Source organism: Phocoena sinus, chromosome 1, assembly GCF_008692025.1.
Source record: "Phocoena sinus isolate mPhoSin1 chromosome 1, mPhoSin1.pri, whole genome shotgun sequence".
NCBI classification, from domain to species: Eukaryota; Metazoa; Chordata; class Mammalia; order Artiodactyla; family Phocoenidae; genus Phocoena; species Phocoena sinus.
In genome coordinates this window covers 123,123,447-123,224,865 of record NC_045763.1, presented here as the reverse complement: position 1 = coordinate 123,224,865, position 101,419 = coordinate 123,123,447, and the positions used below count along the sequence as shown (strand labels likewise).

General features: G+C 44.9%; 1 protein-coding gene across 2 annotated transcripts; it reads right to left on the bottom strand.

Moving 5' to 3' along the window:
* Window positions 1-10,754: 10,754 nt before the first annotated feature.
* UCK2 (uridine-cytidine kinase 2) lies at window positions 10,755-82,286 on the bottom strand. Of its 2 annotated transcripts, none has more exons than XM_032652137.1 (7): window positions 81,938-82,286; window positions 29,264-29,423; window positions 28,338-28,434; window positions 21,499-21,641; window positions 15,436-15,533; window positions 12,907-12,955; window positions 10,755-11,540 (listed from the first exon to the last, which is right to left on the bottom strand). In XM_032652137.1, the coding sequence occupies exons 1-7, from the start codon at window positions 82,034-82,036 to the stop codon at window positions 11,401-11,403; spliced, it is 786 nt and encodes a 261-aa protein (XP_032508028.1). In that variant the 5' UTR covers window positions 82,037-82,286; the 3' UTR covers window positions 10,755-11,400. The 2 variants fall into 2 exon arrangements, with proteins under 2 accessions (XP_032508028.1, XP_032508036.1); XM_032652145.1 differs by lacking the exon at window positions 81,938-82,286 and adding an exon at window positions 81,653-81,777.
* Between the last annotated feature and the right edge of the window lie 19,133 nt (window positions 82,287-101,419).

The following is a 101,419-nucleotide window of genomic DNA, read 5'->3' as shown; positions in this document are numbered from 1 at the left end:
ATGCTGAGTGAAAAAACCAGACCAAAAAAAAGGAGTACATAGTGTGTGACTCCACTTATATAAAATTCTAGAAAATACAAAATAGTCTATAGTGAGAAAACCAAGCAATAGTTACTTGGGGGAAGAGGAGGAAGGAGGCTTATGAGGAAACTTCAGGGAATGATGGATATATTTACTATCTTGATTGTGATGATGGTTTCATGAATATATACATGTCAAATTTTATCTAACTGTAAACTTTAAATATGTGCAGCTTATGTCACTTATACCTTCATAACTCCTTTTTAAAAAACAAAACAAAAAATTACATTAACAGCTATCATTTATTGAGAACTTGTCATGTTTGATTGGTCTTTTTTCTTCTATTATCTTTGCACATTTCTATTTTACGCAGAGTAGGAATGACTCAGCTAAAAGACCACATTTCTCAATCTCCCTAGCACGTAGATACAGACATAGGCTAAGCTCTGGCCAATGAGATATCAGCAGAAGTGTGTGGTACTCCTGAAAAGTCTTTCTTAACAAGAATAAGCCATGTCCTTCTTTTCCTCCTTCTGTATGGAATGCAAACCTGTTGACTGGAGCTCTAGCAGCCTTTTTGGAACACAAAGTAATCTTGAAAATATAAACCAAGTGCTGATGATAGAAACAGAGGTCTGAGTCCCTGGCAACATGATGAAACCACCATATTTGCCTTGAACCTCCAGTCCCTAGACTTCTTTTGTGAGAAAAATAAACTACCTTGCTTAAAGCCAATTATTTGGGGCGCTTCGTTTGTTTGTTTTGTTGTTATATGCAACTGAACCTAATCCTAACTGACAGAGCCTCTTTCAGTGATGCTTGGTATGGTGGAGCTACTTCTCAGACTTTGGGAAGGTTAGATCCTGTGACAGGTTGACACTCTGACCAGAGGTAAAGAAACAAACATTGTCTTCCTGCTTCCTGCAGGTTCACGGACACTGTCCCATAGCCACACTCTCCGAGTGGCTGACACAGGCTTTCACTCCATTAATCCACTTTGCTGTTTTCATCTGCTCTCACCTCCTTTCTGGCTATGTACAGACATCTTATTTTCCTCACCCACACATTTGTCTGAGTCCAACTTGATCATTTCTTAATACCACTTTGGCCTAGTCACACTTTCCACTGAAAATAAATAACACAGTTTATGTTTGTATGACAGCTTTTATTGCTCTAATTCATGTTATAGCTGTTCTTTCACATGATCTACTAAACCACTAAGTTAAGGAGGGCAGAGAGGAGTCTCTCATTTCTCAGATGGAGAGGCCTGGCAGGAGAGGTGATGTGACTTGCCAACATCCCAAGGAAAGAGTGGAAGCTCAGACCGGATGAGGTTCCCTGACTCTGTGCCCATCTTGCACTACATGCAGAGCTCTCCTCCCTCATTCATTTATTCCCCTTTGTTTTTCAAAAGTTTGTCAAACACCTGCTCTGTGGCAGAGCTAAGCCATGCCAAGCTTTGGGTGGGGATACTAAGAGTAGCCAGACATGCTCTATGCTCTCAAGGAGCTCCCCATGCAGGAAAGACAACTTTTTACACACGCAGACAGTACCGTGGACAAGCATGCAGCATCTCTACCTAGTGACCGAGCTGCGGTGAAGACAATTCCCTGGTGTCTTCCCTTATCTGTATTTAGGAAAAAAGCCAGAAGATTCTGGGATTTCCCCCTTTTCTCCTTTCATTACCAGTCATTTCTGCCTTCCATTTCATAATCATCTCCTTTGGACCTCTGTGTGATAAATGGATTTTTTGTGTTCCCCATCTATTCAATATCATCTCAAAGATTTTGCCTTATATTCTTTTTCAACAGTTTTCTTTTTATCTCCCTCCACTCTGAATTGGTTATTTCATCCTCATCCATTGCTGAACCAACATATGTTCTTCCTGCTGTGAGGTCACCCTCCACTTCTGTCATCACTGAGCCCTTGAGCCCTTCACTCCTCCAGGATTTTCTCTCTTTGGCTGTTTTCCTAGCCCTCTCCACGGGCTTTCAGAGGGGGCACTCCCAACACTTAGGCCACTCCTGAAAAGCTCAAGGCCTTTGGAACCCAGGACTGGAAAAATGTAATCTTTCCTGAAGGGTAACATGAAGGCAGAAGCCCCACTAGACAAAGGCCTAATCAAGGCCTGGTTCTCTAGTTAACTAGCCATGATCTTGGGCAGGTCACTTCCTCTCTCTGGACCCCAGTACCCACTTTGGTAAAAAGAGAGTATTTAACGGGAGCCCTTGCCTGACCCAAACACAATATAATTCTAACTGTACTGACCTGCACTGTCCAGTAAGGCAGCCACTAGCCACGTAGCCATTGAGCCCTTGAAATGTGCCCAGTCCAAATCAAGATGTGCTGTGAGTGTGCGACAGACACTAGATAATGAAGACTTTGTACAAAAAAAAGAAAATGCAAGATATGAGTAACGTTTACATAGATTACATGTTGAAATAATGGTATTTTGGATATACTGGGTTAAATAAAATATAATGTTAAAATTAATTTCACCTTCTTTTTACTCTTTTAAGTGCGGTTTCAAGAACATTTTCAATTACATTGGGGTTGCTTCTTGTGTGTCCACTGGCCAGCACCCAGACAGCTGTCACACAAGAAGCCCAGTGCCATGGCTGGGTCCTGACTCACTCAACTCAAGACACATAGTAAAAGGAGACAAATTCGTCTACCTTAGTCACCAGGTGACCTGGAAGATTTGGATCTAGACCAGTGTTTCTTAATCTGAGGATTAGGACAGAAGCCTTGGGCAGAATTCAGGTGGTCTATGATCTTTAAAATTTACATCTTTATTTTCACTGGCCTCTACTTGAAATTTTAGCCTTTCCTTCCATTATGAATGTAGGAAACAAACCACAGGAATGAATATTAGTTGGACTTGTTTGTCAGCAATAGAAATCAGAGTTATGTTCCTAACACCTTACAGTTGTCGCAGAATTTCAAAATATGATTTAGTTCCATCACTATGATACCATGTAGCAGTTATTAGACTGGCCACTGAATCTTGTTATCTGATGTGTTAATAAAGAAGCACACGTATCACAGATTTGGTTTTATATTTTGGTCACTGTGTTTCAGTATAATTTATTTTCTTAAATTTCTTTGGATGTTATTTCATAGGTGTAAAAACATTATTCTGACAGGTGTCCTTAGACTGCTAGAGGGGTCCATGGCACAAAAAAAGACTGAAAACCCTAATCAAGAAAGACAAGGCACTTTCATGGGCTGGAGTACCAGGGGGGACCCCTAACCCTGAAGGGGCTGCCAGGACAACGTAGGCTGTCCCACTGGAGATGCCCAGTGCCGCCCCTCAGCTTGTTTGCCCCACAGACAGACTCTTCAGCTACAGAACAAGAGAACATAATATCTGACCCCTTTGTTTTGGTGCCAAGGCTTCTGGATAGTCAACAATTTTGAGGTCCTAAAAAGCACACCATCAAGTATTTGGATCCATTTTAAATACCTAAATGATATGTACAACAGATATCCCTCCTTATTCCACCCCTGAATCCAACTCCCATCTCTGAGCCTCACACCCCTGGGAGGTGTCAGGGTCAACAAGAGTGCCAGAAATGGGTGGGTTTCAGCCTGGGAGGCTCATAGCCCTGGGGGCAGGCTAAAGCTCTGAACCTATTGGGTGGTCTTTGCATCAAAATATCCTATTTGTGGTTTCGCTAAACCCTCCTCTGGCAACTCTGAGATTAGCCCTGGGGCAGGGCTCCAGCAGTAGCTACAGAGAAATCTGGTTTAGGAATTATTCCCCAAGCCAGCCAGCCTCTCCCAGATGCCCTGAGCTACTAAGAAAAAGCCTTCTAGGAACTCAGTCTCACCCACTGCAGCCCAATTACTAAGAGTATAAAGACAGCCGCCACTCCCTGGACACTTTATACCCAGGCAGTCCTGCCTGTGTACAAGCTCTCATTCAACACTGAGCAAAGCAGGGGTCCTTATCCCTAGAGTACAGGCTGCACAAGACCACACAGCCATTACGTGAAAGAGTCAACATTTAAACTAGATCTGTCAACTCCGCAGTGATTTCCCCCAACAGGCTTGAAGTCTCCCTTTGACTTGAAGCCAGACAACACTCAAATCATTGAGCAGAAGGTGGAATCCCTTTTACAGAACTCAGCTGACCCCCAACTAACCAAACATAATTTTTAAAAGAAGTTCGATTCTCTCTCTTCATTCTCCTGCCTTCCACCCACCCAGGTCCTTCTTCCTGTAGCTGCCACACAGAGTCAGTCCAGGGCTTCCCTGGTGGCGCAGTGGTTGAGAGTCCGCCGGCCAATGCAGGGAACGCGGGTTCGTGCCCCAGTCCGGGAGGATCCCACATGCCGCAGAGCGGCTGGGCCCGTGAGCCATGGCCGCTGAGCCTGCGCGTCTGGAGCCTGTGCTCCGCAACGGGAGAGGCCACAGCAGTGAGAGGCCCGCGTACCGCAAAAAAAAAAAAAAAAAGAAGAATCAGTCCAATGGCAGTGATCCACCCCAACTTCTACCACCAATGCCTGCCCTGGAGAAGCTCTAAAGGACTACAGGAGGAGGGACTTTTGTTTCCAACCCTGAAATCAAGTCCACTGCAGACCTACAGCCCAGTCAATAGTAGGATCTGGACCCAGTCGTTTGGCCTCTGGGCCCTACGTTCCTCATCTGTAATATGAAGGGCTTTGACTTCAATGGCTTCAAAGAAAACCCTGAGAATTCTCAAGGGAGAAGCTGCTTTTCTGCTTTTCACATTGAGACTTCAAGGAAGACTTCATGAAGGGCTCCATGACTAAAAGCATGCTTGAAGGCACTGGACTAGATGACCTCTAAAAGCTTGCCCTGCTCCCAGGACATCCTAGGAACTTTCCCAGGGCAGACATGCAGCCGTAGTTTAGTGTCTCCTGGTGCCGGGTTTTGGGGGGGGCTGGGGGGGTGGAGAGTGTCTTACAGCCTAAGAGGCAGTGCTGGACTTGAATGAGCTTCTGAGCAGCCTTTAACGCCCCTTCCCAGTCCCCATGCAGGCAGCGAAGGGCTTTAAACAGCACAGATGACATTTTCAGGAGAAATGGGCTCTCCAGTGCTGTGAACATCACAGATTTAAACGGTCTACGCGATTAAATACACAAGGTCCTGGGTTTCCAACTCTGCCTATTCATCTGACTCACCTGTAGTTTGTTATAAAAGACCCTCTCCCTAGACCTACAGAATCAGAATTCTCAGGAATGGATCACAGTAGTGTCTTTATCAAGCCCCAGTGATGGTGATGGCCAGCTTGGGGAACCACTAGAGTAGACTGCAGCAACAGAGAAACTAAGAAGTAGGAGCTGATGCTCCTACCTGCCTTAGTGAAGGCTTTAATAAAGATCTTCCAGGAAAAAAAAAGGAAAAAAAGAATCACATCAGAAGTAGTTAGACTTCTAGGCCCTCTGACCATTCTCTTAGAAACCGTGATAGCCAAGCAAATAATATTAGTCCCACAACCCAAGGCAACCCCCAACCCCAGTTGAGAACTGAGTTCCACCACTAGATGGCAGACACGCACCAGGCAGCCTCCTCCGACAGCACGTCCTACTTCCTAGCTTCCTCGGTAGAACTGGAGCAGGACCGCATTCCTAACATACTTTGCAGGACTGTTTGAAGGCTGGAAAAGTCTGATGTGAGTGTTATCATGAAAATTGGGAAATTTCAAGAACTGAAAAGAAAGTACGTGGTGCACATGGTGCTCACTGATAAAGAGGAATCTGGAAATATCCTCAACTCTAATTCCCTTAGTGAGAGCGTCCTGGGCTTGTCAGATAAAACCCCATGAAGCACATGAGCTTGTAAGGCAGAGGCCAGGCTGGCTTTCCCTGGCCCAGGGCAGTCAGCACGTAACACCGTGGTGAACCCCAGGCCATTTTCATCCCCTGCATCACGGGCGCCACTGACCTAGTCCCAGCAAATCCTCATTGTAAAAGGGGATGCCAAGGATTGGACTGTGCGAGAAATGAGTTTGCGTAAGGCACAGTTTCATGTTCTCCCACCCTTAAGCTCCATCCGTTCATCTGAGGAGATATGTCTAGATAAATCTTTAGTCCTAGCTTTAAATTGATTCAGTTGGCTAGTTTGTTATTTTAGTTCATGGTGTAATTGAAAATATACATAAGCATATATGCAGGTATAGCCCAAGATTTAGCAGGAAGGTTAACTTCATTCTGGGTTTTAGCAAATGTGTTTAAACTCTGTTTTAAAATAGAAATCTAAACAGCCCCCAGAACCAGATGATGAAAGAAATCAATCCCTATGGTCCCATCCTCTCAAAGCTTTCCCACATCCTAGGTCTCCTTCTCCACCTCTTGTCTTTAAAACTTTTACGCATGTCCTAACAGGTTTCTTTCAGTCTGAGCCGACGTGGTTTGATTAAAGCAGCACTCACTCGTCAAAAGCGTGAGTCCAGGATGCAGAGCGGAAAGTGGCTCAAAGGATGCTGTGACAGGCGGGTGGGAGGCAGAGCAAATCGCTCAAGGGCTTCACTGGCCTGCACAACTGTGCCTCAAATTACAACAAGGAAGCAGAACTGAATTCTGAGAAATGAACAGAGTCCCAAGCAAAGCTTGGACTCCAGACGTGGTCCACAGATAGGGGAAATGTGAGAGCAACGCACAGAGCAAACTGGATCGCAGCTAAAGCGGCTTGCACAACCACGACTCACGTCTTCATCTGCCTGCAGGTAATAATCGAGCTTGATAACACACACCTAAGTGTTATGTGAAAACACAGCGGCCTTCTGAGGATGGATTCCCCTTAAATCCAAGTTCTTTTGGATCTGAATTCCTTGAAGGGTTTGCCTCTGTCCTTGGAACAAGTGGCTGGAAATAGCAGGGCAACTCCGCACATCAATGAGGGTCATTGGGTGCCTGGGAGGCAGCAGGTGAAGGGATGAAAGGGAAGCTGAGAAAAGGGGGGGCCGGAGGGAAGAGCCGGGGTGCTACAAGGAGCACAAAAGCCAACTACTTTAATTATATACGTATGTGAATTCAACCTGAAGTTGTTCACATTGTCACAATGTCAACTTTCCTCCACCCAACCCCAATACAGTTTTCTTTATTTAGAAGGTTTTGTTCTGGCTTTTATTGTGAAAGTTGAGGAAGGGATGGGGAAGGGAGGGCAGGAAGGGAGGAGACTGCACAAACCCGATGACCTCAGAGGGAGCAGAGCCGGCCAGAGCCAGCGAAGAGAAGCCTCCCAGGAATCTTGACCTGGCTTCAGAAGCAGAGCAGAAACACACAAGTGCACACATGGTGGCCTGGGTGCAGCCCAGGAGGGGAGGCATGGTGACAGCAGGCTGGTGCCCCTATCCACACAGCGAAGGCCTGGAGGCGCTACTTTCCCTTCAGCTCGCTGGCCTCAGCCACTGTTCCTCCGGCCCAAGCACCACAAAGAAGGCAAGAGTGGGTTCTTTTCTGTTCAGTCTTTATTTACAGCAAAGTACAGAGTATGTGGTCATTTATGTAACTGCTAACAGTAAAGGCAGGGCAGTAGAAAGAAAAGGGGGAAGCGCAAGCATCTAAGAGACAAAAGAAAAGCCTACGTCTTTATTTACCACTCACTCTGTTCCTAAGGCAGGACTGGCTAGGCACTCACTGCCTCTAAGGGTGGCCAGATGCTGACCTGTAGCCAGCCCCCTGCCCCAGGAGGGCCGAAGAAGGCCCAGAGACCAAGATCAAAGGGGACTCAGCGCCAGGCTCACCCCGACGGTTTCCTCAGCCTGTTCTCCCTCTCGTTTGCCCGGACACCGAGACTTTCCCCACTCCACCCTGAGGTCAGGGTGAAGGAGAGGAGTGGCAGAGAGGTCCAGTCAGCCCTTCTCAGAAGCCCAGCCCCGGGACCCAGAATCTCCCCAGCCCGCCTCACCCACATGGTTGTGGACAGGCAGGTGGGAGACTCCAGGGCAGAGGAAAACACTTCCCTGCAAGAGGCTACTACTTCCCTCCAATAGCCTTGGGCCCTAGTGCTGGTCAAGGATGTCAAATCAGGGAAACCTCACCAGGACAGCAAAGGAGGTGATACACAAACGAGCTGGGCTCCAGTCCCTCCCGCACACAAGCCTTAGCCTGACCTAGTGGCCTCATGAGACTGGCAACCCACCCTGGACACAGAGACAAGTGTCCAAGCCAGCCCAGGAGAGGCAAGAAGCCAGTGTCCTTGACTGCCCAGCAGCCAAGACCACAGTGGGTTGCTGCAGAGACAACAGGTTCTGAAGGGTGAACCGGGGACCTTTCCCTGCCACCCTCCCCAGCCTGTTCTTCAGAGACCGCTGCCTCTTTGAGGGCCTACCCTATCCATTCCAAATCAAAGGACACCTGAGGTCACAACACTGCATCTTCCGTATACACACTGCCAGCTCTCTGCCCCTATTGGTCTCAGGCTGCCCAGGAAGAAGAAACCCAGGGAGCAGAAGCTCCACTGGGGTGAAGGAGCTTGGGATCAGGCCTTCCCACGACACAATGCCTGTTCCCTAAACACATGGTCCTTGGACAATTCCTGCGCAGCCTGGGAGAAGCAAGCACCACCGGGTTATCTCTGAAGACGAGAGACTCCCAGGTACACACGACCAACATTGCCCCACGCTGCTCATCCATGTCGCCTCCCTGGACAGCAAAGGGTACCCAGGTGACTCATGTCATGATTTCTGGCCTAATGGCTCTATCTGACTCTCCAATGGAATCAGAGATCCAGTGACTCTTAAAATACCAAGTCCGGGATTGGCCACATAGAAAGCTCAAATTCAGATACTCGGTTGGCTAAACGCTGGGGTCACCACACAAAGGCAGAGCTTCCCGTCCCCTCCTGGACCCAGACGTACTATGTCACAGAACCAGAGGAGTCGTCAGCACGGCCCAGTGAGCCCCCAACCAAGACACCAAGAATTGGTGATGGTTTTACCCAGAGGCGGGGCAGCCCTAGAGCTGCTTCCAGCGAGGACAGGGCTATTCGGAGACACTGGAGGCTTGGTCCCAACACCAGGAGTAGATGAGGAAGCGGCTAAGTAACTCAAGGCTCAGAGATGAGAAGAATCCATCTTCCAAGGCAGTGGGATAGACAGCCAAGGCACTGAATGGTTTGGCACCTGGGAGCTTCAAGTAAAGTTGACCATGCTACCACCGAAGGGCCGAGGCTCTCCCAGACAGGGACGGGCTTCCCCTGAGCACAGACAGGCCCCACCCAACAAGGCAGGAGACCCCTGGGTCCTCAGGATCCTGCCATCTACCCTTCATCTCAGAACCGCACAAGGCATGACTGGAAAGATAATCAATACTGACTCGGAAACACGCACTCCAGAACTTGGCCATCCCGCCAGGTACCGGCCTTCAGAGCAAGCACCTCAGGACCCTCCCCTTCTCCAACCAGGCAGCTGCTGCCCTTGGGGGGCTCCCTCAGAGCCTGCAGCACAGTCTCCTGAAGGTCTCAGGGGTGGCAAAGCCCTGCTGGGGATTAGGTTTGACTTTTTGACACAGCCCAACGGAGTTACAGTCAAATGGAGTCCAGAAAAGGGGAGGCAAACTGCACGGTGCTGCTTGCTTCCGTGTGACTAGAGTTAACAGCATCAGTTCATCTGAACGGCTCAAGGGGCTATGAAAGCAATGGAAGGAGAAGCGTTCCCCAAAATGTTTCAGGCTGTGGCAGTCACAAGGGAGTAACTAAGGGCATAGCCTACCGAGCACTGAGATGGAACGCACTGAGGTGAAAAGCTTCTGGCTCTTCTGCAGTTAAAAGGTGACGCTTCAGGCCTCTATAATTACACCTCCTCCTTCTCGTTTGGTCCCCTGCTTCCTCCACCCCTCCCCACCAGGAATCTTCAGGAATCCGTACTTCTTGCAAAGAAGGAAGTTTTCACCAAGAGGGAGCCCTCGGAAAAGCTGGAATTCTCCACCCCAAATGTTTTCAGCCCAAGACTCCAACTTGTGACTTAAAAACGCCACTCCCAGGCTTCCCTGATGGCACAGTGGTTGAGAGTCCGCCTGCAATGCGGGGGACACGGGTTCGTGCCCCGGTCCGGGAAGATCCCACATGCTGCGGAGCGCCTGGGCCCGTGAGCCATGGCCGCTGAGCCTGCGCGTCTGGAGCCTGAGCTCTGCAACGGGAGAGGCCACAACAGTGAGAGGCCCGCGTATCGCAAAAAAACAAACAAACAAAAAAAAACGCCACTCCCCTTCCCCGCCCCTCGTTTCCGGCAGCTGCCAAGTGACGCGGCAGCGTGGTAAATAAGTCAATCAATGTGGCTGTGATGCTGCCAGTGATGGTCCCCGTTATCCTCACCTCGCTGCAAATCCCCACGCCTCGGGGAACAAAAGCTACAGGCTCCCTACACGGCAGAGCTCTCTTGCCACCCTGTGAGGGGCAGGCTGCCAGCAGAGGCCCTCAACCGAAGCCCAGACTGCAAGGGTCCACTGTGCACTCCACAGCTTGGGGGACAGCCCAAGGAATCTCATGGGTGACTTCCCTGGGAGGCACCAGCATCTCAGACGATACGACAGGCATAGTCCCACTCCCTCCTTCCCCACTCAGTCAGGAAGCGACCCCGTCACATCCCCACCAGGGAAGGAGAGCGAGGCAGCTCTAGCTTTCGGAGAGACTGAGAAGCGGGTGAGTAAGGAAGGAAGTGTGGAGCTACCAGAGCAGCCTGAGGTGGGCAGGGGCAAGAAGAAAACGCAGAAGACTCGTTCCCCTCAGTGGGCCCCTTCCCTGAGTTTGAGTTTTGAGTTGAGGTCTAATTTCAACTCAAAAAAAAAAAAAAAAAAAAAAAGAAAAAGAAAAAGAAAAGAGGATCTCTCATTAACATTATCCTAAAGCTCCAGCACCAAGAAGGTGGCATCTGGCAGGGGAAGCGATCAAAAGTTCCAATCTCCACTTCCAACGAGACCCACAGACACTGAGAGCCGCGAGCCGTGAGCCTCCCTCCCAGATGCCTGAGCCTGCCCCACCTGGAACCCACCAGGCAACTTCCCTTTGGTGAAACTCCAGCTCCAGCCCCCAAAACACACTCAAGTACAGGCCCTCCTGCAGAATACTTACGGCAAACAGCTGTACAGTATTTGTACATTTACACAAAAATAGATCCTTTTCTATATATATATATATGTATGTATTTATAACTGGTTACACGTTGAAGTCATAATTAGGCATCACCAGTAGTAGTTGGCACAGTTTGTCATTTAAGCTCAGGGTCAAGTTCTGTTTCATTTCGCTGCTCCGAAGTACCAAAAAAAAAAAAAAAAAAAAAGGCATTTCATCTCCATGGTGTTTTCTTAAATACAGCAATGTCATAGGAAACCATATGTATAGATGCACAGTGCCTCCTGCCCCCTCCTCCTGTCCCTTGGAGATCGGGGCCAGGGTCTGAGGAGACGGGGGTCAGTGCGGCCGGCTGCTGGACTCCGAGGCCTGCCTCTTGCGTGAAGGGGTATAGCCATTGAGATAGCCGTTGGTCTGCCGTTTGGAGAGCCCTCCGTTCAGGATGTCCTGGATGTGCTGCACGATGAGGTTGATGGCCACTGTGGGGCAGAGACCAGAAGAGTGTTAGGGACACGGGGAGGGTGGGAGCACGTCTGTGGGGCTGTGTGTCTGTTTGGGTGGACGGCACTCAGGAACCAAAGGCTAAAAACTGTTCCAGGAAGCTGGCTCTGCTGCTTGCGAGCAGGTCACGCCACCTCCCCAAGCCTCCATCGGGGCTAATATGACCCCCGCAGGGGCATTCTCGGAGTAGGACAACGTAGAACAGGATCAGAGGCACGGACTGGATGAAAGCAATCGACCCAAATTCTGTAGACATGAGGTCTGGCCTTCGCTCTGACACCATCAGTTAGCTGTGAGACCCTTCCACTGGGTCCCCATCCCATGCAGCTCCCCATCCCAAGGACAGGGACCCCCACAGAAGGCCCTCTCCTCCAAAGGTCAAATGGGACTCTCTTTCCTTAGCCTTGGAAATAAATCATATGATTCAAGCAAATGATCAATGTTAACATCACCCAAAATGGGATAAACATCAAGTGCTCTCTGAGGTGATGCCCCAAGAACACCCCTCCCCCAGGGTATTCTCCAGACTATATAAGCTGAAGTTAATCATGGGGGCACAAAAGCAAACCCAAGCTGAGTGCCGTTCTACAAATCAATGGGCCTGTACTCCTCAAAAATGTCAGCGTCATAAAAAACAAAGAAAGGCTGAGGAAAGTTAAAGGAGATTAAGTCAATATTAATTGTCCTGGATGTGATGAGCGCACGGTGGCAATGTAAATGAAAACGGCCTTGTCCTTAAGAAATACACAGTGAAATTTTCACTGCTGTGACTAACTCCCAAAAGGCTCGGCAAAAATTTTACTTTTTAAACAGAGGAAAACTGAAATAAATGATAAAGAGAATGAGAAGACAGGGTATTCTCACAATTCAACTCTGCCCCACTATGCCTAGGTCCAGGGATAGTCCTACTTTCTAGACAAGTCAAAGCGAACGCATAAATGCACTAGCGGTAGAAATCCCTTTCCCTTTAGGAAAGGCTACCTTAGTGGCAGGTCATTCTAAATTAGATTAAGAAGGAAATCTACTTTTGCTAAAAAAATGGCCTCAGATACAAGGCAGCCAGGTATCATCACTGGGAATGACAGTAGAAGGTAATCTATTGCCCTCTGATTGTTGCCAGAGAAGCACAAGTTCACGCCTGTCCCCATTTACGTACACGCATATTCACAGGGGCCTGTCCCCGAGGCCAGATGCATAGGTATAAACACTTTTCTGGCTCACAGCAGCAGCCAGTGGCTCAACCACATCTATAGAGCCTTGTCTGGTTACCACATCCTACTCCAAAGTATAACTGACAAAGGGTAGAAGTTATGCCCCACGGGATGGCACCCCATGAGGACTCACCTAGATTATCTGCACCTCTAGGAATGATCACATCAGCATATTTCTTTGTCTGTGGAGAAAGATATTTACAATGCATTAAATGCATTACAATGCATTAAAGAGAGAAGCTGGACCAAACCCCTCTTCTAAGGGAATGTGGGGAAAGGGCCAGCCTTCTACCAATCCCAGAGAGCAGAAGCTTGTGGCTTTAAACAGAACACATTTTATCCACGTTATCTAATTTATAATAAATCGGCTTTTCCCTGAGTTCTCACTAGCATCTAACATTGTTTCAGCTTACAATCTGCACACAGAACGTGGTCTTTGAAACCAAATATATAATTGCCTCTTCACCACGAGGAAATCCATCAGTTAGTAAGACCAAACTTAAAGGGGAGCAATTCACCTTGGATTTCTATACACAGTTTATCTAGCACGAGGGTAAACCCAAAAAGAAGTAATCGCCATTGATGACCACTTTCCCTGGCTCTGTTATGACACAGCCTTAAAAAAAGGAAAGAAAAACAAGCCCACAGACTCTCTTTTTGTTTGTAAAGTTTACTGACATTTTGTGGACCATTTTACAAATAACTTGTGTCCTGGTGAGACCACATAAACGATGCCTTAGGACATGGGCATCTGTACTCCGTGCAGCTTCCACGCTACAACTGTTGAATTGCGACTGATGCCCAACTTGAACCAGGCCGACAATTTATCAGGCCCAAGTTCCTGGTTGACGTGGGAATGAGCTGCTTTTCCCTGAGCTGAGTGGCTGGACAGGAGGAACAGGTAGAACAACCTAGAAAATATTTACGTAAAATTCTGAGCTCCATTACAAATAAGTTAAACAGCAGAAAGTTGGCAGTAAACTCTAATGTATGTTCAGTAATCAGTTTACTTTGTATTCTTTTTTTTTTTTTTTCAGTACGTGGGCCTCTCACTGTTGTGGCCTCTCCCGTTGTGGAGCACAGGCTCCGGACACGCAGGCTCAGTGGCCATGGCTCACGGGCCCAGCCGCTCCGCAGCATGTGGGATCTTCTCTTCCCAGATTGGGGCACGAACCCGCGTCCCCTGCATCGGCAGACGGACCCTCAACCACTGCGCCACCAGGGAAGCCCTGTATTTTTATTATTAAGTTAAAAAGAGCAGGAGACGTCCTCAGATGGATGGATAGAATTTCACAGCTCCACAGCCAGTTCTGCCCTCTTCCCAGAAACCTAATCCTGTGACCCAATCCTCTCCAGGGGAATGAACAGGGCATCGGCGTTACTCAGTCTGACTCGAAGTCTGCCTGGTTCCAGGCTGAAACAAATGTCAAGTCTGTTTTGATGCAAAACCCACTAACAGACTTAAAGAAACAAAGAGGCCCCCCGGGGTGGGGGGGATGGGCAGGGGTGGGGTGCGGTGGATGAATTGGGAGATTGGGACTGACATATATACACTACCATGTGTAAAATAGAGAGCTAGTGGGAAGCTGCTGCATAGCACAGGGAGCTCAGCTCGCTGCTCTAGGTGGTGACCTAGATGGGAGGGATGGCAGGGATCTAAGAGGGAGGGGATATAGGTACACGTATAGCTGATTCACTTCATTGTACAGCAGAAACTAACACAACATTGTAAGGCAATTATACTCCAATAAAAATGAAAAAAGAAAGACGGTTTGGGATCATATTTTTCCATGGGAGGAAAAAGAAGTTAATTATTAGGCAAAGCAGAGAAATCCCCACACTCGGCCACACTCTACACCTCTCATCTCCCTGAAGGCATCACCCAAGACAAGACAAAGACCCAACCTCTCTCGCTTTCTCTCAGAACTTAACCCCACCACTCCAAACCTCATGTCCCTGAGGTCTTCCCTCAACGTTCGCAGGTCTTTCATGAAGAAGCTGGGGTGTCTCCTAGGCTGAGGGCTGATTCGCTAAAAGCTGAGAATTCCACCGTCCTCACCCTTCCTTCTCTGAAAGCCACCTCACTAGAGAGTTCCCAGCTGCCGTGGGGAGGCCTGACAGAGCCCGTGCTAGGGCAGTACAGAAGCCTGTTCCAATATGGCGAACCTCCCAAATGGGAACTTACACGGGGACCAACGACAAGCTCGAAACGGGGCTCAGATGTAGTGGCAGAAGAGATTCAGAAGGGAATACCTTGTAGCTGAGGCCTCCTACACCAGTACTCCAACCATCACAGACCTTCTGAAGACCCAAGTGGCTAAGTCTATCCTGGGATACTGATGCACCCTCGATAAAGGGTCTCACACCATGAGGTGGTCTCAAAGGTAGTCTCACACCATGAGCCTACCAAGCAAGAAGTGTACAGCTTGCTGGAATCAGACAGCAGGATCCTGAAGGGGTACCCCAGAAAAAGAGTGGCAGGACAGAGCTCTTGGAGAACACAGTGATAGGAAACAAAGCACCAAAGGCTGCCCTTTCTTGGGACTTGAGGATAGAGGAGGGAATGAGTGAAATCCCAGCCAGGGAGCTCAACTTACAGACCTTTATTTGTTTGATTACATTTTAAAGACTAAATTCAATGAAAAACAAGAACACAACTCACTGGCAAGCAGAATTCCTCAAAGGCAGGCTTGACGAATGTAATGTACTGAGATAAAATCTGCTCAAGGTCCCTCCCTCTTTCGCTGATGTCCCTTAATACTAGAAGAGAAGGAAAAACAAGAATCAAGAAAAGAGTGCATGAGTCAATACATGTCCGCCTTTCACGAGGCCGACCAGGATCACACAGGCTTCGCAATGACTCTGGATGATTCGCAATGACTCTGGATGATTCACAAGCCGGATGCCTAAGAGACTTGACCGAGAGCCAGTCAGCAGCCGCTTTGGGAAAAACAAGTTGCATTTTCACATCTTGCTACAGTCAAATCCAGCTATGCTCTCCAAAGCAAGAGGTTTTCCAGGAAAGGCCTATCGTCTTCTGGTTTCAAGCAACATTTGACCCAAATAAAACTTCATTGAGAACCCCAGAAAAAGGCAGGACAAACTCATAATAGGAAGTGGATCGGGCCCAGAGAGGTGGTGGGGCTTCCTGGAAAAGGGTGCGGGTTGCCCGGAGACTTCTCCTTTGCCCACCCTGATCCCGTGCCCTTACACTTACCTGTGTTCAGGGTGGCAACCCTCTGCTGATGTGCCACCTCCACCTGCCCGGCTCCCACCCACACTTGAGCCCCTACAGGGGGTAGAAGTGGGACAGAGGGCCCAGCTGTGGTCAGCCACTCCTGCCCACCTCAAGCACAGAGGTCTGCAAAGGGAAGACCTCTTAGTGAAAGATGAGAAAACCATGGTGTAAGAAACCATGGGCTGGAGCTGTGAAGCTGCCCAGATGGACCCAAACTCACCATCTTCTACCTTCTTCCTCCTGGGGGTGCTGTTATTCAGGGACTTGCAACAAACACTGCTTTTAATACAGTCTTTCATCAAAACACGGAAAAGTGTCCAGAATCCTTGTTCCGCCACTGTACACTAAGCTCCCTGGGCCTGAGTTTCTCCCAAACTCAGCAAGTGAGTTTGAGTTCCATAATCAAAAACAGCCCCTCCCTACAAATGTTTTCAATCTTGGCTATTAACCCTTTCCCTCCTACCCCAAAAGGGTATCAAATCCATCTACAGTCATTTGCAATGGGCTCTCAGCTCCCCTCAATCATTTCTCAGGTAATCGTTTCAGTGTGGGATGAAACTCTAAACAAACATAGGGAATACTTGTAAGTGAATTTCTGGAAAGCCACGTCTGTAAATAATTCTGTGTTTACGTGCAGGCATGCGCACAGGAACGCACGCACGTGGGGAAGGGCAGGTAACAGGGAGAGCCTGTGGTTTTGGTCCAGGCTGGCATGAAGTCTGCACGATCAGATGGCTAGAAAACTGTCAGGAAGACCCCATTCCAGAAACCCGGGTAACAAATATACTGCTGTCGCCACTGACTTCTCTACCAGCTCCTCAAATCACAAGGAGTTTTCCCCCCCGCATGAGCCCTGGCAATAAAACGGTTGGTTGGTCCCTAAATCGTCAGGATTTGCCTCACAAACCCTGCCGCCTGTGCACCCAGCCCAGCCAGGAAATGGTCTTCTCAGGCATTTGGACACAAGGCCCTGCTCCAGCTGCCACCGCCGCTGCTCTGCCAGGGACGCTCGGCCAAGTAGGAGCCCCAACAGGTGCCACGTGGCTCAGCCCCATGGGCCTCCAAGAGCTCGGGCACTCAGGCCAACGGGCCGAGCTCACCAAAACACACAGCCCATGCGGCCTCCAGCTCTTCACACGTCTCCAGATAAGGTCCAAAGAAAAAAAGAAGCCAGACCAAAAGGGTATCAGAGCTGGGGGGAAAAAAGCAAACACACGCCCGCACTTATTAAGCAGCTTTGACTCAAAAGCCCTGCAAATGCCTGATGCCGGGTTTGTTTCACAAGACGTGCATTTCACACAACTGCTGACAGCTTCAGCACTGTGGGAACCTCTGTCCTTCCCCCAGAACACAGACACACACACACACACACACACTCACTCCCCTTTCACATCGCTCTGCCACTGCCCTTGGCCCAGGCCTGCAGCTCTCTTGTGTCTTGCAGACCCGAGAGCATCACCTGTCATGTCACGGGAGACAGGAACGTACCAGGGAGAAAGCAGTGGACGCAGGTGAGTCACACCTGCGACCGCTGAAGCCCGAAGCCACTTCTTGCCCCATCAGCTACAGTGATGGGGGCAAAACTGACCCAGTTTGAATCCTGACCCCATTAGCTACTACCTCTGTGGCCTTAGACAAGTTACTTAACATCTTTGGAGCTCATTTTCCTTGACTGTAAAGCAGAGCCCATAATAGCAACTTTCTCACAAAGCGGTCACTTAGGAAGACAGGGAGATATCCATAAAACGCTTCAGCACCGTGGCTGGTACATGATGTGTATTCAACAAGCCTAAATTTCTATGAAGACAACAGGAACTGAGGAAGCTCCGGGAGGGGGATGGCTCCCTGAGACAGCAGACTGTCGTATCGGAAGGATGGGAACTGTGAACTCAGGTGAGCAGGCTGGACCCAGTGGGGGTGGGAGTCCCTCAGAGCAGCTGGGAAGGTGGGGTGGTGGTGCGGGGGGGGGCTGCAGTGCAGGAGGTGGAGGGCGGACACGTGGAAAGACAGGATGGAGAGGGAGAAACAGGAAGACAGGCAGGAGACATCCTCCAGCTTCCACCCTGGAAAAGGAGATGGCAGTGGGTCGGCACGTTGCCCAGACGCAAGGCTTCGCCCACCTCCGCTCCCAAGAGCCTTCCATCGAATTATTACCTTAAACAGACGGGCCCCCTCCTTAAGCCAAGGACAGCTCGGGGCCAGCCAGTTCACTGCAATGAAACGCCCTCCTCCTCAGTCAGGAAACGGGGCGAAGCCAACAACTAAGGCAGAACAAGGTCTTGGCACAAACCGGACACTCCAGGGACTTAAAACCAGCTTCCTTGTCATCACTCTGGCCTTGGCACATTTGCTGGGCTGAGATAGGCCCTCTCAGAGGGGCCTTGCAGGGTAAAGGGCAGGAAACGACAGGTCTACCCTTCCCTGCTTGGCCTCCACTCAGCCCTTCCCAATCAGCTAATGCTGCTTCACATCAGCCGAAGCTGAGAACCAAATGTAGAAGAGGACCCAGAATAAACACAATTCCTCCATGGCTGTCAATTCACTTTAAAAATTCGTTGAGGAGATGTGTTACTCTAGTAAAAGAACACACTGACTATGCCAAGGCTCACTGCAGCCCTAACTCCGTGTAAACTGGGCACAGAGAGCCATGGCGGGAGAGACGAGGGGTCAGCAGTCTCAGGGCCCCCGCCTCTCGTCTCCCCTGTCCCTAATTCAAGGGTTGGTTAAATGCATATAAGAGAGGGAAGGCAAAGGCAAGCTTTGCTGGGAGGAAACCAATTCCCTAGAAATACAAGGGGGTCCCTGGGAAGGAAGGAAGTCCTTCCGACTTCCAAGGCTATGAGACTTGATGCAGACCTCCCTCCCACATGAGGGTCAACCTGGAATGTGCCCAGGAGGATGTAACCCACAGACAGGTGAAATCGTAGCGCTCACTCAAGTCTCCAGGAATGTTCTTTTGCCCCACAGCTCCCGACTAACCCTCCCTCCCTCTCCCTTACCCACAAAGCACATGCCAGGCATGTATTTTGTCCTAGGTGGACAGAGAGTGAATGTGTAGAAACAGCTTTTGCTGAGAGTGACTAAGCAGTGGGTGACGTGACAAGACAGCGGAACGGAAAGAAGGCAGCGACCTGCCCCGGGGGCACCAGGGAAGGCAGGGGGTGAAGAGAACTGACCCTAAGAAATCCCCAGAGAAGGCCACCATCACCTCAGGTCTCTCCCCCATTTCACTTAAGGATCTCAGCACAAGAAAAGGAGGGAGAAGTTTCTGTTTAATCTACCCTAGGATTACTTGTTTGAATGAATCAGAGTCCAAGGATGTTGCCCCTCCACAAAACGCGGTTCTAATTTCCTATGCAATTTCTTGCACTCGCTCCACCCTCAGGCATCACTCCATCCCCTGGGATTTTAGTACCACCTGCTGGACTAATGATGCTACCAACCCAGGTGTCACCAGCTCCTCAGGACATGACTACTCAAGAGGTTCTGACAAGGCCTGAGAGAACACTTGGAAAACATAACATCATCATCTCAGGTGAAGCAGGTTTCTGATCTGTCACATGGGTATTTATCGACTAATGCCACCACCAGGCGTTTTACCTGCATTACCTCTGATCGGCACAACTATCCCAGGAGTACTAACTAATCCTTACATGATCAACCAATAGGAAAATAAGGTACAAAGAGATTAAAACATAATCTGGGGAAGAGATATGGGAACATATGTATATGTATAACTGATTCACTTTGTTATACAGCAGAAACTAACACACCATTGTAAAGCAATTATACCCCAATAAAGATGTAAAAAAACCAAAAAACAAACAAACAAAAAAACCCATAATCTGCCCAAGGTCACACATCTACTCAACGGTGAAACCAGGATTTAAATAATGTCCAGTTCATCTGACTCCAATTTTCCCCCCAGTGGTGCCTCCCAAATTTGGCAAGCTAATATGGACATCCGAGCAGATCAGCCTAGGTAGGACCTGGGTTTGTGGATGAAGGTGATAAACCAGACCCTGGGGCAGATGCATAAGCAATTGTCAGGCTCAAGCCTCAATTATCTGTCAAAAAATATCATGAAATTCTAACCTGGCCTGTGTAACCCTAAAAAACAGGCCTGTCTCCTTCATATTACCCATTTAAATAAAAAAACCCATGCCTGGGAGGTCACAAGAGGCACCAAAGTCACAAAGCTAGCAAGGGGCTCTGCTGGGACTAGAATTCTCCTTTTTTCCATCAGGTTACTCCCACTGCCCGACACCACCGGGGAGGGGAAGTACAGCTCCCCTGACTTAAAAGAGTGTGACTCCTATTACTTCTTAGGAGGGTAAAACCCAGGGAGTCATTTTTCTAGATTCTGCCATTTCCACTTATAGTTCTTGTGACAAGAGTACTGAACTGGATAAACTAAAAATCTGTTTCATGAACCGGAAAAGAGGAAACTTCACAGACTTTGAGGTCAGAAGGCTCTGGGCTGCAGCTTATGAAATTTGACTCTGCCAATGACTTGCTCTGCGACTAGGAGCTAACCCTGGCGTTTCCTGTGTCACTCCTCTTCTGCACGATGGGGACTCAAACCTTAAGTCAGCTTTCATCCCTCTCCTCAGTCACCCACACCCCGCTGCCTTGGCTGGGGTCCGGTCAGCTCTAACTCTGCTAGGAACCTTTCTCATCTCTCCCCAACTCTCCATTCCCCCTCACACCACCCACGGGCGACAGCCCTACCTGTTGCCCAGATCAGCAAGACAGTCCTAACAAGCCATGGTGTCTCTGTTTGCGGTATATGCCTTCCTGGGCTGCCTAGGCCATCACCCCGCCACATCCAAGTCCACAACCCACTTCCCCCACAAAGCCTCCCGAGCTCTCTGGCAGAAGCAAGCCCTCTGCTTCATGTCCCGCAGAGCTGAATTCACAGGCTCCGCTCTCCCACCAGCAAGCAGTTTGGTGTCTTCAGCACTCGTGGAAGGAAGGCCTGCAGAGATAACAACTGACTTTGCTCCCGAGCTGGGTGGACTGAGTGACCGAACCTCCACAGAACTTTCCGGAAAGCAAAGGGCGAAAGAAGCGGGCAGGTGGGACCAGCTGCCCAGAGTTGCAGGCAGAGGGTGTTCCTGTCCACCCCCCAGATGTCCTACAGTGAGTTCCCATCTTGATTATGACACCTGTGGGTAAATCATAAGGAACTGAGCACTTAACCAAACTTTTCCCCAGCAAAACCAAAACGTGAACTTCTTATGTCATCTCTGTGACCTCACAAGCTTTTTGTTATCTGAAACAGTAAGTGACTAATCCCTTCTCAAATGTCACCAAATGTTTGGGCAACAGGACATCCCTGGGGCTAGACTGACTCAGTTGGGCTGGGCTACGCAGCCACGAGGCAGCCACAAGGCTGCCTCAGGGAAGGCACGGACCCCAGAATCGGGGAGGGCAGGGGCCTGTCACAGGCGACCAACAGGGCCATCAGAGGCTTTTGGAACGCACCTCTGCGGGAGAGCCGGGTGTCCGCATCTGTGTCCACGAAAAGCTTCATCTGGAACAGGTCTCGCACTTCCTGGGAGTAGAAGGCCAGGATCCCTTCGAAGAGCACCACGTCTGCAGGGTAGACAGTAACCGTCTCCTCCTTCCTGCAAAGCACAGAGCAGATGATGGGCCGAGCCAGGTAGGGGGAGCCCAGGAGGAGGAAACAAGAGAAGTTTTCTGGGAGTCTGGGGTCCTAGCCCCTTGACTGAAAGGGCACTGAGAGCGTTTAGCTAACACAACCTTACAGAGACCTCAGACCACCACGGAAGACCCAAGAATGAGGGCCAGGACGGCTGCAGCAAAGTTCTCCTGTGACCAGTTCTTCTGAGCTTCCGCCATAAAGCAGATGGGTAGACATCCTTCTCCTTGGAATAAAAAACCTGCTGTTGGGACCTCCCTGGCAGTCCAGTGGTTAAGACTCTGCGCTTCCAATGCAGGACACGCAGGTTCGGTCCCTGGTCGGGGAACTAAGATCCCACATGCCACACAGCGCGGTCAAAAAAACAAAAAAAACCTGCTGTTGAATGAAGAATAAAGACAGACAAAAGAAGATGTGATCACTTTTTTTTTTCCCCCTCCGAAGGCGTCTCTAGGAATGCTCTCAGTCCTGGCATTTATGGAACCTAACACTCTGAACTTTCAAAAACAGAAACTCAGTTTTCTCCCAACAAGTCCACCCCCTCCCCCAGTGCTGAGGCAACTGGGAGGAAGAAGGAAGGGGCAGATGGAGGGAGGGGAAAAGAAAGCTTTAGGTAAGAGGGTGGGAAGGGGAAAGGATTTTTGTGGAAGGAAAGAGTCCCAGTCCTGCCAGGGTTGGCTCTGCCCAGCTCCTACAACTGTCTTCCTTATCAATAAAGCAGGGATGGGCTTCCCTGGTGGCGCAGTGGTTGAGAGTCCGCCTGCCAATGCAGGGGACACGGGCTCGTGCCCCGGTCCCGGAAGATCCCACATGCCGCGGAGCAGCTGGGCCCGTGAGCCATGGCCGCTGAGCCTGCGCGTCCAGAGCCTGTGCTCCGCAACGGGAGGGGCCACAACAGTGAAAGGCCCGCGTACCGCAAAATAAATAAATAAATAAATAAATAAAAATAAATAAAGCAGGGACATACATTACCTCATCCATCTCCCCACAGGATTGGGAAGCCCAAGGCAGATACTACTGTAAACACGACTTTTCAAAAGCCAGGGGAGTGAAACCAAATGGATAACTGGGGCCTGCTGGGGTCCAGCTCCGCCCTGTCTCAACTTTCACTGCAATCTTGTCTTTTGCTTCTTTCGGAAAACCACCTTGCACTTCACCTCAAAATTCACGAAAAGGGAAGTAATGACGCCACTGCAAGGTTTACCACTCACCCTAACTAGCAGACATTTGTGAGGAAACCACACAGTTATTTCAAAAGTTCCTTAAGATTATAGGTTTTATCTGTGCAAACACAGTGAAGTCAGCAGCAGCTGGCCACTAAGAAGGGACTTCCCTCCCAAAAACATGCTTTGATTCTTTATTGGCTCAGTCCCCTGGGTTCCTGTCTAAATTCTAAGGCAGCACTGTTGGAGCAACTACCAAGGTGGCAGAATATGGAGCATGAAAGACAGCAGAAAAGCACCAGGTTAGTGCAATTAGGAGACTCTCTAGGATGGCGGTATTAACTCTGGATGCACACAGAATCATCTGAGGAGCTTTTAAAAATATTTATACCTGGACCCTACTCCCCTGGGGCTCTGACTTCATTAGTCTGGGGTGGAGCTAGAGCATCCATATTTTTTAAAAGCTCCCCAGGTATTTCTTTTCTTTTTTTTTTTCTTTTAAAGTCATAAACTTTATTTACTTAACAGCAGAGGTTTGAAGTATATTGAGCGGATAAAAATACCAGGAGAAACTGCATCCACGTTGGTATTGGAGAGACGCCTAACTTTCTGTATTTTAGAAACTGACAGATGAAGTAGCAATAAAGAAGGAAATGGAAAGTATGAATAACACAATTAGCAACCATGTATGTGTTTGTGCGTGCACACAACTTTGTACAAAACTTTGAAATACAACTGCAGCAGGCACAAAAATTAACTGTTAGGCCACAATGGAATATTAACCAATTCCAAAGAGTAGAACTCACTTGTGTATTTCTTTTTATTTATCCTGCTTGGGAATTTGTTGCGTTTCTTGAATCTATGGATTTAGTGAGTTTCATTAGTTCTAGGGAAAATTAAGTTACTGTCTCTTCAGATATTGCCTTTATTTTCTTTCCTTTCCTCCTGACTAAATATTTTTCAGGTCTTTTCACTGTCTTTTATGTCTCTTAGTCTCTTTTCTGGTTTTTTTCTGTCTTCTTCTTTCCTTAATGCGTTAATGAATGAGTTCTTCAGATCAATCCCCTAGTGTTTGAATTGGGTTTTTTTAGGTCCATTTTGCTGCTAAATATGTCTACTGAGTTTTAAAAATGTGCCGTTGTGTTTTCCATTTCTAGAAGCAATGTTTGTTCTTTTTCCATATTTGATACATTATTTTCAATTTTTTCTTTTTTAAAAATATTTACGTTTTCTTCTCCCAGTTTCATTGAGATATAATTGACATAAAGCACTGTGTAAGTTTAAGGTGTACAACATAATGATTTGACTTACATACATCATGAAATGATTACCACAATAATGGTAATAATGTTCGGTGAACATCTGTCATCTCATATAAATGAAATATTTAAAGAAACATTAAAAGAAATATTAAAGAAATAGAAAACTTTTTTTGTGAAGGAACTCAGGATTTAGTCTCTTAACTTCCATATATAACGTACAACAGTGATTATCTTTATCATGTTGTACGTTACATCCCTAGTACTTATTTATCTTATAAGTAGAGTATGTACCTTTTGACTATCTAGTTCTCCCTCCCCCTGCAAGCCCATCTCCCCATTTCCCCACCTCCCCAAACTCCCCACACTGGTATCAATAAGTTTGATTTCTTTTTCTATGAATTTGTTTTCTGAAGTACAATTGACATGCAATACTACGTTAGTTGCTGGTACACAACACAGTGATTTCATATTTCTATACATTTCCAAATCATTACCATGCTAAGTCTAGTTGTCATCTGTCACCATACAAAGATATTACATTATTATTATTGAGTATATTCCCCACACCGTACACTTCATACCTGTGATTCATTTATCTCGTAGCTGGAAGTCTGTACCTCCTAATCTCCCTCACCATTTCTTCTTCCCTTACCCCCTTCCCCTCTGGCAACCACCCGTTTGTTCTCTGTATCTATGACGCTGTTTCTGTTTTCTTGTTTGTTCATTTGTTTTTAGATTCCACATAATACATGAAATCATACAGTATTTGTCTTTCTCTGTCTAACTGATTTCACTTAGCATAATACCCTCTAAGTCCACCCACATTGTCGCAAATGACAAGATTTCAGCCCTTTTTTAAAAAAGCTCCCAGGTATGTCTACTGTGCAGCCAGGGTTGAGACACGCCAACCCTAGAAGAATGTCAGGTACTGGAAAACAGGGTGCTCATTGTGGTTTAGGATAAGGAACCAAACTGGGCAGAGTTCAGAAGCAAGATGGATAGAAAAAAGGATCAATGAGTGAGTGAAATAATGAGTCACTCTAGGCAGCTGCCCTGGGCCAAGAAGAGGGCAGAAAGGCTCTGCTGGGAAACAAAACATGTGTGTGGGATTCCTAGGGTTCCATCTGGAATACACAGAGTGAGTGCAATGACCGTGCTAATGTACCCAGACTGACACTGTCTGGCAGTGCTGATCAGCTTGCCTAACTGATAAACACTAAAAAGGAACAGGTGGTTTTCCAACTCAACGGTCATGCCTCTTCAATCCTGGGACAGTAAGGAGAACCAAACTGCCTGCTCTGTGGGTGGTGCCCCCAAAAGTTGAAATCAATCACTTCCCAAGTCCACATGTAGGTCTAGGTGGGAGAAAATTTAGAAATAGCCTAGAGCTAAAAACAACATTTATTGAGCACCTACTAGCCCAGGATGTGCCAGGAACCTATGGTGCAATATTCTGTTTAGGAGTTTAGAGATGGGCTGGGAGGTTCACATAAACCTGGAGTATTAGAGCATTTGGGATTACCAAATTTGGGATTACCTAGCCCAACCTTCTCATTTGACAATCATTCCTTACGATAAAGAAGGGGAAGACCAGAGAAAGGTATTTACAGAGAATAGGTGACTTCTCAGTTGTAGCCCAACATGTGTTTGTGGTCACCATGAAAGACCCATGGCTGGGATGGGATCAGTTAACCCTGGACAGCTGGGTCCCTCACAAGTGGCTCTTAAGAGTTGGCGGGGACTGCTTGTGGTCTTAGGTGGTCACAAAGCTTCATGCAAGAGATGGGCTCTGGGCCACTAAAGAACAGGATTTTAAAATAAAAAGTATGAGAGGGGAATCTGGAGAAAAAAGTGAAACACATCTGGACGGGCAACTCTGCAGGGTTTTTTTTTGTTAATACGTGAACTTGATGGAGCTCGTGCTGCACAAGGTACTCATCTTCACCCCCTGCCCCCCGACTACACTGGTCAGGCCCTGACTCCTGCGAACTGTCCTCACTCCACTCCCTTCCATCGGGCCTGTATCAGTCTCTCACCTGGGCCACTCCAAGGGCTTCCTAAACAGCACTGTGAATCCTCGTTCCTGCCACAAAACTGACCTCTCCATTCCTATATAACTGCCATCTATTGCTCCCTACTGCCAACATGTTTGTCTTCTGGCCCTGGGATCCATCCATGGTCCTTCCTGATCTGAGGCCTGCCTGCCTCCCCACCTCCCGCCGCTCCTCCCACACACTGACCCCCATCCCTCCACACCTAACCTACTGCAATCCCCCACCAAGCTGGCCCCTGAAATGCCTACCTACCCATCACCTTGGAAATCCCTTTCCCAACAGCTTCTCATGCATGCTTTCCAATGCACAGCTTAAATATCATCTCCTTTACACAACCTGCGCTAAATACTCCAGCCCTTCCTCCCTCCTACTGCTCCACATCCCCTTGCCTCAGTCGTCAGGCTGCACTGTAATTCTGTAGCAGTACCCTGCCCAGGACCTGAGAGGTGGTAGGCTAGACTGTCTCTTGTCAACTTGACATCACCACCACTCCCCCAAGGCTAGAAACTACAATTCCCAGAATCCCTTTCCCTACATGGTCCCAGCTACTTTGCCAATGGGAAACTCAGAAGATGAAAGTGATTACCACAACACTGTAAATCAACTATACTTGAATGAAATAAAGGTTTAAAATTAAATTTAAAAAGAAGATGAAAGTGAAACAAAATCTGTAATTTTTAGGAGACCATAATAGCTAGACAAGGAAACTGCAGACACTCCATAAGTTCCCATTCAGAGGCTGTGGGCCCGGATGGATGCAGCGGATTCCTGGACTTTGCATGAACCTAGCTTCTTCTCCAGATGGCAGCTTAGGCTGCCATCACCGGGGACGAATTTCTCTGATTCTCCGGCTGCGGCCTCCCAGATCTTTGCTCTCCCAGCCCCCTCGTTATTCATGTTAGCTCCAGTTCCCTATTCTAAGCGCCCCTTTATTCCTGCATAGCCTGGAGAGCTTTGATATAGGACGCATATCTTGTTCTCTGAATGTCCTGCACAGCGGAATGGGGTCCATAGTAGGAAGTACTTCAAGAGCTACTGGTGAGGGATGAAGGTGAGAACCAAAGCAGCCCGGCTTTCCATCACAATGTGCTCTTTTCTCCTCCTCCAACCCAATCTTTGCCACACCCTCAAGTTCTGAGAAAGTTCATGAGAAGAGCACAGAACATGTGAGCTAACTGCATTAAAGGCTGAGATGTGTCCTAAAGGAACACACAGGGAGATGAAGATTGGGCTTTGAATTATAGAAACATTTGGTAGTAAACATTTGGTAGTAGAAACATTTTAATGATAGAAACATTTGTTTTTAATTATAGAAATATTTGGTATGAAATCTAACTTCCCATTTTTAAAAAATCAACTCAAAAGAGAGTGGGATAAAGAAACCAAGAAGGAAAATGAAAAGTGGGAGGGAGAAACTTTCAAAAGATCCCAGAGCTAAAAACAACACTTACTGAGCCACTACTAAGGAGCTACACGTGATGTGACACAACATTTACGAGTGTCGAATGTGCCTGGGAGGTCCCCCGAAGGAGACAGAGCAAAGAGCTCTGTGTAGCTCTGAAAGAGCTTGGGGTCTGGCTAGCAGGAGGGAAGTCCTCCAGAAGCCCCTTCCCACCACTCAAGAGGGAAGGAGGCTGTGATGGAGGTCAAGCCACTCTGCTATTCTATTAGGAGCATGAGAATCGACAAATGGAAAGGACAGGTCTGACGTGATTGAGAAGCTCTCTGGTGGGTCTAGTCTTTGGTGACCCCAGTGCCCTCAAACCTCCCCACACAGCTCGATCCCAAGTAAACCAGGAGAGTAGAAAGAACAGCTGCTTTTCTTCTTCTTCCTGTTTTTCCTCTACCATACCCCCTTGCATTTGTTCCAGGAACAACAGCTTGGGCACGTGGATGAGGACGAATGTGCAGTCCCTCACCTGAGTCCAAATTCACAAATCTATCCCTTCAGAGTTAACAAAGCTTGATGATCACGATGGGACTGTTCCAGGAAGCACCTGGATGAATTCCTGACCCCGTGCACCTACAGGCATGCTGACGCCACCGCCCTGTCACTGACAGGCTGCACTGGGCACCAGACACATGGGGGTGGGGGGTGGGGGGCCGTGAAGAAGCCTGGAACTTCTGGGGACCCTCTGGGGAGCAACAGGTAACAATCCCCAGCCCAGAGCAGCTCACTTACCGGGAATGGGAGACAAAGTCATACACAGGAATCTGGACTGTTTTCCCTTCGGTGATTTCTTTGAGTGTCTTGAAGATGAGTTCATTGTCAAAGGCATCTGAAGGAAATCAAACTATTAAGATGTTTCTTAATTGTAAAATGATTTCTCCTATAGTGATGAACAGGGCATCCCTATAAACCTATTATTTCACATACGTGTATCACACCCTAGAGAAGCAACCCCTCCCCACAAAAAAGCCAGATTTCTACCTAAAGCAGAATGCGAATTCCCTGCATCTCAAACCAAAGTGTATAAATGAGTTCTGAAAAGTGGATTCTTTTTTTTTTTGGCTTGCCATTCCGTCTCTGGCTTCAGACACCTCTGTCCTCTCTCTAAATCCAGCAGCATGCGATAACCTGGAAAGCATACTCACAACTAGGGCACTGCAGCAGGCACCACACCAAGTTTTGACTCTCACAGTTATAAGAACTCCAAACCAGCTAAAGGGGCAGTGTGCTCATCTGGGACTGTCAGGGCCAAAAACACTCAGGCAGCCATCCTGGACCCTCCACCCCACTCTCTGCCAGTCGGTGAGTTTAACACACGAGCCATGTACGCGCACGTGCTGGGTGCTGGCGGGAGGGTGTGACACAGGCTGCTGCAGAGCAGGAGGCGGGAGAACCAGCTGTGTGTGCGCTAGCCTGTGTCTGGCCCACCCTGAGTAATAGGCTTCTCAAGAGTCACCCTTGTTCAGACACAGATTCGATCAGTATTTAAGGCGCCAAGCACCAGAGGATGCGTTGCAAAGTGCTTCTTTCCTATAAGCCCCACCGCAACCCCGCAAGGTACCTAACAGTCCTCCATTTTATGGATGGGAAACAGAGAGGTTAAGTAACTTCTTCAACCAATCCCCCCCCACAGACGCCCCTTCAATGCCCCGACTCACCCGGGTGATCAAAATTGAACTGGCCCTTCAAGGCTTTGGCCTTCTGCTCTGAAGTGAGGACACGGTAGAAGCTATCCTGGCTCAGGATGACCACCTGCTTCTGGCGATAATCCACCTCATTCTGTCCCAGGAGCTGAACAATCTTAGCACAAACGGAAGACTGTAAGGAAAGAAGGGAACACCACGGAATAAGGGAGGTCCAGTCACTGAGCTGATGTGTGCGCCCTGAGCAAGGCGGCCTTTGGAAAGAAGAACCCAAAGGCTACCATATCTTGGATGATGCATTAGGGGAAGGGAGGAAACGTCTGCTGAGAAGGAATTCGGGGGCCCCAAAAGTCTCTTCCTCTCTTTCCTTAACACAATTTACTACGCTCAGGTATCCACAGTGAAGGCAGGGGAAGGAGGGCCGTAATCTCTAACTCCTCTTCCATAAAGCCTTCCCCAAAGCTACTAATAAAAGGTGACACTATTTTATTCTTCCTTGCTGGCACCCTGGTATAGATACACAAAAAAGACAGCAGAAAGTGGGGAAAGGGCACGCTGAGGCTGTGCTGATGGGCCAAAGGGCCTCTGGGTCATGAAGTGACTGGGCATTTGCTAGACATCTCACAGCCCCTGCACATCTCTTTATGTCAAAGAATCTCATAGCAGAGAGCTTGGCTGGTTGGCAGTAAGGCCAAGGTCATGGCTTCCATCCTACTTCTGTTGGTTTCTTTTGCTCTGGTCCAGAGCCGTGGACATCATCGCCCTCATAGTACCCCAGACAGCCTTGTCACAGATGTGTGCCCCCGCTTTCAGAGCTGGAGACATAAACATCACCAATACCTGAAACAACCTAGGGGTATCCCAACTAAGAGTAGGGACGCCAGTTCCAGATGAACTCAAACCTACATGCTTTGTATTGTGTTGCTAGTAATACACATATCTGACTCCTTTTCTCTCCAGTAACATGCGCTCTTTGTAAAAGGAAAAGTATAAAACCAAGTGCATTCCAAAGAATGAGATAGTGAAAGATTGTATTTACCAAATAACTCTTTTCTTTTTTTTCATTTGATACAAAGATTAATTGAAAAATAAGAATGTCTACATTACAAAACCTCTAGAAGCTGTAACTCAAGCCCCCTATGGAACTGGTTGACCTAATTACAAGCGATGAAAAAATGAGCAGTTAGAGGTATCTTGGGCTCAGCCTTAGAAGTCTTACTATTGAACTTATTTTACCAACTGATTTTACAGGGAAAAACCAGGAAACTTTCAGAAGTTCTTATGAAGAATGTATTTGATTTGTCCAAGCATAAGGAGAACTGGTCATTCCTGTTGTACTAGCCAGTGCAAACTAAAACTATTTTGAATTATACTCCAATAAAGTTGTTTAAAAAAAACTATTTTGCACAATATGTCCTGTTGTACACGTGGTGAAACACACTGCCATATTATAAGGATCTGTGGGGGAATTTTTTTTTTTTTTTTTTTTTGCGGTACGCGGGCCTCTCACTGTTGTGGCCTCTCCCATTGTAGAGCACAGGCTCCGGACGCGCAGGCTCAGCGGCCATGGCTCACGGGCCTAGCTGCTCCGCAGCATGTGGGATCTTCCCGGACCGGGGCACGAACCCGTGTCCCCTGCATCGGCAGGCGGACTCTCAACCACTGCGCCACCAGGGAAGCCCGGGGAAAAATATTTTGACTCAACTGTTAATTATTAGAAAATTATTTTACTTTTATGACACTTTTGCATATTAACACACAAAAAAGCATTTAAAACTACTTAGGATTTTTGGAACTACAGATGTGCCAAAAGAAAGAGAAAAAAAAAGAATCACAGGAAGGTATAAAGCTTGCACATGACTTAAACTACATTCAAAAATGAAAATGCTACAACAGAATCAAAGGTTCTATGCAACCAAAACCTCGTTAAGTTTTTAAACATGTATAAGCCCATAATTTCCTTTTCCTAGCTCAAGGCTATGAGAGGGCAACTTTTATACCTGCAGCCTTCACTAGTAGATAGAACTCCTTCCAGAAGTCCAAAGAACAAAAATGAAAAGAGGGATTCATGGACCCAGATATATATAATCTATCAGGTTAGTCAAATAACGGTATTTTTTTATTTGTAGCTAAAACACATTAAATGTGTGTTTTTTTAAGAAGAATGGTAATCCCACCACTGCCAGAAAAGTATATAAGGAAGTTACACTACTTAATTTCACAGATAAACCATCATTTCCCTTAACCCAGGCACAACCTAGGACAGAACCTATCCAATGGCCAATAAAATTGGTTAATGAACATACAATAGGTACAATTCTAGAACGTTAGTGCTCATCACACTCTCTAACAAGAGTAAGGATGGCTGGGGAATTTCCTGGTGGTCCAGTAGTTAGGACTCAGCGCTTTCACTACCGGGGCCTGGGTTCGATCCCTGGTTGGGGAACTAAGATCCTGAAAGCCACGTGGCGTGGCCAAAACAAAGCAAACGAACAAACAAAAAAGAGGGTAAAGATGGCTGTTTTGTTGGTCCACAGCTGCTTGTCTCAGCTCTATGTTTTCAAGGACTGAGCTGGTGATCGTTCTTTCCACAAACATACCACCACCAACAACTGCTAACATTTTAACTGATTATTGGTTAGGTGTCAGGCCCTAGGCCAAGTGCTCCATTACAGCTACCCCCAGAAAGTCACAAGCGTTACCCTTCACAGATGTGGACACCAAATTAAAGGACTTGGCTACAGTCATACAATCCTGGTTCCTTTCCTCTTCAACTTAAAAGTAGTCAGGGACTTCCCTGGTGGCACAGTGGTTAAGAATCCGCCTGCCAATGCAGGGGACACGGGTTTGATCCCTGGTCCGGGAAGATCCCACATGCCGTGGAGCAACTAAGCCCGTGAGTCACAACTACAGAGCCTGTGCTCTAGAGCCTGTGAGCCACAACTACTGACCCGCGTGCCACAACTACTGAAGCCCGTGTGCCTAAAGCCCATGCTCTGCAACAAGAGAAGCCACCACAATGAGAAGCCCACATGCGCAATGAAGAGTAGCTCCCACTCACCACAACTAGAGAAAGCCTACGCGCAACAACAAAGACCCAATGCAGCCCAAAATAAATATAAATAAAATAGATAAATTTATTTTTTTTAAAAAAGTAGTCAGAAGTGGGGGGTGGGATAAATTTGGAGTTTGGGATTAACATATATACACTACTACACATAAAAGAGACAAATGACAAGGATTTACTGTATAGCACAAGCAACTATATATATTCAATACCTTGTAATACCTATAATGGAAAAGAATCTGAAAAATAGATATAGATATATGTATAAGTGAATCACTTTGCTGCACACCTGGAACTAACACGACACTGTAAGTCCACTATGCTTCAAAAAAAAAAAAAAGGTAGTCAGAAGTTCCAAGCCGAAGAAACCCTTTTATCACTCAGGAGATAAACACCATTGCATGAACAAACAAAGAAACACTTGCCTCTAGGTTAATTTAGATTTTTCTAGTATTTTCTTCTTTCTGGAACTTGTTAAAACTGTTAAATCTGGGCGACAGATACTTGGGGAGGGGTTCATTGCCTCTACTGGTGCTTAGGTTTGAATCTTCACACAGTCAGAAAGAAGAAGTCCTACAGAGGATGTCTGCAATGAGTGAATGTTTTTTTCCTTACTGAAGGCCCTCCTTCACTTTAATTTCCCTTTTCTCTAACCCTACCCTTTTCAAAAGGATGAAATGGAGGTGCAAGGTGTCTTGTTCCCTCAAGAAAGGAAGTAAGTCACTAATGACTATGGTTTGAGGAGAAGGTAGGCAATCCTGAGCTTGTAGAATGCTAAAGATGGGAGAGAGCGCAATTGCTGTGGTGAGCTAAGACTTATTAAATAATTATAGTCACAAAACCACAAGTACCATATGATCCCACTCAGGAGGTCTGTAGAGTAGTCAAACTCATAGAAACAGGAGGTAGAATGGAGGTTGCCAGGGGCTGGGGGAGGCAGGGTAGTGGGGAGCCGTGTTACGGATATAGTTTCAGTGTTACGTGATGAAAAAGTTCTGGAGATTGGGTGTCCAGCAATGTGAATATACTTAACACTACTGAAACGTACACTTAAACATGGTTTAAGATGGTAAATTTTATGTTATGTATATTTTACCACAATTAAAAATAATAATAATTATTATAAGAAGAGTCCACATTTAAGGGGCAGTTTCTTGCTATGTGCTGATACTGGGCGCAACATTTTTAAATCATCCCATTTACTTATTACAACCTTGTATGCTGGCCATTATTATTATACCCACTCTACTTACGGTGAAGCCTGAGGTGAAGTGACTTGCCCAAGTCAAGTGGCAGTGGAGCCAGGATTCCAACGCGAGGAGTCCAACCCCAGAGCCCACCCTCCTTCCAGCTGCACCTCCCAGGCAAACTGGTACCACCCGTGAGGCTGGAGGTAAACTCAGTTTTGCATGGTATCTCCACATGTAGCACGATGTATCCAGAATGTCTTCTGTCCCTGCCACTTCTACTACACTATTTTAAAAGAAGAGGGGGTGGGGGACAGGACACACAGCGACAAGCCAGCTAGGGTTGCTGTGTGAATACAAAGTTAAGATCATTGAGGTTAGCTTTAGAAAAGGAAAAAGAAAAATCATATAGAAGACTCAGGGAAGGTCATTTACAATTTCTTCACTCCTGTGCCATTTTGAAGATATTATCTCAATTCTTTTATGACAAGATACTATTTTATCTTTTTTTTTCCTTAATGAGAAAACTGAGGCTTAGAGATTTCATTCAAGCTGAATGGCTTGCTCAAGGTCATGGAGCCGAATCTCAAGCCACAGATCTTCTAACAGCAAAGGCACAATTCTTTTCACTATTCCAAACTGAAGCAGCTTTGGCATCATCCCCACTACTCTATAAATTTACTCCACTTCCAGAGAGCAGGGAGGGAACTGGTTAGAAACGTAATACTGTTTTGTCCCACTGTATCATTAAAGTCAACTTTCATAGAATTTCACGTGACTCAAGGCAGGCAAGTGATTTGTATATCAAAAAGGAGCTAAAAGTACACACACACACACACACACACACACACACACACACACGCACACGCAAGGTATTTGGAACCTAAATTTGGATTATACTCAACAAATCCAGCTGTTCAGAGCCAGAAATTTGGAGGGCCCAGAAAATTCTCTGAAGAAAAATCTGTAGGACTAAATCTCACAAACCACTACAGTGATGGAGAACAACTCACAGTGACTTTAAGATTCCTTCCCACATTGTAATTCCGAGAACATGCCAACACTGGACTTCATCATTAGGCCAGTCCACCAGATGTGCTAACCAATATGGCGGACTCCCTTCTCGGGGACACTTCCCATTGCTTTAGGAAGTACAGCAATTCTCTAAATTGATTCTCACATAGGAGGTGGCTCAGACAGCCTAGACACCATCTTAGTGTGCCATTTCTAGTGTGTGTATGTCTTCCAAGATCTTCCTTTAGATCCTCTTGTCCAATCCCAATATTGCCAAATGAGGAAAACAAACGAAACAAACAGAGCACGTGAGCTCTGGTGGCCTCTTTGTTGGGTGAACCACCAACCACCCCAACACATAACCTGGATGGAGCCCAAGCTGGTCAGCTCAGAGCAACATAGCTCAGCCCTACAGAGGGCTTCAGGCTGGGTGTGTCCCCAGGGGACGGGGTTGGCATCTCTCACGTGCAACCTTACAGAAGAGTACAGGCTGAGGGCTATGCTGCCCAACATGCAAGAATCGCATCAAGCTGTCTGTCCTGCTCAGAGTGAGCTGCTTCATTATCAGAGGGAGCGCTGCTGAGATGGAGGAAAACCTAGCAACCACACAGCCCGCAGCTTAAAATAGTCAGCCAGCTCCAGGTGAGGCACCTGACTCATCACGCCCTCCCCACCCTTCAGAATGGGTTGTGGCCATCAGTTAACACCTGCCCTGAAGGCACCACCCAGCAGCTAAGAATGCAAGAAGGCCAGACGCTTAGCCTCCTCAGGCAGGAAGACCCCGTCTAACTCCGTCACTCTGGGACTGTGTACAAGTCACCTCGATAACTCTTAAAAGTAGCTTTCCCTGTCACTATCATCAAGTAAGAAACACACCACTGGAACTTCCCTGGTGGCGCAGTGGTTAAGAATCCGCCTGCCAATGCAGGGGACATGGGTTCAAGCCCTGGGGTCCAGGAAGATCCCACATGCCGCGGAGCAACTAAGCCCAGCCCGTGCGCCATAACTACTGAGCCTGCGCTCTAGAGCCCACGAGCCACAACTACTGAAGCCTGCGCGCCTAGAGCCCGTGCTCTGTAACGAGAGAAGCCACCGCAATGAGAAGTCTGCACACTGCAACGAAGACCCAACACAGCCCAAAATAAATTAATTAATTTAAAAAAAAGAAGAGAGAAAGAAAAAAGAAACACACCACTACCTTATATGGTGCTCAGCACGGCCCCCAGACATTACATCACACCTTTGGGGGCTGGGGTTGCTCCCCGTGCAGCTCAGAAACTCTAATTTACAAGTATGAGAAAACCAAAGACCCAGTAATTTGCCCTGAGACAGAAGAGAGCTCAAATCTGCTGACTCAATTCCTGGTTAAGCCAACTATATGGAAGCAATAGGGAGGTGTCACTCAATGCTTCCCCGGGAATATCTGTAAGGCCAAGCAGCCTTGGGTCCATAGATGACCTCAGAACCCATACACTGCTAAACGGGTTCTCCTACAATACCACCACCACACACACACACACACACACACACACACAAATAAATAAGATCTAAATCAGAAACTCACTAAGTTGTTAAGTAATAAAAAGGGTCTTAGACATCAAGAGGTAGCCACAGATCAATCCAATCACTAACAGGCGTTGGTGAGCATAGCTACCTTACAATAACTAAGAGTTCCTGGAACACAGGAACCAGTTATGACTCAGCTCAGCTTTTATTCCCAGGGCGTGGCAGACCTTGGCACCTGGGGGGCTCACTCAGATGTGGTTAAATAGATGACCACAGGAAATGTCTGAATTGATAGCCCAACAGTTTTCTTTTTTCTTCAGACCTGGAATTTCAAAAATATACTTTGCCCTACTCATCCTTAGCATCAGCCTTGATTCTAAAGCATATCACATACTCAGGTAGAGACAACTAGCTGTGTACCCAAATCTCAGCCCCCGAGTTTTAGCTGCGCACATGACTACATTTCCCAGCCTCCCTTACAGCTTGTGATTGTACTAAGTTCTGACCAATTAGACCAATTGTGAAATGGAAGCTTCTAGAATCTCCTAAAAGGATAAGGGTCCCCTTTTGACTCTCTCCTTTCTGTTGGCTGGAATGAAAACTTGATGGCTGGAGCTCAGGCAGCCACACTGTAGGATTGATATCATGCTAACTAAGGGTAGTGAAGCCCCTAAATAAAGGAGCCACAAACTCAAAGGATCATAGAACTAAGATAGGAATGAGGTAAATTATCTTGTTTAAACCCTGTTGTTTGAAGTCTTCTGTCTCTTTCAACTTAAATAATCCTAACGTCAACACCCACATACCCAGTATACCTTAGTTGTAAGTGTCCTCTTGAAAGCTGCAATAATTCTCCTGTCCTGGGCCAAGAGGCTGCCTTATTCATCACAGGCGCCACAAGCGTCCCCTCAGCCAAGCAATTTCTTTGAGTTTTAAAAGGTGAGGTGAGGAACATTTTGCCTGGACCAATGTCCCCAGACCCCTGGGGACCTCTGTGCCACCTGCCAGCCTCTCTCTCTGTATTTACCTTGATGTGTCAGAGTGGAGTTAAACATCCTCCCCATCTTTTAGCACATTACTTGTGCTGCAAGCCAAGCACTCCATAGAGGAAGCTGAAGCTGGGAGGGGGAAACCAGACTATAAACAGCACTAGATGAAAACGCCCCACAATGGAAGCTCTCAGTTGTGTGTGTGTGTGTGTGTGTGTGTGTGTGTGTGTGTGTGTGTGTGTGTGTGTTTAAATTGGAGTATAATTGCTTTATGATGTTGTATTAGTTTCTGCGGTACAACGAAATGAATCAGCTATATGTATACATATATCCTCTGCCTCTTGGACCTCCTTCCCCCGCCACATCCCACCCATCTAGTTCATCACAGAGCACAGTTTTAATTCCTGATCCGTGTTGGTACTGCAAAGGTAGTCCAGCCTAGAAAATCCCAGGTATTAGCCTGCAGCTGAGAAAAATTCTAGTTGATCAACAGTCACCAACATAAACATATTCCCAGGACTTTTCAGTGAATTGTCCATCTAAGCTCTATTCCTAGCAAAGACATTTAAAATAATTCACTTCTGGGTTTGTAAAATTACCTAGTTGGCTCTGTTCTCTTTGGAGTCATGAGCCCCTGCAGAGGAACCCCCTCAAAGAACACTCACTCATGAAATTAAACTTGTTTAGAATCAACTGAGGGATGATGAACAATAGCTAACACAGAGACGCCAGGAACTGTTCTAAGGACTTCACATTTACTATGTTATTTAATCCGCAAATCAACTCTGTGTGTGAGGTGCGTGGTCTTACTGTGCCCATCTTACATACAGGAAATGGAGGTACAGAGGTAGATTAAGTGACTTGGCCCAAGATCACACAGCGAGAGAGCAGCTGCGCCGGTCTTCACAACCAGGCAGGCTGGCTTCAGGACGCCGGCTCTTAGCAACCACACACACTGCCTGCCTTGCCACTGCATCAGAAGGGGACAGAAACCTATTCTCTTCCCGAGAGCCACAGTGACCCTACGACACAGGTGCAGTGTCCACAACAAATAATACAGGAGCTGCCAGGAACAGAACACTCTCAGCACAGCTCTGTAATTTCCTCCCCTTGGGCTCCAAAGCACAGGCTTGCTGGACTTCCTTAGAAGTTAGTTTTCCTGAGAAATATTTCACTAGGAAAAGAGCAACCCAAGTCACTTCTGATCCCCCTACTTTGCTGTATACTTGAAACTAACACAACACTGTAAAATAACTATACTTCAGTTAAAAAACGGGGGGGTGGGTACCCATGCTCCATATGTGAAGCTGAGTTCCAGTCTCAGCCACAGCCCGGTTAACACCTACCACCAAACTCAGGCAAAACATCAAGCAAGACAGGACTGTGCTTGTGCTCAAGGGGTGATGCAGGCCTCACCACCGGGTTACAATTATTCAGTATAAAAACAGTGATTGATTTCAGCCCCCTCTTGCTCATTCTGAGCCTGAATATGGGATCTGTGGACACTTCTTTGTACTCTCCACAGGACAAACACAAAAGGCACCACCCACCACTCTCCTCACTCCTAAAAAAATGGAATGCATCTAGGCTTATTGCTAGCTTTGATGAATTTGCTCCTTATGAAGCCCACTGCAAAAGGCAGAAGCAAGAGGAGGCATGCCGGAGGGTCAATTCTCACTGCCTCATGGGTGCAAGTGGGGCTGGATCTCTTTCCTTCCCCTTTTACTTGAGGGGCAGGAGGCAAGCTGAGATGGTAAGACTCAGCCAACCGAGCCCCCTCTCCGAGGAAAAGATGAGCACGTCTTTGCACAAGGGGTGCCAAAACCCACCCACTTCGTACAGTTTGGCTTACGAAGCAAGGATAATATGCCTATTACAGAAATTATGGCCCAGGACTTGAAGTCCCTCTGGAGAGAGGCACAAAAAGGAAAGCTGACTCCCCCCTGTTTTTAAAAAATGAATGGATACAAAGGCGAGCACAATGTGCAGTTGGATCCTTGGCTGAATCTTTGCAAATTGAAGGCCACACATGGGTAAACGTTTAACGTGGACTTAACAGCACAAGACTGCTTTGTTGTACAAAGCATATTTGAGTTAACACTTCTTTTCCAGTAATCCTTATCCAAATTGTGGAAAACCAGAAGTTAGACTATCTGGCGGTCAAAAGATTTTTTTTTTTTTAAATTTTCTCTTTAGGGTTCCTCTAGCACCTGCGTCTCACTGCAGCACAGCAGGGAGAGGAAACCGAAAGCGTGTGCCACGCACCCACTTCCCCATCCTTTTGGAAAGTCTCTTTCACTGTCCTTGAAAACCCAACTTCCCATTTATTCCTCATAGCATCTGAAGAAAGGGGTTCAAATCCTCTATTAAGAGATTCAATTGCCTCAGGTTATCCCTTCCAGATTTTGATGGATTCATCAACTACCTCCTTGGCCCCCCAAACTCCTCTGGAATCCAAAAATAAATAAATAAAAATTCCCAAAGCTACACACCATGTTACTCTATAAAGTATGGTGAGTTTACCACAATACAAATCATCAGGGCTAATCTACTGTCGGCAGATAAGAGGCACTAAAGCACATATCCTTTGCAGAGAATGATTTTCTTTTATTAATTTGTGAAACTGAAGCAACTCTCAGTAGACACAGGCCTAACTTTTGTTTTAGACTCACACAAATAAGTCCACCTGCTTGACAGAGGAAGGACAGTCTTTTCCAGAAATGGTGCTGGACCAACTGGACATTCATTGGCAAAAAAAATGAACCTTGACCTAAACCTCATACCTTATATACAAATTAACTCAAAATGGATAACGGGCTTATGTAAAACAGAAAACTTATTAGGGGTAATTCCCTGATGGTACAGTGGTTAAGACTTGGTGCTTTCACTGCCAGGGCCCGGGTTCAATCTCTGGCGGGGGCACTAAGATCCTGCAAGCCAGGTGGCACGGCCAAAAAGAAAAGAAAGTCTTCAGGATCTAGTGCTTGGCAAAGATTTCTTAGACTTGACACCATAAGCATGACCCATAAAAGGGAAAGCTGATAAACTGAATTTTGTCAAAAGTAAACCTTGCTCTGTGAAACCTCTCTTAAGAGGATGAAAAGACAAGCTACAGACTGGGAGAAAATACTCACAAAGCACATGTCAAATGAAGGATCTTATATAAAAAATTCAACAGTAAAGGGCTTCCCTGGTGGCACAGGGGTTGAGAGTCTGCCTGCCGATGCAGGGGACACGGGTTCGTGCCCCAGTCTGGGAGGATCCCACGTGCCGCGGAGCGGCTGGGCCCGTGAGCCATGGCTGCTGAGCCTGTGCTCCGCGACGGGAGAGGCCACAACAGTGAGAGGCCCATGTAACGCAAAAAAAAAAAAAAAAAAAAAAAAAAAAAAAAAAATTCAACAGTAAAATACAAACACTCCTACTAGAACATAGGCAAAAGACGTGAAGGAGCATTTCACCCAAGAGGGTATAGAGATGGCAAATACGCACATGAAAAGATGATCAATATCATTTAGCCGTTAGGGAAATGTAAATTTAAACTAGGATGACATTTCACTACATACCTACAGCACAGCACAAAGTAAAAAATAGTGACCACACCAAATGTTGGTGACGGGAAGGAAAGCTATCACTCATACACTGCTGGGAGACGTGTAAAGGGCTCACATCCTCAGGAAAACAATTCGGCACTTTCAAAACTAAACACGCAACTATGATATGATCCTGCAATTGTACTCCTTCCTGGGCATTTATATAGCCCAGAGAGATGAAAACATGTTCACACAGAGGCTTGTACCCATATGTTCACAGAAGCTTTAGTCATAATAGGCAAAAACTGGAAATCACCCAGAAGTTCTCCAGTGGGTGAATGCTTAAACAAACTGGTGACACACACCATGGAGCACCAGTGAGCAATGAAAACGAATGAACTCCTAACCTACCTGCAGGAATCTCCAGAGAGTTATGCTAAAGGCGTGGGGGAGGGGGGGGTAATGTATGATTCCATTTATGTAACCTAGCAATGACAAAATGATGGAAATGCAGAAGAGGTTACTGGTTGACAGAGATGAGGGACGATGGGGGATCGCAGTGGTGGAAGAAGGCAGGGGTGGCTAATAAAGGGCAACATGAAGGAGGGATCCTGTGGTGATGAAATGTTCTATATCTTCACTTTATTGAGATCAGTGCCCTGTAAGATATTACCACTGGGGAAACTGAGTAAAGGGTACATGGGATCTCCCTGCTTTATTTCTTACAACTGTATGTGAATCTACAATTATCTCCCAAAAAAGTTTATCTGAAAAAAAGATCAATGACATCCATCTTTTGTGATTCAACTTGTCGTGGGGTGAATTGTGGCCCCCCAGAAAGATGTGACCATGTCCTAAACTCTGGAACCTCAGAATGTGACCTTATTTGGCATAAAGGTCTTTGCAAATGTAACTAAGGTTGAGGATCTCGAGATGAGACCATCCTTGCAATGGATGGGCCCTAAACCCAATGACAAGTGTCCTCGTAGGAAACAGAAAAGGAGGAAACACAGAGACATGAGGGAACACCACGTGAAGATGAAGGCAGAGATTGGAGTGATGTATCTATAAGCTAAGGAACTTCACCAGAAGCTAGGAGAGGAGCACAGAACAGATTCTCCTTCAGAGCCTTCGGAAGAAACCAATGCCGCCGAGAACATCTACAGTTTGGACTTCTTGCCTCCAGAAATGTAAGAGGATAAATTTCTGTTGTTTTAAGCCACCAAGTTTGTGATAATTTGTTACTGCAGCCCTAGAAAGCTAATACACCTGTCATTTTTCAATGGCTGTGTTCAATTTCTCTCTTTTTTTAAGTCACAGAGAATATGAGCACGTTCTTCAACTTCTATTAATGTCTACTCTTGGACACAATTATTTTTCTTCTTCCAGAGGATATATGCCATAGGGTATGTATCATTTCATTCTATAATCTTTTCCTGCAGAATTTTTCTGATGTTTTCCGTTTGCTCTAAGTGTAGACTGTTACTAGCTGGCATATAGGAGTGTCTACTTCATCAGATATCCTGGTTAATAATTATCATACAAGCTAAACAGACTCAACCAATTTTTAAAGATCTCAACTACACTTAAAAGAAACTAGACTGAGCACTAGGCTAAATCTACTGTTTCCTTGGTAACTAAGAAGTTGCTTTTAGAGCCAGCAATGTGCTTCAGGGTCTTCAAAATGAGTACCAATTATTAGGCTGCAGATGTGTAAAAAGTGCCATTTTGTATCGTGATAGAAATGCCCTAAGCTTCTGAGCAAGATAGATTAAAAAAAAAAAAAAAAAAGAGGCCGAGATGGACAAAAACTACCCACTTACCACAAAGTCTAAAAGGTGAAAAATGGGTCCTTTTGAATCAGGCTGGGCACACGGGACCTGGCTTGATTCCTGACTTTACCACACCCACACCAGTTATCAGACAACTCAACCTCTCAGACCATTAACTGTCCTTGTTGCAAATGGTAGGAATGACAGCCATTCCACAAATGGGCTCTAAGTGTTAACAGGTCAATATATATAAGACAGTGGCTAACACAAAATACATGCTCAATAAAAATTATTTTTGTCTCTAAAACCCCTTAAATTTTCATTTATACAAATATTTCCTGGAAACAGTCTATTGGGAAACTTTTTATTTTGTAACTCAGTTGAAGACTTCATCCTGATTCGTGCCCATTCGTTTTATTTTCTTCACATCTATGAAAACGTACAGGACTACGTTCTCTCTCTAGCTCAGAATTCTGTCATTTGTCCCCGCTTCATTGTTAAACCTTGGTGATCTAAAACCTGAGCTGAAATTCTAGGTTGTTGTTGGGTTTTGGGGGTTTTTTTTGGTTTTTCTGGGGTTTTTTTAGTTTTTATCTTAGTTTTTCTACTTATCTCTGTTACCCTTTTCAAGGCAGTTAGCTTTTTAAGAGGCAATATCTGAAACATGGTACAAAATCTAAAAGGTATGAAACAGCACAAAGTGTGAAGTCTGCCTTCTTCCCACCCCACATCCCAACCACCTTTCTGACTTTCTTGCAGGTGCCGTTTTCGGTTTTCACGTACATCATTTGAGAGGCGGTCACTGCATATAAAAAACAGAAGCGTGTACAAACTTTTCAAACAAACACTAACACAATGCTGTACCTTCATTCACTCATATATTTTGAAGATTTTCTCATCAGCGCATTTAAGACCTCTTCCTTTACAAGTGCATACATTCCATTGTATGAATGGAACCACAGCTAGTCTTCCACTGACTGATAAACATTTTAATCGTGTCCAACTTTTTCTAAAACAAGCATCATGTATGGGCAAATGTATACACCTGTCAGATATATTTCTAGTAGTAGATCTGCTAGGGCAAAGAATCTCTATTTTTTAAAATTTCCATACATAAGCCCAGATATCCCCCAGCATCAGTGATTTACATACATCGATTTCCTCATACTCTTAGTATCTAACTTAATGCTATCTACCTATTTAATTTACGTTTCTATTTTAAGTGAGGCTAAACATCTTTTATATGCCTAAAAGCCTTTGTTTTTCTTTTTCTGAAACCAGTCTGTTGATATCCTATCCTCACTTCTCTGTTGAGTTACTGATCTTTTCTTTATTGAAAAGCTCTTGATATCCATTAAGAAAACTGAGCATTTCTCATTTGTATTACAAATATCCTTTTCAGTGAACTGTCTTTTACCCTTAAAAAAGGGATATTTCCTCAAGAAAAATTTTATTTGTGTAGTTAAATTGATTAACTTCGTAATGCTTTTATCATGTTATATTTTAAAAAGACCTCCTCATGCAGAAATTTATAATCAATTCCCCCAAGTTTTCTTCTTCTTAGGGACCCTTTCTTGGCCTTCAACTCCCAAGATCCCAACCAGATCAAAGGAGGACCACAAGAGGGCCCCAATCCAGAGGCTATCTGAACCCTGAACCTACAGGCCAGACACCCAGGGAGCACTGAGGGCAAAAAACTGAAAGGAAATGAGATCTAAAGGAGTGGGTTGTAAGGAACTTCCTGTGCACATGCAAAGAGTTACAGAAAAACCTGCAGCTGTGTCCCCCTGGAATTCATCCGGAAAGAGACACAGGATCTGCTTTCAACCCTCTGGTCCACAGCTGCACACAAGTTGAGATCAGGCTTGTGTTGTGGCACCATTTTTAGGGGAGAAATCTGCAGCAGGTTTAGAGTCCATCACAGATGAAGGCCATGTGCAAAGTTATCTTTCTTTCAAACAAGGTAATATCTTCCCACCAACACAAAACCCTGTTTCTTCTCTACCGTGACAAATAGCTAAAGTAAGCGCACACATCCCCACTGAAAAACTCCCCACAAACTAAAGACTAACGAGGAATTCTAGTCCAAACAAGCCTCCTATAAAGAATACATATATAACTAAAGATAACAGATTAAGAAGCACATTATATACCATGTGTTTCTCATCTTACCTTGATAATGTCCTTCTCTTTCCCCCCTTCTCACTTGAAATGGCTCCTGCAGATTCCCAGACGTGTGTTGTGGGAATTCCCAGACTTGTGTTGCACAGGAAGTACCCACAGGGAAGCTTCCTGCAGTGTACTGTCTCTCCATAATGCAGTGAGAGGCTTGAATCTCTTCCTCCTACATCATTCAAACAGAACCCTCTTGCCAGAGACTGTGGCTCAATAACTCCTGTGAGTTGCTTGCAGCTAAGCATCTTCTTTCATATATTCAAGTTGTCTTTCAACATATTGTATTAGGAAAACTGAATATCCACAGGAAGGAAGGGAGGGAGGCAGGAAGGAAGGAAGGGAGGGAGGAAGAGGGAGGGAGGGAGGAAGAGGGAGGGAGGGAGGGAGGGAGGAAGAGGGAGGGAGGGGAGGGAGGGAAGGAAGGAGGGAAGGAAGGAAGGAAGGAAGGAAGAGTGGAGGGAAGGAGGGAGGGAAGGGAAAAAAGAACTGGAACCGTACCCTTATACAATATACAAAAATTAACTCTAAATGGACCAAAGGCCTAAACGCAAGATTTGAAACCACAAAACTCTTAGAAGAAAACACACGAGGAAAGCATCATGATGTTGGATTTGACAATGATTTTCTGTTTGGAGGCACAGGCAACAAGAGAAAAAAATAAGATGGACTTCATCAAAAGTAAAACCTTTTGACCAATCAAAGGACACTATCAACAGAGTAAAAAAGCAACCTAAGGAATGGGAGAAAAATATTTGCAAGTCACGTATCTGATAAGGGATTGGTACCCAGAACACACAAAGAACTCTTACAAACAACAACAAAAAAAAAACGGATTAAAAACTGATCAAGACTTGAACAGACACTTCTCCTAAGAATATATGAGTGGCCGATAAGCACGTGAAAAGAGTTCAACATCACTAATCATCAGGAAAACGAAAACCAATAACACAGTGAGATTCCTCTTCACATCCATTAGGATGGCTATTAGCAGAAGAAAATAACAAGTGATGGCAAGGATGTAGAGAAACTGGAACCCTGCGCACTGCTGGTGGGACCGTAAAATGGTGCAACCACTGTGGAAGACAGTACAGTGATTCCTCAAAACACTAAAGATAGAATTACCATAAGCTCCAACAATTCCAGTTCTAGATACATACCCAAAAGAACTAAAAGCAAGGAACAGATATTTGTACACCCATGTTCAAAGCAGCATTATTCACAATAGCCAAAGATGGAAGCAACCCAAGTGTCTACTGATGTATGAATGGATAAACAAAATGTGGTATATAACCATACAATGGAATATCTATTCACCCTTAAAAAGGAAGCAAATTCTGACACACGCTACAACATGGATGAAACTTAATTCCTGGAAGAATTAAGCCAAATGAAATAAGCCAATCACAAAAGGATAAATACTGTATGATTTGCTTATGAGGTACCTAGAATAATCAAATTCACAGAAAGTAGAATGGTGGTTTCCAGGGGCTGCGGGGAGAGGGAAATGAGGAGTCATTGTTTAACAAATACAGAGTTTTAAGTTGGAGAAGACGGAAAAGTTCTGGAAATGAATGATGGTAAATACATTCACAACAATTTAATGCCACAGAACTGTACACTTTAAAATGGTTCAAATGGTAAATTGTATGTTATGTATATTATGCCACAATAAAACTTATCTATTGTTTATATTACTAACCTTGTATCACCAAACGACGTGCAAGGGTCTGATCTCATTCATCTCTGTACACCTATCCCCAGTGCCAAGCCCTCAATAAAAGTATATTGAGCCAAAGTCACATTTCTCACGTAGAGTCTAAAACCAAGATGCCTTCCAGCTTCAGGTTCAGAGTACTGAAAAGCAGCCCCTGAAGCCATGATTTGTGGGAAGGGGCGAGACACACACCATGTCTTATAACCCTTTTCTCAGTTTATAGAAATCAATTCTCTCATTAACAAATACTTAACCAAAAAAATTTAAAAACCAATAGTTTGCATTACTAGTTACCAACTTCAAGCAAGCTCTTAAAAGGTGCTTGCTTCCTGGTATATGCCAGAAACACAGCACATACTCTAATCTCCCAGAGTTAACGTCCTCTTCCAAGAAGACTTAAAAGATTTGCTCCTTGAAAGTATCTTCGCTCCCCCCTCATCCTCCTTTTCTTCCTCTCCCTACTCCCCACACTGGCCAACCACTCAGTTTTCTACAGCCCTTCTTCCATTCCCAGCCACACACCAACTAACTGCTAAGAAGAAAGCCCAGGTTAGTGAAAAGAGAATTAGATCAGGCTTGGTCTCACACCTACACGGAAGCAAGAATCCTGACGTGAGTCCTGCCATCACTGGTGGAAGTCAAGTCTGACGACACGCGTGTTCTGTGATTAGTTATCACGGCTGTGGTCACCCTAGTTAACCACCCCCTGGCTTTTTCCAAGCTCTCTCATGGGGTCCTCGGCTATGATGGGAGGTCTGCTCCTTTCAGATCACCTCTACTGTCTTCTCATGGTGGACACTCTGAAATGGAATGAACAGTCAGTGGCTCGCTTTTTTGTGTACGAGAGAGGGTTTAAAAAAAAAAAAAAAAAGACAATCTAGTGTGTACATGTCAATCCCAAACTTCCCAATCTATCCCTCCCCCCCGCCATAACCTTAAGTTCTTTCTCTAAGTCTGTGAGTCTGTTTCTGTTTTGCAAATAAGTTCATTTTATCATTTTTTTTAGATTCCACATAGAGCCATATCCTATGATATTTGTCTTTTGTCTGTCTGGCTTGACTTCACTTAGTATGCTAATCCTGCTACATTTAAATGGATAACTCGACAAGGACCTACTGTATACAGCACAGGGAACTCTGCTCAATATTCTCTAACAACCTAAATGGGAAAAGAATTCGAGAAAGAATAGATACATGTATATTAAATAAATAAATAGATAAAGGCAATATAATAGTCTCTCTTTTACATGAAAAATAAGGAATATATAAATAGGGCTGAGTTTTCGAGAAGGAACTCACCCGCACCCACCCCCAAAAGAAGCACAAGAGCAAAAAATGCTAGTTACAACCGGTTTTTCTCGGTTTTTTCTTCTACGGCTCGCGCTGCTGCGCTCACCACGCCTGCGGCAGGGGGTGGGGAGACCCTTACTGCACTGCCGTCCCGGCGGCGACACACTGCATCTGGGGCCCAGCTCTTCTGGGAAACTAACTACTCACAATGGCTGGCCAATGGCATGCACCGAGGATTTTGTTCCCGGCTTGGCAAGAGCATGAAAAACGTTCATCCTTTTAACCTATAATTAGACTTCTAGAATTTATTGTAAGGAAATAATTAAAAAGGAACAAAAAATTTATGAAGATGTTCATCAATGCAAAAAAGTTAATTACAACCTACTTAACAATGTCAACAATGAGGGTGATAGTGGGTCTGTTAAGTAAATCTTGTACGTTGCACATAAAATATAACACAGGTACCAGGCCATGTCTGCAAAACAATTTGGGTAATATGGGAAAATGCTCGGGATATATTAAGTTTTCAAAAGCTATGTTTTCCTCAGTTTTGTCCGAAAACAAAATAAGGTCCATGGATGTATATATATTACAGTTCAGAAAGAAATTTCATAGTTTTAACAATGGTTAGGTCTGGGTGAATCAAGTATAAATCATTTTTCTTCCTCCTTACACTATTTTGCTTTTTTTTTCACACCAAATGATAACGTTCAAACAGAAAGAGGTCCAATCCAAAACCCCATACACACCATGCTGCTCCTCATAAAAATAATAAAAATGACATGTTTCTGAAATGTTATTTTTAAAAATCAGTCTATTTATTTTAAAAAGACTGCTAAGAGGAAAAGCTGTGCACCCTGGTAAGGTTTACAACCCATTATCATTAGAACAGGTAGAGATGGAAAAAATTCTGTGGTTTCCTATTCTCCTTTGGCACCCTGAGTCTGACCATTACAAAAGAACAAAGAATGCACAAAAACAGGTGGCAGATCCAGGACCCTGATATGAAGGGTCACTTACCTAGTTGTTGGAAAAATAAGGGGGGAACTATTAAAAAATAAATGACATGACTTTTTATAATACATGTAAGGTGATTGCCGTATTTCACAAATACATAATGTAATTGATATATACCATATGTGCTTTCTATAGACATTGCAGACAACTTAATTCTTTATTACAGACAAACCAGTTTGCAAACCAGCAATTAGGAAGCACTAGATCATCTCTGACTCCACTACTAATTTTCTGAATTTCTAAACACCCTGTTGGAAGTTATTCAGGCTCAACCATACTACAGTCAAGTCCAAAACTCATTTCGAGCATGCTTTTTTAGCATCTGGTTCCAGTGACTCCCCTTTAACCCACAGAAGGTCCTGACTTGAAAAGAATGTTTTCTTCTTTACAAAATACCCTACAAGCAGTCCCCAACTTACAAACACACTGCCACCCAAAAGTTCACTGGCTGTGCAAAAATGGAACACGTTTTTCCACACAAATGAGTGAGGATTAGGTTCCCAGCATAGCTTCTAATGTCATTTAACCCATACTGATGATCAGTCTACAAAACAAGAGAAAGCAATACCGCTGCATTTCTAAAATTTAAGTAGAGAAGAACACCAGTACAACTGAGTAAATGCTGGAATGCTGGTGCTTGAGGACACAGACCTACGCTTCTAAAGCTTTTTTCTTCATGCTATTCACAGAAAATGGCCAGCATGGCTGGTTCTTCAACACATAACCTGTCCACCATCTCTCCGGAGGTCTCTACTCCAAACCTCTTGGCCTCACTAGTTTTCTGTGTGTCTCCAGAGACGAGCCCTCAAGTGCATAAAACCCCCTTAGGGTCAACATGCAAAGCACATCTTTAGCATAGCTGGGAAGCAGGCAGAGGAGAAGGCAGCAGCCTCTAAATGGAGGTCGCAATAGCTGTGCATCTGTTGTCTTGGGGCCCAAAGGCTCACACATAATTACATGTTTCCTAAGTTCCAGATCTGGCTGGGGGCAGTTGAGAACCAGACAGTAAAATTATCACTAAGTAGCCAAATGCCTAGCAAGGTCCCTGATTTAGATAAGTCTCTACTTTTCCTACACAGGGAGATCCTCAATTATAGGTTCCTCTTTATTTTTGCCCACAAATCTAAGAAGCTTCCCTTCCAGATTTCCAGTCAAAGGGACAGTAATTAACAGTAATTGTTGAGTGCCTCTGTGTGGCACTACTTATTCTCATTTAAGGGTCTAAGTGTCTTGTCAAGGCCACTTAGCAATGACATCGGAACTGTGACCTGAAACTAGACCCCACCTGGTGGATCTGAAGTCCCTGGAAGCAGTCAATGCCAGGAGTCGGCAGCCAGCAACAGGCTGAGTGCACTATTATGGTAGGAAAAAGAAAAAAAAAAAAAGCTGACACAAGTCTCAGACTGCAGCAGCTCCATTCACTAACTGCTCCCTGCGGAAACAAGGGGGTGCTTGGGATGTTTTCCGATCACTTCTCCCTAAAATTAAGTTTTCCCAAGTGTTGGTACTTAAACAGGGCTCTCTGTGCCACTCGAGGTTCCGGGGGCGGGTTGGGGTTTTTTACTCCCCAGGACCTCACGCTTCCAGGCATCTCAGGTTGCCATTCCCTGAGCAGCAGAGATGTGGGCCGACTACAACCCTACGGATGCTTCCTGATGCAGATGCGGCCCCGTCCTGGCCCTGGCTGCCTTAGCAAGGGCAACCTCACGCTTCCCTGAGTGTTTTTGAAGCAGCAGGAAGAGACACTTCAGAGCACAGGTGACAGGATTAGCTTCCGAGAATAGTACCATCTGAGACCACTCAAAAGGAAGGGAAAATCGAAAATGAGGCTATGTGTAGGAATAAAGAGACTGATGAGAGCACAAACCTGGGGACTTGAATGTTTTCAGTCAAGTATTTAGTAAGGATTTCTACCAAGGCTCATAAGAGGACTGATGGCTTTCTTTTCAATAAGCAAGGACTTCCAAGTGGGAATCATTAAAGAATAATAAAAAATGATGAGGGTCTCCTATCAGAACTCCTCTCTCCCGAGGGTCACCCAATAATTATCAATCAGTTTACTGAAAATGATAATATAATTTACTGAAATTTAAAAGTGGCTTCATGAAATTGGCATGTATTCCCCTGGAGGCAGAAGAGCATGGTGAAGACAAAACAGGCTTGTGTTACGCAGATCTGTGCTTGAATCCGGATGTGGATGGGTGACCTTTGATACATCTCCTTTAGCCTCAGTTTCTTCAACCACAAGATGGCCAGGTAGGGGACACCTATCTTATAGTAATGTACAAGCATTCAATAAACCAGAGCTAATTCGTGTTACTGGTGCTAAGACACAAATTATATTTGACAAGTTGCTTTCTTTTCTTTTTCAAAACAAAAAGCAGTTTCAAGCACTTACTTATGCCTGGTAAAGTATGGGGCATTTATGGAAAATCGTGTAGACTTAATCCCTGCTCTCTTGGACTTTATCATCACAATCCCAAGGATACTAACAAACAAGGGATATTAGATTAGATATTCGATAAGATGAAGAATTTACTCTGTATAAACGTCACGCATAATTGCAGGGAGGTGAGCTAGAGTCCTGTGGTCATAGTACTCTCTCTTTAACAATAGTGAAAAGACTTCAACAGAGAAAAAGGCAGCTCAATGGTGGTGGTGTTGCAGCCTTAGCAACGACTTCAAGGAAGGAGGGGGACAAAGGTGGGGGAAAAGAAGTGGATCCTGGACTTCCTTGGTGGCGCAGTGGTTAAGAATCCGCTTGCCAATGCAGGGGACACGGGTTCGAGCCCTGGTCCGAGAAGATCTCACATGCCGCAAAGCAACCAGGCCAGTGCGCCACAACTACTGAGCCTGTGCTCTAGAGCCCGTGAGCCACAACTACTGAGCCCACGTGCCACAACTACTGAAGCCCATGCGCCTACAGCCCGCACACCGCAATGAAGAGTAGCCCCTGCTAGCCACAACTAGAGAAAGCCCGCGCACAGCCACAAAGACCAACACAGCCAAAAATTAATTAATTAAAAAAAAAAAAAAAAAAACAGTTTAAAAAAGAAGAAGTGGATCCTGAAAGACAGGTGGTTAACACTGAAAACAGCAGCGCACCAGGCATGCTTGGAGTTAAGGTACAGATGGGTTTCAGATGAAAGTCCAGAGCTCCCATGGGATGGGAGGGGTCTGTCCTACTGCAAATGCGATGGTGATGTGAGCTGATTCAAAGCTGGGAGCAATGAACAGACAGCCCCGGCACACAGCAACCTACAAGGAGGCTGGGGAAAGGGGGAGGGCACTGCAGTGGGATGGAAGGGCTACTGTCAAGGGGAGGCAAGGTGGGCAGGGAGGGTGGAGTGTTCACCAGAGAGGGTGAGGGACCCTCCCCCGGGATTCGAGTTTGGGAAGGGACTTTCTCTTCATTCCAGTTGAACCTGCTAACAGGGTGCTGTTTGGGTCTGAAATGCAGGGGAAGGTTTGTATACATAAATTTATATGGATTTTATTACAGTCTTCCATTCCCTGTGTCATAAATGTCACCACCCAGTGAACTGTCTTATCTTTCTCAGTCTTCAAATCAAACGCCAGGGAGTCAGGGCCAGCATCACCTGTAAATCTGTAGAATGGGATTTGAAACGGGACAACTACTAGTTCAGTAGATTCTGTGACATGTCCAGACACTTCTGCTGCAAGGCCTGGTATAACTTTCCTGGACTCAGCCTTTCCCTTCAGGGACAAGTTCCCAGGCCTATCAGAGCAGCCGCTGCTGGCTTGCTCATCTGTCAGCAAAAATCGAGCTAACGTAGGCAAGGCTGCCAAGGGGGCAGACAGGGAACTACAGCCACTTTCTGCATGGCACCCAGGGCAGCACCACCAGACCCATTGACACCTGCAGCAGGCACAGGGCAACCAGGAAGAGCTGGACAGACACACGTGTGAATCCCCGGGTCCATCTCTTATTGGCTGAGCAAGGTTGGGCAGGTTACTTAACCTCTCTGAGTCTCCACTCCCTCCCCTGAAACAGAGGACCAGAACCTCACCTCAGGATAGAAGTAAACGGGCAGCTTTCTATCTTTAGGTGCACCCTGCACAGTGGCTAGAACACTCAATAATGCTTGTGGTCTCACAAACCAACCTCATGCACATACCTCATGTACCCTAACTTGAGATTTTTTGGAATGGTCTGGAAAACAAACCTTTCTCTAGTCCTCCTACCATTCACCTCCCTCACTTTCTCAGAGCGCTGATTCTAGAGGCCAAGATCCAAGATCCTCAGAACTCCTCCTGTACCGTTCTCTCCATCCCTCCAGCAGACACAGACACGGGGAAACAACATAGGGAAATCACTCCGAGAGGACACACCTGGCCTGGTGAGAGCCTGTAACCCTTTAATGTGCGAGGCTGACACTGACAGCCTTGGGAGGGGTTAAAAAAAAAAAGAGAAAGGAAGGGGAGGGAGGGTGGCCAGAATGACAGTCAGATGACAGCCAGAGCAGCACATAAAGGACACGTGGGGTACGGTGGCAACGGGACATCATTCAAATGCCTCCGGCTTGGCACACAGAGCTGCCAAGCTGGCCTCTACTGGCTGCTCCCGTTCTGTCTGGAACGCCACCCTGCGAGTGTCCCCACCCACCTTTCCAATCTGGCAAACTTCTGCTCATCTTTCCTACTGCAGCTCAGTCACCGTCTCCGCCTTCTCTGACTCCCCACCCCTGCGATGACATCTCCCTCTGGGTGTTTCCACATCATGTCACTTACCCAACTGCACGGCCATCGCTTGCATCAGTTATCTCTGTCCTCTCCTATTGCCTTACTCGTCTTTGTAGGCCAGGTACTAGGGACTCAACAGGCACTCAACGTTGGCTGAATAAATTGATGACTCGGGTGGTATTCAGTACCATAGCTTGCCTCCTGCTCTGATGGCACCTCACTAGCTTAGTGGAAACCAGGATTCAGCGAGATGAGGGTTCAAGTACCAGCTCCGCCATCTGCTAGCTGTATGTGACTGGGGAAGACACCTGGGGAGACACTCATTTCTGAACCTCAGTTTTTCGTGTATTAAAAGGAGGGATGAATAATACCGTCCACCTTACACGACTGTGATTGACCTCAGGATCTCGAGAAAGCAGGTAGAAGAGAACTCTGGGAAGTGTTGAGGCGAATGCTTTCCCAAGCCCCTGAAAAATGTTCTCTCCGCAGAGAATGAAGCCACATCACCTGTAGGAGGCCTTCTCGGTCTCATCTCTGTAGACAGGTTGCCAAATGTTAAAAAGAAAGCCCCGGAGCCCATGAAGGTTGCGCTTAACGCATATTCTCCACCCTCAGGCTCTAAATGCTGGTCCCAGGTGACATCTGAAACTGCCAAAGGACTGACATTGGACTCTGGAAGTGTTTTCCAATTAATTTATCTACCAAAGCTTTCCAGTCCCCCCTAGGTGAGCCCAAAGCTGAAGAGTTAGGAAGGTTAACAGTTAAATCACCACCTAGCCAACTAAACACAAGCAAAGCTGGCACAATCACATGTCACAACTCCTAGCTCACTTACTGAAGTCATGCCAAGTTTCTCTTCCTAGGAGACACGCCTCTGGCCAGTTGCAGGGTATATACACACAGGAATGTCAACTAAGAAATTAAGACTGAGGGCTTCCCTAGTGGCACAGTGGTTGAGAGTCCGCCTGCCGATGCAGGGGACACGGGTTCGTGCCCCGGTCCGGAAAGATCCCACATGCCGCGGAGCGGCTGGGCCCGTGAGCCATGGCCGCTGAGCCTGCGCGTCTGGAGCCTGTGCTCCGCAACGGGAGAGGCCCGCATACTGCCAAAAAAAAAAAAAGAAAGAAATCAAGACTGAGAACCAAGGTTGGAGTAGTTAAAAAGAGGAAAAAAAAATTTAAGCCCAAAGCTTTTAAAGATCATTACAAGTTACTTAGAGGAAAAAACTGAAATGACAACAAACAAAACTCACTTAACACCTAAAATGCCAGGTATTAGGCCTACAGCAGTCACTTAATGTTTGCCGAAGAAATCAACCCATCAGATGGTACCTAGTACTATAAGTTGCCTACTGCTTTGATGGACCTTGATTAGCTTAGTAAAAACCAGGTTTCAAAAAGAAGATTCAAGTGCTGGCTGTGCCATTCACTAGTTGTATGAGCTTGGGGAAGACACATTTCTGAGCCTTAGTTTTATCATCTATAGTAAGTGGGATGGCGTATCTACTTTATATAAAATGTAACATACTGCTTAGAACACATAATACATAATACCCTCTACCCTGGAAAATGCATATCGCCTTATCATGGAGAGTTCTTTAGGGTTTAAAAACATTTTCATACCTATTTTCACCTTTTATTCTTGTGACACCTGAGTGCCACAGATAGGGCAAATTCCTTCCTACTTTATAGAGATGATCAAACATCTTGCAAGTTAGTCGACCTGCACCAGGACACCCCCAGAGGCCGAGCAGAGCGCAGATTCAGAGTATTTTGACTTCTCTACTCTGCGGCTCTTCCCGGGGGCCATGCTGGCCAGGGAAGGGAAACAGAGCTCCAAGTCTCCCAGGGCCAGGCTGGCCCCTCTCTTCACCTCTGCCCCCACGTTCTACATCACAGGTAGCCCTGCCTCCACGTGTCACAGCCTCAGACATGGCGACTCCAGCGCATCACCCAAAGCAAGGTTCAACCAAACAGCACGTGTTCCACCACCCAACCTGTGTTCAGACATCTACGAAAACCTTGGGATGCGCAGGTGGACAGAGGTCACGTGGGTCCCAGTTAGACAAGACAGAAGGAGCTTGTGACAGAAAATGCAAAAACTGGGAAGTGACTGAACCCACATGTGAAAACAGTTTTACTTCCTACCGTGGTGGACTGTGTGCCAGCTGAAATGTGTTCAACTGTGAGCGGTTCTGAAACAAGATGCAAGGAAGTAGGATCTGTTGCTATATATAAGTGACTTACTGGGGGACATCTTTACTGCAAAGTACATGGAGATTCAGAGAGACCAGGAACAGGCATTTATAGGAATGAATTCAGAAAGCCTGACTCCTTGGAACTAACCTTCACACACTAAGGCCTACAACATGGGGAAAGAGGTCCTGAAGAGAGCTAGTTGGACCCTGCCAATTACAATCTATATCATTCCAGAGATGAAGAATGTCCTTTTCCTTTGTTTTACAGGTGTCCAACTCTCCAAGGTAAAACAGTTCAGAACAGGCAGAAAAAAATACAGGTTGGCAAGCATTTCGCACAGGGTGAAAAAGTGGCGATCATCATTTTCTCCAGCAAGATACTTTATTCTGTCCCTTCTCTTTTCATTGTCCCTGTGTGCAAGGTACCTAGCAAATATTAATTACACCTTCAGAAGGGACTTACATAACTTTTCAAAACCAGTTAAAATCTTTTCAACTATGTCCTTCTAAAGTAGGGTCCAATAAGTGTTGGGGATCTGTGGGAAAAACAGAAGTATAAAGGAAAGAGTTCGGGGACTGAAATAAAGAAAGTAAGGTATTATTTATGGACTCAAAAAGATACGGTGCAGCCAAATAAAAAAGAGAGAAAAGAAAAGATATGGTCGGGACTTCCCTGGTGGTCCAGTGGTTAAGACTCCACACTCCCAATGCAGCAAGCCTGGGTTCCATCCCTGGTCAGGGAACTAAGATCCCACATACCACAACAAAGCCCGCGTGCCGCAACTGCTGAGCCCACGTGCCACAGCTAGAGAAGCCCGCGCACCGCAACGAAGACCCGGCGCAGCCAAAGGTGAATAAAAAAATGATTTAAAAAAATTAACTTTAAAAAAAAGGTATGAAAAAAAAAAAAAAGGTATGGTGAAGGAAGAGTTATGGTGTGGGGGGCTGATTTAGAGTGAAGAGCTGAACAAAAATCAGAACATCAAGACAGGAAAATACAAATTTCTTTCTTTAATCTATAAAGATTCAAAAGAGACATTTTTTTTTTTTAAAGGAGGCTGAGTTAGCAATGTACAGTCTGACTCTAAGAGGCGGGTCTGGGGGAGGGGACACAGGTCACTGAAAAGGCCACTGGCATGCAGCTACACAGCTACACTGGTTGGGTTGGTCATGGGCCTTACACTACCCGGCAGTTCTCTGCATTATTCGAGTGATCAAGTCCTGGAGGGAAACCAGAGAAACCAAAGTTTACTTTCCCGTGGGATGCGTGGTAATCACCTGAATGAAGTTATTAACTAATATCCTAGGACCAGAGCCCCTTGTTCCCCATCCCTCCCTGTGGCATGGGTGGTTTCAGAAGCTAAGCCCCTTCTTTTTGTGTGGGATGGTGTACACATTCTCTGGCCTGCCACCACACTCCATGGTGCCTTGGGGGAAAGCCATTCCAGAATCCACTGCTTGACTGCTTCCTACCGCTCCCTCAGGAAACCTCAGCAGGCATTCTGCCTCACCACTGGAACCCCCAAATGAAGGGAGATACAAACGGGACCCCACCTCCCCCAATCTTCAAACTTCCCTGAGAGCAGGGGATTCTGACAGCTCAGCTCTAGTTGAGAAGGCTGGTGAAAAAGCGGTACCCAAGATTCTATCTAAAGCTGCTAAGGAAGAAAGTTTGAAAGATGAGATCTTTACATTCGAATAACTACATACAAGTGCTCCCATAAACGGACATTCCAAGAGCTCTGATGGCTTTTCCAGAGCCTTGTGTTTGTGCAAGTTAAGAACTCCCAAGGAGGTAACTCACTTGTCCCCAGTTGTGAAATACTCATGAAGGGAGACACAACTAGGGCGTGGAGATGGAAATGAAAAGTTCCAGAATATCACTAGTACCTTAACCTTGTGTCACCAGGGGCCCAAAATAAATACTTTCCATTATCTTCACAGGTTATAAGCACCAAACAGAGGAGGGAGTAGAGAAGAAAAGCTCTCTGTGAAATGCATTCTGACAGAGGATGACATTCAGGGAGGGAGGTGATTCCTTTTTGGATAAAGACCCTTTCTGCAAACTCCCAGCTGGGTAGGGGAGAGACGGAAAGAGAACCCACTGGATTTAGCAGGCAGACATGATACTTAGCGTTCTTTAAAAGATATAACTATTTGGGGCTTCCCTGGTGGCGCAGTGGTTAAGAGTCCCCTTGTCAATGCAAGGGATGTGGGTTCGTGCCCCGGTCCAGGAAGATCCCACGTGCCGCCGAACGGCTGGGCCCGTGAGCCATGGCCGCTGAACCTGCGTGTCCGGGGCCTGTGCTCCGCAGCGGGAGAGGCCACAGCAGTGAGAGGCCCACGTACCACAAAAAAAAAAAAAAAGATATAACTATTTGGTATACTGGCATGCTTGGTTTATTTTTCATGGAGACAAAAACAATCTCATAAATATGCGTGACAAGTTCAGTGTTGGAGATGAAATAAGGGAATATCCTTCTCCTTTGACTTTGCAAAAACAGATGGGCATTAAAATCACTGAGATGGTCTGCTCTACACTGAGTTGCTCCCCAGCACCCAAATTTTCCCATCCCACCCTCCAATCTCTGACCAGATCCAGGAGAGAAAAACTGTCAGTAGGTTGGGCTCTTTCTGGTGCCTCCAGGCGCTAATCCGAAAGCCTGATGGCAATCCAAGCTTTAAAGTCTGTTCTCTATGATTCACGTGGTTCTGCAAAATTCTGTGGGAAGGTGGCCCCTCAGAGCTCACAGACGCCAGGCTGAAACCCTGATATTCACATGACACGTAACTCACAACGAAAGGGACAAGTTACAAGAAAAGAAACCAGAGCCAGGGCCCTGAGAGGGGCAGAGCCTGGGGAACAAGAGCCTTGACGAGGGAGACCTTGCTTTGATACTTGAGAGATGTTTGACTCAAAGCCACAGCAAGAGCTGTACTGGCTCGAGATTGATTCTCATCACTGTATACGAGGACTTTTCAGAATGTCCCAGTTAAGCCAGATGGTACCAGGTATCCAGGCTGGGCACTGAGGTCACCCCTAAGAACCTCACCCAGACCCAGTTAAAAAAAAAAAAAAAAAACTGGGGCACAAAATGAAAGCTTCCTTCCAAACATTCAAAAGGAAACTAAGACAAAGGAAAGAGCCGGAGAATCTGTGTGCTTATGGATGAAGCCAGAAGACAAAAGAATAAACCAGAGAGAAAAACCATCACCACAATGCACCTTTCACAATGTTTCCCCTGGGGGTTGACGGCCACAACCGATCTCAGAGATACCCAGGTGTGCCGGGTCAGCTCCAAAGATGAGACACAGGGGGCTTCCCTGGTGGCGCAGTGGTTGAGAGTCCGCCTGCCGATGCAGGGGACGCGGGTTCGTGCCCCGGTCTGCGAAGATCCCACATGCCACGGAGAGGCTGGGTCCGTGAGCCATGGCCGCTGGGCCTGCGCGTCCGGAGCCTGTGCTCCGCAACGGGAGAGGCCACGGCAGTGAGAGGCCCGCGTACCGCAAAAAAAAAAAAAAAAAAAAAAAACAACAACAAAGATGAGACACAGATCACAGAGGGAAAAGAATCTTGTGTTTACCTTCCCCAAGATTCAGACTATGTGACCTGGAAGGGAATTTCAAGGCTGTCTAATCCAGTTCCCCTCAACGTGGGACCTAAAGAAGGTGTCTGTTCTGGCATATGGAGCTTTTCCTGACTATTCCTTACCATTTCTGGGTCACCCCAGTCAAACCTCTTACCTGTTAATCCAGTCCATCTCTCTGAGTAATGAGTGTTAGTAATTACACCTTCTTGATACAGAAAATGACCAAGTTACAGAGGTTTATGACTTACTGTTAACTATTCAGCAAAACCTGGTAAAGGCTGAATGAAAAATGTGGAGGAAGGCACCACACCAAGAACAGAAAGGGAAGAACCACTGTGAACAAGAAAACCTTCTGCTACTCACTCCAAGAGACATGCTTTCCCAGCTAAAACCAGCTTTTCCAGTGTGTATAAACCCTCACGACAATTACCCTACAAAACTGGTCACTAACCCCCAACACAAAAAGAGCCAAGAGGGAGGCGATATATGTATACATATAGCTGATTCACTTTGTCATACAGCAGAAACTAACACAACATTGTAAAGCAATTATACTGTAAAAAAAAAAAAAAGGTTAGCGCCAAAGATGAGAAAAGAAACTTTGTCTTAAGCGGGAATTAATCTTGTGTTTTCTCTCTCATTGCTGCACCTGATCATTCTGTATAAAGCAATCATTAGTACCTGAGCACTGGCTTCCTCTTCTCTCCCCACCCTCCCCCGACTCCGGCCCTGCCCTGCCCCTTTCCCGCTACATCTCTGAGGCCAGCAAGTCCCAGACCAGGATCCCTTCAGGACTACTTCATTAACTGCAGCTCCAGAGAGAAATTCTGCTTTGGGTCTGGTTTTCCCCAACCCCTGTCCCAAATCCAGAGCCCACACTTTCACCATGAACGACACAAAGGCAATGTTTTGTCTCCAGTTAGGATTCTCAGAGCAGTGGCACCGCACCACCTGACCTCCTGTCTGGTTCGTTGGTAAACACTTGAGACCCACAAAACCACAACTCCTCCTTTGTCCTTATCTCCGCCCCTCCCCCCAGGCTGGGGAAACTGTACCAAGTATTATAGAAGTAAATCAACACTGACTTTCCATCTGTGAGAATCTGCCTAGTCCTTCTGTTGAGTGCACTTTGAAGACTCTGCTCTTCCCTACTGTCATTCGTATTTCCTTTTCATAATCATATTAGCAGTTTGCCTTTTCCCACGTTGGGCTCATTTCGTTCCACACCACCTAGGCAGTCCCACCTTGTGCTTCCCTGAAACCTGGCATAGGTTCTGAAGCCTAAGGATAAGGACCTGAAGGGCAGCTAGTACCAGAAGCTAACAGACTCACAGACATCCATGTCTGCTCCAAACTCCCAGTCTATCGAAAGCCCAATGTTTCTTCTAGAAATTCAACCTCTACCAATTCTAAGATTCCTGTATGGTTCTATGAACGAATGAGGTAAAACTGAACAGCCAAGGAGAAAAATAAGCGGGTCACAAAATACATCTAAGCAGTTAGCAACTGCATGACAACCTTTAACTTCATAACTGAGAGCAAATCAACAATACCCCCTTCATTTTTTTTCAATTCAAAATAGCAGTTGAAATATTCAGTAACACCCAACACTATCCCACAACTCAGCTATGAACAAAGTTTATATGATCATAATAATGTAAAACACTAAATGTCGCTCTGCATATATACACTACCAAATGAAATATAGATAGCTAGTGGGAAGCCGCTGCATAGCACAGGGAATCAGCTCGGTGCTTTGTGACCACCTAGAGAGGGGTGGGATAGGGAGGGTGGGAGGGAGGCTCAAGAGGGAGGGGATATGGGATATATGTGTACATATAGCTGATTCACTGATACAGGAGAAACTAACACAACATTGTAAAGCAATTATACTCTAATAAAGATGTAAAAAAACAAACCAAAACTGGTTCACTTAGTTGTACGGCAGAAACTAACACAACACTGTAATTCAACTATACTCCAATAAAAATTAATTAATAAAAAGAAAATTTATGGGACTTCCCTTGGTGGCGCAGTGCTTAAGAATCCGCCTGCCAAGGCAGGGGACATGGGCTCAATCCCTGGTCCGGGAAGATCCCACATGCCGCGGAGCAGCTAAGCCTGTGTGCCACAAATACCGAGCCTGCACTCTAGAGCCCGTGAGCCATAACTACTGAGCCCACGTGCTGCAATTACTGAAGCCTGCGGCGCCTAGAAACCCGTGCTCCGCAACTAGAGAAACCACAGCAATAAGAAGCCCACGCGCCACAACTAGAGAAAGCCTGCGCACAGCAACGAAGACCCAATGCAGCCAAAAATCAATCAATAAAAATTTTTTTTTAAAAAGACAATTTATTTTTTTAACAAGAAAGAAATAAATAAATGTCGCTCTGACTGAAACTTGATATAATTATATTAGAAGAGACGTAGGGGGAAGACGGTGTTAGTTAAAACCTCATCATCTACAACAGAGAGTCAATAAAGAATGTTTAATATTGGGAGAGGAAAAATCAGAAAATAGCAGTGAAAATGTGATTTTTTGAAATTCAGAAATAGTGAAATAATCAAAAGAATTGAAAGTGTTTGTCTCTGGGAAATGGGATGGAGCGAAGGAGAAAGGACTCCTTATTTAGAGTTATAAGCCTTTCTGCAGAGGTAGTTATCCTTACTGTCATCATCATCTTCCTGAAAGCTATTTACTATATACCAGCTAACGTTTCAACTGCCATCTCTATATTATTTCACCTCTTTTGAGAGGTACATTTTGGTACCCATTTTACAGATGAGAAAAATGAGGCACAGCAAGCAACTTTCCTCAAGCCCACTGCACTAGGCAGTAGCAGAGCAAAGGCAGAACTATTTGTCTTTTTATACAAAATACACTTTTTAAACTTTTACCAAGTAATAACATACAGGTTAAATTTTTAATCAGGTACCTGCACAAAAGCAGCAGCATTTGGAATAAAAACAGCCAGTTAAGGCCTTCCCTGGTGGCGCAGAGTGGTTGAGAGTCCGCCTGCCGATACAGGGAACACGGGTTCATGCCCCAGTCTGGGAGGATCCCACATGCCGCAGGGCGGCTGGGTCCGTGAGCCATGGCCCCTGAGCCTGCGTGTCTGGAGCCTGTGCTCTGCAAACGGGAGAGGCCACAACAGTGAGAGGCCCGCGTACATACCGCAACAAAACAAAACAAAACAAAAACAAAACAAAACAAAAAAACAGCCAGTTAAATATGAGGGTGTGAGCTATTTCCAAACTACATGATAAAAGGCTCAGATGGGGATGAAAGTGGGCATGACAGTAGTGTCACACCAAACTGTTTATTTAATCTGAACAGGTGCCCCCTGTATACAGGCTGAGCCCACACATTCTCAATTAGTGAGAACCTCTGTGCCCTAATGAGGAAACGTCCAAACTGCCCCTCTCTAGAGGGCACCCACCTCATTTCCTCAAACTAGAAAAAAGTATTTCCAATCTCTAAATCAAGTCAGCCTCCAGGACCGCTGTAGCCTGAGAATGAGAGTGTGTTAATATCCGTATCAAAAGGGCTCTTTGTGTCGTCATGCTCCATTCTGGGATGGAAAGCTCCTCCAGCAAAATGCGCACACTTAACAAGATTCTACATAGTTTAAGAAATTGATGGCCCTTCTGGAACACCATCCTAGGGCCCCAGGCTAACCTAAGAGCCCCTGCCCTTCAGGGAAAAGCCTCCACTCCCACTGGAGGGGAAGAGAAGGAAAGACATGACTTAACCACTTCCCAAATGTTATTATAAAAGGTTGTTATTACACAAAGAAAATTTTACACAGTCTTTTTTTTCTCATCAGCACAATTATAGGAACTAGGAAAAGACCACAGTCAGTAACCAGGATGCTCAAACCTCCAAATAAGGTATATCCTTAGAATTTAGCAACATTAACTTTCTTTACAGGGATGACATCTTCTAGTAAGAATCAACAGGAAAATAGATGGCAGCAACCATCCGGACGAGCACCCACTGCCCCCAGGATATTGCTGATGAAGCTAAAATGTTCCCCAAATCTCAAGACTGACATTTAGGTAACATAAAACAATTTCAGTGCCGTTCATTGTTGTACAGCTAAGATAATGTCATAGCTCAAGGGACGTGTCCCCAAGGAGTCATGGAGGAAAGAAATGTTTCCCAAGAGGGTTAACATTTATGTAAAAGGACTCTATCTGTGAATAAGTGTATGCTTGTAATTGAAAAAGCTGTATGAGGAAACCAACCAAATTGTATGCAGAAGGGTGCTGAAAGAGGACTTCATTTCCACTTTTTGCTTGTATATTTCATGTTCATCCACACAGCCAGTGCAGAGCACCACACTGTGGAGCTGCAGGAAGCCAGGCACCTGTCCTATCCAGCTTTACACTGAGACTCAGCAGAACAGAGTGGGGTCCTGGACTCTGGAGCCAAACTGCTTGGATTTAAATTCCATTGCTACCACACAGTACTTACGGACTTGAGACAGTTACTTAACTTCTCTGTAACTACAATATCCTCATCTGGAAATCGGGGATAATTACAGTAACGTATCTCTCGGGGTTCTTAGAAGGATTTAAGGAGGTTAATAAAATATATATAACACTTGGAACACTACACAGTCAGTGCTCAGAAAAATATTAGCTATTATTTTTTAAAGTATTTGAAAAGAAATAGAAAAATCAACATACGTACAAATAATTTCAGAAAGCGATGCAAGTAAAATAAAATAAGGCAGTGGAATAGAGTGACTGCAGGCACTCCAACATGTCATGCTGATGTTTCACAAGAGCATGTGTTACTTCTGCTTAAGAAAAAAAGAAGTGGCAAAAGATGATAAAAGTTGTACTTTCTAATAAATTAAAGACTGTGCCTGGGAATTCCCTGGTGGTCAGGGAATTCCCTGGCAGTCCAGTGATTAGGACTCCATGCTTTTATTGCAGGGGGCATGGGTTTGACCCCTGGTCGGGGAACTAAGATCCTGCAAGCCGTGGGCTGTGGCTGGAAATAATAATAAAATAAAATAAAAAAATTAAATAAAATAAATTTTAAAAAGACTGTGCCACCCCTCAAAACACCAGTGACCCAACAACTTCTTGAAATTGAAATATCTACCTAGGAACTCAGTAGAAAAGCAATGGTTTTTCCTATAAATACAGGGTTCATTTAAAGCTGACTTTTTTTTTCACACTCATGTATAATAACTTTTTTTTTTTTTTTTGCGGTGCGGGCCTCTCACTGTCGCGGCCTCTCCCGTTGCGGAGCACAGGCTCCGGACGCGCAGGCTCAGCGGCCATGGCTCAAGGGCCCAGCTGCTCCGCAGCATGTGGGATATTCCCCGGATCGGGTCACGAACCCGTGTCCCCTGCATCGGCAGGCGGACTCTCAAACACTGCACCACCAGGGAAGCCTTTATAATAACTTTTGACAAAGTTTTCTGCACTAGTCCCATGTCTAAAACATCAGTGCCCAGTCCGTCCTGCCATCCCCATGCCTGCTCTCCTTTCACACACCTACACACACATGACAGGCACGGCAGAGGTTTAAACCAGATGCAACATCAATAAGTGTGGGACTTCCCAGGTGGTGCAGTGGTTAAGAATCCACCTGGCAATACAGGGGACACGGGTTCGATAACTGGTCTGGGAAGATCCCACATGCCGCAGAGTGACTAAAGCCGTGCACCACAACTACTGAGCCTGTGCTCTGAGCCTGTGAGCCACAAATACTAAGCCCACATGCCTAGAGCCCGTTGCTCCGCAACAAGAGAAGCCACCGCAATGAGAAGCTCACACACCCCAACGAAGAGTAGCCCCCAGCTCACCGCAACTAGAGAAAGCCCGCACGCAGCATTGAAGACCCAATGCAGCAAAAAAATTAATTAATTTTTTTTTTAAAAAAGGCCTCTGCCTATAAATTATTAAAAAAAAAAATCAACAAGTGTGCCTCCTGCTAGTATACTTCTAACAACACTAGTTTAATGTTCAGCTCTGCAGAGATCAACTGCCATGAACATCTGTGCCACATCAACCAAGAACTATATATGTGTGAGATTAACTTTTCAGATCTCAAATTCTGATGTTAGAATGAAAAAAAAAATTATCCAGGTGAACCCATACATAACCCTACACTCGTAGCAAAACAAAAAGCAAAAAAACAAAAACAAAGAAAACCCTCATACCTATGATATTCTAGGTATAGTAGAGATGAAAGACATTGCTCTTAAGACTCAGTCTGCTGGGAAGAAAAATAAGCAAACAGCGAACAGCGTGCTAGAGGGAGGAGAACACAGGATGGGAACCTCAATTCAGAGCACAGTGGACGGCCAGAGAACACCTCCCAGGGCTTTGAAGGGACTGGACAAAAGGGGAGGGGACAACATGTGAAGAAGAAGCAGCCACATGTCCAGAGGTGTGGAGGTGAGCCGTCCAAGATCTGGGAACTATCTGGGTTGGAAAGGACAGGCATGGTGTATGTATGGGGAGAAACAGGAAGTAAGCCTGGAGAGAACTAAACCATTGCTTAGGTGGGAGGCAATGCTGACAGCAAGACTGAAGGCAAAGAAGAGCCACTAAAGCATTTTTGGGGAGTGACAGGCATGAGCACAGCAACAGTGTGGACAATGTCTTGAAAGAAGTCCAGATCGGCAGCTGGGAAGTCAACCACTGGACAGTTATCCAGGCAAGAAATGATGGATGCAGGCGAGGGAGGGTGGGGGTAATTCCAAGGGAAATTCAGCAAGTAGAACTGGTGGGACCCCAGGAGCCAGGAAGGGTGTGCGAGGATGGAGGAGCGCTGGAGAGAGATGACTTGAGATTTCTTTCCCATGCATTTCTGCGGAGGGAAAATATGGGTAGTGCAGCACCTGTGGCTGGAAGCAGTTGAGACTGGGTACTAGTGACTAGGTGTCTAGTCCTGAATAAACTTAGTTCATGAATATCAAAGGGCAATGCCCAGGAGACAGCTGGATAAGTGGGAAAGGAACCCAGGAACAGGCTCAGGGCAAGAAATCACCTGGGAGTCACCAACAAATGGAGGATACAGAGTATGCAGAGGGTACAACCAGTGAGCTAAGGAGGGGGTTCTGAGGCATGACACATTCACAGGCAGAAAAAACCCTCAGAAACGGAAGAACCATGAGACAGGAAGAAAGTCAGCCTAGAGTGGTGAAATCTAAAACTTTCCCCAGGGACTTCCTTGGTGGCGCAGTGGTTAAGAATCCGCCTGCCAATGCAGGGGACACGGGTTCATGCCCTGGTCTGGGAAGATCCCACATGCCTCAGAGCAACTAAGCCCATGTGCCACAGCTACTGAGCCTGCGCTCTAGAGCCCGCGAGCCATGACTACTGAGCCCACGTGCCACAACTACTGAGCTCGCACAGCTAGAGCCCGTGCTCTGCAACAAGACAAGCCACCCTCGATCAATGATAAGCCTGCTCACCGCAACCAAGGGCAGCCCCCGCTCGCGGCAACCAGAGAAAGCCCGCGTGCAGCAACAAAGACCCAACGCAGCCAAAAGTAAAAAAATAAATTAATTAAAAAAAGAAACTTTCGTCAGAGCAATTGGTCATTGTCAATTGTTACAGAAAAGTAAACTAAGGAATCAACAGCTTTAATGGGCCTTAGGGACTAGGTGATTATTGGTGACTTTAGCAAGAAAAGCTTTACCATAGCCATTAACATTCTCCAACTCCTCCGAACTTCTGACAACACTTGCTGACTGTACCATTTATTCGGCACTTGTCACACCTTCAATAATCAGACCGAAGTCCTTCCTATGCAAGAGACTAGGAATACAAAGATGGACAACCTGCATTCCAGGATCCTGGAATCTGGAAGTCAGAGGTCTTGGATGGACCTGGAGGGTATCATGCTTAGTGAAATAAGTCAGAGAAAGACAAATACCGTATGTTATCACTTAGATGTCGAATCTAAAAAATAAGACAAACTAGTGAATATAACAGAAAAAAACCCCACAGACTCACAGATAGAGAGAACCAAACTAGTGGTTACCAGTGGGAAGAGGGAAGCGGGGAGCGATAAGATAGGGGTAGAGTATTAAGAGGTACCAACTGCTATGAATAGAATAAATAAGCTTCGAGGATATGTTGTACAGCACATGGATTATAGCCAATATTTTACAGTAACTATAAATGGAGTATAATCTACAAAAATTTGAATTGCTATATTGCTACACCTGATCTAGTATAATACTATAAGTCAACTATATCTCAAAAATTAATAAATAAAAATGTTTTTAAAATACGAGGGAAAAAAAGTCAGAGGTCTAACAGCTGAGCACAGTACTACAAAAGGGTAAATGCCACAGGAGAAGAGTAAAGGGATTATATTTAGTTGGGTTTGGAAGACATTTATTAAACACCTACCACGTGGTTGGGTAGTAGGTTAGCACCCGTGAGTCAGACCTAGACATGTGAGCCCCACGAGGTCAAGGGCTTTATCTAATCACTGTTGTGGTCCCAGTACTTAACAGTGTGCCTGGCCCTTTGTCAGAAATCAATAAATATTCACAGAATGAACCAATGAATGGAAGACACGACCCTTTTTTCTCAGAGGCAGACAAGGGTGAAAGCTTCAGTGGCTTTATTTTCATATGCATGTATCTCCTATACTAGACCAAGTTCCTAGAGTCCCATAAGTCATACATGGTAACTCTACAGCTATGAAACACTGCCTCGCATCTAGCAGACAATCAAGAGACCAATTGAGAGGAGGGTAGTGATGACAAGGGACTTGCAGTGATGCTGGTCACAATATATTTCTTAACTTGGGCGAGTACCTACACAGGTGCAGTCACTTTGTGATTAATTCACTGAACCACACACTTGTAATTTACACCCATTCCTGTATGCTATATTTTTAATTAACAGGGTTTTCGGGTTTTTTTTTAAGAAAGTAATGTTAGGGGCTTCCCTGGTGGCGCAGTGGTTGAGAGTCCGCCTGCCGATGCTGGGGACACGGGTTCGTGCCCCGGTCCAGGAAGATCCCACATGCCGCGGAGCGGCTGGGCCCGTGAGCCATGGCCGCTGAGCCTGCGCGTCCGGAGCCTGTGCTCCGCAATGGGAGAGGCCACAACAGTGAGAGGCCCGCGTACCGCAAATGAAATAAAAGAAAGTAACGTTAGGGAATTCCCTGGCGGGCGGTCCAGCAGTTAGGACTCCATGCTTCTATTTCAGGGGGCGCAGGTTTGATCCCTGGTCAGGGAACTAAGTTCCCACAAGCCACGTGGCACAGCCAAAAAAAAAAAGGTATGTTAATTAATTTTTTTTCTCCATAACTACGCTTTATAAAACAAGTCCATCTTAACAGCTACAGAACAGGATCGCTAAGGCCTCCAGTAAGTTGGGGATGAGAAAAAGAACACTGAGAAGTCAACATCTGACTAGCAGCAAAGAGGACAGGCCATGGCCTCAAGGAGACAGCATCACGGTTAGCAAGTAGGAATCACAATGCCCAAATGGGTCCTCATCACTATCAACACCGCAACGCCTGGACAGCACCAGGCTCATGTGCTCAGGGAGCCGTGCTGGTCAGAAGTGTCAGCAGGATGGCCAAAGAGCCTGCAGTGACAGCACGGCTGCTGCAGAGCAGGAACCACGGTGCAGGCGAACAGGTCCCCTGTAGACTCCCTGCGAGGTATGTACTTCTGCTCCTTCCCATGGAATCCTAGCAACTCTCCAAACGAGACATGATCTCCTTTTCACAGATGGAGAAAGGGGTTCAGAAGAAACAGATGAAGAGTGGTGGAACTGGGACGTTAACACAAGCACGCTGACTCCAAAGCCCCATCGAGCTGTGTGGACCTACTGGAGATCTACTGCAATCCCTGCTGCAAGGAGAGACATCATAAAGCTTTGAGTCTATCACACCAAGACCTTGAACCCCACAAAGACCTGCAAAAAGAGCCTCATGGCAGGCTGGGGATTAGCTCTTCTCAGATGTACAAAACACAAGCTTTTCCACTTCCAGCATGACGTCCCGTGATCGTGTCCCTCCATAACCCAAATGGTCAATCCAGCACAGCCTCTAGCTTGTGTCCCTCCAGAGTCACACAAGGAGGGCTCTGCCTGCAATGCCTTCAGAAGAATACTCACTGCCCCTTATTCAATTGCTATGTGTCACTCCGTCGTCCTGCTACTTATGCTTTCAGAGGTTTACTTTCTCAGGACTTCCCTGGTGGTGCAGTGGTTAAGACTCCGTGCTCCCAATGCAGGGGGCCCGGTCCTGGTCAGGGAACTAGATCCCACATGCATGCCACAGCTAAGGAGTCCATGTGTGGCAACTAAGGAGCCCGCACACCGCAACTAAGACCCAGCACAACCAAAATAAATTAATTAATAAGTAAATATTAAAAAATTTTTACTTTCTCTATAAGGGGGGTAGAGGAAAATGAAGCCACTGACTAACTAAAATAGCATGTTTTACAACCTAAATGTCTATCGACATATGAATGAATAAAGAAGATGTGACACGAATATACAATGGAATACTACTCATCCATAAAAAAGAATGAAATAATTGCCATTTGCAGCAACGTGGATGGACCTAGAGATTATCATGCTAAGTGAAGTCAGACAAAGACAAATACCATATGATATCACTTACATGTGGAATCTAAGATATGACACAAATGAACTTATCTATGAAACAGGAAACAGACTCAAAGACACAGAGACTAGACCTGTGGTTGCCAAGGGGGGGTGGGGGGGAGGAAAGATTGGGAATTGAGGTCAACAGATGCAAACTATTATATATAGAATGAATAAACAACAAGGTCTGACTGTATAGCACAGGGAACTCTATTCGATATCCCGTGACAAACCATAATGGAAAACAACATGAAAAAGAATGTATAAATATATGTATAAATGAATCACTTTGCTGTACAGCAGAAATTAACACAACATTGTGAATCAACTGTACTTCAATAAAATAAACTTTTAATGCATGTTTTAGCTCATTAGAAAAATCAACAGGTCCCCAGGAAATGCAGCCCCCCCCGAACAGTAGGGCTCTTAACCAATCTCCTCACCAAACTCAACTACTGGAGAAATTCTGGAGAAAGTTTGCGCAGACAACCAATACACCATACAACAGAAACATGTCCTCAGAAATCCCCCACTGGGACTTCCATGCTGGTGCAGTGGTTAAGAATCTGCCTGCCAATGCAGGGGACACGGGTTTGATCCCTGGTCCGGGAAGATCCCACATGCCGCGGAGCAACTAAGTCCCTGTGCCGCAAACTACTGAGCCTGCGCTCTAGAGCACACATGCTGCAACTACTGAACCTGTGTGCTTGCAACTACTGAAGCCCGTGCGCCTGGAGCCCGTGCTCCGCCAACAAGAGAAGCCACCGCAGTGAGAAGCCCGCGCACTACAAGGAAGAGTAGCCCCCACCCGCCGCAACTAGAGAAAGACTCCGCGCAGCAATGAAGACCCAACACAGCCAAAAGAATAAAAATTTAAAAAAAAAAGAAAAGAAAAGAAACCTTCCACTGAGACAAAGGGCAGTCATACCACAGCTGCTTTGATAGAAATGCCAGGCTGATTCCAATGCACCTGTTGGCAGAGGTGCTAACCCATGAGCTGCACAGATGTGGCAGGCTACCCGTGGCTCCTGGGTATTTGCCCCGGGTTCCAAGTTCTATTCCTGCGTAGAACTACTTATTATCAGTCCTATCATAAATTTACTAGAGCAGTGAAGACCTCAACTGTTTCAGTTTACAAAGTATCTGCATTTCTTTTGTCGAAAAAAGAGAAAACATTTTAAATAGTAGCATCTCAGATCTTAACACTGCTGTTTTACAGCAGAAACTGAAGTTTGTAATACATATAATTATGTCTCATCTGTGTTGATGAAAGGAAGAACACTAATAACCCCAATGGGACAATACAAAATTACACACAGAGCTTCGGACAGTGTCTGTCATGTCGAATCTCTCTAATTCAGTAAGGACATACTCTGTTGCCTACAAGCCACTCTGAACTCAAAAGAACCTAAAAAGCTACCATGTTTTCCCACCCTATGGCTCTGCTCAGCACTTCTGCAACTCCAATCCATGCTATGAAAGGCCTATATTCAGAGGAATGCAAGCTGCCCAAAGCAGGGAGAGTTTTTCTCAAAAGATGATGCATCTACCTTCCTCTAAGATAGAGAAGATAATCGTTTTGGTTCAAAAGATCTACTCTTCTAAAAATAAAAAAAAAAAAAAAAAAAAAAGATCTACTCTTCTAGCATTTCTTGAGTTAAAGTAAAAAATCTAGTTCATATCAACAAGCATTTCATTAAACAAAATTAGGTGGCATCCCTAATATGAATTTGACAGCAAGATATTAACGTTCATTATATATTTTTAAATGCGCCATTAAACAGGCACCTAAGCCATCTAGAATGTACACTGACGCCAAGCTCTGTGGTTGGCAATGTGCCCACAATCCTATCCTGGTGAAGTGATGTCCAAGAGGAAGTACAAATGTGACCCAGCAAAGGGACAGTGATCTCCCAGCAACAGCAAAGCAACTGGGTTTAAGTGCTGAAAACTAGTATTAGAAGGGATAACTGAGCAAGGAAATAACACACTCTTCATCCATTGATTCAACAAATATTTGAGTGTCCTACCGGGTGCAATTCTAAATAAGGTGACGCAAGGAGGTGAGAGAGTTAACTATTCCGATGTCTGAAGGAAGTGCTGTCCCCACAGAATGAACAGCCAATGCAAAGGCCCATTTGTAGGACCCTGTGGATCTTTGTAAGGACTTTGGCTTTTATTGAGAGTAAAATGGGAAGCTACTGCAAGGTTGTGAGCAGAAGCAGGGAAACTGCTAACCAAACCTTCCTTCATTTTTTTTTTTTTTTTTTTTTTTTATTTTTGCGGTACGCGGGCCTCTCACTGCTGTGGCCTCTCCTGTTGCGGAGCATAGGCTCCGGACACACAGGCCCAGCAGCCATGGCCCACAGGCCCAGCCGCTCTGTGGCATGTGGGATCCTTCCCTGGACCGGGGCACGAACCCGTGTCCCCAGCATCGGCAGGCGGACTCTCAACCAATGCACCACTAGGGAAGCCCAACCTTCCTTCATTTTAACAGAATCACTCTGGTTGCTACGATGAGAACAGAGTATAGACAGAAGACAAGAGTAGATCAGGGAGATGAGTCAGGATTCTACTGCAGTGACCCAGCTGAGAGATGCTGGTGGCTTGGATCAGAGTGGAAGCAGTGGAGATGAAAAGTGGTCAGATTGTGGACATGTAGGTAAGGAGGTAGGGTCAACAAGATTCCTTAATGGATTGGATACAAGTGAACGTAAGAGGAGTCAAGAATGGCTCCAAAGTCTTAGGCCTGAGCAACTAGAAGGCTGAAAATGTCATCAACTAAGATGGGGAAGGCTGCAGGTTGAGCACATTTGAGGGAAGCGCAGGACTTAAATATTGGACGTACTGAGATTCCTGTTATACGTCTAAGTGAAGATGTCAGGGAGTTACAGATGAGTCCTTAATGTTTGGTTATTTAACAAACACTTACTGAGAACTCACATAGACTGGTTGTTAGCCCATGTGTGAGCCTCACTCGGGCAAAAGTGAAGTAAAACATAGTCCCTGATGCTGAGAGGCTCCGTCTAGAGAGGAAGACAGACTAAAGAAGCAAGGACCGCCCTGGGTGGGGGAGAATTCTACAACGGAGGTCTGGTAGGACACTTTAGCAGCACAGCAGAGGGACACTCAATCATGCCAGCCTAGGAGGACTGCCTAGGAGACAGAGACACCAACGGAAAGATGAGCAGGGGCTATCCAGTGTAAGGAAAAGGAAGGAGGATGCAGGGAGAGAAGGAACTCTAGGGAAAAGAAGCAACATCTATCTGTGAGAGGAAGCACACAGGGCCCCAGGACCTACGAGAAATCCAGTTCAGGTGGATGTTGGCAAGGGCCAAGAGATGACAGTGCCTCAGAACCCCACCAAAAGATTACAAATGCCAACCGCGTCATAGAGGTTCGGAGTTGAAGATTTGAAAAGTACTTGACCTGTGTGACCGGTAGTGAGAAAACAATTATAGGATACTCCAGGCAAGCTGTGGAATTGTAAAACGCTAAGAGCTGAAAGGACCCTCTTCTATAGATGAATATACCTAATAAGTAACTGGCAAAGTTGGACCGGAATGCAAGTTTCCTAAATTAGTGGCCATACACTGATTTGAGATGCTAGTGCTGTTACTAAAAAGTGAATGACCCAACGAGCGGGTAACAAATGCTTTTACAATTCTGGAGGTTTCCAGTTTTCTGCTTTCAATAAAGTTAAAGGGAGGTGGGTGGCAAGCTGGCTGATTCATAAATACACATCAGGTTCTGACATATAAATAGAAAGATGAAAACTGGGTGACCTTGATATACAAAAGTTCTTCCATTCCCATCTACTTACGTCAACAAGGTTTCTCAAAGTTTTACATCTAAACAAGCAAACACATCTTGTTCTAGCATTAAGTAGGAATCATCCTCCAATACATGAAGTAATTGGGTGGGGGAGCTCCACCTGTTCTCATCAAGTTGACTTTCCATCATAATTCTACCTTTTGTGTCTAATTACTTACCAAAATGTATATACTACTTGATCTGATTAATTATGCTAATAACTGTACTGATGCAATTCAAAGGAAATTAACACTGAAGAGACTTATGAGAACAGGAAATAAAGTCATTCCAATGTACTACATATTTCTGTTGCAGAAGGATGACAGAGTGATAACGACAAAAAAATTTTCAAGCATAAAAATAAATTAACATTTTTGTGGAGGAAGTGGAATTGAAATAAGATTTCAAGGAGAAAAAAATGAAAAATTAACATTTCTGATTCAGTGAAGAGCTTATTCATGTATTCTTAAATGATGATAATAGGTCAAATTATTACAGTATTTAGAGCACATTAAGAGAAGGAAACAATTATTTTAAAACGTCAACATTTCCAATATATCAGAAATTACATATTTTGCTACTCTTTACTCATGTGATAAAGAAACTGATGTCAAAACCATGTGACAGGGATAAAGAATTCTCCAAAATTCTCTTAGCAGAAATGGATGCAAACATGTTTTAAAGACCATAGTCCAAAATCACAAGTCAGCACCCTTAGCATCCCCCTTCTACTACAAGCTCTGTGTAGAGCCTGAGAGAGACTACCAACCTGCACAGAGACAGAGCTCACCCTCCACAATGCGGGAGGAGGCAATCCTACAGACAACTGCAGAACTCTGGACTTCCATATAGGAACAGGCAAACAAACAGAGGATGTTTGCTGAGATATGACAAAACAGCTCTTCAGCTGAGGGGAAGGGAGGTATGGATATCAGACCAGACAGCATACTTCCAGCCTGATTAAAGCAATAAAGAAGCACAACTCAACTTCAACAACACACACACAAAATTCTTATGCTTCTACCACGTATGTACCAGGCAAAATTCTTACCTTACCAAAGCTCTACAGTAATGTGCCACAAGTCATACAAAAAGCAAGTGGTAGAATCTTCTGTCACTATTATTGTGAAAATGAATGCTCCACCAAAATGAAATGTGGGATCACAGGGGATGGTGGTGGTGGGATGAATTGGGAGACTGGGATTGACATATATACACTAATATGTATAAAATGGATAACTGATAAGAACCTGCTGTATAAAAAAAAAGAAAGAAACATTAAATGGAGCATCTTGGTTTGCAAAAAGAGCTGATGGACAACAAGGACGATGAAAATTTTCTAGCTGCATAATTGGGGGATGGGACTCTCGTGATTTTATAAATACTGCGAAGGACGAGTTTCCTGTACTTGGATCATTTGGGGGAATAACTTTTTAAAATACAGTCATGAAATCAAGATTCATGATACTTAACTTAGAACCAAACTTTCAGCCTTATATCATCACTAACAGTAATATCACCAAGATCATCCAAGATTCATGAATCACCACATTTGAAATAAGATTTTTTAAAAATAAAACATTCAGTAAGAACCAAAAGTCTTTATACTGCTAAAGAAACCACAATTTTTAAGTGTTTATCTCATTTTTCTTATCTTTCATTATCCCTATTTTTGTTTTTAATTATATTGATTATACTTACATAATTTGCATTTTCAGACACATGACACATTACAATAACAAGATGATCAAATGCTTTAATGATAAATTGGTTTAATGATAGAAAGTTTAATGGACAAGAAAGCACATAAACACACACACACACACACACACACACACACATACAGAATATACATTCAAACGTTTTTATTGATTTAAAAAATTGAGACACACGTCTAAAAGACCTTAGAGATCTTAAGCAATTCCAACAGCACCATCTCAGATCCCACTAGCAAAAAAGGTCAGGTCTTCAGCCATGGAATTCCCAAAACACAACCTGTCCTCCATCACAGGACCTCATGAGAGCAAGACTCAACAAAGAAATAATATCAATGAAAAGACAACCTACACGACTTCTCTGGTGGTGCAGTGGATAAGAATCCCCCTGCCAATGCAGGGGACACAGGTTCGAGTCCTGGTCCAGGAAGATCCCACATGCCGTGGAGCAACTAAGCCCGTGCGTCACAACTGCTGAGCCTGCACCCTAAAGCCCGCGAGCCACAACTACTGAAGCCCCGCATGCCACAACTACTGAAGCCCGCGTGCCTAGAGCCCGTGCTCCGCAACAAGAGAAGCCACCGCAATGAGGAAGCCTGCTCACCGCAACCAAGAGTAGGCCTGCTCACCACACCTAGAGAAAGCCCCGCGCGCAGCAATGAAGACCCAATGCAGCCAAAAATAAATAAAATGGAATCTTAAAATAATAAATAAATATAAAGCAACATAACTCAAAAGATAATTTTAAAAAAAGAAAAGACAACCTACAGAATGGAGAAAAATATTTGCAAATGATGCAACTAACAAGGGATTAATTTCTAAAATTATATAAACAGCTCATACAGCTCAATATAAAAAAAATCAAAATGGGCAGAAAACCTAAATAGACATTTCTCCAAAGAAGACATACAGATAGCCAACAGGCACATGAAAGATGCTCAATATCATTAATTATTAGAGAAATGTACATCAAAACTACAATGAGGTATCACACCTCACGTTGGTCAGAATGGCCATCATCAAAAAGTCTACAAACAACAAATGCTAGAGAAAAGGGAACCCTCCTACACTGTTGGTGGGAATGTTTAAAAAAAATAATAAAGAAATAATATCAGGGCAGAAGACCTAAGCAAATGCTACAGGTACAGTGAGCTGGAGTTAGGTGACCACAGACAGTGTGCATCAGAAACACACCTTCAAAGACTTTCCAACAAGAAATGAGGCAGCAGCTGAGGAAAGGCCAGCAGCAGCAAGACCTGCTGCTTGCGCTTCATTCTGGCAGGCATGTGCTAGGCACTGGCACAATGAACAAGAGGGGAATTTCAGGCAGAGCAAACAGCAAGCGTGAAGAGCCCTGGGCAGGGGGGAAGCATGATGGGCCAAGCTGGGATGTGGCCGGAATCAAGAGCAAAGGGGAGAGTGGCAGGAGGTCAGCAGGGCCAGATTCCGTCAGACCTCCCAGGCAGCAGCTTGAGGCGGTACAAAGCAGACAATGCCAGCTCCGAGAAAAACAGCAAAAGAACCAAAGCAGTCCCATGGTTCTGGGAGCACCTGATGGAGGGAGGGTGCGGAATGAGTGATCTGGCCGGATGGGGATGTCTGCCGAGGTTCCAGGAAACCCGGCAATGGGAGCCGGAGCCGGAGCCGGAGCCGGAGGTCCAGGGAGCATTCCAGAGCGCTCCAAAAGCAGATGCTGACTCACGGTCAGGCCGAGCTGAGGTGACAGCCCCCACCTCTGAGGGGACTGCAATGTCCTCTCTTGGTCTGTATTATTCATACACTGTCCGACTGACCTCCCTCAAAATACGTCCGAGGGCTGGTCCCTGCTTGTGGAGAAAGTTCAAAACAGGCATAGATTTAGTAAAGGAAAAACCTGGATTCCAATCCAAGTTCTATCACTTATTAGCTACATGACCTCAGGCAAGTCAAAAATTCTCCTAACATCTTCCAGTGTTATCCATCAGTGGGGAAGACACCTGCCCCACTTCAAAGGAAGAGATAAGGAAATGCTTTAATGATAAATTGGCTTGATGAGCTGTTTAAGCAGCTTGTAACTGTAAAATACTGACAGACTTTCTCTCATATTTCCTTATGACCTGACTTCCTCATAATACAGTATTCTTCACAATGACATTCAACAAATGTTCATTTAGTACATACTAATTAAATGCTAGGCTCTGAATAAGCAATACCAATGTACAGTATTAGGGTGCAGCGGGGTTTTTTACTGTCTAGTCACTGCAACACGAATAGCACAGTTAAACATGGTTTCAACTGTGGCTTCAAAGCCTAATTCAAATAGTCTTATGAATTAAAAGAATAAAAGGATAATTACAAATGATGGTCTGCCTAACTCAGTTCAACAAACACGGTATCCAACACTGTAATGGGCATTAAGGCAGAAATAAATGAGACGCTCTTATAGAACTTTTACTATAGCGGGGGAAGCAGTCAACAAATAACCCCAGCACTAGGCAAAATGTGGTGAAACTATGGAAGCATTAGAGACAAAATATAATTCTGATTAAGAAAATGGATAACAAAGTTCCCTGGGGGAAGTATTAACAAAACTGAAACCTTGAAAGGATTAGAGGCCATTCCAGAGAGAAGACCAGGAGCAAAAGTATAAATGAAAGCAGTTCCACAGATGTGTGTGTGTGTGCATTTGGGTGTGGGGAAGCGGGACAAGAGTGGAAAAATAGTCTGGTGGGACTTCCCTGGTGGCACAGTGGTTAGAAATCCACCTGCCAATGCAGGGGACACAGAATTTGAGCCCTGGTCCGGGAAGATCCCACATGCCGCGGAGCGACTAAACTCATGCGCCACAACTACTGAGCCTGTGCTCTATCAGCCCGCGAGCCACAGCTACTGAAGCCTGCGCACCTACAGCCTGTGCTCCGCAACAAGAGAAGCCACCGCCGAGCCACAACTACTGAAGCCTGCGCGCCTACAGCCTGTGCTCCGCAACAAGAGAAGCCACCGCCGAGCCACAACTACTGAAGCCCTGCGCGCCTACAGCCTGTGCTCCGCAACAAGAGAAGCCACCGCCGAGCCACAACTACTGAAGCCTGCGCGCCTACAGCCTGTGCTCCGCAACAAGAGAAGCCACCGCGATGAGAAGCCGACACAACTGCAACAAAGAGTAGCCCCCGCTCACCGCAACTAGAGAAAGCCTGCACGCACAGCAAGGAAGACCCAACACAGCCATAGATAAATAAGTAAATTTATTTTTTAAAAAAATTTTAATAAATAAATAAATAGTCTGAGACCACATTTGGGGGCCAGGGGGATGTGCACTGTGCTGAAATATCTGACCTATAGCCTGGGCAGTGAAGAGGCATCCAAGGTTTCCAAAAAGGAGAGTGGCGCAGTCAGAGCTACACTAAGGAAGACCGCTCTGATGGCAGTGCAGACTGAGAAGCTATTTTAATTGGCGAAGAAGTCACAGCGCAGTAAACAGCAAAATAAAGAGGAGAGGGAATGGCACCTAAAGTCATGGATATATATTCAGGTAAAGAAGTTTAAACTGTTTTTTTTCCCCATCCAGTGTTACTTCTTGCTCTCTCTAGACTTGTCCTTTAGGAGGAAATACGAGAATGTGATTTTTTTTTTTTTTTTTTTGCGGTACGCGGGCCTCTCACTGCCGTGGCCCTTCCCGTTGTGGAGCACAGGCTCCGGACGCGCAGGCTCAGCGGCCATGGCTCACGGGCCCAGCCACTCCGCGGCATGTAGGACCTTCCCGGACCGGGGCACGAGCCCGTGTCCCTGCATCTGCAGGCGGACTCTCAACCACTGCGCCACCAGGGAAGCCCCACCACAATTTTAAGGTGAGTTTTTAAGAATGATTTGCCATGTCAGCCTAGCAAAGCTTACTCTAGAGTTCTAATTAATCTTCATGTATAAAACAAACTTTAATGTGATGTATGGGACTTCCCTGGCGGTCCAGTGGTTAAGACCCTACGCTTCCAATGCAGGGGGTGCGCGTTCGATTCCTGGTGGGGGAACTAAGATCCCACATGCTGTGTGGCATGGCCAAAACAAACAAACAAAAATGTAATATATGGACCACAATCGCTATTTTTGCCTTCTACAACCAAACTAATTTAGGCTAAGATAAAATACTTGTTAACTCAGGGCAGCGACAACATTGAGAAAAATTAGAGCTCTCAAGAGAAGCTGAACAGGGTGTTGTTTTCTCTTATAAAGGAGGGGAGAAAGCAATCAAGATCTATATTGCCAGGCCACTGAGTACAAAGCAATCTGCATTTCCATTTCCTTTTGGGTCAAGTACCTCTGAAACCATTCTGTAGCCATTTCCAAGTAGCCACTTTCCAGGTTGAAAGTGTAAACTTGTGTTCACCGGGCATGCCTTAGTCAATTCTTCTTAAACAAGGCCAATAGCTGGGACAAATATATGATCTGAATTCATTATTTTTCTCATCCATAAGTGATGAGATGAAGTGTTGGACTCCAGGGCCTCCGAGGTTCCTTCTAGCTCTAAAACTGTCCTTTTTTGTTGATGTCCTTGGGCCCTTTGCCTTCTCCCAAATTCCTTTAACAGGCACAGAGCAAATATGCAGGGGGTAGAGTATCGACTTTGCTTCCAGGCCCTCCTGTACCACAATGTTCAGACTTGAGGCTTCCAAAGGAGGTCCAGTTTGTTAATGCTGACCATCCTTTAAAACAAAAACAAAAACAAAAACTTCAAATTCCTTGGAGAAAAGGCACTAAGGACTGGACTAAAGAATCAAGACATAATTGCAGCAAACTGACTGCAGTAAAGAATTTTTGAAGTCCAATGCTCCTTTGGACTTTTTCTTAATAACAAAAAAATTATAAAATCTTACAATGACAAAGTATTTGTTAATGCCCAAAAGATACAACATGCTTTAAAAACTGCATGAAAATAGACCCTTTCTTAGGAGTATCTTCCTCCTTGATGAGAAATAGGGACAGCAGAGTTAAGAGTTCCCTTAATGGCTCATTCCTAGCTCCTACTTGACACGTTACAGAAATAACACATTTATACTGATTATCCACTGAGAAAAGGTGATGATTGAGGAACGCACAATAATAAGAAGCGAGTTAGTTCACCTTTTAGGATCTTAGTTTCCGCCTCTGTAGTGACTAAATTATTTAGATGGTTACCAAGGTCATTTTGTTTCTAAATGCTACACTCATCTGCCAGTTTCGGTCTCCTTCCCCCTAGGAGGGCTGGATCTCAGGTTAATATTTGGGTCCAACTATGTGCCAGGCATCGTGCTAGGAGCGCTGGGAATACGGCCATCAACAACAAAAACGTCCCACATAACACGAATATACTATGGAAAGGGCGGCGGGGGGGGGGGGGTGCGAAGGGGGACTGAGAAAATTCTAATATAACAGGTACATTTCCTAAAAGAGCTGGCATCCTGGTTTGGCTTTGACTTACTAGTAATAGTACCAATAAAAAACATGTAAAATTTTTTAAAATTAAAAAAGGCATTCAACCAGGGGCAAATTCAACATAAACTTCTGGGACATAAAGCAGGCAGATCCCAAGCCCTGGGAGCTACAGTCGAGATTAACTAATCAATAAAGAAGTTCCATAGCGCCAGCTGCTGTGCCTGGGCCCCGTGCGCCAAAGTAGTCCAGACCTGGAGGGAAAAATGTAAAACCAAAATGGAGGAGGGGCTACGGCAGAGTCTGCTCCGGAGCAAAAACCTCGTGGCTCGCTTCTCATGGCGCCAACCAGCCTTCCTGCTCCGCTCTCCCTGACCCTAGGAGGCATCATCCCACCTCGCCAAACCCAGCGCGCATCACCTATTTCTCGCAGGCTCCCCTTGAGGAGCCCGGGCACCAAATGAACTTGTTAAACAGTAGGGTAAACAAGTAGCCACATCTTAAAGGCAGGGGAGAAAAGAAAAATATCTGAGAGGACTCTACCCTTCTCCACCTGCAGAAAAAGCCGCGGGCAAAGCTAGGAAAGCATATCCCTAGTCTCTCCTTGCCTTGCTGAAAAAACAAAGAAAGCAGGCTCCTAGAGGAGTCAGACACCCAGAGAACGACCTCATTCCGCAGATGCAAGACGCGTACGGCCCCAGACAGCTAAGAGCATGGGGCCAGCACAACTTTCTCATTGAAGCCGACCGCGTTTCCTCTTAAAACCCCCCAAAAAGAGAAGCCCCGACTATGATCATTTCACTGATGTCACCTCGCCTATTTGGCTCTCGGGATTTTACCCGGAAACCTCTGCAGTGCCCGGCACCGGCGTCCAGCCCAAGTGGGGCTCCCCTTCCCCGGGACGCCGCCTCACGTTCTCGCAGCCCTCCCGGTCGGGCTACCCGGCTCGCTCCGACCCGGCACCGGGGTTGCGTCGCCGGGCGAGCACATCAACGCCAGGCCGAGGGAAGACGGGTGTACCGGGGATTCGTAGAGGACCCCGCTTAAAGCCCTCTCCCCCACGACTGACTTGAAAAACAATAAGCACCCGCTTTCTCTGCCCCTCCCCCATAGGACCCCAGCCACGAATTACCGCCGCCGGGGAGCGTGCCAGCCCTGTGATCGGTGGCCGGAGTACCCCTGGAACCTCAGATGGCCCGAGTCCCCGGCCGCCCATCCACTGCCGCGGCGCCCGGAGTCTGCGCGGGGAAGACTCTGCACTGGAGTGCGGCCAGCAGCGGAGGCGCGCGGGCCACGCGGTGGCTGCAGGAACTGACATGGCCCGCGGCCGCCGGCCACATGCGGCGCCGCCGGGCCCCGGCCGGGGTGGGGAGAGGTGGGGAGGAGAAGAGAGCGCGGCCCCGGGGCCCCGCCGTACCTTGCCGCTGGCCGTGCCCCCGCTAACGCCGATCAGGAAGGGCTCGCCGCCGTTGGGCTGCTGGTGGTTCTGCAGGGTCTGCTCGCTGTCCCCAGCCATGGCTCGCGCCGCCCCTCCTCCCACTGCCTGTGCGAACGGACGCACGCTCCCCGCCCGCGCCGGGCTCCCTCCGCTTTCCCGCAGCCTCCGCTGGGCGCTGCCCAGGTCGAGGCTGACGCGGCTCCCTGCGCACTGCTCGGATCCCGGTGCTGGAGCTGGCTTTCCCGAAGGATCCGAGAGCCTTCCTCTGCCCGCTGCGGCCGCTCCGGTTTACATCCCAGGCAGAGGTCAGCGTGATGCTGCTGCTCCAATCCGGGCGGACAGCGCACTGCTATTCGCCGAGGCAGCGGCGGCGAGGCGTCTGCCCCAGCCTCCGCCCCTCCCGGGCCCCGCCGCCGCCGCCGCCTGGGGTCTCTGGGAAAGGTATGAGCCCGACCCTTCTCCCAACCCGCCTGGTTAACCCTTTCCACGACGACGACCTGCGGCGGGACCAAGGGAAAAGAAAGGAGCCTTCTGCATTTTAATTGGGTATGCTCCCACCTATTTCAAAAGGGATAAAAAGCTAAAAGGACAGATCAAATAATGGAGGAGATGCCTCAGGTTTGATAAGCAAAATTAGAACAAGCTTGGAAGGTTAAGATGAAACAAAGAGTTAATGTCATTTACCCATTATCCAGACTAAAACTTGTGTTCCGAAAAAGAGATTTCTTTTTCCCATCCCGTTTGCCAAAATAATATGTCAGCCTCTGGCGTTAAATATTTCCTCTCTTGGAAACCCCCAAACACCATCCTCCTTAAACGGCGACTCTCTGGAGTCCTTCCTAGAGAAAGGTAATTTGAGGAGCTCATCTGAGGGAAGCCCTCCCTCCTAACATCAACGCCCTTTCTAACCGTAGTTTGAAATCCCAAACACTGAGGTTCCTGTGGAGTTAGGGCTGTGGAAACAATAAATAATACTTAATGTCACGTTGACTTATTAATACCTTTAAGTGAACTGGTTTTTCAGAGATGGGGAATTAGGCACTTGGTTACAAAGGCAGTAGCTGCTGATGACTCAGAACAGCGCCACCTCTGGAGCCAGATTTCTGCATGACTTGCAGTTCCCTGAGCAAATTACTTAATCTCCCTTGCTCAATGTTCTCATCTGTTAAATGGGAATAATAATGGCAGTTACATGCTAGGATTATTATATTAAATGAACTATTGTATTTAAAGTACTTAACGTGGTACCCTGCACAGGTACAAGACCCTATATAAATGATCTATAGGAAAAGCCCCTAAAGGGCTGAAACTGGAAAGGGAAGCTTCGTTTCGGCACAGGGGAGAGAGGGAGGACTAGACTAGTCACAGCCGCTGCCCCTGTGAACCTGGGACTGGTATAAATGAGCTGATGGGGGTCCTACAGTCTAAAGGAGAAGTTAAGCCTATAGCATTCTCTTTCAAAACTTAGTGTTACCTAAAATTCAGAATTATTTTGAAAAAAAATTACTAAAGAAAATTGAGTATTAGAAAAAACAAATGTTCGCTTCACTTTTTAAATATTTCAGGTAACCATCCAAAACCAAACTCCACAGAAGCTCAGACAGGAAACTAAGCTGGGGAGAGCAGCTACCTGGTACCCAGAGGCAGGCATTTGGGAGAGGTTAGCTAGAAGGGTGACTTATCAAATGCCTGTGGGGTGGGTGAGTTTTAGCTGATTCATGTGTCTGCTTCTCCTCCTCCAAGTTTTTCTCCACTAAAAAGATAAGATCTTCAAGGACGTTTGCAGAGCTCTTCACAGCCCAAGGACACGGCCTATTGGAATTTGGAAGTTGATGGACTCATAGCTAAGGGGATATTAGGTAGCTGAGAGGAAGAAGAGGATAAAACACTGCCATGTCCTCCATGAACTTTCCCCAAATCTCTGCCTTTTTTTTTTTATCATTCCTATAACTTTCTTCTACAATATTTTATCATAAGAATTTTCAGACATACAGTTGAAAGATTTTACAGTAAACACTGATATAGCCACCACCTAGATTCTGCTGTTAACATGGTACTATACTTGTTTCATCACACTAGTTGTCTACCCATCCTCTATCACATTTTTATTATTTTTATTATAGTTTGTTTCCCTTTGTTACTCCAAACTGGTTTATACATTTCTTGCTTTGTCTGTCTAGTTTTTTTTTTAATCTTTTCTTTTTTAATTTATTTAATTAATTTATTTATTTTTTGGCTGTGTTGGGTCTTTGTTGCTGAGCGGGCCCACTCTTCGCTTCGGTTCGCGGGCTTCTCACTGTGGTGTCTTCTCTTGCTGCAGAGCATGGGCTCTAGGCACGAGGGCTTCAGCAGTTGCGGTTCGCGGGCTCTAGAGCACAGGCTCTGTAGTTGTGGTGCATGGGCTTAGTTGCTCTGCGGCATGTGGGATCTTCCCCAACCAGGGCTCGAACCCATGTCTCCTGCATTGGCAGGTGGATTCTTAACCAACTGTGCCACAGGGAAGCCCCTGTTTGTCTGTTTTTTAACTACTATATCCCTAGCACCTAAAACAATTTCTGAGACATAGTGGGACCTTCATAAATATTTGTTGAATGAATGGACACCATATCTCATTTCTACATTCCCAAGGCCCACAGAGCAAAATAATTGGAAATAGGAAGCACTCAAATACATGTTTGTTGAATGAATGGATGGATGGAATGAATGAACAAATATGAAAGAGGTAAGAAAATACCAACAAGTAAACTTCACTTCCACCACTTTGGAAGGAAATGTGGTTTTCCCTAGATTGCATTTATGTGGTTACTATTATTTCTGAATGTTTTGTTTTCCTGGCATTCCAAGTAACTGTCTACCTCTAATCCTAGTACGTGCATCTATTAACTAGTTAAACTAACTCATTAACTGAGCTAACTCATTACACTTATCTGCACCCTGTTTAATAATAATAATATTTGACATGAGTTAATATACGTAAAAGTGCTCTGGGGACTTTCCTGGTGGCACAGTTGGTTAAGAATCTGCCTGCCAATGCAGGGGGACACAGGTTCCATCCCTGGTCCGGGAAGATCCCACATGCCGCGGAGCAGCTAAGCCTGTGCGCCACAGCTACAGAGCCTGAGCTCTAGAGCCTCAAGCCACAACTACTGAGCCCGCGTGCCACAACCACTTTAAGCCCACGTGCCTAGAGCCCGTGCTCCGCAACAAGAGAAGCCACTGCACGCCCACAACGAAGAGTAGCCCCTGCTCACCACTAGAGAAAGCTCGCGCGCAACAACGAAGACCCAACACAGCCAAAAATAAATACATAAATAACTTTAAAAAAAAAGTGCTCTGAAAAAAAACAAAAGCTATCTATATAAAGGCCTAATCCAGCTTGCACTCTGCACTCCCTGTTTTCACTTTGCTGTTTTTTTCTCTATTCTGTCTCTAGGGCAGGCTCACCTACATATAAGGAATGTCCCCTTGTCCGTTTTAAATTATTAAGAGTATTCTCAGCACTGGTGACCTGAGCAAGGACTTTTGCATCTTTTGGCTCTCTAAAGAGCAAGGCAGGCTGTCTGTGCTATTCCCTGTGCTGTGTCATCCTCTCTTGGGAGCCTGGTCACCAAATCCCACAGCTAGGGATGTTCAAATCATGTTTGAGCCTCCTCTAGCAATTACACTGCAGATTTGGATTAAGTGATTCCAGATGCCCTCTTTCCCCTCCCACTAAAAAAAAAAAAATCAAACATTTTCAGTAAAATCCAGAGCTAGAACAGATTCAAGGGAAACACATTTTCTCAGTATCTGTGAGAATTTTTTTAATACAATTCAGATTTCAGTCTGATCAAGCTCTGGCCTAGTTAACATTTGTGAATGAAGTCAGCGTTGAGTGTGCAACTATAGCTGTAGCCAAAGAAGGAGAAAAGACCTTGCTGTTGACAGTCCTCTATCTGCCTGCCTTCTCTCCTTAAAGCAGCTATAGTTCTGAACTAGACAAGCAACCTTACATTGTGCCTCCAGCTGACAAATGCTACCTCTAGGTGCTTCATGCACCATAGCTAACTCTCTAATTGCTTATCACATTTGCCAACCAGAAAAAAATGTTCTCACACTTCAGTATGTCTTCTGCAGCATGTTAGTTCCCTGTTTTGCCTTTCCAACTACCTCCTGCCTTTTATCAATCAGCAGTTGCTTTGACAGGTCATAAGTACTGTTCTGAAAAGATGACCAGATGATATGAAAGCTACTTCAGCATCTGGCTCTGTGATCTTAATCCTGTTCTCGGATACTGTTAAGCAGCAGGATACAGCACAGTCCCAGAAAGAGCAGCTTCAGCAGCCTCTGAAGGCGAATCCATGGGCCCCACCCCAGAGGTAATAAACATGAAAGTCTGTGGGCGGGGCCAAGTGATTTGTCTTTCATAAACCCTCCACTTGACTCTCGTGCCCACCAAAGTTTGAGAACTACTGATTTAGTGGAACAAAGACAGTGTGAGCTCTAGTCAGAAAAGCAAGCTTTACATCCTTGCTTTGTTACTAACTTTGTAACCTTTGGCAAGTTACTTACTTTCTATAATCCTTGGTTTCTTCAGCTGTTAAATGGTACCTGGCTCATAGGATGGTTGTGAAAATAATGAATCTATATCGGTATGCATATAGTGGTTGTTAAATATCATTTCTCTTTCCCTCCTATTTCTGTCACGGGTCCCTGATTATTGCAAGAGTCATACCATTTAGAGATTAGGAATTCCAAAGGTAAGGACTCCTAATCCCCAAGGACACTTTAAAATGAAGTATAATGTCCAGAATAGGTAACTACAAGTAGAGCTTGCCTACAGCTAGAGAAGTTGGGGATAAATAGGGAGTGGCGACTAATGGGTCCAGGATATCTTTTCTTAGGGTAATGGAAATGTTCTAAAATTGTCATGATGGTTGCACAACTTTTGCCTAAGAACCATCATTGAATCATTAAGTTGGTGAATTGTATGGTATGTAAATTATATCTCAAAGCAGTTTCAAAAATTAAGTCTCAACCTGTAGTCTAGGAGGGTAAGAGATTTTTCAGAATTGGGAACAGAAATGGCAAAGGCACAGAAAAACGACTTGAGAACTAAAAAGACAATGGTCAGAGGACTTTGTAACCTATAAAACAGTACCCAAATGCAAGTCGTTAATTTTGTTAAATTCAGTATATTGATTTTTGCACATATGCTCTTCCTCTTCCTCAGAAAAATAATAGTCATACAAGGGCCCTTAAATTTTAGCTGGCCCAACTTCAGAAATCCCACATGCCCACAGAAGTCTTCCAGACTTTGAAAACATTAACATATAGATTTTAGTTCTATAGGGATTTCTGATTTTCTCTCCCTACCTTATAACAGAATTTTCTAGTGTGATTCTATGAAAATAAGACTTTAAATAAAATAAGGAGTTCAGTTGTCTTGCCCAGCCAGCTCCCAGCATCACTATTTTGTTCACTCTCCTTGTTCTAAGCCATTTAGCTTTCATTTTGTTCCCAGGTCTTATCCCAGACCTGCATCTGACCCTTTGCTTCTTTTCCTATCACCAGATTACCACACTGCCCATCCCACTTTTCTACAATGAGTTCCTTCACCTTCCTCAATTAGCTACAAGGTCACTTTCTCTGTAATTAATCTACTTCTACTTCTACCCCTCCACCCTCCACCCTGGGGCTGATGCTCTGTCCATTACACCATAATGGGTGCATCGTGGATGGTGATGTGCAGTGCTGGGGACTAGCGTGACACAAGGGAGACCCCTAGGGGTGCAAAATGTAAGGAGGCTCTGACTCTTGGATGGAGGAAGTGCTAGCGTAGGGTGGAACTGAAAAGAAGTCCTCTTTACGTGTTTGCTCTAGACGCCTTCCTTGCCTCACCCCAGTCCCAGCCCTGGTAATTGTCAACAGGAGAAGCAGAGGACAGTACGGCTAATGGCATCAACCTCAGAGCAGTAGCTACATTTAGTCTGGTGGCTTGGCTTGTATTTAGACTGGTGGCCAAGGATGGCAGGTTTGACTGTCCTCAGGGTGATGGACTGAGGTACTAATTGGTGTTGGAGGCTAAATGAGATTGCAGATTTAGCAGGTTAGTTTTTGCTCAGAGTTCAAATGTATGTTGCTGAAAAGTTACTTTGGTATCTCGAAGCAACCTCTCCCCAGATCATTAGGAGAGAAAATTAGTTCAAATCTGCTTCATAATGAAATTACAGCTGTTTCTGGTGGGCAAAGAGGCCTAAGGCTTTGAGTGATGGAACCTAGTGTTTCAGAAATATTTTTAGTCAGAGACTGAGAAAACTAAAAAAGCAGGCGATTCCCCAGGAACACACACACATACACACACAAGTAGAATTTTGAGTATAATTTACTCAGGCCTGACATAGCCCCAGTTTTCATCCTGGTGGCCAGGGGAGGTGGTGGGGGTGAGAACAGCTTCTGAGGAGAGCACCTAATTGCCAGCACAATGGAAGTGTTAATCTCTTTTTAAGGAATATGGGCCATCTCTGCGAGCACAGAGGGCCCGGGGGCATGGTGGTTGCCGAGGCAATATCCTCAAAGGCACCCATCCAGATGTCCCCCACCCATATTTTAGGATCCTAGGTTTTTATCACCAAGGCCCTGACATTTTCCTACCGGTCCTGCCTTGGCTGACCAGTGTAAACAACTACTGAGCTCTGAGCCTCTAACAACTAGGTCTTCAGCCTGCTGCTCAAATGTGCCTGCACTTCTACTGCAAAAGATCAGTGTAAGGCCAACTGGCCCGAGGCAGGGGAACACAATCAGATTCACAGGTTGCATCAGACCGAAATTCTCCGGACCACCCAGTTCCAGAAACTGCCCTGGAGACATTCCGGACCACCCAGTTCCAGGAACTGACCTGGGGACTTCGAACCCAGCCCAGCCTTCCCGCCTGTCGAGGGGCGGGACTAACGGTCCCCCAGGATACCCGGAAAAGACCACCAAATAAGGAATACCCTGCGCCCTCCCAGATTCACCACGCCCCTTTCCCTTCTTCCCCTGTAAAATCTTGCCCAACCCTCGCCTGGGTGCGACTTCTCTGGCCCCTTTCTCTCGGACCAGTGAACCTCGCCCGGGAGCGTTCCCTAATAAAGCTCACTTGAAGCTTTCCTCTGCTTCACGGTAACGTTTGTTAAGATCCGACCTTACAATCAGGACCTCTTTGTAAGCTACCAGAGGTTCTCTGACTCTCACACTTAACCATTAACTGCTTGCTAACAATGGCATGTCACAACTTAGCAGCAACCAGCCAGCTCCGGTCTTTCTAGGCACCGGTCCCCCATATTTTCTGAAAGGCCTGAAACATTGCTCCTGCCACGGCTTTCTCCGCCACCAGGACATTTTCACAGGCCACCACCAGTGAAACCTTTAGCAACTGAGACACCATCTTGTGCCACGTCCCATTCCCCAACCAGGACAGCATCTTCTTCCTCTGCTGGGCAGCAAGTGAGCCATTCCAAATCTCTGTCTGACCACCTATTTTCTTGGACCACTCTTGGTACCAGTGGTGCTAGTCTGGGTCCTCTAAAAAGCAGATGCCAAGATGGGATTAAACACATGAAGATTAGGGGTAATGACTGTGAGAGGAAAGAGGGGGCTGGAAAAACTTGGAAGAGACCCCCAGACTGCAATACAGACCTGGCTCTGAGTGAAGGAGAGGGTAAGGAAGATTGGGCAGAAGCATGCTAGACTACTGTGCAGACTGAGAAAGGTTCAGCCAAGCTGTTGGGAGTCCTCAAGTTAAAGTTAACAATCAGAAGAGCCTCATTTCTCCTAGGAATGGACCTGCCTTAGTATTCCAGTGACATGGAGTATTCCAACTGGCTGGCAGTAGCCTATGGGAAGCACAGTCAGGGAGCAAATGCAGCACAGTAGCTCAGGCTCTTGGTCAGTTCTGCTCCTTGTGGGTGGAGTTCTTTGAGGCATTTCTCCTGGCCACCACATATGGAGAGTGAAGTGTTGGAATCTCTAACTAAAATTGTTGAATTATCTATTTTTCCTTTCAGTTATATCACTTTTTGCTACATGTATGTTGGGGCTCTTTTGCTAAGTACATGTAAATTTATGAGTGGTCATATATATATAGATATATATAAAGGATATACATATTCTTTTCCATTATGAAATGGCCCCTATTTATCTCTAGGAATATTCTATGCCCTAAAGCCTGTTTTGTCTGACATTAATAAGCCACTCCAGCTCTCTTATGATCACTGTTTGCATGGTATATCATTTTCCATCTTTTAGTTTTAACTTCTTTGTGTCTGTGAATCTAAAGTGTGTGTCTTGTGAACAGTATATAGTTGGATCTTGCTTCTTTATATAGCCTGACAATCTGTAGTAGATCTAACAGTATAATATAATAAGTCTGCTAGTAACATCTTCTCTCAGTTTTTGCTTGTCTGGTAATATCTTTATTTCAGTTTCTTTTTCAAAGAAAGGTTTTACTGGATATAGAATTCTTGGTTAAGAGGGTGGTATTTTTTCCCCAGCCCTTTTTTTTTAAAAACATCTTTATTGGAGTATAATTGCTTTTCAATGGTGTGTTAGTTTCTGCTTATAACAAAGTGAATCAGTTATACATATACTTATGTCCCCATATCTCTTCCCTCTTGTGTGTCCCTCCCACCCTCCCTATCCCACCCCTCCAGGTGGTCACAAAGCACCGAGCTGATCTCCCTGTGCTATGCGGCTGCTTCCCACTAGCTATCTATTTTACGTTTGATAGTGTACATATGTCCATGCCACTCTCTCACTTCGTCCCAGTTTACCCTTCCTCCTCCCCGTGTCCTCAAGTCCATTCTCTACGTCTTCCCCAGCCCTTTTAATAAGTCATTCCACTGTCTTTCTGGCCTTCAGTATTTCTAGTGAGAAGTTAGAAGTTAGTTCGTTAATTGTTTTCCCCCTATATATGATGAGTCATTTTCTCTCGCTGCTTTCAAGATTTTTCTCTTTGTCCCTGGCTTTCAGAAATTTGCCTCATATGTCTAGGTGTGGTTTTCTTTTAGTTTATCCTATTCAAATTTCATTGAGCTTTTGGATGTGTAAGTTAAAGTTTTTCATTAAATTTGGGAAGTTTTCAGCCATTATTTCTTGGAATCTTTTTTCTACTCCTTTCTCTCTCCCCATTTTGGGACTCCCATTACATTTAAGTTGGAATGCTTGACTCCAAGGTTTCTAAGACCCTGTTTATTTTTCTTCAATCCTCTTTTTTCTCTGTTCTTTGGAGTGGATAATTTCTATTAGTCTATCCTCAGATTCACTGATTATTTCTTCTGTCATCTCAAATCTGCTGCTGGGACCATCTAGTGAATTTTTCATTTGAGTTATTATACTTTACAAATCTAGAATTTCCATTTCGTTCCTTTTTATACTGTTTCCTTATTGAGATTTGATGTGTGTTGATTCATTGTTAGCATTTCTAAAATTATTTGAACATATTTATAATAGCTGCTTTGGAGTGTTTCCCTGCTAAAGCTAAAAGCTGGGCCCACTTATAGTTTCTTCTAACTGCTTTTTTCTCTGTATATGGGTAGAACTTTTCTGGGTTTTTTTTGCATATCTAGTAGTTTTTGATTTAAAAAAATGGACATTTTAGATAATATATTGTAGCTACTCTGAGTTCCATTTTATATTTTTGAGGATTGTTGGAGTTTTGTTTTTTTTGTTTAATAACATGCCTAGATTTAAACTGCAGAATCTATCTCCCTGATGTGCAGCCACTGATGCCTCTGCTATTTTATTTTTGTTTGTTAATTTGTTATGTTTGCTTAAACTGGCTCCCTAGTGATTTCCTCTGTGACTGCATAGCTTACTGGTCAGTCAATGCTTTGGGGCAGAGGTTGTACTCAAACATCTTGAGCCAATTAGGCTCCTACCCTCTGCTGACTGATATGTGTGTGGATTGGGGAATGCATTCAAAGTTTCAGCCTGTGCTCAAGTGTCCCTCATCTTTTACGTTTTGCTGGTCTCTCCAAGGTCTCTTGGATCTTCTCTAACCATGTGTAGTGTCTCAGTCAGCCAAGGATGTATGAGGAGCTTATCTCAGCTATTCTATGCCTGTCTCATTTCCAGAATTACCCTGTTAAATTTCTGGCTGCTTCACCACTTGCTCTGAACCTGAACGTCATCTTGAAGCTGGCAGAGCTGCTTGAAGCATTTCCCTTGTGCCCAACTAAGTCCACTGCTTATTGCTGGCAAGGCTGTGGGACTGTGGCCACTACACTGAATGGCGCCTGACTCCTCTTGCGGAAGTGAGATTCTCTTGCAAAACTGAAAACTATCGAGTGAAATAAAACATAGCAAGATAAATTTCCAGGCTCTGATACTTTCATTAGTGAATTATACCAAACATTCAAAGGAGAGTTAATACCAAGATTTCACAGGCTCTACCAGAGAGGAGAAAAACGATGGAACACTAAGCAACTCATTTTATGAGACCAGCAGAACTTTAACACCAAAACCTGACAACACGTTACAAAAATGGAAAATTAAAGGTTAGTCTCTCTTATAAGCGTAATATGTAAAAATCCTGAACGTAAACCACAATTTTAAATCCATCAATATATAAAAAGGACAATCCATCACAAACAAGTTTTGTTTAGTTAAAAAAAGTATTAGTTTAATATTGGAAAAATCTATACCTTCAATATTCTATATCTGGCTCAAAAATGACATGCAACAAACTGGGTAACTTTATTTTTTTTTAAATAATTTTTGTTGGAGTATAGTTAATTTACAACATTGTGTTAGTTTCTTCTGTACAGCTAAGTGAATCAGTTATACACATACCTATGTCTACTCTTTTTTAGATTCTTTTCCCATATAAGTCATTACAGAGTATTGAGTAGAGTTCCCTGTGCTATACAGTAGGTTCTTATTAGTTGTTTATTTTATATATAGTAGTTTGTATATGTCAGTCCCAATCTCCCAATTTATCCCTCCACCCCCTTTCTCCCTTGATAACCATAAGTTAGTTTTCTACATCTGTGACTCTATTTCTGTTTTGTAAATAAGTTCACTTGTACCATTTTTTAGATTCTACATGTAAGCCATATCATATGATATTTGTCTTTCTCTGTCTGACTGACTTCATTCAGTAAGGGTATCTTTATATATGGATAAATCCTGTGATAAATAAGAAGGGGTAGGGTCCTTCATTACCTATCACTATGAAATGAACTCTTTCTTGAACACCCTACAGCAGTGTTTCCCAAAATATGTGCCTTGGAACAGTAGTTCTGGGAGGAACAAAGGTATTGGGAACAAATAAGTTTGGAAAAACCTGTGTAATACCCTCTGTTCCCACTTGTGCAGTAGCATATTAAACACTCTGAGATATACTGCAGTGAAGAAACTTATTTATGTTTGTTTAAACCAGTGTTTTACCAAAGTTACCAAAGCACAGAATCCTTTTTTTTCCCGTATGCCTGTTACTAAGGGGCAGAGCTAGCCTTTTGTGGAGCTCACCCTAAGAAATGCTTGTCTTTAGTAACCAAGGGTCCATACAGCAAATTATCTCCTACCAGGAACTAAACAGTATTTTGCTAGCTTGGAAGAGGTCCTAAGAGACCTATTTACATTGAGAAAGATATTTATTGACTTCAGCTTTCTATTAGCTCAATATCTCATGTTCAATATTCAGTTATTAATAATTTATTATAATTGTTTTCTCACTTAAGTTATAGATGTTTAGTGTATAAAAATCAAGCAACGCAGAAAAGTTTTATATAGAATGTTAAAGTTCTCCTTAATCCCCTCCTTTAGAGATTATCATTAGCAGTTTAGTGTTATTATTCAGTATTTAAAATTCATATTTTTTGCAAAGTTTTTTACAATAATTGCTCACTAGCAGAGGATTTGGTCGGTTTTTGCTATCTAATGAAAATGCACACATTAATACCATTAAAACCTCTAAGCTTTCAAATAAATATGAAAATATCAGAGTTTAAAAATATATATGCAAAAGATGAACATTAAAAGTTAAATACAAAAGGGAAGATAAAAGAAGGAAAAAACCCTAGAAAAGAAAGCCAATGACTGTGACATCTGATTAACTTGAAGCAAGAAATGGAACACACCAAAGATGGGAAACAAAGGGATAATTGATTTATTTCTGGATACACAAAACACTTACCTTTTGAATGCTCTGACAGTTTCATAAAAACAGTTTTCACTATGGCTATTACAAATCAAGGCATACTTACACAGGAAAATATTCACAGGCATGAAATTACTGTTTACGCCAACAAGAGAAAATGGATAAAAGACATCAGTAGTTGACAGTTATGATTGATGGGGAGGAGGTGTCTCTCATTCACAATAATCCAGGATTTGGAATGAAATGAAGGTCAACAGAGGAGGGACTCCAAGTAAGTGTCATCCTGTTGACACCTGAAGCACCACTGTCACCAAGGGAAACAACTAGGCATTCATTGTCCCCTTTCCATTGGTGGCATTTGTAGGGATCAAGTGGGAATTGAAATGACAAGAAAAAGGGTTTTGTAAACAAGGCCATAGTAATTATCATACTGGATCAGTCTTATGGGTCATTTAATTCATGACAACTTCTGACAATGGTGTCCAGGGCTATTTTGTGGAAGCGTCTCATTTTCCTCTATGCTGACTTCAAACGTTTCAGGTCCAGTTCCAACAATTATTTTCTTTTAACGGCTCAGGCTGAAATGTCAGAGTGTTTATATACTATGCTTCCAACTCTCAGATCAGTTTCATTTCCTCCTGTGGTTCTTTCTCCAGCTTTAATGTATCTTCCCTCCAGTGTGGACACAGAACTGCATACTGTATTCTGAATGTGAACTCTTCTGCTTCCTCTACAATGCCATTCCTAATGACCCCACATTTTTGCTGCTCTTTGAGGCTGAAGAACCAGTCTGGACCAGCATGTTCAATGAACAAGATGATTGTCTCTGACCACCCCCCTTTCCTTGGTTTAGATGATAGTCAGTCCTTCTTTAGGTTTGGTGGAAACAGCAAGTCAGGAGTCCTTGCCCACGGTCTGGTATTATCAGTAATGAGCTATGTGACCTTGTAAGTTATTTAATTTATTCATGTACTAAATGAAAGGATTGACTTTTGGGTGCCTTAAGTTCCCTCCCAGCTCTGAATTTATGTAATTATGCTATTGTAGCTCATCTACCATTTTTCTCTACATTCGTACACCTCATGGGAACTTTTAGCACTATATTTCTATCTTGGCATTTCATTTACTGCAGTTGGTTAGTGTCAACTACAGATGTAAATATTTTACCTTAAATCTCAAATCTTAATGTAACATACATTTCTCCATCAGTGTGTAAGTAACCATCTCTATTGTGCTTTTTAAAACCCCAACCCTTTATTTCCTAGCTGTAAATTACAACCCTAATGGCCATCGTCAAAGAAATCTACAAACAATAAATGCTGGAGAGGGTGGGAAAAAAGAGAACCCTGCTACACTGTTGGTGGGAATGTAAATTGGTACAGCCACTATGGAGAACAGAATGGAGGTTCCTTGAAAAACTAAAAATAGAGCTACTATATGATCCAGCAATCCCACTCCTGGGCATATATCTGCAGAAAACCATAATTCAAAAAGATACAGACACCCCAATATTCATTGCAGCACTATTTACAATAGCCAGAACATGGAAGCAATCTAAATGTCCATCAACAGAGGAATGGATAAAGAAGATGTGGTACATACATACGATGGAATATTACTCAGGCATAAAAAAGAATGAAGTAATGCCTTTTGCAGAGACATGGATGGACATAGAGATTGTCATACTGAGGGAAGTAAGTCACACAGAGAAAGGCAAATATCTGATATTGCTTATATGTGGAATCTAGAAAAAATGGTACAAATGAACTTGTTTACAAAACAGAAATAGAGTCACAGATATAAAAAACAAACATGGTTACCAAGGGGAAAAGGGGGGGAAATAAACTGAGAGATTGGGATTGACATATACACATTACTATATATAAAATAGATAACTAATAAGGACCTACTGTACAGCACAGGGAACTCAACTCAATACTCTGTAATGACCTATATGGGAAAAGAATCTAAAAAAGAGTGGATGTAATGTATAACTGTATATGTAATGTATAACTGATTCACTTTGCTGTACAGCAGAAACTAACACAACAGTGTAAATCAACTAAACTCCAATAAAATTTTTTTTAAATTCACAACTCTATCCACTCATTCACTTATACATGCTTTCATTTTTAAAAAAATATTAAGTTCCTATTAATGTGCCAGTAAGACAGATATCATTCCTATTCTTACTGCACTTACAATATAGAGAGACAGGTACTTGAACACTCCAAGACAATAACATGTAATCCTAGGGAAAGTACTAGGGAATATTTAGCAGAGACATATAACCAAGTCCCAAAGCAACCTCAGTTTTTTAAAATGACTTCACTATTTGAAACTATGAATGTTTAGATAAATCACATCTGCCGTTCTCCTTTATTTAAGATAAGGTAACTTAAGTAGTAACATTTAGAAATTCTCCTTTCCCTAAAAAAGTAGCTACATTCAGGCACCTCCATATCAATAACACCTTACAACCCAGGGGAGTGTTTTCCAAATGGCTTTATATTTCTGAGTAGCTTCTTTTCTTTCATGTGTTAGTTGATAAACAACCCAGCATTTTCTCCAAGTATTGTGGAAAAGTGGCCTGACATAGGTGAAATGAATCAAATCCAATATACTTTATCCATTGTTTACAGAGATGTTTTGTCTGTATTCTACATGGGATGCCCCACAAATCAGTGTAATGCATTTGCTACAAAGGAACATAATTGGCCAACACACACAATAGTCTTTCGTGTATTTAAGAGAGTAAAGCTTCACTGTTGTTGTTATTGTTGAATATTTTTAATCTTAAATTTAATGGTTTTGACTTTTATTATTTCTCCATTATATACATAATGTAGAATTATAGTCATATTAGAAACTTGTAAATGAGTAAAAAAGAAAACAGTCACCCTTAAAGTTCTAGTCAGATATAACTCCCATGAACAGTTTAGAGTATAACCTCCTAGATGTTTTTTTCCCCTTTCCTTTCTTTCCTTTCTTTCATGGACTTCAACTGCACAAATTTGAAATAATCATAACCCTTACTTTGTAACACATTCTCATCATTGACCCTCTTTATTATTTATTAATAAGCTAATAAACATTTACCACCCTATGCAAGATCTAGAATACTGACAATAAATTACAAGTTATTGTCAATATTCTAGATGTTTTCCTATGTGGTATGTGTGTGTGCATATATATATGTAACTTTTTAAAAAGTGGTCCTTTTTAAACAAGATCTCATTAGCCAAGTACCCACAGTTAAGAGATTGCACTAAAAAGCAAAGATTGTCCTAACATATATTTACCAATGAACCAATATAGTCACATGATATATTGTGAACTTTCAACGCCATCAATATACATTTATATCATTTTAAGTACTGAACAGTATTCCATTGCATAAATTTGTTATAATTTGTTTAACGGTCTTCTTTTTTAACATTTAGATATTCTGCTTTTTTAATTAGGTAAGAATGTGAAAACATCCTTAAATATGCTTCTTGACCCATCTATCTGATTATCTCCTCTTGTTGGATCAAAGGGTATGCACGTTTTTAAGGCCTTTGATGCATCCTACTAAATTGCTTTTAAAATTTAAACTAATTTAGGTTCCAGTGACCTCACTAGAGAAGCAGAATCTCCTGATGCCAGAAGACCTCAGGCAGCTGGACGTTGGTGGAGTAAGTACAACAGTCAGACGTGAGGTTAGGTAGGGCACTGACAAAATCTGCTATGCTTTAGGAAGGAATCATACAGAGCATTTAATCTGTGATATTTTAGCATATTTCTAGGTTATGTGTGCAACAGTACAGTAAAACCCACGATGGAAAAAAAGCCACAGAAACAAAATTTAGTGTGGCCAGAGGTACAAGTTTCTATCAGAAAAGACAAATTATATGATGAAGAATGTGGAAATCATTTAAAAAAATAAAAAGTATAACTGTTCAATCCTATCCAATTTTTATGTATCTGTAACCCTTAGGACAACTTGAAATGCCCAATATGTAAACCTTCAGGTAGATGAAGACCTAGAAAAAATATTTCTGAACTGTTACATGCTTCTATATATACATGTAACAAACACATATTTAAATACTTTTCTAACCTGAATTTGGTAATTTAGGAATATTCCCACCTCATTCCAGTCCTCCTGCTTACCATTTATTTTAGGTTTTAGAAATGGTAAAAAATTGTAAAATAGTATATATTATATATATATATATATATATATATATATATATATATATATATATATACTATTGTATTCAGGAAAAACACATACTCCCTTTTTGGCCAACTGCATCATTGGCGAAGTTCTGCCGCTTTTCATGTGCTTTAAAGGCGAGTCCAATGTATCTCTTGAAAACTGTTTCCTGCAACTCTGCCTTGCTTTCAAATCCTTTTTGTTGCCTTACCTCAATATATTTTTGGACGATAGTTATCATTTATAACTCTGCAGGTTTGTGAATTGCAGTGCCCCTCAGCTCCATTTTTCAACTCGCTTTTTTGGGAGCTGGCCGCAAAACAGCAGGATTGCTTCAGACCCTATTCTGGTTCCAGGGCGGCAGGCTGAGCCTTTGGTTAATTATTCCTGATTGGAAATTAGAGTGACATGTGCCTGTCCAAATACCTAGAGCTTGTCTCTCATTGGTTCCCCCTCTTCCCGTCCATCCTCGGAAAAATTGCAAACTGTACAAAACAGGAGGTTACAGGTGCTGATTCTCCAAGTGGGGAGCTTGTTAGGAAAGAGGCTGGAGGGGTGAACCCGACTACCAGGATATGAGGAGATGACGTGTCTTTTCCAAACTCTTTCCGATCAAAGGGTGTACTATCTTCTGGGTGTCACAGGCATGTTTTAGCTTTAGGAAGAGTTCCCTGCATGTAAGGAGAACACCAGGGATTTTTCCAAATCAGTGTCTCCCCGAACCCCACACTTGGAAATTTTTAAGCTACGGGTACATGTTTGTTCATTAAGGGCCTTGGGCAGTAGTCAGATTCCGAGCTTTAGATGATTGAAGTCTTCACGGTCAGAAGCGCTCACCATCGACCTCCTTTAGGTTACATTTTATCTGTCGTTGATAGATGATGTCGATATAGATATCTATTCTTTTTCAGATTATTTCCCCTTATAGGTTATTACAAAATATTGAGTGTAATTCCCTGTGCTATACAGTAGTTCCTTGCTGATGACCTGTCTTATACATAGCAGTGTGTATGTGTTAATCCCAAACTGTTAATTTATCCCTCCTCCCGCATTTCCCCTTTGGTAATAATAAGTTATAATATTTTATACTCAGAAATGGGGGAGCTGAAAGAGAGGTATCATTTTCAATGGAAAAGCATTCAAAACAAGATTGAAGCTTCAGCCATGATTATTAGATGTATATCCTTGGAAAGAAATCACTTCATTTCTCTAATGTTGACCTGACAAATAAGACAAACTTCTTGACTGAACTTGCTTATAATAAAGTGATGGATATATCAAATGAAAGTGTTAGAAACATCTTATTTTACCCGAGCCTTATAGACCGCTCTATGTTAATTACAGTTTGGCTCACATATCTGTTCACTGAAGTTACAATATTCTCAATTTCTGTTACTGATCCTCCAGAGTGATCCCCAACAAGGGTCCCCCTGCCCAGTGTCATTGGAGCCAACAGATCGAGACTTGAGTTTGGTTCAGAAAGCAAAGTAAACTTTATATTTTGATCAGAGAATGGAGAGGTAGAGCGAGCGCTCCCCCCGCGAGCTGTGGGCTGGGCTGCTGTGTAGGGATCCCGTCAGCGTCAGCAGGTAGGGAGGGGGCGGAGCTCTCGAGGGCCGGGTTGGCTGAGCTCAGGCTCTATGTCGCGGAGTCTGAACGGGGCCCCGCAAGCTGAGGTGTCGGCCCAGCCATCTTGCACTAGGAAATCGGGTCTGCAGTGCCGGGTGTGAGGTCTCTCTCTGCGGAACCCTAGGAGCAAGTGAAATTAGACAAAGCACAAAGGAAAAAAAAGGTTAGACTTTATTTTATTGCCCAGATTCTATTTTTATCTCCCAGGAATTTTAATGGGCTTTGCCGGTGACAAAACCCCTCCTCTGCCTTTTGTCCCGTTCCTCATTCTTGGGGCGCTGAGGGTGCAGACCCCTCTTCTGTAAATGCTTCGTGCTAAGTTGGGAGTCCTCATACCCGGGGGGGAGGGGTAGAACTTCTCCCCAGCAGCCTCCAGGTGAGGTTGATTGTCCCCAGGCCTCCTGCCTCACTGCTCGTTCGCCTGAGCGCCAGCATTGGAAGTGTTAATAGATTCCAGTGACCTTTAAGGGTCAGGAAAGAGATGCGCAGAGACGCTGGGGGGGCCGGTTTTACCCCGGCCCACATTTGTTCGGGCCACCTTAGGCTGACCGTTTCTGCCAGCCTAGATGCTCTGACTGACCGTTTCTGCCAGCCTAGATGCTCTGGACCAACAGTCTGCGCTTTCTTCCATTAGGCCCCTGAATTACCGTAAAACAGACCAGGTGTCAGGATCCTGCCCGCTCAGCTCCCAGACAGTCCAGGGTTCAGTGTGGATGAAGGATCATGATGGTCACTGAGTCAAGAGCCTTTGGAAGTAAACAGGAGTCCAGCCGGTCTTATTGGCCACCTCATCAGGGTGTCTGTAGGCTTTTCTATGGTGAAGCATGATATACGGTTCCCCCGCCAAGATTATTAGCTCCCCTCTGGTACAGTAAGTACTGCAAGCAGTAGTCCTACTCTTTTGGGACACACTCTTGTTGTTTTATGAGAGAAACTCCAGGTCAAGTGATGGGTCACATGGGTCTCATGGTGCCCCGTTGCCCCGGTTATCTCTCTGGAGGTTGGAGTTGGAGCGGCCTCCTCAATCGAGGTCAGTGTGCCCACGGAGCAAACCCTGCAACTTCAGGGCATGGTTGGGGGTTAGGATCACCACGTGGGGTCCGTTTCCCTTAGAAGGGAGGTGGCCTTTTGGGCTGCTGATTTCCAGGTTTTCAGATACCACCAGTATCTTGGCCAGATGTGGCGGTGGGCCAAGCCCCTTGGTGACCATAGTTTATCCTACCTGGATGGCATTCTTGCATTGTTCCATTTCAAGTGGTCCCAGTTTTTGCACTAATACTCCAATGGCGATTCACCTTCACCAGGAATGTAAAGGTCAAAGGGTTTAGCTAAATTAGGGAGTTCCAGGGCAAGGGTCTGAATTGACTGCTCTTTCCATTCTTGAAAGGCCACTTCTGGATTCTATTCAAAAGGATCATCATCTTTTCCTTTCAGTGTTTCATATAGAGGCCCAGCTAGTAGGACTGTAGTTAGGGATCCAGAGGCAGGAAACCCTGGCTTCCCCAGGAACCCC

Excerpts from the sequence above, each read along its gene's own strand:
- UCK2 (XM_032652137.1), bottom strand. The coding sequence starts at position 82,036 with ATGGCTGGGGACAGCGAGCAGACCCTGCAGAACCACCAGCAGCCCAAC. Across the intron at positions 12,956-15,435 it reads TTGAGGAATTCTGCTTGCCA|ACAAAGAAATATGCTGATGT; the intron begins GTGAGTTGTGTT and ends CTTTCTCCACAG. Across the intron at positions 11,541-12,906 it reads TAGAGGTGCAGATAATCTAG|TGGCCATCAACCTCATCGTG; the intron begins GTGAGTCCTCAT and ends TCTGCCCCACAG.